Source organism: Rattus norvegicus, chromosome 6 (assembly GCF_021556685.1).
Source record: "Rattus norvegicus strain SHRSP/BbbUtx chromosome 6, alternate assembly SHRSP_T2T, whole genome shotgun sequence".
In the NCBI taxonomy this organism is placed as follows: domain Eukaryota; kingdom Metazoa; phylum Chordata; class Mammalia; order Rodentia; family Muridae; genus Rattus; species Rattus norvegicus.
This window is the reverse complement of record NC_141539.1, coordinates 105,343,781-105,456,617: the sequence shown is the minus strand read 5'-3', so window position 1 is coordinate 105,456,617 and position 112,837 is coordinate 105,343,781. Positions and strand designations below refer to the sequence as shown.

Here is a 112,837-nt window from a genome sequence, read left to right as displayed (position 1 = left end):
CTAAAGACTCAAGGACTTACGAATTGCTTGTGTAGACCACGGCAAAGGAATGACTTCTGTCTCAGGTTTGATAGGGAAACTGAGGCAGAGGGCTGGGATTTTACTAAAGCCATGTTTCCTACAGCAAATAATTCGCAGAAACACTGGAGGTGGAAAATGTGAACAAAGGACTCAATTAGAGCAGAAAACAATCTGTCATCTCAGAGAGGTGTGCTGTGAGAGTTTCAGAGAATGTGAGTTCAATAATTCATTTGCTATTGGGTCTGAGGACCAAGCTAGTTTCAGCCTTTTGAACCTAGAAACCCAAGAAAAAGGGCTGCAGTTTGCTTTCTGTCACCATGATAAACACCATTATCAAAATATAACTTTTTATTAAGAAAACAGTGTTGGGGGGTTGGGGATTTAGCTCAGTGGTAGAGCGCTTGCCTAGGAAGCGCAAGGCCCGTTCAGTCCCCAGCTCCCAAAAAAAGAACCAAAAAAAAAAAAAAAAAAAGAAAAAGAAAAAACGAAAACAGGGTTGTTGGGTTGGGGATTTAGCTCAGTGGTAGAGCGCTTGCCTAGCAAACGCAAGGTCTTGGGTTCGGTCCCCAGCTCCGGAAAAAAAAAAAAAAAGAAAAGAAAACGAAAAAAAGAAAACAGGGTTTATTTCATATTACAGCTCCAGGTAACAGTTTATCACAGAAGAAAGTCAGGGCAGCTCCTGGAGACAGTGGCTGAAGCAGAGCCCACGGAAGGATACTGCTTACTCTTACTAGCTTGCTCTCCCTCGCTGCTTCTCCCTAGCTTTCCTTACAGCGCACACCCCCTGGCGAGGGATGATACTCCCCACAGAGTACTGGGCCCTCTTAGATCAATTAGCACTCAAGAAAATGTCCCACGGAGATGCTCACAAACCAGTGTGATTGATTTGGTCCCCACATTGAGACTTTTCAGATGACTCTGGGTTGTGTCAAGTTGACAGCTGAGGCTAACTTGGGAGACATGATTTTCCCATCTCCCTCTACCTTCTGTGGCTTAAAATTGAATATCCTTTATTCAAAAATGCTTAGGACTACAGACTGTTTCGGATTTCAGGGTCCTCACCCTTGATTTGGGAGTACTTACCTATACATGATGTGGTATCTCAGGAACGGAGCCAAGGTGTTAATACAAAGTTAATTTCTGCTGCAAATACACAGCCTAAAGGCAAATTTACACAATATTTTTAGTACATCTGCATGTTGACTGCAATCTATCATGTGAGGGAGGTGTGGAATTTTCCACTTGTGATGTTATGTTGGCACTCTCAAAGTTTCAATTCAGGGAACATTTCACATTCTGGATTTCACTGGGCCTGGTGGTGCATGCCTGGAGTCCCAGCATCTGAGGTGCTTCAGAGCTGGCTTAGAGGTTAAGAGCACTGGCTGTTCTTCTAGAGGACCTGGGTTCAATTTTCAGCACCCACATGGCAGCTCACAGCCATCTGTAACTACAGTCCCAGGAGAGATCTGAAGTCTTCTTCTGCTTCCTCAGACACCAGGCACACGTGTGGTGCACTGAATTACTTGCAGACAAAATACATGTAAATACATTTAAAAAATTTTTTTAAATTCCAGCATTTGGGAGGTGATAGCAGGAAGACAAGAGTTCAAGGTCATGTTTAGCTAAGGCCAGCCTGGGCTGTTCGAGACCTTGTCATAAAAAAATAAAGATGGGGGCCTGAAGAGATGGCTCAGCAATTAAGAGCTCTGACTGCTCTTCGGAGGTCCTGAGTTCAATTCCCAGCACTCATGTGGTGACTCACAACCATCTGTAATGGGATCCAATGCCCTCTTCTGGTGTGTTTGAAGATAGTGACAGTGTATTCACATACATAAAAATAAATAAATTTAAAAAAATAAAAATAAAAACAAGCAAACAAACAGTGCAGAAGTTCAGATTAAGGGTGCGTACTCATTCTGTGTCCAAATGACTACTCTGTCTCTGTGTTCTTAGGAAACGTTTATAGGAACCCATTGCCCTCACCCTATAGAGGAAGAGAACCCAGGATACAAAGAAGGAAATCCTCAGATTGATGGACTAGGGGCCTCACGGTGGTGTCAGTTTCTAGTATTTTATAGATCTTGTCTGTGTTTCCCTATAAGGCTCTGCAGGGCCCAGAGCTCATAGTAGAACAAGGAGAATGAGTGACTGTTCAGAGGTCTGCTGTCTACCAGGTCCTGGGCTGGCAATCTGTGGTTTTTTTGTTTTTTGTTTTTTTTGTTTTTTGTTTTTTGTTTTTTTGTTTTGTTTTGTTTTGTTTTTTTTTTCCGGAGCTGGGGACCGAACCCAGGGCCTTGCGCTTGCTAGGCAAGCGCTCTACCACTGAGCTAAATCCCCAACCCCTCATTCTGTGGTTTTTGTCTCACTTCAAATGTCAGTCCAAGGACCAGGGCTGTAGATCGGTGGAAGAGTCCTTGTCTCACAGGCACGAAGGCCCAGGTTCAGCCTTCAGCAGAAAAAGAGAGAAATACTTTGATTTGCATTTGCTTTAACAAATTCACACCCAGTTCATTCCTCTCAGATTGTGCCAGTCTGTAACTAGCTGTTATATGGCCAGAGTCTACCGGAGGAAGCCCAGGTCTGAGCCCAGTTAGGGCATTTGCATTTTCAAAGGCTTCCAGCATGCTGCCGGCATGGAGTGGGTGTGTGCTATGCATTCCCAGAATTCTCAGGCATCTCTGTGTCTCCTTCTTTCCCAGGGAGGTTTGCTTCTCTACCTAGAGCAAATCTCTCTCAACACCAGGACACCTGTGGCTCCTAGTGACCCACAGAAGCAGCTACCCTGAACATGCCTAATGGAGGAGGCTCTGAACATGCCTAATGGAGGAGGCTGTGACTAAGTAGGAGGTGATGGCCTCTCTCTTGAACAGCTCCACAGAAAGGGCTGCCAGGGTGGAGAAGCTTCAGAGTTCTCATCTCACCTGAGCAAATGTGGTAGGTTTCAGCCCTACCCTCTAGTGGTTGCTTTTTTTTTTTTTTTTTTTTTTTTTGGTTCTTTTTTTTTCCGGAGCTGGGGATCGAACCCAGGGCCTTGCGCTTCCTAGGCAAGCGCTCTACCACTGAGCTAAATCCCCAGCCCCCCTCCCCCCCACACCTCTAGTGTTTTAATAGCAAGAATTCTTCTCACGGTCTCTGCTCCTTTGTTCTTGCAGTCAGAGAAATCCGAAAGATGCAGAAGAGAAACAACCAGGACTCCAGGAGGGTTCAGCGTTGTTTCCTGTTGACTCTTCCCCTTTGCCCTTTCACTATCTCGCCTCCATTTTCTCTGCACACCTAACTCCAGGGTGTGATGGGGATTGAACCCAGGGCTCCAAACACACTACACATGCCTCCACCACTGAGCTACACCTCCAGCCCAGGACTCTGTTTGACTTATTTGGTTTGTGTCTTCTTACGTTACCTAGGTTCATCTCAAACTCAGTCGTAAATGATGCTCTGGTCTCCATCTACACTGCAGTGGCGCTGTGGGTGTGAACCACCGGGCCTAGGGAGAGATATATTTCTTTTTTTTTAAAAAATCTATTTATTTATTATTTATGAGTACACTGTCACTGTCCTCAGTCACACTGGAAGAGGGCATCAGATCCCATTACAGATGGTTGTGAGCCACCATGTGGTTACTGGGATTTGAACTCAGGACCTCTGGAAGAGCAGTCAGTGCTCTTAACCACTGAGCCATCTCTCCAACCCAAAGACGATATATTTCTTTTAAACTTTCATTTGAAATATCAGTTGATGCATGGAGGTATAAGACCCAGGAGATACAGACATGTAGATTCTGTGAATTCAAGGTCAGCCTGGTCTATAGTAAGTTCTAGGCTGGCCAGGGTTATACATTGAAATCTTGTCTCAAAAAAAAAAAAAAAAAAAGGGGGGTTGGGGATTTAGCTCAGTGGTAGGGCGCTTGCCTAGCAAGCGCAAGGCCCTGGGTTCGGTCCCCAGCTCCGAAAAAAAGAAAAGGAAAAAAAAAAAAAAAGAAGAAGAAGAAGAAGAAAGAAAGAAAGATCAAGTGAAATGGCATTCAAAATAGACTTTATTTATTCAGCTGGCTCAATTTCTACTAAAGCAAAATAAAACACCTTCCACTTAGAGACAAGCAGTCCTCACAAACAACGGTCCATTGAATGGTCACTAAACATACACTGTCTATTTTTTTTTTTCGGAGCTGGGGACCGAACCCAGGGCCTTCCGCTTCCTAGGTAAGCGCTCTACCACTGAGCTAAATCCCCAGCCCCGACACTGTCTATTTTAAGAGACACAAGGTCCTGTCTCTACCTTGTGGACCTGCCCCATGTCTCACCTTTTTGCTTTGTTGTGTTTTGCTATTATATTTTAGTTAGCATGTTGCTATGCTGCTAAGTCAAGCCTTGAACTCAAGATCCTCTGTCTTTGTCTCCCAAGTGCCAGGATTAGAGATTCGTGTCATCACAATCAGCCTCTTTACTCTGTGTGTGTGTGTGTGTGTGTGTGTGTGTGTGTGTGTGCTGTGTATATACATGTGTGCATGTTTGTGTAAGCATGTGCATGTGTGTATACTCATGTGTGTATGCATGTGCATGTATATATATTCGGGTGTATGCATGTGTGCACGTTTTTGTATGTATGTGCATTGCATGTGTGTCTGTTGTTGCATGTGCACGTGCAGGTTGGTATCAGGGGTTTTTCTCAACCACTCTACCTCTTACTCCTTTGAGACAGTCACTCACTGAACCTGAAGTCTGCTGATTCAGTTAGACTGGCTGGCCTGAGAGTACCTGGAATCCTCCTGTTTCTGTCTCCCCAGTGCTGGGATGACAGGTATGTGCTACCACCATGCCCAGCTTTTACGAAGGTGTGGAGGATCAAGTCCTCCTGCTCACACAGCAAGCACTTTATTGAAGGAAGCATCCCAGACCCCTTTCTTCATTCTTTACTCCTAGCACAGTGCCAGGCACAGATAAAGACCTGGTGAGGGCATGAAGGAATGAGTGAATGACATTTGGGGAATTAGTGAAATAGGCATAGCAGATAGAGAATGAATTACTACTGGACGCTATGGTGACAGGGATAGGAGTCATTTATTCATTTGGATGATCAATAACACATAAAAAGACTTACCCAAAAGAACCCACTGCTCACTCACCATAATGGCTTTTTTTTTAAAACAATACCAGGTGGTAGGAGGATATGAAGCAACTGAAGTCCTCTTCTCCTGCTGCTAGAGAGTAAATTGTTACAGCCAATTTGAAGAACTGTTTGACAATATTGGCAATATGAAGCATATGCCAACCTTGTGACCTAGCTGTTTCACTCAGAGGTATACATTCAAGAGAAATTAATGGTTATGTTCACCAAAAAGACACAGAAATGTTCATTGTGACTTTCTTCATGGTAGTTACAACCAGCAAGCAGTGAAAATGTCTGTGGATATACGTGTGTAATGAAACACACACACACACACACACACACACACACACACACACACACAGAGCTACACAGGGCTGGGGGATATAACTCCTTTGTGGCCTAGCATTCACAAGGCCCTAGTTTTAATTTTCAGTAGTGCATATAACTGGGCATGGTAAGAAGAAGAAGAAGAAGAAGAAGAAGAAGAAGAAGAAGAAGAAGAAGAAGAAGAAGAAGAAGAAGAAGAAGAAGAAGAAGAAGAAGAAGAAGAAGAAGAAGAAGCAGCAGCAGCAAAGCAGCAGCAGCTCAGGGTCATCCTCAGCTACATTGGAAATTAAGAGGCAGCCTGAGCTACATGAGACACTGCTGCCAAACAAGAATACAACAAAGTTTAGCTGGGTATGCTGGCTCAGGCTTTTAATCTGGGATCTTGGAGATAGAAGCAGGTTGATCTCTTTGAGTTCAAGGCCAGCCTGGTTTACATAGTGAGATACTATTAGCTGAAGGGGGGAAGGAGGAGAGGAGGAAAGGAGGAAGAGGAGGAGGAGGAAGAAGGGGGAGGAGGAGAGGAGGAGGAAGAAGAGGGGGAGGAGGAGAGGAGGAGGAAGAAGAGGAGGAGGAGGAAAAGGAGGAGGAAAAGGAGGAGAGGGAGGAAGAGAAGGGGTGGAGGAGGAGGAGGAGGAGAAGAGGAAGAGGAAGAGGAAGAAGAAGAAGAAGAAGAAGAGGAGGAGGAGGAAAAGGAGGAGGAAAAGGAGGAGAGGGAGGAAGAGAAGGGGTGGAGGAGGAGGAGGAGGTGGTGGAGGAGGAGAACAGCTCTGGGATATGAACCAGACTGGGTCCTGGAAATGCTTTTTATCTATATTTGGCTGACAGGGCATAGATGCTTGGGTCAGTACTTTTTCTTGAGATACGTTCTGATTTAAAAGTGGATGTTATAAACCTGCAAACACCTTAAAATCTGTATTAAAAAAAGGAACAATTTTAGTAACTATGTTTCCTCTATAGCAGGTTGCATTACTCTGGGATTAATGTCACTAGAGAGACCACCAACTGTGAGAAGCTGTGACTCACCTTCAGGGTCTTCCACCCACTTCCTGACCTGCCGCCCCATGCCATGGTCACCTTCACCCATCATTCCCTCTTTTCTCAGAACATTCAGGTCTTCTTAGTAATCACCCATCCTTAATTAAGCTGGTGTTCTTGAACCCACATGGTCCTGTCCCAAGAACTCCATGGGGCCCCTCAGTTGTCCCTTGTTCTTAGCCCTCTCCTTCAAATTGAATCCCTCTTTCAGACTACAAGTAACTCAGGTTTCTGTTTTTAAGAAATCTTCCTTTGAGTGCGGCTCCCCTCTATTGCCAGGATTCCTTCTGTGCTTGTGATCTTAACTTATTCACCACTTAGTAAATCCGTTTCTTTTTCTCTTTTAGTTTTTCCAGGTAGTCCTGGCTGTCCTGGGACTTGCTCTGTAGACCAGGTTGGCATCAAATTCAGAGATCCGCCTGCCTCTGCCACCCACTTAGTGGCTCTTAAACTCACAGCTGTGGCCACTCCACTGAAAGCCTAGACCAGAAACTTTTCAGCTGTGAGGTGCAGAGGCCGTTGTTTTAGGTACTGCCCCCAGATTTTTCTGCTCTATCTGATGTGGCCCATTTCCCTCACCTTGAAAACCCCTCTCCTTCCATGATACAAAAGCTCCAAGCTCTCTCCTCCTCCTTTGCTAACTGCTTTTTCTTGGTCTCTTTCATAAGTTCTTATTTCTTATTTCTTTCCCTCCCTTTATTCCTTCCTCCCTCCCTTCCTTTCTTTCCCCTTTGCCTTTCCTTTCTCCCTTCTCACTATGCGGGCATCAAACCCAGAACCCAATATATGTGAAGCAGATATATAACTCTGAGCCACCAGGCTCTACCTCCTTCTTTTTTTTTGGTTCTTTTTTTTTTCCGGAGCTGGGGATCGAACCCAGGGCCTTGCGCTTCCTAGGTAAGCGCTCTACCACTGAGCTAAATCCCCAGCCCCGCTCTACCTCCTTCTAAGCACTATGTGCCAAGGATCTTCTTTTGACCTCTTCTCAGTCCATACTGGTGTCTGTCACTGCCGCTCTCCTAGTGACGACACCATCTATACAACAGATGATTCTCCCATCTGTTTCCTCTGAGGTCAGACTACGAAGCCAGACTGCTTTCTAGACAACCAAAGCTGGACGTCTGAAGGGCACTTCGAGTGTGTTCGAACTCAATCCACAGTCCTGCACCTAAACCTTTCGATCCCAGCTCCTGTGGTCAAACTTCCCTCATTCACCAAATTTCCCAAACTACAAATCCTTGTCAGTTCTCAGCCTCTGCATCGGTGATATTTTGAGTCAGAGCATTCACTGTTGTGAAGAGGCTGGTGTGGCTAACGTAGGATTCAAATGGCGTCCTGGCTTCCTATCAACTAGGTGTCACTAAGGACAACCATAAAGTGACTGGGCCTGGAACTCACAGAGTTCTGCCTGTCTCTTCCACCTGAGTGCTGGGATTAAAGGCATGCGCCACCATAGCCTGGCTTCACAAAGGGATTCTTGACATTGACATATCCTCTTGTAAGGACAGGGATTAAAATCTACTAGGATTGAAAGTCACTAGACGAAAAGCATGTATCTAGGTATCACTGTGCAGCTTGGACAAGTTTCTACTTCTCTAGACTTTGCTTTATTTTCTGTTATATGAAACTTAAGTATTTGTTACAGGTAAACCTCACGGTCTGCTCCACAGTGTGTCGTGGACAACTTGCTACTCCTCTTTATGTCCAGTTAAACTCCTGTTTGTCCCCCGGTATCGCCTCTATTCATGTCTTTCCTGTCACAGCCTGGTTTCTACAACAGGTCTTTGGGTTTGCAGCCAGCTGTTTCCCTCTGACTTCACGGGGCACATTAGGCCTCCTCTCTAGCCTGTCTCTCTTTCCCCGTCACAGTTCCAGTCTAGCTATCTTGAGATGTTAGGCATCCAGCTGTATGCCATGGAGTCACCTGCTCCTGTGTGCTAACTTCCCTGATCCCTCTGCCTGGAAGCTCCCAAACTCACGTGACTCTCATCCCCTCCCTAAAGCTTACTCAGGCTGTACCTGGAGCCTTCCTCTCTACAGAGCTCAGTACTCTTCCAGGTTCTATAGAACCACATCGATCTTCCCCTGCTTCTGTCTCATCTTTGCTTCCAAGTCTGTCTCTGATGTACTTGTGGGGGAAATTTGTGGATTTTTCATTATTATATGCGCGGCATCTTGCATGTTCTCCGACAGGCAGAAGGTGTTTGGAAGATATTTATAGAGTGAATGAACAGACAGAGCCCCGTTATTGCTATGTTAGATTTAGAGCCATAGTTTAGAAGTGCTTATAAAACAGCTCATAAATCTGCTGTCTCTATCCCACAAGCAGTTGTGTCCCTGGCCCGGGACTTAGAGAAGACACAGTACTGATGGTAACACTGGCATGAATGTGTGTGGTTGACTCATGACAAGAGAATATGTTTACACAAACCCATCCCTGTGTCCCTCTGCCAACCGAAGACGCTTTTTTCTCCTACTCTGACCACTGTGGGCTTCAAGTACCCTAATTCAGAACTCTTCCTGTCAGTAAACATCTAAAAAGTAGACTACACTAGCCTCTGGAATAAATAGCCACCCTACAAACACAACTGGCCTCCCTTTCCACAGTTTAGAATCCTGGATTGAACTAACCACAGATTAAAAGTATCCCAAGAGTAGGGGATTGCCTGACCCTGTAGACTTCATTTTCCTGTCAGGATTTCCTCAACACTGTAAGTAACCACATGAGATTTCTTTTTCTTCTGTTTTTTTTTTCTCCCTTTTTCTTGTTGGCTGCATGCACAGCTGTGTGACGGTATTAGGAGCCCTGGAATTGGAGTTACAGGTAGGCTTGAGCCTCCATGTGGGCGCTGGGAATTGGTCTTAAATGCTAATCCATCTCTCCAGCCCCCGAGTCACATGGCACTTCTGTTCAGGAATGATTGAAAGTGTACAGTGGATGTATGTAGGTTACATACCAATCAATCCTGTTCTGCTTTATACCTGTGAGACTTAAACACTTGCAAATTTTGGTATCCGCAGTGGTTCTGAAATCAGTCCCAAGTATTAAGGGATGACTGTATAAATTAAACCCTATTCGTGCAAGGAGGATGTATCTGTTGTCCACATCAGAATGCACAAACAACTGTAGTTTTTCTTGTTACTGGTTCTCATACTCAGCATCCCTCACAAGACCATCAGGAATCCGGGTGGTCTCTTCCCTGGATGCAACACTGCTGGACCAACACGTCCCCACCTCCCTTTACTGATCCCAGGGAGTACCCCCAGTCACCAAGCAATTTAGCTAGTCTTGCACTGTTTCTTCCTCCTCCAAGGATAATAAGGTTTTTGTCAGGCACAAAGTTACACACAAAACGGGCCTGTAGAATCCATGCCGGCACAGTCTCTCGTCCACTCCACTCTTCGAGTCTTAGTTTCCCCTCTGTTAGGTGTATGATACAGGTAGACCATTTTAGGGCTCTTCCTAGTTTCAGGAAAGTGTAGGGAAGCTGTAAAATTGGGGAAGGAGGAAACTGGTCTCCAGAAGGTAGCTTCAATTGTGTCAGTACACCAAGGCATACCTGCCAGGGAGCCTGGGTAGCCTGGCAAACACACAAGCAGTCGGCAGCGGGCCAGTGCACCGAACCCTAGAAGTACCCAAGGATCCTTGGTGAGGCGGGAAACTCAGTGGGCTGAGACGTGTCAACTAGCCACAGACCTGGCTCCAGGGATCAGCCTGGTCCCGAGGGGCGGGGCGGGAGTGGTGGTGGAATCAGGAAATTCCTTTTTACTGTGGGCCCTCTCCACCCCTTTCCAGGGTGCCGAATTGTCCCAACCTAGGTTCCCCCGAGATAGAGAAAATGAAATATGTCTCGGATTTCCCCGCGCCCTGCCGGGGTTTGTAGCTTGCGTGGGACCTCAGGAAGACCGGTGCGCCCGAGTTCTGGGCCTTCCCGCCCGCTGGGAACGGGACCAATCCTCGGCGACTCCTCGGGCTCCCAAGCATAGTGCCATTTGGTCCCTGAGCTCTGGGAGGCGTCCCCAGGCTCCACTCCCGTTCAGCTTAAGGTGGTGTCACATGAGCTGCGGGGGAGTGGGAACCCAGGGAGTGGGCGGTGGCGTGCGCGCAGGGAGGGGGCCGCCCAGTCCACCTATATGCACAGAGACCCGCCTGACGGATGCCAGGAATTCCCAATGAGAGGCGCTGGGGGGAAGTTTGGGCAACTCGGCCTGGCCAATAGAGAACCTCGGGAGGGCTCTGCCCCTTCTCCCCGCCTCCGCCCGCCTCTGCTCCCGCAGCGCGAGTGTTCGCTGAGCGCAGTGTGCGTGGAGATTAGGTCGGAGCGCGCGCCCCGGGAAGGCAGTCCGCGAGCTCCAGCCGCCGCCGTCAGCAGCAACCTCCTCGAGCAGAGCCGCGGCGGAAGCGGGCTCAGGGGAGCGAGCCCGGCCCCGCCAGCCCAGCCCAGCCCAGCCCAGCCCAGCCCAACCCTGCCGACTCCCTCCCCACGCCCGGGTAGCAGCCGCCGTCGCCTGGAGAGAAGGTGGAGAAAGAAATCTAGCCCCTAGCACGCACGCACCATCATGGACCATTATGATTCCCAGCAGACCAATGACTATATGCAGCCTGAAGAGGACTGGGACCGGGACCTGCTCCTGGATCCGGCCTGGGAGAAGCAGCAGAGAAAGGTTAGCGGCCACCCCCACCCGCCACAGCCCCGATCCCTGATCTGGGTTCTGCCCGCTGCACTCCTGGGCTCCGGGTTGGAAACCAGTTCCCGGCGCGCAAGAGCGGAGGCGGGGACATCGCGGCCACTGCGAGGTGGGGTATTGGGTTACAGGCACCGGGCGGGAGAGGGGAGCACCCTTGCCCCAGAGCCCGCGAACTGCTAGCGGCGGTACGGGGAGGTGGCGCCGCCGGCCGGTAGATCGGCTCCGAGCGGGTGGTCCGGGCCACCCGGGTGCTGCCAAAACCGTCTCCCCGTGGGCAAGGCGCGGGGGCGATGCTCCGGGGGCTGGGACTGAGACTTAGGCTCCATGGCTGCTTACATGGGATCGATTTTCCCCTTCCTTCTCTTTTTCCTGGCGCCTCCATATGGCGTGCGGTGGCAGCACGTTTCCTGGGCCGCCCCTGGGGCTCTGTACCATAGGGGCAATTGCCCCGGACACTGCTCGCTGAGCTCGGTCCGCAGACAGTGGGCGAGCCGGTGCTGGATGGTTTGGCAACCGCCTCGGGGTCTACCTGGAAGTGGACGTGCGGGAGTGCGACTGGGGCTGAGAAAAATCGGGGGTCGTTCGCGGGCTCCCCTGGGCCTTGTGGGGGCGGGGTCAGGACGGTGAACCGTTTTATTGCCTAACTCAGTGAACTGGTGGCTGCAAGCCTTGCATCTGCGTTCTGCCCTCTTCTTTTGCTGGTGAAACGCGAGTTTAAGTAGCTTGGCTCTAGTTGGGCTCCTGGAAGAGAGACAGTCTCAGGAGATATTTGGGGTTGTTTTTCGAGGATCCCTGCTTAGCCACGGCCTTGTATTCTAGTCGCCATCAGCGAGGTTCAGGATATGCTGCTCCGTCTGAGCTGGGAAATTAGCGATGGATCCCGAGCATAATGGCTAGTGGTAGGGAGAGGACAGAAACCACTCTTGGTTGGGGAGGGGGAGGCATTAACTCTACTACGGCTTCCTGCCTGAGCAGAGAGCGCTTTTTTTAAGGCGGTACCCTGACCCCCCCAACCCCCAATTTCCGTCCAGTCCCTCCCCATTTTATACTCTCCCCCCACACATACTTCGTGATCTGGGGATAGGGGGGTTCAGGATGGCGCGTCCCTCTGGATAGTGCGGTTAGGGCTGGGCTTGAGGGAGAATGCTCATGTCCAAAAATGGTAACATTCATTCCCTTTTTTAAACTTAAAAGGGGGGGAGTTTAGTGAGCCGGCTGAAGTTTTTTCTTCCAGCGTAAGGCATCCTGTATTAGCTCACTCAGGAATCCTAAGCTCTGAAACGGTGCCCTTTTAGTCACTTCATCAGACAAGCAGAGGTAATTTAAAACACACCACAATGGGCTTCCTTAAACAGGCGACCTGGGGCCCTGCCCCTGTCTCTAACTGCAACAGCAACTTAAGAGCCGTCCCTTGGCTTTGAACTAACTCTGTAATGTATTGGTAGCTAGCTTACAGACACCGCCTTCTTCCTGTCAGCCCCCTCCCCCTCTGCTGGCAGGACTGAGGGCTGAGGGTCTTTCCTGGTTCTTCCCTCTTGAGTTTATTTCCTGGGACTGTTGGTGGGAGAGAAAACTGAGTGAGCAGTTTGGAGATTCCCAGGGAAGGCAAGAGATCTCCTTCCTTCCTCTGCTTCTTTCTCTGTCAAAAAAAAAAAAAAAAAAGTTTCTTAAGTGACGTTTTTTTAAAAGTGTGCATTGATGTTTTGCCTGCACTTATGTCCCTGTGAGGGTGTCAGATCTCCCGGAACTGGAGTTACAGACATTTATGAGTTGCCACGTGGGTACTGAGAATTGAACCCGGGTCCTCAGAAAGAGCAGCCGGAGCTCTTAATCCATGAGCCATCTCTCCAGACTTTTTTTTTTTTTTTTAATCTTTCTTAAGAATAGATTTTAAGTTGAACAGGAGGGGTGGGATCAGAATGGTGGAAATCTTGGGATCTTCCATGGAAAATAGAAGTCCCTTCCAGGAGTCCACTTTGTGCTGGAAGAGACAAATGATGGAGCTATGGAAGGCCTGGCTAGTGTCCAGATACTGAGTCTTGGGCCTATACCCTCATTCAGTATTAAGGAATGAATGGCTGGACAAACATATTCAATAGAGTTGGAGAGAAAATGATAGCTTCCCAGAACACTGACTGACCTGGTAGGAACAGGCATCTGGGGAATTTGGTCATCTGGGGAATTTGGTCATCTCCGGGCACACGTAACATATATAGGCTGATATTGGCTAATGTGTGGCAGCGTGGTACCCATTTTATCTTGGAGATCCCAGCAGCCCTGTGAGCTAGACACATGTGAGGTTGAGTAGACCAATGAAGGGAGAAGTAGCCAGCCATGGCTGAGGGCCGGGACACAGGGCACTGGAAGCAGCTGGAGGAAGGATGGAGAACTCAGTCTGGCATCCTAAGCCAGGGGGTTTTGGAATCAGGGGATCCACATTTGCTTAGGTTAATAGTGGGAGCCTGGCAGAAGGCCCTCTACTTTTGATTGGAAAACCTAGTCCAAGGTTGTGCCCCTGGCCGTTCGTTCTCTGTTGCCTTCTGTGAGCATAAGTTTCCTCACCTGTGTAGACATTAGCAGAATGATAGGGGCATTTCTAAAAGCTTAAAGCAACACCGTGTAGGGTTTGCTATTCTTCCTACTGACCGGGAGTGGGGCAGGTATTATGTGGGGTCACTGCCTATGAGTGAACAGGGCCAAAGGAGGCAGGGGAGAATTGAGATGGCGTGGTGCAGTGGGAGCCAAAGGTCACAGCATGAGAGACAGAAGGCAGCCTGCTTTTAGCCCTGGTGCAGCTTAGCTGTTTGTGAGACTGGGGGCAAGTCACTTTTCCTCTCACCTCTGTGTGTGTGTGTGTGTGTGTGTGTGTGTGTGTGTGTGTGTGTGTATACTAGGAGGTGGCTAGAGGTTGATGTTTGTCGACTTCCTGCGTCAGTCTCTATTGAGAGTCATTCTATGTCCTACAGAACAGGCTGGCTTTGAACTCAGGTGTGCCTCTGCCTCCACACCTGGCCAACTCTCCACTTTGTTTTTGAAAATGGGGGTGGGTAGGTGGGGTGGTCTCTCTCACGGAATCTGGAGCTCTTGACTCAGCTAGTCTAGCTGGTCAGCAAACTAGGGATTTGCCCGTCTCTCTGCCCTGGCCAGTGCTAAGCTTATAGGTACAAGCCACTGTACCCAACTTCTTACCTCTTTTTTTTTTTTTTTTTTTTTCTTTCGGAGCTGGGGACCGAACCCAGGGCCTTGTGGTTGCTAGGCAAGCGCTCTACCTCTGAGCCAAATCCCCAACCCCCTGTACCCAACTTCTTATGTGGGTGCTAGAGATTGAATTCAGGTACTTAATACTTGTGCAGAAAGCCCCTCCAGGACTGGGCCATCTCCCCAGCTCTGAGCTCTTTCTAGCTATATTTCACAAATGCACTGTGAATGCTGACTGTCAGCCAGGCTGAGTTCTGGGTGTTGGAAGTGGGATGTAGAGTGAGACAGAGCAGATCTCTCTGTTGTTTCCTTATCTGTGAACCCGATGCGTTTCTGCCTCACTCCCCCCCAACCCTCCACACCCCCCAGCTCTTACCCACTCCTCTGAAATAGTGTGGTGGGAGCACCTTCCTGAGGTGGATGCTGACAGAAGCCTGGGCAGGCAAGAGGCATGACTCAGGAGCCAAAGGGGGATGGTGTGGTTGTGCTTATCCCTTCTCCAGAGAATGCTTTGGGGCAGAGTTCTTGGGTCTGGTCCACACACCTCCAAATGCAATATAAGACCATGGCGCAGCACCTGTGGACCAGAGGCGATCACTTGGATCACCTTCCTGACTCCCAGGATCAGGCCTGAAGTCACCTTTCTTTCCCAAGACAGTTCTTTTCATGATGACCAAAGGCGTCTCTCTGTGTGTTCCTTCTCCAAGATCTTGCCACACCCCTGAGTGTACGAGCACAGATGGGAGGCAGACTAAAGAGAGTATTGACTTGGAGTCACATCCTGGATCTATCCTCTTTCCCTGTGACCTCCAGTCAGGTCCTTTCAGCTTCGCATCAGGCTCCATATTTGTAAAAAAAAAAAAAAAAAAAAAAAAAACCAGCCGATTCAGGGTTTTGTTTTTGTTTTTGTTTTTTAAATGTGCATTGGTGTTTTGCCTGTATGTCTGTGTGAGGAGGGTGTTTGATCCCCTGGAACTGCACAATTACCAGCTTTCATGCGGGTACTGGGAAGTGAACCTGGGTCCTTTGGGAGAGCAGCCAGAGCTCTTAAATCACTTCACCGTCTCTCTCGTCTCTCTCCAGCCTCCTAGCTGATGCAGTTTTAACTTGAGCTGTAGGGTGGTGCTTGTGCCGTTGAATTATTTTCTCTTCTCTCTGGTCTTGGAAGTTCTGGGTGACTGTGTATTCCCACAGGTGTCAGCCTTGGGGCTTTTCATAGTGAGACACTTAATCAATATTGAGTACTTACCAGCTGTTGGCAGGTGAATGAAAATGGCTGTGGATAGGACTCAGGTCCTGATTCTGCACCAGTGGTAGGCAAGGTCTCAGCAAGATAGGCCACCACCTCATTCACACCAGCTTCTGGGCAGCTGTGCAGTCTCATGGGAACTTACCTACGATTCCCAAAAGGAAAGGGCTTGCATGGATGGGCTTACCTGGGAAGGATTAGATATCCCAAACCAGGATGGTACCTGGCAGAAATGAAATTAGAAAGAGCAAAGACTTGTCTCTTCTATCCTCAGACTCTTTCCTCGTTGTCCTCTTGACTGCCATGCCTGTGACAGTGTCTCTGGGGCCAAGAACCCGGTCTGCCCTGTTCTTTCCTGAATTTCTGATGCTGAGCACAGGGATAGGACTGACTGAGGCGGCTGCTTGGGGACATAGATGCTCTTTGTTCTAGATAAGAAACCGATCCTAAGCCTGCGTCCTGCTTCCAGCTTCTGCAGATAAATGTGCACCGAGTATGCCAGGGGTGGGAAGTGTGTGTCTAAATTGTGGCTTCCTCACTGAGTAGCTGTGCCATCTTGGATCTACATAGTGAATTCTATCTAAGCCAGCTTGATACCCTGTCTCAAAGCCCCCCTCCCTAACCACTCCCCCAAAGAAAACAAATCAGAAGAAAAGTACTTAAAACCTGTGTCATCACGTTATAGTTGTAACAAACTTGACACACCGAGAATGACTTATTTTATTTATATGAGTACACTATAGCTGTCTTTAGACACACCAGAACAGGGTATTAGATCATGTTACATACAGATGGTTGTGAGCCACCATGTGGTTGCTGGGGATTGAACTCAGGACCTCTGGAAGAACAATCGGTGCTCTTAACTCCTGAGCCATCTCTCCAACCCATGAGTGTCCTTTAAGAGCCATTTAGCCCAGGAACTTGCCCTGCCCTCAGACCTCCCAGCCACTTCCCCCAGCTCACTCACCTTACTTAGAACCTGATGGAGCTGCTTCCTCTTCAAACCCTGCTCCACATGGGTAGGCTGGGAGCAGCTCCCCCCCACCCCCAACTGGTTCAGCAATGGACAAGGCCTGAAGAAGGGGGTCGGGAAGGGTTGGGCCATCAGACCACAGATGCCAGCTGGCCCCAGACCAGGCAGGTATGAGAAGGCCTGGCTTGTGGTCCGACAACCAGTTTCCAAGTTGAGGGACACTAGAGGTGGGTTTGAGGGAAGAAGAGGCTGACAGGCTCCCGTAGGGTACGTGGTCAGTGTCCTCTGGAGGAATCCCTTTTTTCTGAGGATGGCTTAGGGAGGTCCTCTCTAAGAAGGTCTGGCACTGGGCACCTGGATGATAGCCACAGACTAGAAATTGGGCTTAAGACCTTGTCATACAAGATGTACTTTGTATGGGTCTAGAGCTGAGATGGAGTAACCCCAGCCTGAGATACGACCTGGCCGTGGGTGTTCTGCTGTGTGGCTCCTGGAAAGAGTTCAGACCTAATGTCGTTGAATTGTTGAGATGACCTAATGTCATTGAATCGTTGAGATGATTACTGGAACCAGTTACAGGGTGTCAACTGAAAACCCTGGGTGCTCTGCCTTGTGGGTCATGACAACCGCAGTTTAGGTGGAGAAACTAGGGGTTGGGTGGCTGGGGGTTGGGTCTCATGTAGCCCAGGCTGACCTTGAATTTTCTGCTTATCTGAGAATGGCCTCCCGTCTCTACATCCTAAGGGCTGGGAGTACCGATGTGTAACAGCACACACTGTGGTGCTGGGTATTGAACTTGGTGTTTTCATACATGGTGAGCAAGCATTCTACCAACTGAGATATGTATCCGGCCCCTGTCTCTTTACTTTCCAAGAGAGATGCCTAAGTGAGTCTGCCCAGATAGGTCACTGGTCAGGTTCCTAAGGCTCACACCTCTTTGTACTCTTGGGGTCCTCCCAGCCAATCAGCACCATTGATCCACAGGCTGACATGCAGCCAAGAATTGCCTGTTCCAGTGGCCTTGCCTTTTCTCCTCTGGATATGGCCAGTGACCTCACATCGCTACAGGAGCAGTCCTGTGAGCTGGGCCCATTTACTGAGCAAGACTACTGTCAGGGCTAGATGTGGGGCGCATCCTCTTCTTCAGTGGTAGCACTTAGGAGACAGAGGCAGGTGCAATGTCTACCTGGTCTGTGTAGTTAGTTCCACGACATCCACACAGTGAGACCCTGTGGAGTAATAATATGTTGGCTGGTTCTACAGTTGCATGTGACAGTGAGGGGACAAAGAGTTCCTCAGACCTCTCAAGACCTTCTGTTGACTTGGGGTTATTTCACAATACTTTGGTGGGTGGAGCACTAGGAGTCCAGCCTACAGCAGGTATCCTGAGGGCCTGTGTGCATGTGTGTCCATCATGTTTCACACCTGGAGAACTGTCTGACCGTTTTAGGATCTCAAGGTCAGGGTGACAGTGGCTTTAGGAGCTGAGGCTGGTGGTCCCTTCCCCCTCTGTTGTTTCGCTGCTGTGCCGCTTATAAAATAGTCAGCATGCGTAGGAACATTAAGCAAAGATGGATGGATATATACAAATAAAACCCCAGGGGTGGACATGTTCTGGAATTAGACTGTGGTGGTGGTTGCCTGGCCTTGTGAATAGATTCAAAATGACTGGATTGCGCATTGCGAAAACGGTGACATTGATGTTGTGAGAATTCTGTCTCAATTGAAAAACCCAAGAAAAGACTAATAATATAAAGAAGAAGCTGACAGCTGGCTGTCATCCCACCTCCCCCCATGTGAGCACTGTCACAGGGGTTCAGATGGTATCTGCCGGCCTCATAACTTATCCTCACTTTGGTAACAGCGCTCCTGCACCCCTACCCCCCATTTCTTCTTGTTCACTCTCTACTCCTGGGCTGGGATTTGGAACCATGAGCTATGGTAGGAGTAGAGCTGAAGAGTCATCAGGAAGGGAAGCGAGTTGTCTGATTGGCCTCTTGGAAACTGCCTGAGAATATATGATACATAAACGCCAGAACAGGGCTGGGGAGGAAAGGTGGCTTTTCTTATCTTCCCAAGTCCCTACCTTGAGAGAGAGTCCTGGAGATGTTCAAATATAAACCCCGTTCGACTGTGGTCACTTCACACCTTCTGCGGTCCCCAGGGTCAGCAGGCAAGGGTGGCTTTCCTCAGGGTCCCAGGCAGCCATGGGCTGGGGAGGCAGCCCCCCCTCCTTGGGAAGTTGCCTAGCAATTGTGGGTAGGTGACTTAGCCCACTATAGAGGTGGGAGGAGAATAAAAGGCAGTGAGGATGGGAACTGGGTGTAGATGCGGAGGATGCTGTTCCCCTGGAAACTGCCTGCTTGGTCCTTGGCTACCGGGGGCCTCTCGTGGGGCTATGATTCGCTATCTATTGAGATGGATCAGAGTCTTCTTCAAGACTGTGTCCCAAAAGTTCCAGGGTGGAGGGACGCTTGCATGCCAGCCTGTAAGTCAGACACGCTTAGTCAAGGCCACCGTTAGCATCCACAACAGCAGAGGACAGAGGTCTTCCTAGAATGACCTGAATTTAGGGACACAAAGTAACATGCACTCTGGCCCACAGAGAAGAAAGGGTTGGACATGAAGACCCAGGTGTTCATTTTGGTTTGAAGTATTTCATGAGCCCAAGGTACTGAGAGGGAAATGTAAACCCCATTCACCTCCTGGGAAGGGAAGAGAAGATTCTTGAAGGTGGACTGGCCAGGATTGCTGTCTGTTTTGCATCAGTCAACCAACTTTATTAACAGTAAGTAAGTAAGTAAGTAAAAGGACCAACAGCTCACAGTGATTAAAGGTTAACTGACTGAGATGACCTCAGTCTGCATGCCTCTTCAAGGAAGGCACTGTTAGTCTACTTTGGTAGACCGGAAATTGAGATACAGAAGTAGCTTGCCCAGGAGCTGACCAGCTAATAAGCTGACTTATGAGCAAAGCTAAGCAGATTAGCTTCCGAGTTCTGATTTTTAGCCATCAGTAGACACACCCTCTGCTGTGAAGGGGCTTATGTTTTAACTGAGTCTTAAATGTGAGTGAATAATACCTCAGGGTGGTATGTAGTCAAGGGCTCATTCTGTGATTCATGGTTTGTCACATTTATACTCTTGTGTTAATCATGATGTGATTTCTTGCCTTTAATGGTGATGAGCAAACTTGTGAGGACTCATCTCCATGTTAGGGTAGAGAAAATGAGGTTCAGAAAAGTTAGGTGACATTAACCAAGGTCTGGACACAACTTGAATGTTTAGGGGGAGTTTGGGCCAAAGTCTTTGGAGGGTCTCTTAGCTTGACAGATCCTAGCTGACCAGACACTTCCAAAGTTGGGGGTGGGGAATGCCAGTGGGCACATTGTGCACCCCAAGCTGCTCTTGGCCCTGACTCCGGCTTTTGGGGAGTAGCTTCCTCTGCTTTGGGGTTCAGCAACTCTCCCTCCTTGCGGCTTCCTTCTCTCACCTGCCCTGTCCTTTGTTTATGGTCACCTGGGAAAGGGGGCACCAGACAGGCTTTGCCCCAGGCAGCAGGACTATTTTGATTACAGGTGTCCACACTTTAAGCCTTCAGAGTGAGGTTCAGAATGATATAGGGGAAAGCTGAGGCTTAGGCTGGTTTTGCCATGACAGGACTGGAGGTTTCTGGGCCAGGCTGAGGAAATAGCTCCTGCTGAAGGATAGTGCCATTTATTGAGCCCCAACATTGAACATCCTAGGCCTCAGAGGGTCTAAACCAGAGGCCCCAGCTGTTGGTTCTGGGTGGAAAGACAACCAGGTGGGAGAGTCCCTCTTTGCTTAACCTTGCTACTGCTGCACGGTGGTTGGAGCTTGTGGGGCTGTCTGGAGTGGGGTTGCAGGCCCTGGTCTGTGTTAACCAAGCCACGGCTTATAGGGCCCTGAAGACTTATTTTAGTTGTTTGAGACAGGTTTTTGCTCTGCAGCCCAGGCTGACCTGGAACTCACTGTGTAGCCCACTCTGGCCATAAACGCCCAACAATTCTGTTTCAGTCCCCTGAATGCTAGAATGATAGGCACGTTACAGGTATGAGCTACTATGCGCCTCTTTTGAAGAAAGATACTTTAGTATAGGCTTAAACACAAGGATAAAGGGAGAGAAAGGTGCTCAGAAGAAAGTACATCTGCAAGCACGACTGTGGGTTTCTCAAAGAGGAGTCTCAAAAAAAGACAGACGTCAAATATCGGTATGAGCTCTTCCAGGGAAAGTTGCCCCTTTTAAAGTCATCTGCAGAGGTGAATATGATGGGAGAAAGATGGTGTTGGGTCCCCCTTTTCAATCCTCTGTAGGTGAAAGCCACAGGAGACAGAACCTGGAGGTGAATGACCTCCTTCAGGCAAATCTCTTAGTGTATCTTGCCTTCCCTTGTAGGACATGAGACCCATTCCCTTTCGGATGGAAGTGTTGTGAGGGTCAGATCCTCTCTTCTCACGTCCCACATAGAGAGGCCAAACAGCTTATTTTGAGGGATGGAGAAAAAGTGGAACTTTTAATCCCTCTCAGCCCAGTGCTAGCCTAGGAAATGGGGCCCTGCCCTGCTCTGCCTTGTTGCCTGAATCATAGGCCCCTTTGTGTCTCGCTGGCTGCCAGCAGCCCCTCTGTTGTTTCTGGCTGAAGTCTTGACTCTGGGGGAGTGGTTCCCTTCAAACACCACAGACATCCTCCAGATAATACATAATGGCACCTTCCAGTCCAGTTCCCGATATTTCCAAAGGGCTTTTCTTTCCAGGAACCCAAAAGTGCTTTTCCAGACTCAGCTCTGGGAGCTGGGATGAGGAGGCACATGAATGTGTTTTCCTGGAGGCGGGAACTGGGCCCAGATCCCTGTTTCCTGCCCTCTGGGTTACTACGGACAGGACTGTCGGTATCTGTGCACATGGGGCCCTGAGCTCACTCACTCCCTTTTCTCTGGATCACCCCCACCCACCATGACCTTTAATGTATTGTTCTGTGGTTCTGGGAATGTAATCTAGCTAGGACTTTGTGCATCCTAGATCAGAATGACGCCCCCACTCTCATCTCCTTTTAAAATTTAAGTTAAGCAATGCGGGGCTGGTGAGGTGGCTTAGCAATAAAAAAATCTTGCTACTAATACTAAGCCTGACAGCCTGAGTCCAGTGCCTTGAACCCACATGAAAGAAGAAAAGAACCAGTTGCTGGGAGTTGTCCTTTGACCTCCACATATTTGCACAGGTGCATAAAACAAATTAAGGTATAATGGAATAAATTATTTTTCGAAGTTAAACAACAGTAATCTTAGACCCTGATTAAATATATTTGTAACTTTATCTTATCTGTGTTTGTACGTCAATACATATTTACTTATTTATTTCTTTTGTTTTGTGACAGGGCTGCTCTGTAGCCCTGGCTGTCCTGGGACTCACTCTGTAGACCAGGCTGGCCAGGAACTCAGAGATCCACCTGCCTCTGCTTGCCGAGTGCTGAGACTAAAGGTGTGCACCACCACGCCTGGTTTTCTATGTTTCTTTTGAAAATTAAGAACTATACCTTTGATGCTTGCTCTTGGGCCTGTCTACTGCCGCCCTACTGAGGCTGCTTGGCCCTGAGTGGTAGGGTCACTTTGGCACCCAGGAGTGCCTGATTGGGGAACCCTGCCCTGGGCCTTTCTCCATACAAGCCCCTGGTTGAAGAGCAGGTCCAACTTGGGGGTGTACCATCCTGGGCCTGTGACAGTGACTGTTCATGTGTCCCACTGAAGCAGATGTCTGTAGTACTGTGGGCTAACATTCTCGGTGTTTCCCAGATAGGCTTGCATTTAGGGCTCACCTGCAGCACTTGAGATGGAATGGCTGGCAGGGAAGTGAAGGTTCCTGGAAAGGCCTGAAAGGTTCAGGTGAGCACAGCAGGTGTTTCTAGAGTGTCTGCTTTTGAAGCTAGTTCTTAAAGAGCATGCTGGCTTTAGAGTTCTATTTTAAAGCAATGGCACATTTGAGTTGAGATCCAGGAGCACTCCTTTCTGGAATCCCATTGGCTTCCCTGGTGGTGTGAACCTGTATCCTGAGCGTGATGTTTTGTTAATAAGCATATGGTCATCTTAATCCTGTCCAGGCAGCTGGCATGTATCCGTGACCATTTTAACACTGGAGGTAATGGAGCTGGAGAGATGGCTCAGTGGTTAAGATAGCTCAGTAGTTAAGAGCTCTGACTGCTCTTCTAGAGGCCCTAAGTTCAATCCCCAGTACCCACACAGATGCTCACAATTGTCTGTAATTCCATTTCCCGGGGATCTGCCACCTTCACACAGACATACATGCAGGCAAAATACCAATACACATAAAATAAAATAGGTAGGTAGGTAGGTAGATAGATAGATAGACAGACAGACAGATAGGTAGGTAAGTAGATAGATGATAGGTAGATAGGTAGGTAGATAGATAGATGATAGATAGATAGGTAGATAGATAGATGATAGGTAGATAGGTAGGTAGGTAGATAGATGATAGGTAGGTAGGTAGATAGATAGATAGATAGATGAAAGGTAGGTAGATAGGTATATAGATAGATGATAGGTAGGTAGATAGATGATAGGTAGGTAGGTAGATAGATAGATGATAGATAGGTAGATAGATAGATGAAAGGTAGGTAGATAGATGATAGATAGGTAGGTAGATAGATAGATGATAGGTAGGTAGGTAGGTAGGTAGATAGATGATAGGTAGATAGATAGATAGATGATAGGTAGATAGATAGGTAGGTAGGTAGATAGATAGATGATAGATAGATAGGTAGGTAGGAAGGTAGATAGATGATAGGTAGGTAGATAGATAGATACTGGAGAGAAGCTCATAGCCCCCATTGCACACTGTTGAGGCTTTGCTCAGGTTTCATTGTTCCTTGCAGGTGGCAGGTAAAGCCAGGGCCCAGCTTCCTGCCTCTGTGGCAGCCTATCTCAGAAGTCAGTCTCAATGTTGTCATTTTTCCTAAGCCTGTTTTTTGGCATCTAACTCCCATGTCCTGCGGTTACCTGCTTCCATTGTCCTGCCTGCCATCCTAGGGCTTTGAGGTTAGGGTCTTGAGGACTTACACTTCCTTGTTATTGTCTTCCCAGAGTAGCATTTTTCTTTCTATCATGGCTGTCTGTCTGTCTATCTATCTATCTATCCATCCATCCATTCATTCATCATCTATCTATCCATCCATTCATCTGTCTATCCATCCATCCATCCATCCATCCATCCATCCATGCATGCATCATCCATCCATCCATCCATTCATCATCTATCTACCATCTATCCATCCATCCATCCATCCATGCATTATCTATTTACCTACCTACCTACCTACCTACCTACCTACCTACCTACCTACCTACCTATCTTTCTATCTTTTTGACTTGTTTGGGATAGAGTCTCATGTATGACCTTGAACTTGTGATCCTTTTTCTTCCATTTCTAAGTACTGGACTTACAGGTGAGTTCCACCAAGCCTGGTTTTCAGTGGTGATGGGGATTGAAACTAGGGTTCCAGAAGCTACTTGTACTCTGTGAAACAGACATTCCTGTCGGGGGCTTAGATGAACATAAGAGTTTTAGAAAACAGCAGAGATAGGGAGCCATGGTAAACCCCTGTTATTCAGTCCCAAGGACAGCTAGTGGGATGACAGCATGTCACCCCTGTCCCTGCCAGGCTTCTTTGCTCCCCCCTTATTCTCCCTGGCTGTCAGCCATGTAGCTGTTTCCTTGCCCAGTTGGCACCTGGGCTTCCAGGATGGGCTGGTGAGAAACTTGGAGGAGACAGATATGTTGGCGGACTTGCTATACTGTCTCAGAGCATCAGTGTGAAACTCTTGGCTCTGAGGACATTTGGAGGATCAGTGATCTGAGGTGCCTTGGTGTGGCAAGTGTGAGTCTTCAAAAGTCTCCCTGACAGGCGCTGTCCTGCTCCCTGATGACAAGGCACACAGAAGCTTGTGTGAAGGGGCTGTTTCCCAGCTCACTGTGTGCCTCTCGCCAGGTGTCTGGGTAGCAGGAAAATTCAGCAGGAAAGTCTTGTGTGTCAGGATCTGAGTGGCCAGTTCTACTCCAGCCATGAGGTTGTGTCCTGGGTTCAGGACAGAGGTCTGGTTGGTTCCTCAGATTCAGATGTAGCTTGGAACCATTCTCATCATTGGACTGGGTCAGAGCATTGGATGAGCTCAGACTCTGCTAGGCCTCCTGTTACTGTGCCCTTTGTGTTCAGTCACGAGGGTGCTGTTGATCACCTCTCAGCTTCCTTGAAGACAGTCCAGCTATGGTTTTCCTCTTAGCCACGTGCACACTCCAGATTTCTTTCTGGAGGGACTATCCATGCTGGCCCCTCCCCCACTGCTTTCTCCCTGGAGGTTGAATATTTGGCTGGGATCCCTGCCTCAGAAAGTCTTAAGGAGTTTCTGGTCCTTTTGTGTTTGCTTGGAGATCAAACTAAGGTCTCCATTTTCCTTCTTCTCTGGCTGGGCTAATGTTGAGTGCACTCCCTGAGGGTGGGCCTTAGCCTGCTGTCTTTAGCCACCTTTAGTACTTATTTTCTTAGGGTTTCTACTGCTGTGAAGAGACACCATGACCAGAAGTAACTTTCATACAGGACCTTTAATTTGGGCTGTTCAGAGGTTCAGTCCATTATCATCATGGCAGGAAACGTAGCAGCAGGCAGACACGGTGCTGGAGAAGGGGCTGAGAGTTCTGCATCTTCATCAGCAGGCAGCAGGTGCCACCCGTGGGCATGGCTTGAGCATAGGAGACCTCAAAGTCCACCCCTATGGTGACACACTTCTTCCAGCAAGGCCACATCTACTCCAACACCTCCCAATAGTGCCACTTCCTATAGGCCAAGCATTTAAACGCAAGAGTCTATGGGGCGATTCCTATTCAAACCACTATAGGTGTGGAACTAGATGGAACCTTGGGGCCAGGTCATGGTGTCTAGTAAAGCCTTGGTTCTCTTGCCACTTCCTTGTCAGGACTTTGGAGAGTGGCATTTGGGACCCTGTCCCTTTTGAAGAGCTGCTTGGCAGAGTCCTGTCCTGTTCCCTCAGCACAGGAGCACTGGTGATGTAAAGTTCCAAAGCCTCAGGAGACCCAGGGGTTTTTGTTGGTGCTGGACCAGCCATAGCTGAGCATGGCTTATAACCCAGGTTGGTTATAATCACAGAATGGTGGTCAGTGCTTCATGCCAGTGGTTAAGGTTAAGGTGGTGCTCAGGGTCATGGATTACCACGTGGGAATCATCTCCAAGGCCTGGACCTTGTTGGTGTTTGGTGTCTGCCTCCCTCCCTCCCTCCCTCCCTCCCCTTTTCTTTGTCTGTTTGTTTTGAGACAGGGTCTCAGCTGTGTAGCTCTGGCTGTGTAGTGAGCAGGCTGATCTCAAACGCAGAGAGGGTCGCCCACCTCTGCCTCTCAAGGGCTGGGACTAAGGGTGCACACCACTGTTCTTGACTTGTTGGTGGTGGACTTTTTCTTTTAAGGTGTGTTTTTATTTTTATTCATGTGTCTATGTGAGTGTGTGTACACTTGTGTTTGGGTTCCAACAGAGTCCAGAAGAGAGCATCAGATCCCTTGGAGCTGTAGTTACAGGTGGCTGTAAGCCGCCTAACATTGTGCCTGAGACTTGAACTCAAGTCCTCCGTAGAGCAGTAAATGCTCTTAACCACTGAGCCATCTCCCTAGCCATGTTGGTCCCTTATGAAGGGACGCTCAGCAGATTCAAGCTACTTCTTCGGGTGATTTTAAGATGAGCCACTGGGCTTCCCAGCCTGTCCCTGAAGCTAAGCCTTCTGCAGTCTTACTTGTGGGAACTTTCTGTACTCTCGGTCTTCAGGAGTTTCTCCTCACCTGAATGGTGAGCAGGGCCAGGTGGATAGAACCAAGTGAATGTCCTTCCCTTACCCAGAAGTCAGTGCTCCATGATGTAGGCTCAGCCTTCTTTGTCTTGACTCCGGAAATGCTTGGCTAGGGTGTGGCCTTGAGTGGGAAGCCAGTTGCCCCAGGATATCTGAGTGAGACTTTGGAGTTATCAGTGGTACCTTAGCTTCTGTCCCTTAGCCTGGCTGCTCCAGGCATGATCAAGGATGGGAGGTTCAAGGAGGAGTAGGGACTGTCTCTGCCTGTTGCAAGGTAGGCTGACATAATCAGCTCCAGGGTTGCCTTGGCCACCATCACCTGTGTGAGGGAGCTTTCTTGTCCTGTGAGCTCTGTGGGTTCAGTGGGTCCAAGAACCAGGCAAGACTTTTTGCGTGGAATCTAAGAAGAACTGGTGTCACAGTCGGCCTTGCCCCTCACTCATTCAAATTCAGAGCCTGCTCTCACCCTTCTTTCTCCAACACCTGTTTGAAGAAAGCAAATCACAGGATGCCAAGTCAGAAGGGACCTGGAAGGTTATGTGGATGAAGAAATGAGAGTGTCTAGCTGCAGTCTGACTTGGCCAGGGGCACTCTGCTATGATCTTATTCTGTGTGAGGCTGGCTTTGTCTTTACAGACACATGGGAAGGAACTGTCTTTTCCCATCCCTTCAAGTGGGCTCAAGAACCTGAGAGTGGACATGCCCAGCTCTGACACACTGTACTCTGAGGCAGATAAAGCTCTTTGGGCTTCTGGCCAGTATGTGGGGGGCCTAATTTCAAGTGAATTTTGCAAGTTAGAGGTAGTGATGGGCAGGTAAGCTTCTATACACTGATCATCCTGGACTGGCCCGTGAGTTTGCGTGTGAGCAGGGCTACAGGGACCCAGCAGCGTGGAGGGGGTGGTGATGGCGGTGGTAGTGACAGTCCTGGTGATTACAGCTCATACTCGACTCCCACATGCCTGGTCCTGTACTGAGTCCAGTTCCTGCACTCTAGGTGAATCATGGTAACCACCTTCTGGAGAAGTGGCGCTGCGATGTGCCTCAGCTCACACAACTCTTTGTGGGGGAGGCTAAACATGGTAAGGATTTCCTTGTTCAGAGCACATGGAGCTACCTGCTGTCCCAGCTGCCTTCCTTCTGGTGGTGATGTCTCAGCCCTGCCTGGAACATGGAGGCCCCTCAGAGATGGAGCTGAGTCTCTACTTCCCCAGGTCCCTGGAGATGCTCTTCTGAATTAATAGCACAGCACATTCCTAAGGAGCAAGGAGGTGGCCCTGCCTGATGTCCCACATGTATCAAGTGGTTGATATAGGGGTAGCCTGGGGTCATAGGAAGGCTTATTATCCCTCCACATTTCCTTGATTGGCTTTCAGCACCAAGGATGGTCTTGGAAGTGAGGTTCTGTTGGGCCAGCTTCTGTCAAGGCAACCCTCCTAGCACCCAGGAACTTGCTACTGGCCCTGCTGCTATAGGCAGCCCTGAGTAAAGTCCCTCCCTGGTCTGTAGGTATTCCAGGCCTCCACTCTTTGGAGCTGCTGTGGTCATGGTGATCCTCTGTTGCAGAGTCTCTGCTGACTGCTGCCAACTGTCTTGTTATATTCCCATAACAAAGTAGGGACACTTGGCTCTTTGGACAGGTGCCCAGATCAACTCTTTGAGAACTCACCTAGGCTGTCAGAGCAGACAGACCGCCACACTAGCTCTGTAAGACTAACACCCCCAGCACCTCCACTTAGTGAACAGAAAGTGGTAGGTGGCTCAGAAGCCACAACCCAGTGTTTAGCCTGGCCCACAGCATCCTGGGCCCGTGAGGGTCTCCCTAGGCTGTATGTGAAGCAGTCACCAAGCTTCTGGGAGCTTCTCCCTTTGTTACATTATAGCTGGGCTTGGGGCTGGGCCACTCATTGCAGAAAATCCCAGGGAGGTGAACACAGTGATATAAAGATAACCAGAAGCCAGACTGAGGCCGGCCCTCTAATGGCCCACCTCAGTGATTCCTTTCTTTCAAGTAAAGTTTCAGGTACCCACTGTCACCTGGACTGGTTGCAAGGGGCTGAGTGAGGGAGCCTGGTGGGTTGTATGCATCGTGGGGACCGAGGACCTGATGGTCCTCTGAGGTTATGATGAAGTTGAAAACTTAATTGCTGCTGACGATGACGATCTTGTTGCCTCTGCTGTCTCTCTCTTCCTCTTCTGAAGCCCATGCTGCCCTCCAGTGCACTGTGTGGCAGAGGACGACTTGGGATTTATTTATTTATTTTTTCAACTTTTAATCTCTTTATTTGTTAAAATAACGATATCCATATAGACCATATGATGTCACCACAGCACATTCACTGACTCTGTCTTTTGCTGTCTTCTGGCACCCAGGATCCTGGCTGGAAGGTTTTGCCAGTGCTGGTGGGAGCCACTGAGGGTTCTTCCTTCCCAAAATAGGGGGCAGAGGCTTGCCCTTTAATTTGAGTTGCAGTAGGTGAAGAGTTCTTCACTGGTTTCTTTACCGAGTTTATCTTTTTCATAAAAATCTTGACCTTTTATTTTAATTTCTTCTCTGTATTTTTCATTCTTTAGTATTTCCTCCATAGTAGGTGGAGTCTTTCTTTTTCTTCTTATCCACGTTTCCCACTCTGTTGGGATGTCTCCTGCTTCATAGTCTACCTCTCTTCTGTTTGTTGTTTCTACAATCCTTTTCTCTCGAATAGTCTGCCCTCTCCAGTTCTTGTACTCGGCAACGTAGTGGTATTTGTTCCCCAGATGGTCCGTGCCCACGTGCTCCCTTACCTCCCTGGACAAGGCGCTCCAAACAGCGCACCACACCCGCCACTAGCTCATGCTTGCGCGCAGCTCAAGGTCCTAGGGCTCTCCCACGACCGACTTGGGATTTCTGATTCTCCAGTCTCCACTAAGTGCTCGGAATCATAGGCATGGGACATCACACCTGGTTTAAGCTGTTTTGTGCACACCAGGCAAGCACACTGTCCGCTGAGCCACACTGCCAGCTCTTGCCGAGGGTTCCTCTCGAACCTCTGCATTGCCACTGTGTTATACTAGCCTACTGCAGTCAGTACAATGGTGTATTCTGTAGACTGTCCACCTGGGAGCAATAGGCTACAGTATCTAATCTGGGCGTACAGAAGGCCATAGGCTTAGCTTTGTGTGAGTCCTGTTCACACAATGACAAAAACCTCCCAACAGTGTAGGCTCAGAGGCATCCTCATTGTCCCGTAACCCAGAGCAGTAATAGTAACTTTAATATTGGGCAGTGTGGGTGCAAACCTGTTTCATAGCGTGTGGCTGGAGCTGTGTTCTCTTCTGTGTACAGAGAAGTTAACCCAGCAAATACTTTCCTCGTAGGAACCTATCCAAGGTCTCGTAGCCACCATTTCATACCTGGGGAAGCTGAGGTCCAGAGGGGTATGGTGACTGTTGTGTAGCTGGTAAATGACAGAGCTAGGATCCGACACCAAGGACCATGATTCTTTCTCTCTTGTTTTTGTTTGCTGAGAGAGGGTCCTGTTCTGTAACTCACTGTGGCCTGTAGCTTACTGCATACACTAGACGTCAATCTTAGAACATTCTGTCTTGGCAGCAGAGATTACACGTGTGAGCCACCCCATCTGGCTAAGGCCATGGCTCCTCTGCAGAGGCCTCTGTGTGATCTTTGTGTCTGTGCTCCAAGCTGGCGTTGCACCTGGGATCCAGTGAGCTCTCAGAAGAGCTGTAAGGTTTGGAGCCCCAACCCTTGAAGAAAAGCGGCTTCTTTGTTGGAGGAAATGCTGTATGGTACCCACTGGGAATGGGAGGCTCCTCAAAGTTCCTCTCCTGACTCCCTGTAGTCACTGTTGGGGTTGAGGGATAAATTCAAGTTTAGGTGGAGTAGATGGGAGTCCAGAAGGCTCCCCCTCTGCTCCCGAGTTGGAAAGAGAAGGCTCTCTGTTCTTTTTTTTTTTTTTTTTATTACTTTTGGCACATCAGCATGGCTCGCTGTCACAAATGCCACCAGCCAGTTCATTCCTACATCGAGTGTAGATAGCAAATACTTTAGAATTTAAAGACAGTGTCATCTCCTTGGAGGCTGATTCTGACTCCTGCTCTTACCCATGATGCCTGTGTGTTGCATGCATGATGCAGAACTTACAGGAAATTTTCATTCAGGCACAGAAGAAGTCATGCAAATTAGCTTCAGATCGTGCCTGGACAATTCACTGTGCAGCTCGTGCACTGAGATCTGCATGCTCTTGTGACCTGCTGGGAGTGACTGGAGTAGAAAGGCTAAGGAGAGGAGATGCCATCTTAGTACAAATGAGCATCCACCCTCTCCTCATGCAGGCAGTTACCAACGGGTTTGAACTAACAGCATGCATCATTGACTGAGTGCCATGACCGTGTATGAAGTGGGTGGTTAGCAGGTACATGCAATTCTTACACTTGAAAGTTAGGAAGGAGAGCATTCTAGCCAGCTACATCTAGTTCTTCTGCTCAACCCACGTTTGTTGTGGCTTAGTTATTTATTTTAACTTAACATTGTTTCTTTTGTTTGTGACATGGTACGTGTGTGTGGTCAGAGGGCAACTTGTAGGAGTTGGTTCTCACCTTATACTGTGGGTCCTGGGGATTGAACTCAGGTCTTTGGGATTGGTAGCAGACATCTTTATCTGCTGAGACATATCCTCAGCCCAAACTTTTATCCGGCCACCCTTCTGTGTAGTCCTGGAATTCTTTAGAGATCTGTCTGCCTCTGCCTCCTGAGTGCTGGGATTAAAGGCATGCGCCACCACTGCCTGACATCTGTATTTAACAGATGTGCTGTGTGTCAGTTCACAACCAGGACACAGCCTGAGATCTGAGTCTTTTGGTGATCAATACTGAGCAATAAGCATTTTCTGTTCTGTTAGAGTCTTACAGGACCACAGGCACCATTGTTCCATCTGGTGATTATGAGGCACCTATCTCCCTTAAGCCTTTGTTACATCCAGATAATAGCCAGGCGTGTGATCTCTGCCAATGAGGCGACAAGTGGGTGAGAGTTCCATGCTGGCATATCCTAAGGACTCAGAGGTCAGCCCCTGCTCTACCTGCAGGAGACAGGTAAAGTGACACTGAGCTAAAAATCCACAGGTAAGGAAGTAGTAATACTTGATGTCAAAATCCAACCTGGAGGACGGGTGATGAAGTTCAGTGGGGGAGCATTTGCTGAATATGCTTGAGGTCCTAGGTTCTGCGTGTGTGTGTGTGTGTGTGTGTGTGTGTGTGTGTGTGTGTGTGTGTGTGTGTGTGTGCGCGCGCGCGCGCGCGCGCGCGCGCGCATGGCACACATATACGAAAAAACAGAGCATGGTAGGCATGGTTCTGCAGACCTATGACTCCAGGATCAGGGGGCTGAGACAGGAGGATCACTACATGTTTGAGTCCAGCCTTGACAATACAGAGATCTGGAATAAGACCCTGTGCCGATCCTCTCCTGCCCCAAGAAAAGAGAAGAGAAGAAGAGGAGAAGGAAGAGGGAGAGAGAGCAAGTCAGGCAAATGTGTTGGAGAAGTAGGGTGTGTGGAGATGGGCAGAGTTTAACCAAGGGCAGGAAAGCTCTGGGGACAAAGGGCCAAGTGAGTGTGAAGGAGTGGGCTGGAATACAAGAGTTGGGGGGATTGGGTAGCCCTGGGTGAGCCCTGGTGAGTCAGTAGAGAGATAAGCTTTGGCCATCTATGGGGAAGTAGCAGTTACTAGGCTTGTTCTGGGATCTTTGAAGCACACAGCCATCCAACTTGTGTGCTACATGTTAGGGCCACGGATTGATCTCATGTACAGAAGCTCACGTGTGGGGCAGGGTGGAGACTCACATCATAGGGATATTTAGTGGAAGCTGAGTTGGTTTGAGGCCACAGGCTGTCGTTTAGATGAGAGGGGCTGCGTGGGGGTGGGCCGAAGCAGAAATAGGTCTCTGTGGGAGCTGTGCGGGGACGCAGGCTAGCTCTGAGTCGGGTATCTAATAGTGCTCTCTAGCCAGAGGGACTAAATGGATACGGTGGGATTGACGTGCTCTTGAATGCGCTTGGCTGGACTCTGTCCTGCAGCTGGGTGGGGCTTGTGCGGGGAGAGGGCTCTGTGATGCCTGGCGTCAAGGCCCTTTACTGTATGTTCTAAGAATTCAGACTGACTGTGGGCATAGGCACTCTGAGGAAGGCTGTGGAGGAGGCACTGGCATGTTGCCATGGGAACTCTCTTTGCTGTGGGTTTCTACTTGCAAGGATGCCCTAGAAGGGAGTGAGCTCATCCTACCTGCAAGGTGATGAGTCAGCCCCGCCTGGGCTGCCAGATGGGAGCTTGAACTGCAGACCCCTGCCCCTGCCTGCTCTATAGGCCACGCAAATACCCTGCCCGGGATGTCCACTTTTGTCACCAGACGGTGAAAGTGACTGCCGTCATTCATTCATTCATTCATACTAAAATTCTGAGTCCAGGTAGTCTCCGGTCACCTCAGCCAAACCTTAGGCCTCTGTGCATAGAAGATATCTGCTAACCCCTTAGCTGAAGTGGACTGGGCCCCAGCCACAGTTGTTTACAGCCAGAGGCTGGGTGACTACAGAAAATGGGGGCAGGAGTACAGGGCTCAATTTTTTTAATAAATGGAGTCTATGGGAGGACACGGCAGGTACTGAGTAGCTTTTTTAGGGGTGAATAGAGTGTCCAGGGGGTTAGGTGGTGCTGCTCTATCTGATGGAAGGAAGCTAGAGTTTTCTGACAGTTTTAGGTACCCAGAGGTCCAGGGGTTCTGGTTCCTTCATGGATAACTCATCCGACATGCACCGAGTCATGAGAGAGTCAACCATCAGACGGGGATAGATTGTGGGAATCTGGAAGACCGTGATTTGAGAAAGCCAGACCCTTGTACCATTGCCATTGGGGGCTGTCATGGTCCTCGCACGGAAAAGTCGTGCTCTCCTGGCTCTTGATCTGGTGGCGTTACCCACACGTCCACCCCCCCCCCCATCCCCCACCCCCGTTTGAGAAGATAAATGACTTCAACAGGAAAAGGACTGTCTAGCCCTTTCACCTAAACAAAACCACTTATGTTTCCAGAAATCTTTCGGTGATTTAATCTTCCCCGGAGTATTTGGATAGCAGTAATCATAGTGTATATAAAATTTAGCTTGGCTTTTGTATTTTCCTATTTGGCATTTTACCAAAAACATTTTTTTTTTTAAACAGAACTTTGCAGCCTCTGTATTTCTCCCCCAGGGAAAGTGAGATCCAGGAATAGAGGTTGTTTTCATAGACGTGTACTTATTTGTAGATTTCCTGTCTCTTTCCCCCAAAGCATTAGAGGTAGGCATATGCAAAAGCTTCTGCATAGCCAGGCCTCAGCGTCAGAGGACCCAGAGCGTTGGTAGGTTAGGGTGAGGCCTCTGAGAATCAGTTAGTTGGAAATCATTGAGGAAGAAGTCAGTTCAGGAGACTAGAGAGGTGGCTCAGCAGTTACGAGCGTGCACGGCTCTTTGAGAAGATCCAAGTTTGATCCCCAGTTCCCACCACAGCAGTTGCCAGCTAACTCCAGGGAGAAGCTGACACTACTGGCTCTTTGGGCACCTGCACTTACTTTTGCATGTGTGCCCCATACGCCGTGTGCACTAATTTGAAAAAGATAAGAGGTCAGTTTCCTTGTAGTTTCAGAACTCTGAGAGGTTGAGTTCCAGACTAACCTGGTCTCAAAACCATTTTAAAAAGGGTAGTGGTTGTTAGCTAAGAGATGGCTCAGTGGGTAAAGACACCATGTGCTTCCAAAGCCCAAGGAATTGAGTTCAATCCCCAGGGCTTATACGATGGAAGGAGAGAACTCATTCCCACACGCTGTCCTCTACCCTCCACTGCATGCCATGGTGCAGCAATGGCTCAGTGGTTTAGGTCACTTGCTGCTCTTCTAGAGAACCTGAGTTTAGTTCCCAGCACCCACATGGTGGCTCATAATCATCTGGAACTCCAGTTCTGGAGGAGATAGCTAATAGCATCTTCTGACCTCCTTGGGTACCAGCTACACGCGGTGCGTATACATATATATATAGGCGGACACATTCCTACACATAAATGAGTCTAAAATTTGTTTTTTTTTATCCCCAAAGGGAAGAAGGTTGGAGAGATGGCTAGGTGGGTAAGAGTGCTTGCTGTGCAAGCAGGAGGATCTGTGTTCAAATCCCCAGCGGAGAGCTGGGTATGGTCGCATACTCCTGTAACAACTGCACTATAAGCCTACGGAGACAGGAAGATCTCGTGGGAGGCTTGATGAGAGACCGTCTTAAAGAGAAGGCAGAGAGTGAGTGATAGGACAGGCACCCAGTGTCCTCTGGCCTTTGCACACGGATGTGTGGGTGCTCATGTGCACGTGCACACAGACATGCACTAAGTACATAAGAGCAAAACCAAAGCACAGGAACACAATTGTTTTGTCAACTATACCTCAAGGAAAAAGCTGGAAGGATAAAATAAAGAAATAATATGGGAGTGGGGGTTACGCATGCCCTAGGGTGTGTGTGTGTGTGTGTGTGTGTGTGTGTGTGTGTGTGTGTGTATGGGGGGGGTGTGGAGATCAGAGGACAACTTCGTGGTGTTGGTTCTTTTTTTTTTACCTTTGTGTCTACCCCAGGAATCGAATTCTTGTGTAGCAAGTACCTTTACCTGCTGAGCCGTCTCACCAGCCTGATTGATTTTGAGACAGGGCTTCAGTATGTAGCTCTGGCTGTCCTAAGACTCACAGAGATTCTCCTGCCTCTGCCCCTCAAGTGCTGAGATTAAGGGTGCATAGTCCTGCCCCAGTCTTCACTCTGTTTCCGAGGCCTCCCTCAGACTCCTTACATGAGCTTAAGCAGGCGGCACTCTGTATAGCTTGTTTCACTAAAAGCAGTGGGTTCTATAAGTCAGCATCAGTCTCTGTTTTGACCCCTTTGGCCTCCAAAACAGGAGGGAAACTGGAATAAACTGCTTGTCTCCCAGTATGAGGAAGTCTATGGGCTCATTCGTTTATGAGCGCTAACCAGCAAGGTCATGAGCAGTTAGGAGAGAGGTCCACTGGACGTGCGGTCAGTAGTTCATGGAACACACAGAAACCTCTTCTGTATTCTTGGTTTTCAAATGAACTCAGAGTAGAAGTCAAGGCTTGGTGTTAAATTGCACTTGTCTCAAGGTGTTGCTATGGGAAGTGGAGGTCATGAAATCCAGTGATGCTGTTTCTTGAAGCCTAACCTGGGAGAACACAGGTCCTTAGATGCTTCACAGTGTTTCCTGAAGGCTCCAGGGACAGTCCATGGTGCCCCAGCTTGGAGTCCACAGGTTTTCTGAGGCCTTTACTATGAAGAGAATGTTTGCTTTGCCTGCTGGGTACTGCAGCTTCTATTTCGTTATGAACATGAGAACATGGCCACTCTGCCTTTGCAGCATGCTGAGAGGAAGCCAGAGTTGTCTCTGGCAGGCTGTTTTGCATCTTGCAGGTACGGCCTCCTCACACAGCAGGGTAGAGGTACTTCAGGGAAGAAACCATGTGATCACTTGGGCTGGGCATGTCACCTTTGCCTGCCATCTTAGGTCCCAGCTGACACTGTCTAATAATGTCGCCATGGTGGCATTTTGTTTTTTCTTTACTGCTTTTGGTTATTATAGACAGTGACTTTTCATTTCTTGGTATTCTCAGGAGAGCTGTGTACATTGATGGGAGGTAATATGATCTGTGTGTGTGTGTATGTGTGTGTGTGTGTGTGTGTGTGTGTGTGTGTCTGTCTGTCTGTCTGTCTGTCTGTCTTGTATAGTTAATGTTGGTCTTGAATTTTAATCCCCCTGTCTCAGGCTCCTGAATGCTAAAGGCAGGAGATGAAGCAGAGAACATGGAGGAACACTAGCTTGCCTCCATGCTCACATTTTTTTTTTTTTTTTTTTTTGGTTCTTTTTTTCGGAGCTGGGGACCGAACCCAGGGCCTTGTGCTTCCTAGGTAAGCGCTCTACCACTGAGCTAAATCCCCAGCCCCCCATGCTCACATTTTTAACAACCCAGGCTGACCTTTCTAGGGAATGGTATCACCCTCAGTGGGCTGGGCCCTCCCACATCAGTTAGTAATCAGGAAATCCCCCAGAGACCTGCCCACAGAGCAGTTCCTCAGTGGAAGTTCCATCTTTCCAAGTATGTCAAGTTGACAGCCAAAGTTAGCCATTACAGCCTGGAAACAAGACAATAAAGATTACTATAGTTCTACCATCCCAAGAGCATTGGTGAACTTACTGCCTATGGCAGGCAGACCTTTGCCCACTGTCAGGGGGTGGGAAAACTTTTTTTTAAAGACAGGGTTTGTCTGTGTAGCCCTTGGCTGTCCTGGAATTCAATGTGTAGATCAGGCTGGCCTTGAACTCAGAAATTCACCTGCCTCTGCCTCCCAAGTTCTGGGATTAAAGGTGTGCACCACCACTGCCCAGCATCTTAAACTATCTCATCCATGAACCTTGGGCTTACGTTGGCAGGTTCTGAAGGCCATATTAATTGTTTGGTGCTACGTGGAATGTGGTTCAGGAAATTCTCGGTGTTGAGAGATTAAACCACCAGTGCTTGTTTCTCCTTAGTAACTTCTGCAATAGCAGGAATAGCAGGTGAGACATTAAGGGGTCGAGATCTGGGTGGTGGACAGGGGCCAGCAAGCTTTGGCAAGGATTATTCAAGCATGGAATTTGTGTCCAAGAGTATTGTGCCTAGATCTGGACACTGACCATATCCCCTAAGTTTCTGCCTGTTGGAGAGGCTTGTCTGAACAGGCAAGGTGTTTGGTAACATTGGAGGGAAGTGTGAGGGAGTCTGAGCCTGCTTTCTCACTTCCCTTCCTCACTTCTCTGAGCTAACCACACCATGACTCAGGTGCATACTACCCTCCACTCCCCCAACTTCAAGAGGAAGCTCCTAGGTTGAGGACCTCTTCTGTGCTGGCAGGATGCCTGGCTCAGTTCTTGATCTCCTAACCCAGAACATTACTTTTCGTCAGTCTACTGTTACCTTAGCCATTATCTTCTGTGTTCCCCAGGATTTGGGACAAGGAGGAATTGGTTACTGGAAGAATTGTTTATCCTCAAATTGGGAATAAGGCCTTGTCTTGATTTGCTCTAGGAATCGACAAAACACAGGACTGGAGAGATGGCTTAGAGGAGTGAGTCTCAACCTATGGTTTGCAACCACTTTCAGGTTGGGTCAAGCAACCTTTTCACAAAGATGGCTTAGGATCATTGGGAATAATCTAGCAATGAAAATAATTTTATGGTTCAGGGTCATCACAACATAAGGAACTGTTAAACAGCAGCATTAAGAAGGTTAAGAACCACTGGCTTAGTGCTTAAGAGACCATATCATGTGTCCCCTTCACAGCCTTGAGGTAAAAAGAGCAGGAGAGCTGGCCCTGCCCCTCACTGGCTTTAGCACTCCAGAGAGTTGAGCCTGCACTTTGCCTAGGCAACACAGTAGAGTTGGCCCTGATGGTGAAAGCACAGGTGAGCCAGCCCCTCACAGGGTGTAGCACTTAGGAGAGTAGGCTCCAGGCCTTGACTGGGCAGCACAGTAGAGCTGGTTCTGGAGGCATGCATGTGGGTGATCCAACCCTAAGGGCATGAGAGCCAGGGATCTGACCCTGCCTCCTGCCAATGGTGGCCTAGGATGGCCTAGCAGGAGAGCTTGTGATGGAGATGCAGGAGAGCTGACAGACCGACCAGCTCAACTACCACCCAGTTCCAGATCCAGGGCTTTGAGTTGGCCCACCCCAAAATCTACATCATCTGTGAGCAGTTGGGGCATGTAAAAGGGCCAGTCCTGCTGATCCAAAGCTGCAGGATCTCCATGACACAGGGCAATAACAGGATAACAGGGAGGAGTCCTGATGAGGATCCAATATTGATGGAGTCACAGAAGCCAGAGACCTTGAATCAGAACAGTGACTCATTGCAGTAAACATTTGCAAGTGAAGTTGTGTGAACAGAGGGGTATACTGTGGGACACACTGTGACGTACTATAGTTTCCACTATCAGATGTTTTCTATACTTTGTTTTGCTTTATTTTGTCTGTTTGTGTGTATGTGTTTTATTTTGGGGGATGGAGGGCAGATAGGAGGGGACGGGGTATAAATGTAACTTTTATATGCCAGATGTAATTGTCATCTTGGAGGCTCACTGCTGAATAAGCTCACCCTTTGTAGTTCTTTCTGAACTCTGGCTGGCTGGTTCAACTCAGCTGTTCCGGCTCAAACTCCTCTCCAAGTTGACTGATTCGAACTGGCTTCTCTCTCAGCTTCTGACTAAATTGTTCTGCTTGGCCCCAACTAACTTCCAAACTAACTTTGGCAATTTGTTCTAATCTTCTGTTCCTTCTTATTCTCTGTCTTCAATGGCCTCTGCTGACCTGCACTTCACAAACTGTACGAACTGAACAGAACTCACAGATGAACTCAGCTGAACTCAGCTGTGGCTGCATGAACTGCACTGACTTAACCGATTCAACTTCTGCTCTCTGTGCTGCTCTTAAGTAGCCTCTCTTGTCTGTTCTCATGAGAGTTGGCTGTATCCCTTCTCTGACAATTCTGTCAAACATTTCTCTGATTTGTCACTTCGTCCCTCAATTAGACATTAGTTTCAAACATGGCTGTTTCCTTCTACAAATTAACTTTATCTTCATTGTTTGGGATTAAAGCTACTAAGGATATGTCTGATTCCAGCCAGAGGGATTAAAGATATGTCATTCCAGCAGATCACCCAGACCTGGAAGATCTTTGGATGTGATCCCTTGCCAGAACGGCAATATTGCTGGATTAAAATACAGTGTACAACTGGGAGATGAGTGGTATTGGGCTCCATGATTGAAACTCAAAAAGAATCAATAAAAAGTTTTTTAAAAAACCACATAGAGTTCTTGTGGAGGACCTGAGTTTGACTCCTATTACCCATAATGGGTATCTCAACATTGCCTGTAGCTCCAGGTCCAGGGGATCTCATATTTGGCCCTTGTGGATACCTACACTCAGTTGATCACACACACAGATAAATGTATATTCTTGTAATTTTAAAAAATAATAAAAAAATGTTTAAGTCCACTTAGATGGCATCAAATGCCAACATTGGTGTATATGCTGGCGCTCAGTGTTGTATACACAGCAGTGACTCACTTGGGTGGCTGAGGCTTGTTCAGTGAACAGGCACTGAAACCCAGGTCCCTGTCATCTGACTCTATTCATAGAGTAGAATGGGTTCTGAGCTGGGACTGTCACAAGGTCTACAAGTGTCCCTTGAAGGAGGAAGAGAGAAATACACGAATGATAGTGTTTTACCATTCTCCAAACCCCTGTGCCACATGTGAAACTGTTGCTCTCTAGAGATGGATGTAGAAGATGCTTAATGTCCTGTGTCCTAATGCTAACCATGTGACACACATTCCAGAACTGATTTCCAATTTCCAGTGGCTGTGGAGAATCAAAATCATGGGATGTACCAGAGAGACTCCTGGCCAAGGGCTCTTTCTTAGAATCAGTGATGAGGCTACCACTGTTAGTGGTACCTTTGTAAAGTAATCCCCATTGGCACCTTGTCTTGCCTACAGGTTGTAGCCACGTGGGCCAGTGGGGATTGATTTGTTCTGTCTGTCTCAAGTAGGAATTGATTTGTTCTGTTAGGCACTGTGCCTTTCTTTCTTTCCACGCTCAGAGTATCCCAGTTAGCACTACAGAAGGCCCACTAAGGTCACGTTGATTATGAGGTAGAGCTGACCTCTTGGGGACAGCAGTGGCTTTTGGTGGTGGCCAGTAAAGATGTTGCTTTATAAGTATAGTGAAGGGCCTCCCATCCTCCATTAACTACACAGCCACCCATTCACAGTGACCACAGTTTCTCCATAGGTATACAGTGTCTCACAATGTGGCTATCCTCTGTCACCCAAGAGGGGACTTTCACCCCAGGACTGTATTCTTTAAAGAGTGATCAGTGGGCTTCCTGGGCACTCCAGGTCTATGAACCACATGGCCCTCTCAGAGCTCAGGTGTGTGTGTTTCTAACAAGTCTCCCATGTAATTTTTTTTTTTTTAAGATAAAGCTACAGACTCTGGCAGAGGAGTATTACTCCTTTAGTGTGAATATGGGAGTGGTTAAGCTCAACGTACTCAACTCCTTCACTCATAACTTCCCCTACCTCCAGGACATTCTAGTGGAGCCTTCTCTCCGCTGTGGCTCAGATCCTCAATTCTAGCTGACCCCGGCTGGGAATGAAGTATTCTCTCTGGACCCAGAGCCCCACCTCCCATTACTAAGAGAGAAAGAACGGAGAGGAAATGAGGTCGCCTTCCACGGTGTTGGGTCTGGAGCTGGTGGGCTGGTAGACAAACTGCAAGGCTACTTTAAAGAGGTTTTACAGTGGCTGCAGGGAGTCTGCCCTGATAGATGTCAGTCATCCTGGGGATTCTCCAGCATGTTAACCTGGCCGATAACCCACACTGCTCATGGATTCCTCACAGCCTGTGTTGTTCCTCTGCTGAGCACAAACAGCTATGTCCTTTACTGACCTGCCCATTTCTGTTGTTTGGTTTCCTGTGGAGGGAGGGCTTTTTGACTCTGCATCCTGCCTTGCTTGGTTCCCTAAACCACCTCAGTGACTTCTGTTCCTCTAGTCCCCATTTAGCCAACTTCTGTCCTAGATGTCTCTGTTGTGGTTCTGGCTTCTATATGGCAGTGTGACAGCAGGGGATTGGGTTGGCCCTGAACCTGCAGCTTCCTCACTGCCGTGGGACTGGGTCATTTTACCTGGGGGTCAGCCAGCAGCTGTGTTTGCTGGCACAGACTCAAACTGCCTTTGTAGACAAGCCCTGTGAGGGCAGCTCAGGAGGCTTATAGGATACAGTCTACCAGGATAACCCCTGATGCTGCACTGTGAGGGACTGACTAGGGCTTGTGTTGGGGAGTTACAAGAAGAAACGCACGCCCTGGCTGCTTCTGTGTCCAGGGAACTTCTCAGGGGAGATGAGAGCCACAGCACAGAAAAGGAATCGGAAACTTACTCTTCAGCTAATTTCCAGCTACCGCCTTGGACTCCGCAGCTGGTGGCCTCTTGAGCAGAGACAGCTTGGAAAATTCATTAATTCTTAACATTAGGTATGAACTCTGTGAGGTGTGCAGACTCGTCACAGAGGGTAAGACGTGTGTAGGACTTGGTTCAAGAAGGTGGGAGATAGATTTATACTTTTGTGGGAGTGACCAGATTACCCTGTACAATGAGCCTACCATCCAGAAAAACCTCAGAAGGGCAGCACATCCCAGCTGGCATGAAACAGACCTGCTTAGACTGTCCCACCATTGTGGGCTCAAGTTTAAGTGAGATGTCTGTCATCCTTCCTGCTTTTAGACCCTAGGAGCTAAGTTGAAGAACTCTTCTTGTGTCCAGAGCCTTTTGGGTCAGAGCTGGTAGGCAGGCTGGGCTCCTGCAAAACCCCTGCTAGGGCAGCCTTTTCTCATGCCCGGGTTGTTCTGTTTGTCCCTTTGTGCTAGTTACCCCTGTCTGCTTGAGTGTTAGGCCCTCAGGAGACCACCATGCTCAGCATTGGGAGGACTTTGACATTTTGTTTAGGTGGGGACGTTATTGAGAGTGTGCAAGGGTGAGAACTGGAGGCTCTGGCTCTTTAAGGCTGGACCTTCTAGTGAATTTTGGCAGAGGCCACACTGAGTGTTTAATTTTAGGGCCAGGGAGGGGGCTGGGGAAAAGTCCCCAAGCATCTGGTTTGTGTTAAGCCCTTCCTTTAGAAAAAAGGCTGTGTTTATGGTTAAAATCCGGCAGAGATGGGTGGGGGTGGGGAGATGGAGGGGCGTTGAAAGGGATACCGTTATCCAGCACCAGACCTTGCAGCAAAAAGACAATGCATGTAGCCACTGTCTTGTCCCCTAACCCCATCTCAGCCAGCTGGGTCCAACGCTGAGAAAACAGCCATACTATTTTCATCTCTGCCATTAAAGCAAGATGTTTGCCTTCAGACAGCCTCCAGCAGCTGGACTTTGCCAGGCTGAAGCTGTGTCCCTCGCGCCTCAGCACTCCCTGGAGTTGGCTGCCTGTCAGCTCATTTGTCTGCAGTCTGCTGTCTGCCTGCTCTGGGTAGGTCAGCCACTATTAGGTCAAAGCAGGGGCCACAGGAAGCGAAGCTGCGGGATGGCTCCAGCAACCAACCCTTCCTCCTGTGATCCCTAGATGGACTGTCAGAGGGCCCCCAAAGTCCTACCCTCTGCCAGTAGAAAAAACGGAGGGCCAGACAAATGACCAAGCTCGTCCAAAGTCTCTCACAACAAGCTGGTGTCAAACTCAGGATTTAAACCAGACTCTGGACTCTGATGTCCTTTGTGCTCCTTGTGGCTCTACATGGCTTTCTTTTGCTGCATTGTTCAAATTATCCATCCTTGCCTCTTAGCCTTTCGGGTGCCCACGCACAAACTCTGGGGACAAGAGAGGGCTTAAAGGGTCTCCATGGTCTCCAAGGTCCATGGAGAAGTTTCACCAGGCTATGTACGTCTCAGAGGCTGGGTTTGCTCACCGCTGTCTTCTAACAGTAGTAGCCTGTGGGAGCTACTGAGTGATGAGATTGCCCAGCCTTGGGGGAGGGGTGACACAGGTGTTCCAATTGGAACCCGTGCTTCTGGAGGGGTGCCAGGTATGTACTAAAGCTTGCCTGGTCCCAAAGCCACATCCTGTGTTCTCCTGTCTTTTCTCAGCTCAGCTCTTCCAGAAACCTAGAAGCTCAGTTTCCTCTGTCCCATCCCTTTAGATTACCAATGAGGAGACTGAGACCACCACAGCATCTAACCAGAGTGGGCCGAGACCTTACTTAGGACCCTTCCAGTGTTGGGAGGTGAGGTAGAGAGGGAAGTCTGTGTCCTGTCCTTTTGACTTCCTGTCCTGGAGGATGGTGTGTCAGGCGTGTGTGTCTCCAGTGCAGGTGAAGTGAAGTGGAATCTAGGCCTCCAGGATTAAGTTGAATCATTCTCTTGTGTCTTCCTAAAAGGGAAAAAAAAAGCAGACTGGAGTGGCTCACTTCCTTCTGGAGAAACTGGAGCCTGAGTCACCCCAGAGTCAGGACCCGGGAGGGGCCCCCAGTTTGCTTCTCTTCTGGCTGTGGGAGAGTACTTCCCTTCTGCCCTTCTGCCAGGGCAGAGGGCAGGGCAGGGCCTGAGGCAGTCTAGTTGTCCCTACCTCCCCCTATCTTGGGAGGTCTTAGTTCTTTTTTGGAGCAGGCAGGAAGGGAGGAGCCATGGGACGGTGTAACTCAGGGATTGTCAGTATACAGGGCTTAAAGGGTCTCCATGGTCTCCAAGGTCCATGGAGAAGTTTCACCAGGCTATGTATGTCTCAGAGGCTGGGTTTGCTCACCGCTGTCTTCTAACAGTAGTAGCCTGTGGGAGCTACTGAGTGATGAGATGGTTTTGGAACCTCCTAAAAGTGGACCTGTTTTATGTTTGCCCTTTTGTGATTGGTTTGTTTCACTTCAGATTTGTCCAAGTAGAATCCTGTGTCAGAATTAACTTTTTTAGGGCTGAATAATATTCCATTGTATGTATTAGCACATTCTCTTTATCTGTTCACAGATGATTGGGTTATTTCAGTAGCTTGGCTATGGTGAATAATGTTGGTATGAAGTTTGGTGCAGAGTTGAGTCATGGCATCTCTGTGTGTGCCCATGAGACCTTTGTGCCCTCAGGTGGGGTTGGCAAGTCAACAGAAGGCCTTAGACACTACTCCATTCTCTTCTCCCCCCTGACTGGGCTTATCACGGTAGCTGTCTGTAAAGGCCAATGGACTGGCGGGTCCCCAAGAACACATCATGTCTAGTGCGGCTGCTAAACCATTCTGGGGGAGTCTGAAAGTTCTTAGCTAACTTGAAGTTTCAGTATCTTCCATTGAGAGAAGAGTTTTGGGGGGGCCAGGTCCCCACCTCTTCCTGCCTCCTCATTTTCTTTAGCCTCAGACTTGGGGAAGGAGCTTGCACCCTCCTGGGCACCCCAGGGATTAGTAGAGACCCCCTAGCTTGCTGCTGTCCCCACTTCCTTGCATTCACTTTATCCCCAGCTTTTCCTCTCCCAAGGTTAGCGTATGACACATTTTTGGCCAGTGAGTTCGATACACTAATGCAAAACTTCCTAGCTTCCCCTGGAGCTGAGCACCATCTGTTTCTTTAACAGCAGGATCCTCTGTCCTGATTCCTGCTCTCTCCCGGGCTGCTGTAACCAGCAGGTGGTTGGCCCCTGTTTTTTCAGCCTCTAGTTGCAAGCCCTTTCAGACTAGTCAAGTGTAAGGCAAACCGGTCTCTGCCTGCTGTTAGTGTGGGCTCAACGTCAAGCAGCCAGTGTTCATTCCTGACCCTGCTCCCTGCAGAGATCTGCATGTGGTCCCCTCTGGGCTGCTTCAAGCTACTTTAAAGCATGTGCCTCCTTGATAGTGGGCCTGTCAGCTAACTGGCGCTCTCTGGAGTGGGTCCAGTTTTTATGCTTTCCCAGAGCCTAGTAGTGGCAGGTCCAGCACCCTGTACAGATGCTTCCTGACTTGTAACGAGGTCGGTCACGTTCCCAATAAGACATTGGGAACTTGGAAATATTCTGTCAAGCTGCCGGTGACACAGCACTGTAGCTTAGCAAGTGCTACACTTCAGAGCACTGCTTGTACCCCCTACCCCCCCTCACTTTTAAAAAGATTTTATTTATTTAATATTTTATTCTGTATGTGTCCGTGTGTGTCTGTGCATGTGCTCGAGGAGTATTGGATCCAGGCAATTGCGAGCTATCTCGTATGTGTGCTGGGAATCAAACTCAGGTCCTCTATAAGAACAATGTGCACTTTTAACTGCCGAGCCATCTTTCCAGCCTAAGATTTATCTTGGGTGTTGGTGTGTGGTATATGCATGTGAGTGCAGATGGCCAAGGAAGCCGGAAGAAGGGGGTAGATCCCCTGGAGGTAGAGTCGTAGATAGTTGTGAACTGTCCAACGTGGCCGCTAGAAACTAAACTTGAGTTCTACTCGAGAGTAGTATGAGCCCTTAACTACCGAGCTCCTCTCCAGCCCAGTTGTCCCCCCATGCCCCCTTGTGAATGCATTGCCCAGTGGTGTAATGGCTCACTACCACTGCCCAGTGTCACAAGAAGATACTTCTGAAAATCACTGCCCTGGGGAATGATGACGGTTCCGAATTCCAATATGGTTTCCGCTAAATGCAGAACCCCTGGAAAGTTGAAAACCTGTTAATTCCAATTATAGGATGGCATCAGCCTCTGTACTGAGAGGATGCCCAGAAACAGCAAGAAAAGAGAGGGAATTAGGGATCTGGTGTTAGGAACTCTAGTTTGGGTTTGGGACCAGCGCGCTCTCTCTCTCTCTCTCTCTCTCTCTCTCTCTCTCTCTCTCTCTCTCTCTCTCTGTGTGTGTGTGTGTGTGTGTTTCTTTCTTAATAAATACTACATTTGGAATGTATGTGCACGTGTGTGGTGAGCATGGTGCTCATGAGAAAGTCAGAGGACAACTTGGAGGACTTGTTTTCTCCCTCTGGATGGAGCCCAGGTTGCCATGTCTGGCAGCAAGCACCATCCCTTCACCCCTGTGCTGTTTCTTTGCTAGCTGTGCTACTTAACCCTCCTGAGTGTCGATGCTTCCATCTCTAAAATGGGAATCAAAGCAAACTACCGCTTAATAAACCTGATAAAAACAGTAAGTATGCCCCTTGGTATGAAGTGCCGACCAAATAAGGGCCAGCTGTCGATGGTAGGTCCCCTGCACTAGCTGGGTGAGGCCTGGGGTGGGGGTGGGGTGGGGGACTCTTGGGGGAAGCCCCGCCTTCCTCAACATACGTGATTTTCCTTGCTTCCCCTGGGTCTGTTCTAGGTCAGGCTCCTTGGCCAGGCTGCTTGAGAGGAAGAGGGGACAGGTGGCAGGCAGGCTCTCCTGTATAAGGGGGAACTGCCTCTTCCCTGGGCAGAGCGGAGCTACTAAACTCTGTCATGGGGCTGGCTGTGTGCTCTCAACTGGGATTATGTGTGAGGGAGAGAAAGGGTCCCAGAGTGCTTTAGGCTTCATTCTGATGTGCTGTGCTCTCTGATCTTGAATATCCTTCCTTCCCTCCAGCTCCAGGCATTTGGCGGAGAATCCCAGCTTCTCTGGTTACTTTGTTACTGTTTCATTGGTGGGCTTTGCTTTTTTTCTTTTTTTTTTTTTTTCCCCTCAAGCTCCAGAGCATCCATTTTCCTTCTCGGTGCAGCCCAGCGTCCATTTCTCCTCTTTCACTCCTGTGGAGGCTCTGGGAAGTGGATCGGAGCCTGAGTCCTGCTGGGAGCCACATTCGCTGCTTTCTTGAAGTGGGAGAGAGGCTCTGCAGCAGTTGTATTTGAAAGGGAGTTGACATCTTAGCAGCTATGCTTTTGAACCTCAGTTTCTTTCCCGGCCCCCTTTTGTTTTTTTCCATGTATGGTTCCTGTGGTTGCACACGTACACATGGGCTTGATGTCAGGTGTCTACTTAGTTGCTCAGACTGAAGCTAAAGCCCCCTGATTTAGCCAGGGAGCTTGAGGGCCCCACTTGTCTCTGCTTGCTTAACACTGGGGTTACTGTCTTGTTTTTTACCTGGGTGCTGGGAAATCTTGGGCAGCAAGCACGTTACTCATTGAAGCTTCTCCCCAGACCCTGGTTTCTTCATCAGTGGAGGCAGACAGGGATGTGTACCCTGTGGGGACATTGTTAGAACTAAATCAGCATGATAGATGTAGACCACCTGGGCTGGTGTCTTGTACCTGGCGAGCTCCTGTCAATAGATGTGATAATAATGGGATGAACCAAACTGTGTTTTAGCCTTCTTTGCGAAGGCAGGGAGCCTGACTTCTTGTGCATTTCTTTAGCCCACAGTTGCCCAAGCTTGCTTGATTACAGGATTTGCTTAGAGTACCTGTTATAATACCAGTTTGTGGGCCCCACCCTAGGACTCCTGAACTAGAATGGTATTTGTCAGGGTGGGATTTCTGACAGGGTTTGATTTATAGAATGCAGCTAATTTGAGAAATGTGACTTTTTTCCCCCCTCTCTTTAGCTCACTCTCCCTGAATAATTGATCTTAACCAGATGTATTGATAGGAGGCAGGTATGAATCCTCTGGAAGTGGGGGACATTGTAGAGGGAGACCTTGTCTCCAGCGATAGACCCAGAATTGGAACGTGGGTCTTCTGATGCTGTGTGTCCTGCAAATATTCCTTTAGAGCATGTAGAAGTGAGGGGTGGAAAGAGGATGGTGGGAAGGGGTGACTCACTCAGGTTATCTTAGGGACTGTAAAGAACAGCTGAGGTGACAGATGGTGAGGTGGAGACCCTGGTGGGCCTTGGTCTTCATCTCAGAGCCATTGAGCATCGACAGGTGTTGGAATGTAAAAGATTGGAAAGGCTCAGGTGGCGCAGGCTAGGCAGGGTGGGCAGGGCTGCAATGCTTGAGGAAGTCCCATGGGTAGACAGTATCCCTTCCATTTTGATTGATCTGGAGAGCTTTGTAGGAGCACACGCAAGGCTGGCTCCCCAATTCAGATGGGAATGTGTGTAGCTGCTGCATGGCTTGTTGGCCCAGTGCCTGGGAGATGATCTTTAGGTGCTCTACACCCCCAGTTTGCTGGAGGCTCTCACGACTCACAGGGTGGTTTGGCTAAGTGTTGGTGAATAGCAGGAACCACTGCTGAGGTAGTTGTAGGAGTATGGCTGGGGCGCAGTGACTCTGCCACCTTCCCCTGCCCTCCCTTGTGGGCTCAGCTCAGATCCAACACCTGGTGGGGTAGGGGTGGGGTGGTCTCTGAACTCTCTCTCCTGGAGTGTGTCTAGGCCCCACCCACTTACCTGTCTTCACTAGCAGGGTTTTGAGCTACCTTGTCTCAGGTCACCCCTTTGTCTCCACCTGCTTGCAGCAGTGCGAAGTCTCTTTCCCAGATGAAGGTGTCATTGTGTGTTAACCCACACCCACCTCTCACACCCACCTCACCACCCTTCTATTTATTTCAGCTGAAATCCGACCAGAGATCTTCAGTGGCTTCCATTGTTCTCAGGGAAAATAATCTCAATGTGCAGTGGGCACCCAGGTTCCTGGGCGGCTGGTACTGTGCTTGCCCACAGGGACTGTGTTTGTTTTTTTTTTGTTTTTTCTCTGAGTTGGCCTCTGCCCTACCTAGAGCCTTGGTTGTTTTGATTCTTCTGCTTGCATGACTCCCTTTACCCCCCAACAGCATATGCATGCAGCCCAGTTCTCGCTGGCGATGTAATATGGATGGCTTTTATTGTCACACACACCCCCCCTTCACTATTATCAGGAGGGTCTCTTTTGCAAACTTTTCACCTAAGTAGTGCTCTTTGGACAGGGGGTCAGGTCAGAACCCAGCCATGCTTCTTTGACGTTTCCTATGTCCCCTGGGGGATTCTAGGTCCGTGACCCAGGAACTGGTTTTATTTACTTACAGTATCAATACTCAACCAAGAATGAATGAATGAATGAATGAATGAATGAATGAGTCAGCTCCAACCCCCTGGGGGAGGTGTGGAGAGAACGGGCTGATCAGGAGGATCTGCTTCGGTGGCCTGCTTCCAGAGAGGCTGCTGACAGGGGGCCAGCCCAAACCCAAACAGGGTATTGCTCACACCCTGGCATCCACACCACCAGCTTGGCTGCCTCTTTAATTATTCATTGTCTCTCTCAATGGGCTTTGTGTTTCGGAAGCCAAGAGACAAGAATTCAAACCCACTTTCTACCTTCCCAAAACTGAGCCTTGGAAGAGGACCCTGCCCGACCTGACCCCAGGGAGCCGCAGGGCTAGCGCCCCTCTTCTGGCTGGACCTGAGCACTGGAGGTGATTCTTCGGTCTGTGTCCTGGACTGCCCTTTCGCTGCCCTCTTCAGTCCCAGACTGGGCACAACTGGAAAGCGCTCTGCATGGCTGTATATCCTGATCTAGATTTTCTACAGGGTGGCAGGCAGAGCTGGTGGTCACACTGTGTCTTTATCGTTGGCTAGATTTCCTGGCAGAGACTGAGCTGTCCCAGGAACCACAGTCAAGGTCTCAGTTCATCTGGTACTGTTGAGGTTGCCGCTGCCTATCACCCTGTCGCCTCCTTTAATGGAGGATTGCAGAGCAGATCCGAGATGATGCATGCCTCAGTGAGTTGGATGTACACACTGAGTGAGCCATTCCCTGGGTGCTTCTAATAGCCAAAGTCATTGATTAGCTTCAGAGCCTGATCGATTGCCTCTGCTTCTCTTGGGCCTTGAAGGTGTTCTCTTCGCCCTCAGTGTCCATCTTTTAGGTGAGGCTATAACACTATGTTTTCCTCACAAGGTTTGGAGGAGGCTGGAGTAATGATAGCTGGCCTGTGTTGCCTCCACAGCCCAGGAACTGTGAATGGTGGACTCTTGGATCTCATTGGAGGGCAGTGACCATGCTGACCCACAGATGAGGCTCCTGGCTCTGCTCCAGACAGAGGTCTCTGAGCATCCCAGCACAGTCAGAAAGCCTCTGCCAGATCTTCAGTTCCACAGATGTGTATCTGTGCCTAAGCTGCCTGCAGCAGATCTGTCTGCCCTGTCCCTGGAGCCAGGCTGATCATGAGGGGTTGGCTAACTGCCAGGCCAGCAAATCTGTTAGGCTGGGCTCCTGATAACCCTGGCTACTGATGGTTCTCCCGGACAAGCTGGGAGAGCAGTGATGGTAACAGGTAGCCATCAACTAGACCATGGGTAAGGGTTGGCTAATTCTCCTTCTAAAGGGGTTTAGAGTTTCTGTGCTGCTTTTTTGGTGTGTGCATGCACATGCATGTATGTAGTTCTGGGAACTGGGAACTTGTACATACTTGTCAGTGTCTAACATAGAGCTATATCCCAAAGCCTCTCTGGACTACTTTGTTTCGTTTTATTTTGTTTTTCAATACAAAGTTTCTCTGTGTAGCCCTGGCTGTTCTGGAGCTTTGTCTATATGCAGACCAGGCTATCGTTGAACTCACAGAGATCGGCCTTCCTCTGCCTCCTGAGTGCTGGGATCAAAGGTGTGCACTGCTGCCTCCTCCCCCGCCACCCAGCTCTGAGCTACTTTTTAAGGTGCTGATCTGTACTGTATGTGCTCAAGGAAAAGAAATGTGACTGGACCTCAGGTTAAGGGAATTGAGGTAATTAGGTCCTTTGATCATAGTCCACTGTCATCAAGGATCCATGGCAGATGACTGACCGACCGTCACATTTACCCTAAAGTCTCCCCACAACAGACCCTCTCAGACCCCTCCACTCTTTACATTCCAACAATGCAATCCAGTATTCAGCCACGGGGAGAATGTCCTGGATGGGGGTTGCTGGGTTATAGGGTGGGTGCACATTGAATCTCTCATGGGATGCAGACCACACTCTGGAAGTGCTGTAGAGTCCCCATGTCACCCAGCATCTTCCAGGAGCTTTCCAGGGTTCAAAGAGCCCCTTGGTATACACAGCAGTTCCACAGCCCCAGGATGGTTCGCGCAGTCTCATTTATTGGTGTTCCTTCCCGTACCCTTTCCCTTCTTGTACCTTGGATTTCTTTGACTGCCTGAGGCATTCTAGGCTTTTTGCAAGGATGAGCTCCTTGAATGCCCTCTACCCCTCAGCAGGAAAGGTATCCTGGAAACTGAGGCTCAGAAAGGTCAGGAATCAATTAGATCCCAAGGTCAGTAAAGTGGTAGGCCAGGGGCGCATCAGGTCTCCTGTGCCCAGACTCATCTCTTTTTTTTTTTGGTTCTTTTTTCCGGAGCTGGGGACAGAACCCAGGGCCTTGCGCTTCCTAGGCAAGCGCTCTACCACTGAGCTAAATCCCCAACCCCTCCAGACTCATCTCTTAACCACCAAACCCGAGGTTCTTAGATGGCGGGGTCCACAGAGCAGTGGCATCTGGAGAAATAGGATGTTTCCACCTTCCCAGAGCACTGGAAGCAGGAGCTCTGGCAGTGGGACACATCCGTACTTATTCTAACTGGTGGTTCTGCTGTGTGTTCAAATTGGAGGCCCATTCCCCTCAGGTGTTTCCTCTGTCCTTCTCTTTTCCCATCCTCCTTTCTTCCTTTCCAACATTGGGTTAGTATGTGTGAGCCCAGATTTTGGCTCAGACTGCTTTTCAAGGTACTGGGTGTCTGTTACAGACAGAGATGCTTCTCTGTGGAGCCTGAGACCTCCGCCCCTCCCAAATCCCTGAAAGCTGTCGGCAGGACAGGGTCCCAGCTATCTCCAGCCATTGCATGGAGGATTGAGTTTCTGGACACTGGGTCAAAGGATCTAGATGAGCCTAGGTGTGTGGACTGTGGTACAACTCAGAGCAGAGGGGCCGGAGTGACAAAGGGGAGACCTGGACAGCGTCTTCGTCTAAGCAGTACTTTGTCCTTGGAATTTGCAATTTGTGCTAAGGATGTGGTAACTTGGTTTAAAAAAAAAATGCAGCACATAAACCGATCTGTCTGTTGTCTGTGGAATCAGGAGTTCGAGGTCAGCCTCTTATATAGTGTTAGGCCAGCCTGGGTTACGTGAGAGACCCTGTCTCAAAACCAAACCAAACAAATTATGCTTTGTGGTTTGACCCCTGGAGAGCAAATTCCACACAGGGCCTTGGAATCCAGTCCAATTCCACGTCTCTGGTCAGCATAGTGCATTCCACCGAGATGGCCCAGGAAGAGACGGCCGTTAACCTGATCTTGTTTTCTGGGCCCTCATCAGAAATCAAGTGTTTTTCCATCATCACGGAAGGGGTAGATTCAATCCTCTCACGCATAGGTGCAAACATTACTGCGTCAATGCCGTACTTCGACACTAGGGAAGAGGTGCGTTAGGGGCTAGAGCCTGCCAGACCACAGAACCCTCCCTCCCACATTGAAGATTAGCAGGCTTGTCATGTGTGGGAGTTCTCTGTGGAACTGGGTGACCTGTAGGTCTTAGGATCGGTGCCAGACAAAACCAAATGAGCTCACTTCTAGGTGGCTTTTCCTTCTATGGGGAAGGAATGCACAGGCCAGTCCTGTGGGTCCTGACTTGCTGAGGTCTGTGTGCTGTCAGATCAGCAAGGGCCAGAATCACTCTAGATGTGAGTCAGGGACAGCCATCCCCGCCTCGCCTCCGGGAGTGGGATGCCACTCTGCTTAGAGAAGACTTGCTCCTTCAGCCTTCAAATCCTCATCCCACACACACGAAGGCTTAAAGTGGAGTGAGTAATGGAATGAACTTTAGCTCCTCCTTCTGTCGTTAGCCATGAAGGATCCAGGGCCTGCTTTTGAGACTGCATTCTTCCAATGGGCCAAGTAGACAGAGACAAAACAAAAACAAAAACAAAAAAACAACCCCACCCAGTATTTGCATAAAAGATTCAGTGGGATTCTAGAATATTTACTCTTTGGCTATTACCACCAGCTCTAAGCAACCACTACTTAATTTGTTGATTAATTTTGAAGCCAAGGTCTCATCTCTGCTAGCCTGAAGCACACTGAGTAGACCAGGCTGGCCTCAAACTCACAGAAATCTACCTGCCTCTTCCTACCCAGTATGTGCCACCATACCCAGCTGTATTTACTTATTTTTGAGTCCTCCAGCCTCAGGCTTCCAAGCGCCAGGCCCTTAGCCTAGCTTTATTAATGTATTTTCTGTCTGTGTAGAAGGAACATGCACGCACGCAGGCACGCACGCCATGAGCTCTAGACTGGTCCCTTTGCCATAGCTCACAGCAGTCCTATGGAATGAGGTTATTTTTGCTCTTCTTTTACTCATGCTGGAACCAAGACTCAGAGAGACCAAGCAAGTCTGGAACTATAAAGCTGGTGGTGATAGAACTTGTAGTTGCTGGGCATTTGCTGTGGACTCTTCCGTGTTTAGGAGCAAGGCAGTGATGGGGATGTGACACTGGCAGATTGGTAGGTGCAGCTGACGCTTGTGGCTAGGAGCTAAGAGGACAGACTGTGTGTCTTCACTGGATTATGTGTCCCAGTGTCATGAATTCTCCCAGGTTGCAGGTTCTGTACAGGGCAAGGAAGACCATGCCAGGGTCTCATGGTGGACCCTTTCCAAGCAGGGATCCAGCAGCCCCTTTGACCTTGGTGACCCTTCCGGTTTCTGGCACTGTGTTTGCTGAAATGGGCTCTAGATAGACACGAACTAGAAAACACAGCTCCCCTTCCGCTTGAAGCTGATGTGTTTCTCCTCATCAATGGGAGAAAACAGGGCCCCTTGATTGCCAATACTTGGTTCTCTGTGAATGATTAACTCTGATTAAATAGAAAGAAGAGAGGAAGTGACAAGGGACATTTATTGGACTCCTGCTATAACCAGGGCATTTTGCTGGCTGGTTAGCATACATTGTCTTAATCCTGAAAGCCCTCAAAGTAATGGCATTGTTTATTCTCTTTGTGCGGTCAGGCAATTGAGGCCCAGGTGGATTAGTAAGGTCACTTGGACCAGCTGGGCTGGCACGTTTAAAGCATCTGTCTGCTGTGGACAGAACACTGACTGTAGGTCTAGTTAGCCCCATTTTACTTGTGAGGACCTCGAACTGAGAACCTTGCCCGTGGAATTAAGGCTAGTGAGAGGTTAGGTTGGGACCCAAAGCTTAGCCTGTTTGGCCATCTGTATTCTGAGTTGCCCTGACCCCTGCACTCATGCATGGATGTGAGCGGTGGATGGGTTGACTTAGAGAGCAGAGAGAGCAACCAGGGGTTGAGGACTCCTTCACAGCAGCTCCCAGGTGGGTGGAAAGTAAACAGATCTGGGTGGAGATGTTCCACAGAGCTCTGCCTTTTATCCTGGGGGTGGGGGTGGGGGTGGGGTGGGGGTGGGGGTGGGGGTGGGGGTGGGGAAACCAGCTGATGACGCTTGCTTTGAAAAGCTGGCCAGTGGCCTTTAATAAGCTAACCAGACACTCCTGTTGACATTACCAGCACACCAGGCTTCTGAGATCTCTTCTGGGTGGGTCTCTGCTTAGACAAAATACCTAGAACACGTTCCCGGTTCCCGGGCCAGTTGTGGACTCTGAGGGACTCTAGGGTGGCCCTGGGGAGTGCCCCTCCCTATGTCAGCTGGCAGGTGAAGCAGGGAACTTAAACCCAAGCACACCAGGAACTCTGGCCACAGCTGGGGTCTGGCTTTGTCCAGTACCCATGGCATCTCAACTAGCATGGCACTTGCTGGTGGAATTGAAAGACTGTAGGGTCCAGTGAGGGTTTGTTTGTTTGTTTGTTTGTTGTTTTTGTTTGTTTTGCCTAGACCTGCTGGCTCCGCTCCAGGGAAGCAGATCCCAGGAGAGGAGCCAGTTTGTATAGGAAGTCCCAGGCCAACCTCAAGAGGTTTAGTTTCTCCTTTGGGTGCTCTGGGACCATGTGGCTAAGGGGCTATCCTTTGACTTTCCCCACAATGAACCACTATAGACTTAGCTGTGGGGGGAAATGTCCCCGGATTGCCCTCTGTCCCTGTGTCTAGTTACGCCTTTTCTTACAGGATTTTACCAGGGGATGTTTTCAGAGCCCCCTGTCTCTCTCATGCTTTGGCTTTTTTAAAATTTTGTTTTGAGTCAGGGTTTCTCTGTGTAACCCTGGATATCCTGGCACCCTTGGTCTTGCTGGCCTTGAACTCACAGAGATCTGCCCGCCTCTGCCTCCCATGTGCTGGGATCAAAGAGGTGCACCCACTGCCCGGCTGTCATATTCTCTCTGTGTGTATGTACTTATGAGGCGGGATCACATTTAGTTCAGGCTATCTCCAACTTAGTGTGTAGCTGAGGAGGACCTTGAACTGACCTCCAGCCTCTAGCTCTCCAGTATTGGACTTATAAGCACAAGGCACCATAGACAGCCTTCATTCGTTTAAATATAAGGGAGTAGATTCCCCTCTTTGTTATGGAAGCCATCAATAATACAGTAATAGCATAGACACTCTCTTCCACCAAATGGTCCCAGAGAAACAGGAAGTGTCTTCTGTCTCATCTCAGAAGCCTTATGGTAATGTTGAAATTTACACACTTCAGACAGACTCTCTTTACCTTTGGATGGGTTTTTAAATAGATAACCGTGGCATGCGGTATAAACATTCAAAAGAAAACAAAAAGGATATTCTGTGGAAAGCAAACAGCTCTCCCTCCCCAGTTTCAAACCTCTCTTCCTCCACCCTAGAGCCAGTCCCGGTTCCCACGTTCTCTTGTGTCCTCTAAGGAGATTCCAGTACAAGCTTGGTTGGTTCTGTTTTTCATTTTTTGAGAGAGGGTCTCACTAGGTCATCTAAGCTAACCTCGACTGATGGTTCTCCTTCTCCAGCCTCGTGAGCTCCTCCATTGCTCCCTGGATGCCAAGCTTTAGCCTGTTTAGTACACTGGTTACAGTTTTCTGCTGGGCTGGGAGGGTCAGGAGCTGCGGTCTTAAAACCAAAACACTGGTCATGTTTTGAGTCCCTTGAGGTTAAACCATTGGTCCCTGTGGAATTTGTTGGGAAGAAACTACAGAGGAACAGAAGACTGTTACCAAGTGTTCTCTTTAGCTGTGTTGTTGGGGCACCAGATGATGGGATTTCAGAGCTGAGTGAGGTTAACTTATCTGAGGTCACGTGCCTAGCTGAACCTGGGCAGGCCCAGGCTTCCTGACTGACTCCAGTCCTTTGAACACCAACTTCCCTGAAGTGTGCCAGGACTGGTAACCTTGGTTCCAAGAAACAGAGCTGTGTCCAGGAAAGGTGTGGCCAGCAGGTGAGGCCTCAGCCTGTGGTAGGCTGCCGCTGTCCTGTTCCTGCCTAGCCAGTCTCATTTGGCTGCAGGGCATTGTTTACTCTGTACTGGTGTCACTGGGGAGCCTCTCTGGGCAGGTCACTTAAGCATGAACAGAGGAATAAATGTCCAAAAGAAGAGGCTTGCCATGAGAGAAGGCTGAGAGTGTAACCAGCCAACTGTATTTATAGGCAGTCAGGCCAGGAGAGCAGCTAAGGATCCTGGGAACTTTAATTCCTGGAGCACAAGTGTGTTTGTGTTTGGACACATTTGGTCCTAGTCATTTGTCACGTCTGTGTGACTGCATACAGCTTTAAACCTGTGTTTATAAGCAGAAGTCATGCAATCTTTTTTTTTTTTTCCCTTTTTCTTTTTCTTTTCTTTTTTTCGGAGCTGGGGACCGAACCCAGGGCCTTGCACTTGTTAGGCAAGCGCTCTACCACTGAGCCAAATCCCCAACCCCAGAAGTCATGCAATCTTATTCCAGACTTAGTTACACATAAGCATCTTCCTGTGCTCACATAGTTTCAGAACCCATCATATTAATCATTACTAAGTGGACACATGATGATTTACGTAACTATATGCCTTATTAACACAATTAGGGGGCTTTCTGGTTTTCTTCACTTCAGTTAGGCTAGGGAACAAGTTATCATGCTGTATGCCTTTTCTTTATTTGGCATTTTATACCCAGGAGAAAGTCTCTGAATTGAGGTGTATAGTTCAGGCCTGTGCTGGTTCATGTTGACAAGCTGATTTCCTCTAGAGCTGTAACCAAGCAGCCTGTACACAGTTGTACAGGGGCGTTGCCTTGCACACCCTCTAACAATAGGACTTAGCAAGAACTCACTTTGCAAATATAATGGTTGGCTGTCCTAGTTTGCTTCCCATTGCTGTGATAAGCACCGGGACCATGAGGAACTTGGGGAGGAAAGGATTTATGTTGCTTCCATGTCCAGATCGGAGTTCATCGTGAGGGAAACCAGGGCAGATACTCAAGCAGGAGGAGCAGCAGCAGGAACCACGGAAGATGGCTGCTCATTGACTTTCTAATCCTAGCAGCTGCCTAGGATCTGTGTCGCAGTCAGATACCTTTTTTATATTCCCAAGGGCTGCCTGACCAGGGGTGGCATTGTCGAAGCGAGTCGCCTTCCCACCCCATCAATCAATAGCTTAGAAAGGGCCCCCACAGATTTGCCACAGGATAATCTGATGGAGGCAGAGCCTCAGTTGAGGTGCTCCCTTGCCAGATGATCCCAGCTTGTGTCAGGTTGACCAGGTAATCGGCACAACGAGCTTACCGGTTGTTTTAATTCACAGGACATGGCAGAATGTGTGTAGCCATCTAATGTCCTCTGGGAAACACATGGTCTGTCGATCAGTTCCAGCTGAGGAGTCCTCTCCCTTCCCCACAGGATGTCCCCTCCTCTACTTTTGATAGAAATGCCCCCAGCTCTTGCTACCAGATTCTCAAATGGCTGATGTCACCGGTGTCCTTTATGAGTGATAGACACAGGTATCGGTTGGTGCTTACGCGCCGCACAGTGTGTTTGTATATAATGTGTTCACAGACTTAGAAAGGGTCCATGACGTCCCACTGTGGGAGCAGAGATACCCAGTGAGCCTTAATTTAGATTTGGCTGCCGACTGTAATTTTTTGGAGGCAGACCGGGTCCTTCCAACATGCATTGTATTTTCAGTTTTGGCAGTATTTAAAGATTGAGCAGTTCCACATAGAAGTCCAGGTTTCTGGCCCTTTTCTTTTCTTGTTGAGGCATCTCTGTGAAGATCCAATGAGTTCAGTGAGACACAACATTCAGAAGAGGGTCCATCCCATAGTAAGCACGTGCGTGCTTAGTAAGCACAATTACTGTCACTTCAACTGTGGCATGTATGTTTGCCTCTGTAAGACCAGATTCTCCACAGGGCATGATGAGGGGTTGTCTCAGTTTTAGATAGGCTTATTAACATCTAGTGGGTAGGGTCCATGATGGTGCTAAACGTCTGATTTCTGAGATCGTGCTACTCCTCCAGCCGCAGGATATTCTGACCTTACATCCCGGAGTATCAAGGTCAAGATACCCTGCTTGCGTCCTGAAGCATGTGACCCTTGGTGTGGCCTAACAATTGTTCTGGTCTTAATCAACACTTCCAGGAGCTGCCTGGGCTTTTGTAGGATTACCATTGTAAAGAACCTTACTCAGCCCTGCCCAGGGGACTGTGTGAACCCCTTCAGCACATTCACACTGTGTTCTGTGACATACCACACGTCCAGCTCTGGGTCCCTCAGTCCACTGAGCTCCGATCTTTCCCGAAGCTCTCTGTCCTTTATCCTCTTGAAAGCAGCTGCCTAGGATCTGTGTCACCGGGATCTTCCATGTATGGCCATGGAGAGTTGTAGAAGTGAAGTCACTTGCACAGGATCATTTGGGTACAGCTGCACAGAATCCATATTTCCCACCAGCTGCCTGTTCTGCCTGGGGCCGAATCAGGCTTGCCTCTTTGACTATGGAAGTTGAGATGACCTCCTCAGACAGGCCTTGTCTCCTGCTGGTCAGAGACCCAGTTCCTGAATCCTGTTCCCCCTGCCCATCTCTTTCTGGTCTGCCTCCCTTTGGAGGGTCACCCACTATCCCCTTTCTTACATCTCACTGCCATGCTACCCAGAGAGGCCGTCTCTCTCTTACCAGCACTGCTGACACTGGTGGGGGTTTCCAGAACCCATGTGGCTTTCATTTTTCCGGCCACTGGTTTTCAGTGGAATTTCATGAAATTTGGCTCACTTGTGTGACCACTGAAAGTTTCAGCCTTGGTTCTATACCCCTTCAAGCACCCTACTCGCCCTTACCTGAGCCGCAAAGCTATGTCATTCTGGGAAGCAGAAGTTGTAAGGGAGTTAGAGTTGGTGTCAGTGACCCGAGGAAATGTACTTAACCCTCTCTGATCCTGTGCCCTCAATATTAAAAGGAGGATGTTGGACTCAACACTTAAACATCTCTTCAAGCGCAAAGCCATTGATGGAGTGTGCTTATCATATGCACTGTGAAGACCGTAGCTTTCTCCCTCTGGCATGGCAATGGGGCTGCTCAGAAGCCACAGAGTAGCCCTACCCCCCCCCCCCAGCTCAGGTACCCCCTTCGTGTTTTTGTTTTGAGATAGGGTCTCCCTATGTAGCTGTCCTGGTATGTAGATCAGGCTGGCTGTGAGCTCATGGAGATCCACCTGCCTCTTCCTTGAAGTGCCAGGGTTAAATAAACGTGTGTGCCACCATGCCCTCCTCCCCGGGTTTTAAGAGGACTCTCCTCAGACCTTCTATTAACAGTCCACAGTGTCTGCGTTGTTACTCTCATGTGCCTGTTGGATACCTGAGTTGGAGTGGTGACAGGCCACTCACCCACAGTGATAGATGTGGGGTCTTTGTGGGTATCTTTGTGACCATCTCTCCTGTGTGGTCCTGCAATTCCTGCTCTGTGGAGGGAGGCCACAGAAGCTTGTGGCTTTCCTGTGTTTGCTGCCCTCCTTCCGCTAAGGTCAAGGCTATGGCTGACACTGACATTAAAACTCAGCCCCTGACTCCTGCCATGGGAATAATCATGTTACCCCAGTCCCTGCTGGGTGTGACCATTCGGAAATCTTAATAGAAACAACAATGGAGGCAGTCGTGATAACAGCAGGGGCCATTTCAGACACAGTCATATTTCAGGGCCATTATTAATATAAGCAAATACTACTACTTAGTATTATTTCACTTAAGCTTTGCCTCAGTCATGCCTGGTAGTTAACTGTTGTCCCCATTGTATATAAAAAACTGAGGTATATGAAGAAGGCTGTGTGATTATAGACACCTTTGAGCCAGGAGACAGGAAAGACACATTCTCAAAAACCAGGAGCGTTCTCAAGGTATATTAAAGGAGACGTGTTGCCATGGTAGTTGTTAAGGGCAAAATGAGAACATGGTAGAAGCCGGGAAACTGAGAGCCAGGCCCTAGGAGGAGTTGGGACAAGATGTGTCTCTCTCACTGGCCAACCCATGTACTCCTATCCTTTGTGCCCCTAAAATTCCCTGCTATGTGGATGCATTCTTCCCTTCACGCCACCATTAGGTACCAAGGACAGGGAGGGGTGAGGGGACCCATTTTTCCTCTCCCTGTCCAAGATCTGCAGAGGCTGGCAGTTGGATGCACATGAACACATGTGCATGTATGTATGTATATGTGTGCACAGGGGGGAGAGATACAGGTATAGAGGGGCACAGCAGACATGTGCATGTATGTGTGTATATGTGTGCACGGGGTGGGGGGTACAGGTTAGAGGGGTACAGCAAAGGCACTGCCACAGTTGTGGGAGTAAGTCTCAAGTATGGTCCTTGCCTAAGCATAGCTCCTGAGACCCTGTGTGTGACACACCCCTCCTCCAAGCACATTTCTAGAGCACAGTGGATCTTGTGAAGGGGCCAACCACCTTCTCCCTCTCCCTGTCTCCTTACTAGACTGTGAGATAAACAGGCTCCTGGAGGAGAGTGAAGACTTGTGGGTGAGGGAACCTTAGGTAAAGGAAGGCCCTGGGATGCAGGCCCCGCCTTTTTATTTTATGAAGTTGGATCATTAGGCCTCTGAGTGTAGCACTGCCCACCCTGTTGGGTATTGTGTGGGGCCAGGAGTTTCTGAAATGGGTGTCCCTTTGGCTGCTAGCTTTTCCTTCTTGCTGAGTCCTCGGGCTACTGCTAAAGAGATGGTCTTTCTGTGGGGACCTTGCAACCTAGGGAGAACATAGTTGCGCAGTACATGGTGGTCTGTGGCTTCTCTGCTGTGATGCAAAGGTTTGCTGTCAAGACTTTACTGACCCGTCTGCTAGGTCTGTTCTTTAAGTATTAGCACCAGTCCCAAAGGTCTCTCAGAGCAGCAAAGCAGCACCTGGAAAGGCGGGGCCTTGGGTAGCTTGGTGACTGGAGGCAGGGAGAGATTTTGGAGAGAGGGAGATGGGGAGAGAGGGAGAGAGGGGGAGAGGGGGGGAGAGAGAGAGAGAGAGAGAGAGAGAGAGCACTTGTAGTGGAGCACCCTTCCCAGCCTTGTCATGGTTTTTGCTGCTGGTGGTGGTGGGGTTTTTTTTTTTGTTGTTGTTGTTGCTGCGTGGGTGGGTATCTTTTTCCTTCTTACTGTTAATGGCACCCTTACTACCTGACAGGCACTTTGTAAATCGGTTTTTAAATCCTGTGGACTTGAAAAGTGCCTTGCAATCCCCATTTTATTGCTGAGGGAATTGGAGTTCGGAGAACAGTGGATTCAGATCTGGTTCATAGAAGAGTGTGTTCTTAACATTGTATTGCTCCATGTCCCCTGTGCCTGGGCTTTTTATGGCTACTGCTTGTAGGGTACTTTAATCCTTTGGAGGGGTTCAGGGCACTAAGCTGTGGGGCTCTGGGGACCAGGGCTTTTATATTGACTCTTCCTTGAAAGGCTTATTGGTCCCAGAGCTTTGTCCTGGAGACCTGAACAAACCCAGGTGTTGTTTTGGCCCTTGCGGCTTCCCCAGGATATGGGCTAGCTGCTTTCTACAGCGCTCCCCTCTTTCACAAGCCAGTGTCTTCTTACAACAGCCTCTTCCTCCCTCAGCTCCTCCCCCCTCTTAGAGACCAGGTTAATAAACAAGAACTCACAGCCCTCAGCTGGGCAACTCCCATCAGGAACTTTGTCTTCCCATTGCTGGCACTGGCCAGTTTCCCTGGAAGCCTTGGGGAGGAAGCCTTTGGCTGAGGGTGGAAGGGACTAAACGTTGGAAGATGGGCCTGGAAGAGGCTTAAGAACTAGGTGTTGGGAGATAGGAGATGTTAATCATGGAATAAGACACTCCCATCCCCGGCCCCTGTGAATGTGCAGTGTGGTGGCTCTGGCCCAAAGTGAAGTATGGACAGGCGACAGTTGGGAGAGATTGTGTAGAAACTGTACTCTACTTACTCTAAGGATTCACACATCCTTTGAAATGTAACTCGGCGGGGGTAGGGGGCACCTGGTGGACCCATGCCTAGATGCCCTCCTGAGAAATCACGCCATGCAACATACCTAGTATATGGGGGAATGAGGAAGGGGGGAAGGGGTAGAGGCAGACAGATGGGAGCAGAGCCACGAAGGCAGAGAAGGGGGGCAGAGAAGGACAGAGAGAGGGAGGGAGGGAAGGAGAGGGGAGGGAGGGAGGGAGGGAGGGAGGGGGAGAGAGAGAGAGAGAGAGAGAGAGAGAGAGAGAGAGAGAGAGAGAGAGAGAGAGAGAGATACTGGCTGGGAACAGAGAAAGAAAAAGTGAACTGGGTGATGAGCACTCCTTTTATACCTCACCCATGCCTGGCAGGGGCAGGTAATGACAGCAGGTGACAATGTAAACCGTTGCTAGGTCCCTGGGAAGCACCTGTAAGCTAACATTTCTCCCTTCCTGTTTAATTAAAAAATGAGGAGCTAGAAGGGGGTAATGGTGGGACAGGAGTGAGGTTGTCTTCAGACGGAGGTCTTTAGAGTGAGGTGTTCTTTAGACTACTTCCTGATGACTGGGGGTGACAATGTCTTTGGGGGCCCTAAGAAAACTGGGATGCTGGCCAAGTCCTGGGATCTGGCTGCTTCGCTGATGTCCAGGATCTGTGAGAATATCTGCAGCTAGGAAGGTGCAGGCCCCACTGAAGCATCTGTAAGAGTAGACCGGATCGCCTGTGGGGAGCTGCCCTGGAGCTGTCCTGGATGCAGATTTTGAGTAAATACTGGACCCAGCAGATGATGGAACAGATATATATATAAAACTAGGAGCAGAGGATAAAGTTAATGTGACTGCAGGGAACAACCACACTGAGAGTTTCTCTAGATTCTGCTGAGTGGGTGGCCATCCTCTCTGGTCTCTTCGTGTGGCTTGTATGATGAAGATGGCCCAAGCCTGTTGAAGGCCTTTCCCAGAACAACTGTTAAGGTGTGGTGTGGGGGTCCTGGAAGCCACTGAGGCCTGTGGTGAGTGCCTCAGAGACAGTGTGGCTCATGAGGAGACTGAACCATCTGCTTTTCTTCCCTTTGTAATAGACCTTCACGGCCTGGTGCAACTCCCACCTGCGCAAAGCAGGGACCCAGATTGAGAACATTGAAGAGGACTTCCGAGATGGCCTGAAGCTCATGCTGCTCCTGGAGGTCATCTCAGGTGAGAGGGACCGGGTGGTACCCTCTGGGTTCTTTCTGTCCTAGCATTGGTTGTATTCTGTCCATGCTCACACTGGCCTCCTTGGGCACCAGGCACATGCATGGTGCATTTGCTTATATGCAGGCAAAACATTCATATAATAAAATAAATACAAAAAAAGAATTAATTAAGACCACTTTTAATTAAGTAACATCATGACAATAAAGTAACACCACTTACTTTCATTCCTTGGAGGGATTACCCTAATGACCTTATCAGCCCAACTCCACTTGGAGTGTCACCATGCTGGGACCAGCCAAGCTTCCAGGACCTGAACCACTAGGGGACAAACCATATGCAAACCATAGCATTGTGTGTCCTCTTGGGTGTGCAGGCCTCTATTTTTGCTGCAGACATCATCCTATCATCTTAAACCAAACCTGGGATGGCAGACTGCTCTGTCTCCACCTTTCTTTCCTACATGACATTTGCATTCCTTGCCTTCTTTCCTTCTTTAAGGATCCCCTTTTATTTAGCCTTTTATCCTGTGGACCTCTGGTGACACCCACCTAGAGGAAACCAGGAAGGCCTTAGGTTCTGTCTCCTCCCTGTCTCCTCCTCCCTGCAGTCTTGCTTTGTGAAGCTGCCCCAGGCATAAGATCCTCTGACAGCCCAAATATGGTCAAGTTGTTCCCTCGATGGGAAGGCTTTTGTGCCTCCCCAGGGCTTCCAGCCTGGGTCCACATTCCTTTGCAGAGCCCTTAGGATCATTTGAGAGCTGGCACCTGCTTTCTTTCCAACTAACTCTTCCCAAAAAGGTAGCAGACCTCGGGCCCTCTGCCATACTGGGAGGCTCTCCCGTCTCCCCAGATGACAGGCTGTCCCGTTCCTGTTTGTGTGACTTCTGACAGCCTCATTTCTTTAAAAACAGCTTTTCATATTTCCTTTAAAGTGAAACCTGAGCAGAGCAAAATATACACAATGGAAAGCATAACCATTTGGGATTTTTTTTTAAGGGGAGGGATTATTTATTTTGGCTCATGGCTTCACACGTGTCAGCATGTTGTGGCAGAGAGGATGTGGCAGAGCAGGTCAGTGGGCATCACGATAGCAAGAGGCCAAGAAAAGAGTTCGTGAAGAGGCCAGAGCCCAGTGGTATTCTTTCTCCCAAAGCCCCGCCTTCTGCTTTCACCGCCTTTTAATGAAGCCATCATGTTATGGAGCCGTCAAGGCATCATCCTGTTGATTGGGTCAGATCCCTAATGATGTAATTATCTCTGAGAACATCCAGGCGTGTACTTGACTAATCTTGGCATCTCTTAATCCATTCAGGTCAACACTTAAGACTGAGTGAGCGTCACCGTCTGCCTCTTGTCAGCTTGACACCTGAACACATCACTTTAAATCAGAACGTTCCACCCCTGAACCCCAAAAGACTACATTCAATTTATCTCCATGAGTCCTCATGGACTTAATAATTCCAACATTGTTCAGAAATCTAAGCCCAGAGTCCCCACTGAGACTCAAGGCGATTCCTTAGTTGCGAACCGCTTCAGTAAATACCTCTAACTTACTGTGGTACTAATGAGAGGGCTGGGGGCATAGGAAGGAAGAATAGTACCGAAATAAGACCAGAACTCAGAACGGTGGAGATTGCAGCCTGCACAACCATGTCCAATCTTGGGGAGGCATGGTGGTACGTGTGAACGCAGTGGGCTTGGGTAGCCCTTCCTTCCTCGTGGTTTTTCTCTTGTGTTGGTTGCATCTACTGCCCTAGGCTTTCATTAGCAGACATTCCATATTCCCAGCATCTTCAGCATCCGTGGGGTTTCCATTACAGCGCAGGCTTCACTCCAACAGAGCTCTTTGTAGGTAATTCAACCATGTTATAAATTTCCTGGCCTTCCAGGCCTTCCTTTGAAATCTGGATAGACACTGCCATGGCTCTGTAACTCTTGAATTTTGCACACCTGCAAAACTAGCATCATAGGGATGAAGCCAAGCTTTCTGCACATCCCTCTGTCCCACATTGCAGTGGCCTCTGAATGCCTGGATGCTGGACATAGGAGAATGCTTCCTGGAGCTCTCCCTTCTAAAGGAAAACTTTTTTCCTTAGGTCTTACTTTTGTGTTATTACTAATTTTTAGTCACCGTATAAGGTAATAGGTTTCATTATATATGCACATGCCTGAGTACTTTGTTCTGATTCATCTCCCTCCCTCACTGCCCTCTCCTGGAGGGAAGGAAAGTCTTTTGAACGAGTTTACAGTTTTATATTATGGAGCCTGTGATGGGTGGGGTTTGGCCAGTTCTTTAGATGCCAAAGCCATCCTTATTTCCAGACATTTTCTTCCTAACCCAGTGTAAAGTGCTTGGCGTTTTGTTTTGTTTTGTTTTGTTTTGTTTTCCAAGAGAATAAGGGATAGTTTATTCTGGGGTTGTTTTGAGTGACCCAGAAACACAGATTTAGGTTTCCCTAAATTCTACATTGCAACATGGATCATGAAGTTTTTGTAGTTGTACGGAACAAAGAAAGTCATAAATCAAGACAATTTTAAAATATGTTGGTGGCTGCATCAGACAGACAGTTACAACAGGATGGGGCAGGCTTCTCTATTAGGCCCAAGATGCTATCTGATGACATTCTAAGCTTTGATGGGAGCTAATAGTCTGCTAAGTCAGTAGCGTTCAAAAGATTTCTATCAGTCACAAGTCGTTAGGTCCCACACTGTGGAGAGAGGACTAGCTGGGGAAGGCCATTAAGAAAGAAACTCCTGGATCTTGTTAATACTGTCTGGGGCTTCTCCATGCCACTGATCTCCAACAGACACACCCTGCCTGTTCACAGCTTTTAGCTTCGCTTGCTCTTTTTCAGGCGAGGTTTCAGGGTTTCCAGATTGTTCCGTGCTGCTCTTCGCCCTTGATTCTCACTGTAAACCTTGCTAAGAGCACCTGCCGGTAACTACGCCGCAGCCTGAGTGTGATGGATGCTATTTCATTACTCATCCAATTAGCCCATTCCCCTTAAATGCAGCTTCCCACAGAGTTTCAGGTCACCCTCAACATTGACCAATTCTTTGCCAGACTATAACATGAGTGCCTCTAGTCCGTTCATGTGCCCTTGGCCTATCTGTCTGGCTTTGCCTCTGTTGCATCCTGGTTTTCTGCCTCGCTCATTAAGCTTTGATTATAGCACGCTTGGACTCCCCTGGTACACGTCTACTCATGCTTCCATACATCTGTTTCATGTGTCCTTTTGGAGGTGTCATTTCATCAATAGGTCCCTAGACAGTGTCTGTTCTGGAGGGTAAAGTGCCTTTAGTGGAACATTAGGCAACACCCCCCCCCCCATATTATTCTTTTAGTCTCCTGACCTTGAAGCTTGAGGAGCAGAGGTGTCCTTCTATGGAGAAGGGTAGGTTGTGGCCCTGGAGCGGAGCTGAGGCTCCGGGCTCTGGGCTCTCTCCTTCCTCCTCCTCCTTAGAAGGACACAGTTCCTTCTTGATATTTGCCCGTTGTGCATGTTTGTTTACTTTTAATTTAGTACCTTCTTTCCTACTGGACTACAGTTACATAAAAGCCAGGAAACTTGTTTATTCTCATATTCCGAGCACCTGGCCCGTTTCTGGCATCTGTTAGTAACATCATAATAAATGCTGGGGCTAGAGAATGCTCAGTGGTTAAGAGGCTGGCTGCTCTTCCAGAGGACCCGGGCTTGGTACCAAATATCCACAGTGGGTGGCTCACAATTCCCTGTCACTCCAGTTCCATGGGACCCAGGGCCCTTCTTCTGGCCTCAAGCATGCATGAGTACACACACACACACACACACACACACACACACACACACACACACACACATATCTTGAAGATATAAATTCTGAGCGACACACACAGGCTTGTCTCTGGGATATGGAAGATGAAGAATCCAGGTAGACCCTACTTCTCTCTGACTCCCTGCCTGGACGCCAACTCCAAATACCCGACAGGGACATCATGCATGTGCCCATTTAAGAAGCGCTTCAGGTGAGGGGGACTGTGGATCACCCGGGCTCCAGGACGCTTGCACTCACCTTCATTTTCCTTCCTCTTCACCAGGTGAGCGTTTGGCCAAGCCAGAGAGAGGCAAGATGCGAGTGCACAAGATCTCCAACGTCAACAAGGCCCTGGATTTCATAGCCAGCAAAGGGGTCAAGCTGGTGTCCATTGGAGCTGAAGGTGAGGCTAATACGCTGTGGTCACTGCTTCCTTGGCCCTCTCTCCCCTGACTCCTGGGTTCACGTGGCCTTGGAAACAGGTACCCCACCGCCTCCATGGTTCAGCCATACCAGAACTCAGCCCTTGCCCATTCTCTCACTAAAGTCTTTATGATGTGCAATTGCATGTGGAGTGCTGGGCACCTCCCCTGTTACACACCCCCCTGAAGTAGCTTGCTTTATTCATTCACTCATTCATTCATTCATTCATTCATTCATTTATTTTTGAGGCAGGGTCTCATTATGTAGCCCTGGCTATCCTGGAACTCACTCTGTGAATCAAGCTGACCTTAAACACACAGAGATCTGCCTGTTTCTGTTCTTTCTGAGTGCTGGGGTTAAAGGTGTGCGCGCCCACCACCACCTTTTGGGGAGAGCCAAAGCCGAATTTTAAATAGCTTCTTCCAGCACCACAGTTCCCTGGCTCCTTTCCCATCACCTCGAACTGTCTTTGTTTTTTTTGTTTTTTGAACAAAAAGCTGCTGAAGCCATTGTCGACATGTTCCTCACAGTTAAAAGAAGGTAGCCAGGCTCCTGGCGTCTGCAGTGCTGGCTCTGAAGTTGAGGCTAGAATATTCTAACCAGGCCCTCTGATGGCGTGACCTGTGGACACAGCATGCGGTCACTGGGCTCCTGCTGGGGGATGTCAGGGATTGAGTGGTGCCATCTTAACTCACTTGGTTGTGAGGAAAGCCATGCTGAAATGCTTTAGCCAGCAACCCCCCAGGGTGGAGCATCTCCACTGCTCACCCCCACTGTAGGAAACTATGTCATGTGACTTGCTTGGGTCCTATCTTCTGTGAGTGGTCAACACAGAACCCCAGTCCAGTCCAAGTATGACATTGGAGAAATGCACCTGGGGGGAAATTGCTCCCCTAAATCTGGGAGAGCAGATTACTTGTGGGTAAAGTGAAAAGTCCTTTTGCTTCCAACATGGAGGGGTTTTATGCTCATCCGTGGGCTTTAAGACAGGGGCAGCAAACTGTAGTGTGTGTGGCGTTGTCTCGTTGACAAAGGTCTTAATGCACAGCCACATCTGCTCGTTGGCCTGTCTGTCATCTGGTGCAGCTTTGGGGGTCAGCAGCGAAGCTCAGTAGTTGCTATAGAGACCACATGGAGAGCAAAGCCAAAAAACGATTTCCTGTCGGGCCCTTTATTGGGAAAGTTGGCTGACCCCTGGCCTTACCTGTCTGGGTGGGTGCTTAAGGTGTCAGACACCTGGATCCTGGCACTCTTGCAGCCCTGACCATCTCAAGGGCGGAGGCTATGTTCTTTCCACCCCGTGGCCATAGGTAGCTGATAATAATCGGTGTAGTTCAAAGCACGTGTGTGTGGTAGGTACTCAACTTTGTGGCTGGAAAAACATTTTTTGCCTCTTAATAAGAATAAAAAGAACATTGTGTTCTACCAGGAGGGATTGAAACCTTGGACAATTTTTTCTGGCAGAGGAAGCCAAGAAAAATGCCACTCAATGGTCTGGCACCAGTTCAGGTCTCCACTAGGGTAGGAGGGAAGGAGAGAGTGTGGGAAATGGTCTTGGGGAAACAGTAGCGATAGGTGGGGACTGCAGTGAATTGAGAGAGCCTTTTCCTTCGAAGAAGGGCAGGCTCACATAGCTCTGATTGACTGTTGTACGTGAAAGTGTGGGACTATTTTGGCAGGTTTTAAAAAGAAGCCCCAAAAGGCAAGAATTTTAGAAAGAAAAATTGGCGAAGGACCACCAAAGGGGAAGGGAGGAGGTGGAAGATGGATAAGTGTCTTGGGCTAGCCTGAGCCTGACCCAACAGGAGGATGACCTCATCGGGACAGGCTGGTGAAGTGAGTTTGACAGACTGAGTTTTAGGGTGAAGAACAATTGCCAGAGAGGGAGAATGTCAGGTCGTTCTGAACTATTCCACACCTGCACAGCAGAGTCAGGCCCAGGCCTGGGGTTCAGGCTCCAGGGCCGAGTTCTAGCCCTCTTCCTATTCTGACATGCTCCACTGTGCCCCCTGACACACTATGGCCCCCTGACACTGCTCAGCCTCTGCCAGGCCATGTGGGTCCCTGTGCCCCACTGCTGTGCTGATCCGGTACCTTCTGGTCCCTTTAACCTTGTTATAAAGTGAGATTTTAGCTGTCTTCTTCAGTCGTTATAGTAGACAGGCTGAGACTTCTGGGTTCAGTCCAAACCCGGGATGCTCTGAGGTGCTTGGGAAACCAGTTGAACACACCCTGGGGATTTGCTTTCTATGAGACAGCGCTTCAGTGCCATGGGGGCAGACCTAGAAGGGAAGGGGAAGACCTTGGGGACTACCAAGGACTACATGTGGGGAGCAGACCCTGGCAGGATATCCCTCCACTCCAGCACTAACACTGACTGACCAGGCCTGGCAGACAGACCCCATGTGTGGACCAGGCCTGGAGAGATTGCCAGACCTTATGGAATAGAAGCCATGCTCCTGTGGGCCTGCCTTGTCCCTGGGGTGTCTAGATGGAGCAGGTTCACATCAGAAGCAGGGAGATTTCTTCTATGACACTTGTGTCTGGGACATCTAGATCTCGTGAAGTGGAGACTTGGTTGGGTGAGGGCTTGTGATTTAACCAGGGGGGAGGGGACCCAAGCAGGACTTTTAAATTTTGAGATTTTGAGAGGAAGCTTGATGTTTGGGTGCCAAGAGCTTGGGGCCATCCCTACAGTTCAGATCTGTCAGGATGGGGGCGAGTGGGTGCAGAAGCCTGAGCGTTGGCCTGGAGGCTTGTGGCCCCTGAGGTTCCACACCTTTCACATTACATGGGGTCATTTTGGTCCTTGAATGTGGGCACGCGATTGCATTCCTGGGAGTGGGGAAGAGAAACAGAGTCTGAGCCAGCAGGATATGAGCAGAGTTTAGCTCAGAGTTTAACTCACCATGGACCCGGAATGGCAATGGGCCTCATTCTTCTGAGCAGCCCTTGTAGTCAGGCTACCTGTGAGCTGGAGTTTCCCTGGTCTGTGAGCTTCCAGGGTCATATGAGACTAGCAGGGCTGAGGCAGTGAGAAATTCTGAACAAACCCCACTGTCCTTCCTCTTCGCTGGCCTCTTCGCTATGACTTAGAATCCACTAAGTTCTGAGAAGTGGGAGAGGAATTATTAGGACTCCAAAAAAAGAAACCACCTCTCCCGCATACTTGAAAGGTCCCTGTGGGAGTGCACTGTGTTCAGCCCTCATGGAGCCAGGCAGACTGGAAGAGAACATCCATTCTAGAAAGGCTGAACTTCAATGTTATCACTTCCATAAGCTTAAGATTTCCCCCTAGAGTCAGAATGCTGTCCATAAAATTTCATTGTAAGGACCCCCCTCCCCCTGCCCAGTCATTAAAACCCCAGGAATGCAACTTTGAATGGTTCTGTTAATATCTATTTGAGCACAGCTGAGCTCTGTCACGTGGGCCTGCCTTGGGAGTGACTGAGCACTGATAAGTCCTCGAGGGCCAATGACAGGCCTTCGTGCCTCTGCCTATCATGATTCATGCCTCATTCCTTTGTTTGTTCGTTCGTTCGTTCGTTCGTTCGTTCATTCATTCGTTCATTCATTCATGGAGGCCTTGCCTTGCTCAGCGCTAGGTCTGCCCTGGTCTCTGAGTAATGATGCAAGACAGGACAAGTCCCAACCCTTGTCTATCCAGAAGACAACAGGAAGCTCCCACAGATTTCAGGTAGAGAACAGTGAAGGGTTAAGTGGGTGGTCAAGGAAGGCTGCAGTGAGACGTCCTGAGGGGAGGGAGCGTCCTGAGGGGAGGGAGCGACAAGCCATGTAGATATTCTGGGAGAGGGAACAATGAAGATGCCAGAGAGGACAGAAGGAGGGACCCTAGAGGCTCTACTAGCTCCAAAAGGCCTTGCTGGCCGCTAGCCTCTGGGTGGAGTGGAAAGCCCTGGCTTTGAGAAGAAGAGAAAGGTGGTGGGGCTCAGGGGATTTAAGTCACTCTGTCCTTTGAACATAGTTTCCATGATAAATAACTGAACAACAGGTTATTTATACAGAAACTTTACTCAGTACTGCAGGTCTTTGGCCAGGGACAGAGATAGAATTTCACTGCCAGAACTGACCAGCTTTGGGATGCTTGGTCCCTGTTGCCAGCTTTTTCAGCGAGTTTTCTTTTTTTTTTTTTTAAAGCCAAATTATGCTTTTAGCCGAGGTGTGCTAACGTGTGTGTTTAAATTTGCGTTTAAAGTTACCTAATGTAACGTCTGGGGAAAATGATACCTGACTTCATGTTCTGTATTTATTCATGTCTCTCACCTGTTGACCGATGAGAGCTCAGACTCTGTGCATATCAGTTTAAACCTTTGTGGTGGTACAGATGTTAAAGTACTGGAGGCTGTAGATCAATGGTTTCTAATGGCAACCCTTTAATACAGTTCCTCAGGTTGTGGTTGACCCCCTAACCATAAAATTATCACCACTGCCACGTATAGCTGTACTTTTGCTACTGATATGAATTGTAAATGTCTGATATGCAGGATGTCTGATGTGTGACCCCTGTGAAAGAATCGTCTGACCCCCAAAGGGGTCAAGACCTATGCGTTCAGAACAGCTGTTGTAGATAAAGCACATTTTTTTTTTTTTTAAAAAAAAAGGTCATTATGAGGTGGGGCTCGGCAACACACACCTGTAATCCCAGCCTATGGGAGATGAAAGTAGGAGGAGCAACAGGTCAGCCTGGGTACATGACCCCACCCACCCCAGCTTTACATACTGATCCAATGCCTTCCCTCTAGTATTTCCTGCAGAGCTCTGGCTGACTGTACTGAAGGGGAAACAGTTGCCTGCTACCACAGCTCTCTGGGACTCTAACATGGGCCTGTGGCCCATGACTATCTGTGGCTCTGTTAGCAAGTTACAACATGCCTTGTGTCCCAAGCAATCACTGGTGTTCCTTTACTCAGCACACCAGTGCAGACCCAACGCAGTAGTATTGCGGAGAGCAATAAGCAAGATATCCAGTGGAGACTTTGCCTTTCACTGAGAGGAGCTTACTGTCTAGTTCTGCAAACTGGTTTGGATTAAGGAGCCTCAGCTGAACCTCACCTTTCAGCCCACACGACCAAAACAGCTCTGTGGTTTAGGCTAAATTATAGTTTTCATTTGTGTTAAGATATATTTACTTTTATTTCGTATGTGTTTGCCTATACAAATGCTATGTGCTTGCCTGCAAAGGCCAGAAGAGGGCGTTGGAGCCCCTGCAACTGGAATTAGAGACAGTTGTGAGCTGACACATGAGGATGCTGGGAATCAAACCTGGGTCCTCTAGAAAAGCAGCTGCTGCTCTTAACTCTTTTTTTTTAAAAGGGGTTATTTATTTATATGAGTACACCATAGCTGTCTTCAGGCACACCAGAAAAGGGCAGCAGATCACATTAGAGATGGTTGTGAGCCACCACGTGGTTGCTGGGATTTGAACTCAGGACCTCTGGAAGAGCAGTCAGTGATCTTAAACACTGAGCCATCTCTCCAGCCCCTGCTCTTAACTCCTGAGCCATCTCTCTAGCCTTGATCTATATATTTATTCTTGAAACCAAGCCTAGAAACTAAGAAAAAAAATACATAGAATGAAAGAAAGAGAGAGGGAGAGAGGGAGGGAGAAGAAGGAAAATATGATAAAATTTGTAGCATCTAAGGTCTGAAAAGTGCAAGCACTAAATATAGCAGGGTTTCTGAGCTGCCATCTTGAATGCATTTTAAAACAAAAATCTATTTTAAAACTTAGGGCATCTGGAGGTTGACCAATCAGAGGGTTGGTTAAAATGGCGCCTCTTAAAATGGACGTGTGTAGCTTTCTGTTCCCCAGGCTCCCTGCAGGAGTGGCTATTTTGAGAGCCGTGATTGTCCACAGACCCCCAGTTCATTGCCCCCCCACCACCACCACCACCTTTGTGAGGGCTTAGAAATCTGTCCCCTCAGGCGGGTGACTGTGGTTCAGGGTGTAGAACAGCATCCTTTCTGAAGAACACACTGTCTCAAGAGAGTCACTTGTTCATTGTTTTCCCTCCCGCAAGTGGGCGGTTTGTGATGTGACGTGGGACTGCTGAGAACCTGTGTCTGTCTTGCTATGGCCCACCTAACATGTCCTGCATGTTTCTGTAGAAATTGTGGACGGGAATGTGAAGATGACCCTGGGCATGATCTGGACCATCATCCTTCGTTTTGCCATCCAAGACATCTCTGTGGAAGGTGGGTTTCCTGCTTTGTTCTGTCCCTTCTCAAACTCTCACTTCTCCCCCTGCCTTGCCTACCCAGTCTTTCTCTCCAGCCTCATCCGGAACTCCCTCGTATGATTTCAAATAACCCTCCAAAGTATTGGCCCAGCAGCATTCCTGGCTTTGAGAAGGCCAAGGCTAGGATGAGAGTTAGGAGGAATCTTAGGAAAGTGAGGGCGCCCTTGTCCACTGATGTGCTCATTGCTCCCCCTGGTGGCCACCTTCCAGATGTACACAGGTTGCCCTGGTACGAGAGAATACACCCTCTCTGTATTCCTTACTCCAGCCATTTTATTTATTTTTTTTAAAACTTTGTGCCTGATAATTATGCTTTTATCACTTACCGTTCACGGTTTCCTATGTACATGATCTATACATTCAAAAAACACTTTTTTAAACGATGAGATTGAGATAAGATGCTTTTAAAATATGCAGCTTTAATTTTCTACGCGTGTGGGTGTTTTTACCTGCGCATGTCTGTGTTCTGTGTGCGCATGCCTTGTGCCCCAGAGTCCAGAAGTGGGCATTGGGTCTCCTGACACTGGAATTACGTTGTCAGCCTCCCAGTGTGAGTGCCGGCACTAAACTTGAGCCCTGGAAGAGCAACAGGTACTCCTGACCACCGAGCATCTCTTCAGTCCCGTAAAGATTTAATTTTATATGAATATGCATATGCGTATGTGTCTGTGTGTGGTTATATGCAGGTGAGTCCTGGTGCCCTCCAGAGGCCAGACGCATTGGCTCCTGGAGCTGGTGTACAGGCAATTGTGAGCTATTCTAACATGGGTGCTAGGAACCCAGTTCAGATCCTCTGCAAGGGCACTGAGTCGCCTCTCCAGCCCCATGACGACTCACAGATAGATTATTATTTATTTAGAGGCAGGATCTCACCGTGTACCTCTGGCTGGCCTAGAACCCGCTATGTGGACCAGGCTGCCCTTGAACCCCCAGAGATTACCTGCCTCTGCCTCTAGAGTGCTGGGATCAAAGATGTGCCGTATCATACCTGGCTCCTGTGTCGATTTATAATTGGTTGCTTGTACTTGAATAATTATAACCTTTGCACTCATTCTTTAGCATTGTGTTTTTTTTTTTTTTTTTTTTTTTTTTGGTTCTTTTTTTCGGAGCTGGGGACCGAACCCAGGGCCTTGCGCTTCCTAGGTAAGCGCTCTACCACTGAGCTAAATCCCCAGCCCCTTTAGCATTGTTTTTAAGTCCATTTTATGAATTAAATATGTGAGGTCGCCCAGGAACCCGTTTTAGTAAAGGATATCACCTGCAGTTCAAGGATCTGAACACACAGAGGCAGGGCAGCCCGCAGCCTGGGTGCTGGGAGTTCACCATCCCCCTTGGGTGCTTGGCTTTACTGATGCCCACCCGATCCACATAGAATGACAGGGCATCAGAGTCAGATCGGTGCAGTAATGGGAAGGAGCCTTACTGCAGATGAACCTGGACAGGAATCCCTTCTTCCTGGTTCTCCATGCTCACCCTGTAGGGGGCTTCTGGTCATGTAAGTTTCATGGACTCTTGCAGCTTGGAGAAGCCACCAGTTGCTAACTCCCCTTATATTAAAGTCATCTCTTGAATAGGAGGGAGTGAGGCAGGTTACTCAGAAAGCTGCTGTGTCTGGACAGTTTAGTCTATGGTGTAAGTGGCTTGCTTTTTTAATTCTTAAATAACTTTTCCAACTTTGCCTAACAAATAGATATGATACCCTAGACTTCTTCCCTTCTTGTAGCGATGGAGTTGAGCTCTTAAGGTCCCTGTAGGGCCTCATCTGAGCAGTGTCCTCCCTTCCCTGGGTGAGCCCACTGACCTCCTCCCTCCACCCTTTTTTTCACAGAGACATCAGCTAAAGAAGGGTTGCTCCTGTGGTGTCAGAGGAAGACAGCCCCATATAAAAATGTCAACATCCAAAACTTCCACATCAGGTGAGTGCTGGAGCCAGGGGGTCACATGGAGGCTGGCCTGCCTCCTTAGGGCATCTCATGACCTACCCTTGGCTGGAAGAGTTGGGGGGGGGGGGCTTATAGTTCTTCTTGGGAAGGTTCTGTCCCTTTGAATCTGCCATCCCTCCCTGTGGTGTCTTAAACCTGACTACTGCCTGGCACACCTCTGTTGGAATTTGTGACACTGGGAAGACCCCCAGGACTGTGTCAGAAAGCCCAGGGTTCTAGACCAACAGGCTAAGACTTTAGCAAGGGGGTTGGGTGGGTATGGTGGATTCATCTCAATTTGCCAACCACTCAAAAAGCTCGACCCCAATACCTGGGAATGTGGCAGGCAGAGAACTCCCTTTCTATCCCTGTCTTCTAAATCATGCTTCAAAGAACTGTTTAATAAACATTAGAAGTCATGCTCCACCTCTCTCTCCCTGGACAGTTGGAAGGATGGTCTTGGTTTCTGTGCCTTGATCCACCGGCACCGGCCCGAGTTGATTGACTATGGAAAGCTTCGAAAGGTACTTGTGCTCACTTGATCGCATGCCGTCTTCTCTTGCTTGATGACTGGTCCCCAGTGGGTGGAGACCAGCTGAGGGACGATAGGACAGGACCACTTCTGAGAGCCCGTTGTCTAGCCTGAGAGTTGTTGGCCTATGGGCCAGCTAGGCTGAGCCCCACCCGGAAGCAAGCGGGAAATGCTTTTTCCATTCATTACCCAGTGTGCACTTCCCAGATCCCTTTGCACATACACAGCCCACCAAGAAAGCCACCAGTACAAGATTGCAGTGTTTGAACGATGCTATGCAAAGTGACATTTCTCCCTTCCATCATTTCTGATTTTATAAGGCAACAGTTTTAATTGATGATGTAAAGTGTCTTTTATCCCAAGAGACATTTTGCCCCTGTGTCCCTGTGTCCCTGTTCCTAGACAGGCACTGCGGTGGGTTTGATCTCTTGTGTTGACCCTCAATTTTATTTATGCTTTTGAAATAGTGGTGGGTTTCACTATGTTGTCAGGCTGGTCTCCAAGTCCTAGACTCAAGTGACCCTCAACCTCCCAGGTATCTGGGACTGAAGCCATGTGGCATTACATAACCTTCATTTATATCTGGATGTCAGTTCACTTGGTGATTTTCTTGCATGAGAATTGTATGTCACGGGCTGAGGAGGTGGGGCTGTTGTAAACTCATGGTGGTTCCAAGTATTTGAGCTGGTCAATGGGCACTGGCCTAGACACCTTGGTGAGGTCTGTCCTGAATGTTTATCTACCATGAAGCCAGGGTCACGAGCTCTTCCCAGCTCTATGCTGTTTTGGAATGGAATGAAAACGGAACCTGTTGGTGTATAGCCCTCTTGGCAGGTGGTCTTCCTTTCCTCCCCTTTCCCCAGGATACCTGAGGGCAGTGTTTAGCCTACCAGTACCCTCAAGCAGACACACCTGTGTCCTGGGCCTTCTTGCTAATCAGGAACCAGGAAAGCCCTGGTGGCTCCTACTGAGGCAACTGGTGGTGGTAGGGCCCCTAGTTTAGGGGAAAAAAATGAGATTCCCACCCTCTAGCCATCCCCACCCTCCACTAATGGAGAGGAGCCTGAGGCCTGGCCCTGTGTGCAAAGCTAGAGCCACTGGTCTCAAGCTAACTTCTGGGGGAGAAGTGAGTCCCAGCCTACCAGCTCAGCTGCCTTTGTATGGGGGAGAATGTCCCATATGTCACAGAATGTCCCATATGTCACGTGCCTATTGGAGAGCTCCTGGCTTCCACTTTCTGACCTGTGAACAAGGCTGCCCTGAGATTCCAGTGTATACCTCCCATATTCATTCTCTCTCTCTCTCTCTCTCTCTCTCTCTCTCTCTCTGACACCTCAGTTTCAATTCTTTGCTTACCTCTCAGAATCCTGATCCAGTGGGAATCCCATGTTAAATCTTTTTAAATACTTTTTTGAGGTTATTATATAATTACATCATTTCTCTCTTCCTTTCTCCGAATCCTCCCATGAAACATCCCCTCCCTTTTGCTCTCTTTCAAATCATAGCCACCTTTTCTTTAATTACCATTGCTGTTGTTTTCCTTAATTATTGTTGTCACTGCTGCTGCTGCTGCTGGTGTGTGTTCCTAAATACATAAATATAAACCGCTCAGTCCGTATGGTACTTGTATGTGGTATTAGGTAACTGCTTGCCGTGCTCTTCCCTTGGGAAGGCTCTCTCTCCAACTCCCAGTGTTCCTAAGTGGCCTGCAGTTCTTTGTCTAGGGTTGAGGCTTTCCCCCTTCTGAGTTAGCATGGCTACCAGTGTCACCGTTGTTCAGGTCATGTGTAGGCAGACACGGTGGCAAGGCTTCACGGGAGTAGCTTCTGGCATTTATAGGAGCTGCAGTCTCACAGTAAACCCTGTGATTCTTACAATGCCCCCACCCCGCCCACCCCCTTTCACAATAATCCCTGAGCCTCATGCAGGAGTGTAACTTTTGGAGGACCCTCCATACGGTCCTCCATGGCAGCTGCACCACCTTAGGAGACTGGTGTGTGGCCTGCTGGGCTGAGAATGTGCCTAACTCCATTTCACACTAACTCCTTGTTTGAAATGCACTCCAGGCTGCAGGGATCCCAGAGTCCCCAACATCCTTTGCCACCTTTAGCTTTCTAGAGAAGATCACAGAGGCATGAAGAAAGCCACGGCTTCTTAGAATAACCCAACACGTGGGAATACTCAGTGGGTCACCTTCAACTTCTCACTCAATCTTTACAAACTAGGAGCACACATCCCAACTATTGAGTTCAGAGCGGGGAAACTAAGTCTGAGTTCTCTACCCACGTGTCCTGCCGGAACTGATGGTTCTCAATCCCACTTCTTAGTAGTTCTTTCCTATCCCAACTCAAACATCGGGCCTGTTTTTACCCCATTTCCCTGACATACTGAAGCATGATTGGGAAAGAGAATGTTTCAAACCTCTAAATAGTGGCTCCTAAAAAAGGCCTTAAAGGCAACCTTTCTTACCCAGAGCCTGAGAGGGGGCTGGTAGGATATCTTTCTCTCTCTCTCTCTCTCTCTCTCTCTCTCTCTCTCTACACACACACACACACACACACACACACACACACACACACACACACACCCTGCCTGCCCCATCCTTTCCCAACTGGGCTGACCTGTGACCTGACTCTCCACACGCTCACTTGGTCCTTTTCTCCTTTAGGATGATCCACTCACAAACCTGAACACAGCCTTTGATGTGGCAGAGAGATACCTGGACATTCCAAAGATGCTGGATGCAGAAGGTAAGGGCTTTCTTCACCGGCCCACACCTCACCCTCCCCCTGCCCCCCCAGCAGCCAAGGCACGAAGGGAGTGAGTGGGTCTGTCTTCCTGGACAAGCTCAGCTTAAAGAGCTTGGATCACTTGCCTGCCAGGGCTTCCGTGTGGGTCAGAGGAAGAGGCACTGGCTGATAGCACACAAACAGCAGAGAGCAATCTTTTGGAGAGGGGAAGGTAGACCTTCCTGCTCTGCCCTTGCCTTTGGAAGAAGCAGGCACCACGGCCACTGTCCCTTGGGCTCTTCTTGATCCTAATGCTCATGTGCCTTTTACAGTGCCTTAGCCCCACATAGAGGAGCTGAAGAGAGTCTAGTTGGGGCAGGGGAATTGTCCAAGATTGCCCCCTGATAACCCTTTAGATCTGAAAATTTCTTCAAGATGATTCCAAGCATGAACAGAAGCATATGCTGGTCTAACACCCACCATTCATTCCAGAAGGGTTTTTGACATTCCATCACACCTTTTTTTTTCTCTGTGTCCTTTTGCTGTCTTTCTTGGACTGTATTAAATCTCAAATCTCATGTCACTGCCACCTCCTTCCAAGTACATGCCTTAAAGATAACGGGTATTTTTGCATGTAACTAAAATACTTTCCAGGGACCAGATGTGCTGACATGTGCCTATAGTCTCAGCACTCAGGCTGAGACAGGAGGATCGTGAATCTGGGGCCAACCTGGGTTCTATAAATGAGACTGTTTCAAAAACAAAAATAGTTTCACATCTAGCAAACATGACAGTGATTCCATTATATCTCTTGTCATGTGCATGACCAGAGTCCCGTAGTTTAAAATGGCCACTGAGGGTGGGTTGGCTGTGCCCATGCATGTACTTGGGTGGTGAACTCTATAGGTCACTTCCTCCTTCCTTTGACCCCTTCTATTGATGCTACTGACGTTGTAATTGGAGGAGGACTGCCAGGTAAGGTAGTCTTTGCTAGCCCTCTGGGATATCACATCACCCATACCTCTGTGACCCAAGTTCCTGTTACTGGAAGTTGACTCTGAAGGCTGGCTAGATTCAGGACAGACCAAGTGGCAAGGTCACTTCATAGTGTGCCAGCTTCTGCATCCCCTTGAGAGATGTGTGCTTACGAGGTAGCTCTTAACTGCAACTCTTTCTCTGTCTCTCTATAGACATCGTCGGAACTGCCCGGCCAGATGAGAAAGCCATTATGACCTATGTGTCTAGCTTCTACCATGCCTTCTCTGGAGCCCAGAAGGTACCCGGGCCCCTGCTCCTTCTCTGCCCAGCACACCTCATGCCAGAACCCAGCCATGCCCTCCTGCCCCCTCCCTCCGTCCATCCCTCCATATCCAAGTGCAGGGACGGCCTGGTTCTGGTCTTGTGGGTAGTTAGCTGTGTTTCTAAAGAGGTCTTGTTTGCCTCCTCCCCAGCTCTGCATTTCTGCTGTCTCTCACCAACTCTCAGTACTGAAAACATATAGCAAAGTGACAGTCCTCTGGAACCTCATGCCCCAGCCGCATGGCCCAGGCAGAAGGGTGGGGTGTGTGAGAGATCAGTGGGTCCCGGCTGCAGGAGACCAAAAGCCGCAGCCCCACTCCTGTGGAAACAACAGTCTTAAAAGTACTGGGGCTTCCACTGGGCTATGGTACACTTCCTCTCTTCACTTACCAGTTTGCAAAGTGGTCATACCCCTGCCCCCTCAGGCATGATTTAACAAGTCAGTCTCCAGCCCTTGAACCCTATCCTGCCTGGATCCCCCACTATACACTTTGTTCTTAGACATAAGCATGACCTGTGGGAGGAGGGGAGAGGATGTGAATGGCAGTGAGGCCGCTTCTGGTATCCTGTCCCAGAAGGCTCTGGGAGGCAGAGGGTAAAGCCAGGTTGTATGGTTCTGTAATACACCAGAGCCCAGTTCCTGCTGTGGGCACTGGGAAACTGGAAATTGTCACTTAGTACCATGCTTAACTGGGGCAGCAGGCGTCCCTCCCAGAAGCAGCACATTGGCTGTGACCACAAACCTCCATGGCTTTGGTCCCTAGGCCTGCCATATGTTCCTCATGACCTCAGTGACCTGTCAGAAGTGCATGATGGGAGGCTCTGCCCCCACCCCTACCTCCCTTGCTCATTTCCCTGTCTGCTCACCTCCCTCTGGCCTGCTCCTCTCCTCCTGCTCACTCCCCTTCTGTCTTGTGCTCTCCGTCTGCTGCTGCTGTTTGAGTTTTCTCTGTACTGCTCTACTCTCTCCTCAACCTCTTCTCCTTCTCTGTGCAGATGTGTAGGCACGATAAGGCCGGAGGGGAAGGCCATGTGACCTAATGTTTCATGTCACTGCCACGCCTTCTCGGTGCGCAGAAGGTGAGCTCACCCTCGGCCTCGCCCACTCTCCCGGCTGCCCTTTGGTCCATCTTGACCACCTCTATGGACAGTAGCAGTAGTTCCTGTGTGAGAGAGGGTTAGTTAATTCACCCATTCCCACAGAGGACAGGGCACTCTCAGAATCCTGGCAAGCACACTTAGGGATGCCAGAGAAGCCCAGCCTCTTGGTGGCCTTCCTTTGTGTCTTGGTGAACACTGGGCATAGGGGACCTCACAGGGGAAGGCAGACAAACTGTCAGAGCCTGGATCCTAAGCCATTCCCTTAAAGACCCAGGATCCCTGTTACCTCTGAACCTTTCTTCTTCTTGCCTAATCAAGACCATCTTCTCAAATCTAGGCAGCAGTCAGGGTGGGGAGAAGTCTTCTGCCTTCTCCCTGGTGTCCAGGCCAGAGTCCTGAATGTCACTTGCCAGACAGGCCTTTCATGGATAGTTGCAAACAATATAAGAATACCACTAGGATGCCGTAGACTGTGGAACTTTGAACATTCATTACTAAAACCTACCCTGCAGAGAGCAGCAAAACTGTTTTCCTTTTCTTGTTTTTTCTCTTTTTTTTTTTTCAGTTGGTCTTTTTGTTGGCTTGTTTTTGGTTTTTTGTTTGCTTGGGTTTCTTTTTTGTTTTGTTTTTGTTTTGTTTTGTTTTGTTTTGTTTTTCAAGACAGGGTTTCTTTGTGTAGTCTTGGCTGTTCTGGAACTTGATATATAGACCAGGCTGGCCTTGAACTCACAGAGCTCCAACTGCCTCTGCCTCCCAAGTGCTGGGATTAAAGGCCTATACCACCACCATCTGGCTTCTGGTGCTGGGGTTCAACCCAGAGCCTTGTGCTTGCTAGATAAACATTCTACCACCAAGCTTCATGTCCAGCAGAAAAAATGTCTCTGCCTGCCCCACCCCCCTCTCTCAGAGAAATACTTTAGGAAAAGGCACCTCCAAACATTGCCCAAAGACAACCAGATGAGCAGTCAGCAGCCCTGGTGCCCAGGGCATGGGCACCTGGACCTGCCTTTCTACTGACTGCAGAGGATGCAGCCCTTGCTGTTGGTTCCTCAGTGGCCAGCCTCCAACTTCCAAGGGATCCTCCCTGCTGGCCTCCTGGCTCTTCCTCTGTCCCCTCACCTCTGCTGCTCTCCTCCCGACCTCTCCTGAACCCTGTCCCCCACCTCTTAGCCAGTATATGAGCCGCCTCTCTGCTTGCCTTGATTGGGCGTTTCTACTCAGCCTGCTAACCACATAGAGTGCACTGCCAGGCTGACTTGAGGTGGCCTCTCCTCTCCATCCAACTATCCCAATCTTCTTTTTCATGATCCTTTACCTTTAAGGATTCTGCCCAGGGCTTCATGCCTGCCGACACTGGCCTTGCCTGTGTTTGCTGCCTTCTCTGTGGCCTGGTTGGAGATAATGCTCAGGGGGTGGAGGGTGTGCATTTGTGTGTGTGTGTGTGCATTTGTATGTGTATGCATTCGTGTGTGTGTGTGTGTGTGTACACATGTGCATGCACAGATGCATGGCATGGATGAAGTGTATCTCTTCTGTGTATGGTGGGCAGAGTGTGGGGTTTGTGTGGCTATCCCTCTGAAGTCGTCCTCCTCCTCCGTGCTCTCTTCCCTTTCTTCATCCCTGTCGCAACCATTTCATGCTTTTGTCCATACCCCAGAATGGGAGCATAGACAGTGGCGGAGTGTGGGGCATACTGTTTGATCCTCGGGTCTCCTGGTCAGAGACCTCAACCAGAGTTATCCCACAGCACCTGCCTAGGAAGATCGTCTCTGGAGGGATACAAACCTCCCGCGTGGGGGACGAGGAGATGAACGAGCCTTTCTGCATCTCACACTCTTGCCTTGACTCCCTCTGTGGCTAGTCACCGTGACAAACACCTTCCAGAGCTATATCCATGACCCACCCTCCTCTCCATACCTTTCTCTGGCCAGTCAGACATAATAGAAGTAGAAAATTCCCAGACAAAAGCCATGTGCAAATGCCTGTATACATTGACGTGCAAGCATATGGTGTACACAGCTGCCGAGAGACTGCCCTCACTGGGTGAGACCGACTTCTGTATAGAATGCTGGTTTGCAGTCTGATTCCTTCCTTCCCAGCCCAGGTTTGGACTGGGTGGGGGCGCATCAAGGTTTTGTTTATGCTGCTAGTGCTGTGGGGGTCTCTTGGGAGCTATTTCTAGGCCTGGCTCTTGAATGGGAAGACTTGATTTGATGCGGGTGTTTCTGGTTGCTTATGGACAGGTGGAGCTGCCTGCATCCATCCACCTGTCCATCAATCACTCGGTCCTCCAGAGTAAACCTTCTAAGGGACAAACAGTATTCCCATTCACAGAAGCTGTCTGGAAAAGGAAGGAGGCAGTGCCCGGAGCAGGGCTTGCACTGCAGCTGGTCTGTGCTGCCAGGTGCTTTCTGCGAGCAGCAGATTGGCGCTTGGAGGCTTACACTGAGATCAGGTGCCTCCAGGAAAGGCTTGGGTACCACTAGGGAAGGGAGAGGAGACCATCACGAGGAGTTACTAACAGTGGTGGCTCAGGTCAGCACAGCTAAGGCAGAAGCTTCGAGGTGTGAGAGGAGAGGAAGTCCGTATTACCAGGCCACTATTGAATGGGGAGTTCTGGAGAAATTGAGGCACAGGTAGAGGGATAGATATGTGTTCCCAAACCCATCCCAGCCTGCTTGTCTTGGAGAAGCCCCATTCTGGGGCTAGGAGCCATTGCTGGACTTAGCAAACCCAAGGGAAGGGTAGTAGTAGATTGGGCAGGGGAAGGGGTAGACTGCGCAGTAGTAGTTGGTAGGTAGTCCAGGGAGGAAGAAAAAGTAATTTAAGCTAGAGTTAGAGATCCTGTAGATCATAGGTAGGAACTATGGGTTGTGGGTGATGGAGCCCTGGTATGTTACTTTGCCTAGTTTGAATATTTGATGACACTTTAATTGATGACAGCCTCTCTATAAAAGGACCTATCTCAGGTGACTCAGGACTCTGATTATCAGGGTGGAAATTTGGCATGGGATACCTAAGTCTCTAAAAAACAATGGCTCATGGCTTTGAAAGCGATTATAATATAAAATTAAATGTCATGTGGCCAGGTCTGGTGATACATGTCTTTAATCCCAGCGCCTGAGAGGCAGAGAGGTAGGTGGATCTCTGTGAGCTCGAGAGCAGCCTGGTCTACAAAGCAAGTTCTAGAATAGCCAGAACTACATAGAGAAACCCTGTATAAAGAAATAATGCGTACGTTAAGTTGTATGCATAGTATGGTTGAAAGTGGTCACAAAGACTGTGAAAACACACATCTGGCCCCTTCCTTGGGAGTATTTTCTCGGCCCCTTGACATCTGTGCTTGCACACAGTCTGTCATTTGGAAAGACTTGGGCAGCCTGGTTCTTGCATGGGTTTTAGAACAGCCCACTCCATCATAGAAAACCCAAAGTCAGAAGCCAGCCTGGGTTTTCTTCTGAGGTGGCTGCCAACTCCACCTTTCTCCCAAGTCCATTTCTTTTCCTCTCCTGGGCCAAGTTCCTCTCTGGTACTTCTGATCTCTAGCAGCCTTGCTAGGGTTGCTTATGCACTGTGCTGCTGTCCCCTCCCCTGACCCTATCTCCGCTCCCACCATGCATGCCATGGGCTTCTTGTAGCTCTGAGGAGGGGAAGCCAGATGTTTGGGATGACTGCTGTTGCCATCTGTAGCCTGATTCCCCTCATTCTATGAGAGAGGGATGCAGGGCCAACTGGGCTGACTTGTCTCACTTCTTTGACTGAGGTTGGTTGGTAGTGACTAGCCTCTCTTCATAAGGAGGCCACCTGAGAGCACACATATCACCTATGCCCCTGGAAGGCTTATTCAGGGTTAAAGAGGAAGTGGAGAACCAGTGTTCTGAGGACAGCCTCTGTCTCAGAGGACTACTATCCCTAAAGGTGACCCACAGATGGGTCTTTTGTAAAGAAAGCACTCTTGTGTTCGGTTGGCTTGTCTTCACCAAAGGCAGGTCCTTTTGGTGTATGGTGGAGTCCTCTGGCTTTCTCTCTCCATGAAGCTAGCCTGAAAAGGATAGGCCAGGGTGCAGGCTTCGTTTGTAAAAGGGTTAGTTAGATCCCTGCAAAAAGCCCCCAGGAGCCCCCCGTGTGGAAGTCTTCCCCACTTTTCATTCGAAGGAGTCGTCTTTGGCTGTGGAATGGTCCACAGACCGTGACAAAGCTTTCGAGTCTACCTGGCACCGCTCTCAAAGTTGTGCAAACTCTAGCCGGGCAGTGGTGGTACACACCTTTAATTCCAGCACTCGGGAGGCAGAGACAGGTGGATCTCTGTGAATTCCAGGCCAGCCTGGTCTACAGATCGAGTTCCAGGGTAGCCAAAAAGGATGCAAACTTATAGCTGTTGAGCCCAGGATTTCAGGGTGCGTCTGGAGGACAACACACTTAAGGTGAGATTTATTTACATTAGAAACTATAGCAGTAAGCTAGCACGGTGCTGCACACCGGCAATCTCTGTACTCTGGGGTGTGAGGCAGGAGAATCTTAAGTTCTGGACCAGCCTGTTTATCTACAATGAGGATCTATCCACGGTTTGTTAGTGGCAGTGTCTGCGGCTGTACCACCTCCTGGTTGCCTGTGGTCCTCTGCCCTAACTTCAGTAGAAGTAGCTTTGGTGACACCAGGAAGATTGTCACCTCAGCCAGCTTCATGGAGCATACTGACTTAGGGCTGTAAGTCTGCAGTCTTTGTGGATCCTGCGTCTTAGCCTGCTACTAGGCTCCTGAGAAGCAACGGTTTCCTCGGTGCCTCAGGTAATTCTCTGTAGTTACTCAGTGGTTCTCAAGAAGGATGACAAGTAGGACGTCTGTCTGACAGAGGACCATGTCATCTCCAGGACAAGGGTTGAATTGAGAGAAGGGGTGATGACTGATGGCTTTCATGGCAGTCAGGAGTCCCAGAGTCTCTATACAGATGACTCTTAGATCCCTCTGCCCACTCCCATGTTCTCCTCTTGGAGCCCCAGCTGTTCCAATACCCACACACCATAGGATAGTCTCTTGACATTTCCCTTGAGCGAGCTTTAGGACATTTTTGCTCTGTCCCCATCCCCTGTGTGTCCCAGCACACTTACTCACAGGCATGGGTTTGGTTGCCTTTTCCTCTTTGAAATTTTTCTTGGAAAAAGCCACATGTCATAGACTTTCCTTCTGGTTCTCGGGAAGTTCTTCACGCTCGGTCTCATTTTGTGGTAACAGAAGGTCTTTCTGTTCATTAACCAGATTTAGGTTTTGCCGCCTTTTCTCTTACACCAGATGTCCTCTGTAGGTCACCTGTCCCAGGGTCTCTGGGTTCATATCTACTTTTTCATAGGCATTGTCCTCTCTAAACCATCTCCTTTCTACCCCGTGGTCCCAAAAGAGCTTCAGAATCAAAGTGTAGGGTTGGCACATGTATAGAAACACAGCTCAACTTCAGAACCACTCAAGTGGGCCAGGGGTGGCAGTGAGTACGTTTACACCCAGCACTCGGGAGGTAGAGGCAGGCAGATCTCCATGAATTCAGGGCCAGCCTAGTCTACAAGAGTTGAGTTCCAGGATAGCCAAGGCTACATGCAAGATGTTGTCTCAACAAACAAAACCCCCAACCACTTAATTGGAGTGGATTTGGAGCCCAGGGTCCCTGCTGGTGTTGGATAAGAGCATCTTTTCCAGCCACCAGAGTCTCCATGGGGCTAGGCCTTGTGGCTGGCTACCTTTCCATCCCTCATTCTTCTGGATGCTGAGGATGATCTCTGGTCCGCCATGGCCCAGTGCTTGGTCCACCGTGTGATCTTAGCTGAGCCATCAGTATTTGTGCTGGGTTTCCTAGGCTTGCCCCTAGTGCTGGGTTGATCCTTACATCTTATCCTCCGTGCACTGCCACGACCTTAGGTTTTCTCTAAAGGTCTTTGAACCAGGAGCCTTCAGAGAATCTTCAGGGACCCTAAGAGACCTCATTGTCAGCCAGCACTTTCTCCTCACATCTTCAAAATCCCATCAAATCTAGCTCAAGATTCCCAAGGCCTGTGATGCCTAGAATTCCAGGCTGGGCATGAATTTCTTCCTCTCTCCACCTGGCCTGAGATATTTGAATGCCTTGGTTACTTGATTAATTTCTTCCCAGCATGCATGATGGAAATCAGCCCTTGTCCAGGGCTGGCAAAGAGGTGCTGATGCAGAAGACAGTGGGGGTTGGGGGAGGGTGGGAATGTGACTCAGAGCCTCTGGGGCTTCTTTCCAACCGCATGGAGTGGCAGAGTGGAAGGGGTTTGTTGGCACAGGTGTGTCCATGTACCCCTGCTGCTGGGGACAGGCTGGTCATGACCTTTCTCTGTCTCATCACCAGGCGGAAACAGCAGCCAATCGCATCTGTAAAGTGTTGGCCGTCAATCAAGAGAATGAACAGCTTATGGAAGACTATGAGAAGCTGGCCAGTGATGTGGGTACCCCCATGTTTGTTCTTCTAGCCTGGCCCCAGCAAGGCCCTGTATTATACCCTGAGAGAGTGAAGCCCCCAGGATCTGTACCTGTATTGTCATTCTGCCCACACAGTCCCAGGCTGGTGTAGTGCATGATCCAATCAACCACCATTAGCATAGGGCCGCTTGGTTCTGGGCCTCTGGGAGCGCAGAAGTGAAGTCGGGGAGATGGTCTCCAGGCTATAGTGGGCCTGGGAAATGCCTTCACCTCTCTGCCTCTTGCTTTCCTTCACTTACTGAATGGGAGTTGAGCCCTTTAGACCTCAGAGGCATTTGCAGCCTGATAAACTGCCCCTTGGGAAGGCTTGCCTGAACTAGATAGTACAGGGCTGTGCCAGGTACTTAGAAGACATGTGCCAGGGAGGGCTGAGTACTGTCTCAGGCTTGGTACTTAGCAGTACTTAGTACTTAGTAGTCAGGCCAGCAGGGGACAGGATGGGAAGAGGTTAATCAGCTGACCTGCTGTCCTTTGGTTAAGGTGCTGCTTGCTTCCTCCTTACAGACCTCAGCCCTTTGAACTTTTCCCCTGGCCGTTCAGTGGCTTTGCCCTCCAGCCGAGTGAGGAGAGCCAGTTGCCCCGGCTTTAATCCCTGCTTCACTGCTCCGGCCAGTCACTGCAGCAAGCTGCGTGACCTGGCAGAGCCTTGGAGACCTCCTCTACAGTGAGGGGGTGATCGTAGCACTTGACCATGTAGTATTTCTATGATTATTCCTGTGAGTCACTTTGTGGGTCATGCCTGGCAACGTGCAGGTGTCCCACCTGCTTCCTGTCATCCACCCTAGTAATCCTGCGTCTTCTTCCTCACCCTCACCATGGCTCCAGGATAGAAATCTAGGCTGTCCCAGAACCTAACCTCTTCCTCTGGGGCCAGAGGTTCCCGTTCTGTTCCACTCCTGCTTGGTGAAGATGAGGAAACCGAGGCCTGGCCAGACTTAAGCTCAGGTCTCCCTGCTTTTAAAGCAGCCCGTGGTTCTTTGATTCTTCCTGTATCGGGGCAGAGAAGATGAGGGATGTGGGCTCTGAGCTGACCATATCCTGGTCAACTTGGAGGAAGTACCCAGAAGCCTTCCTACATGGCATGGTGAGGTCTTCGTAGGTAGTTGGTTGAAGGGAGTGTGCCATCAGGAGAGACTTTTTGCCAGCCCTCTTCCTGGGAGGGGAAGGCCTATGGAAAAAAGGCAAACTGGCCCTTGCACATCCTTACCCTGGTGCCCTTCTTTCCTCTGTCTCGACACCTCAGCTGTTAGAGTGGATCCGCCGCACCATCCCATGGCTGGAGAATCGGGTGCCCGAGAACACCATGCAGGCCATGCAGCAGAAGCTGGAGGACTTCCGAGACTACCGACGCCTGCACAAGCCGCCCAAGGTGCAGGAGAAGTGCCAGCTGGAGATCAACTTCAACACACTGCAGACCAAGCTGCGGCTAAGCAACCGGCCTGCCTTCATGCCCTCCGAGGGCAGGATGGTCTCGGTGAGTGCCAGCGGCAAGTCTGGGGCCTGCCCGGCCGCCTCTATCCCCCAGCTGCTTGGAGGTGGGCTTTCTTCTACCTACAAACCATGTTTCTTACACTTTATCACTCAGGCGTGCGCCCAGGCACAAAGGGACAGCCACTTTCTCCCCCTGACTGTCCGGTTTGTCCATCTCAAGCCCCGAGCATTCCAAACACCCCTACACCTTAAAAAATAAACTTTTAAACAGAATATCTGGTCGTACTGAACCAAACAGTAATGTTAATTTTTAATTTCATATAACCTTGAGTACTTTCAAAATAAATAACAACAGCAAAAACAAACCCACTTTTGTTATCTTAAATAAAAATTAATTTTCGTAGTATGGTTCTAATATGCTAATAAGTAAAATATTAAGAAGTAGAAGTTGTTTATGATCTTATTACCTACTATAAATTTTGTTTTAAGGGGTTGGGGATTTAGCTCAGTGGTAGAGCGCTTGCCTAGGAAGCGCAAGGCCCTGGGTTCGGTCCCCAGCTCCGAAAAATAGAACCAAAAAAAAAAAAATTTTTTTTTGTTTTAATTTGAAAAGATATTTATTTATTTGCTTACATTATTATTATTAATTATCATTATTATTATAGTAGTGATCCTAGGCACTGAACCCATGTCCTCATGAATGTTAGGCAAGTGCTCTGATTCAAGTGCTAGCCCCTTCTCTATTTTTTTCTGGGAGATAGGTAGGGTCTTGTCAACTCCTTAGACTGGCCAAAGACTTTCCAGTGTAGCCCATGAAGACCTTGACTTAGGATTCTCCTGCCTTAGTATTCCAAGTAGCTAGGATTTCAGGCCTGTGCTATTAAGTCCAGTTTTAATCGTTATGTATAAATATAGTTTTAAGTAATTCTTCATGCATGCTTTATATAAGATTCTTTCAAACAAAAACACCTATAAGGAGTTGAGTGTGACACATGTTTATAATCCCAGCTCTTGGGAGTCTGAGGCAGGAGGATTATAGCAAGCTCGAGACCAGCCCAGGTTGTATAAGCTAGACCCTATCTGGAAAACAAAAACAAAACCCTAATATCCAAATCAATCTTCTGTATCACGAGTGCCCCTCCATTATGTCCTCTTTTGTGTTTTACCATCCCTTCCTTCCCCTTTATCCTTCCCCAGGGCTTTTTGAGCCTGGAGAATACAGGACAAACTCATCAAGGTAGAACCTTTTATCCCTTCGGACAATGAGTAACAATAACAACAAAAACCGAGCAAACCAAACCCAGACACACTGAGCAAGGCCGGAGAGGCCAGGCCAAGTGGGAGGAGGTGGGAGCAAGATGGTCTTGCACAGAGGAAGTAGGCCTGTGTGTGTGTCATACAGGCAGTTTGGAATACCAGTCCCTTAAAGCTCAGGGCTTAATCAGATGCTTTAGGGTTGTTAAAGTCACTGTGAGCTAAAGGTAGTGCCTCTGATGTGGGGCAAATGCCTGCCGCCTGCCCAGGAAGATGGTGCTCACACTGGCTCTGCCCTAGCTGTTCCGGCTGGGTACCTTATACAGAGGGTATATGCATTTCTTTCTGCTCATGATCGTGCCTGACTCTCTCATCCAAGCTGCTCTCCAGAGCCTAAAGTCCAGAATCTGGGGTCCTTAGCTTAATAGGACGATGCATATCTTGGATCTTGTCTGTCAGATTGCTTCATTCTTTTTTGTTTTTTTCCTTCAGAGCTGAGGACCGAACCCAGGGCCTTGCACTTGCTAGGCAAGCACTCTACCACTGAGCTAAATCCCCAGCCCCAGATTGCTTCATTCTTAATTGGTCTGGTCCTCTGGCTTGTTCTTGGGCCTCGGAGACTAGCCAGGATCCTGTTGGAAGCTGGTCTGTGCAAGGGGGTTCCATGGCTGGATGGCCTATGTGGACTCAAATTCCTTTCCTATCCAAGAGTCGGGGAAATACTAATTAGGTGATAGAGCTCTGTTGAAGGAGTCTGGCCAAGAAATACTAATTAGGTGTGGAGTAGTTGACTGTGGTGTGCATGGGTGCTAAGATCTGGAAGCATCTCTTCCTGGAAGGCTGCAGCCCCTCCGGGTTCTCTGAGCCTGTGCTCCCCATCTCTGCAGGATATCAACAATGCCTGGGGCTGCCTGGAACAGGCAGAGAAGGGCTACGAGGAGTGGTTGCTGAATGAGATCCGGAGGCTAGAGAGGTTGGACCACCTGGCAGAGAAGTTCCGGCAGAAGGCCTCCATCCATGAAGCCTGGACAGACGGTGAGGCAGAGCCAGCTCCCGCCTCTGACGCCCACCCAGCCAGCCACCAGCTATAACTCCTTTCCTTTTGCTTTTGTTCGTGGCATCTGATCTGTATCTTCAGAGTTCTCTGGCATTAGACAAGTTCATTAGCCTCTGGTTGCTTTGGTTTCTGTGTTTGTAAAGTAGGGACATTAGTAGTTCCAACCTCCTGGGTCTGTAAGGGCTAAATGGTGAGATCGCAGGCAGGCTGAGGATTGCTGAGAGCAGTTTGTGAGAGCACTACTCTTGCCTTGTTCGGATCACTGCCACTGGTTTTTCCAAGTCCTTCAGTGTGGCTCTCGGTCCTGCTGACACACTGTCCCTGAGAAGCATGGTCAGTTTGTCTGTTTCCAAATCTCTGACATGTAGATGTTAGTGTCCCTCCTATGTAGTCACCCAGGCTGGTATCTGGCGTCTGCTTAGTGATGCTGAGGGTTAACTGAATAGAGACAGTCAGGCAGGATGGGGCTTTTCTTCAGAAGCTGGTTTTGGTTAGAGCAGTTGTTCTCAACCCATGGGTCTGGACCCCTTTGGGGGTCAACTGTCCCTTTCACTGGGGTCACCTAAGACCATAAGAAAATGCAGATGATTTATGATTCATAACTTTACCGTTGGGGTTCACCACAGCATGAGGGGCTGTACTAAAGGGTCGCAGCATTATGGTGGAGAACCATGGTGTAGAGTGTGGAATGGCTCCCACCCATTTTCCTGCACTCTGCTGGCCACATTGGCTGGAGCCCCAGAGGCAGAGCCAGTGGTCACTGGTGCTGTAAGACTTCTTTATTCAGCCCCAGGTCATGTCCCTTTGGCCTTGGGCTGGGAGTGAACAGGGAGGATCACAGTCTATAGCCAAATGTGAGTGTCCTAGGTCGGTAAGAAAACAGCCAGCTAAGTGGCACATTTAGGATCCCATATAATTAAGTACAGAGTGGACAGGCATGGTGGCGATCGCTGGGCCTGACTCACCCATTTGTATATTTTGTTTTACTTTATTTTTGTTTTCATTTGAAACAGTTTCATCATGTAGCCTTGGTTGACCTAGAACTCACAGTGGAGACCAGGCTGTCCTAGAACTTCGAGATCCAACTGCCTCTGCCCCCTAGTGCTGGGATTAAAGGTCCACACCGGGGCTGGGGATTTAGCTCAGTGGTAGAGCGCTTACCTAGGAAGCGCAAGGCCCTGGGTTCGGTCCCCAGCTCCGAAAAAAAGAACCAAAAAAAAAAAAAAAAAAAGGTCCACACCACCACACCCAACAGGAATTCATTTCTTGAGACTAAGGAATTAACCCTAGCCATGGAAGCACACAGGGGTATCTGCCACAGGTCAAGCTGGGGTGGGGTTGGGTGTGGTGCCCCACAGAGCAATGAGCAGCTCTGTTGAAGGAGTCTGGCCAAGAAAATATTCACATCCATGAGTTCTGTGTCTCAGGATTCAACCAGCTTTGAAGCAAAGTACTAAGAACAGAAAGGAATTATGTCCGTGTTGAGCTTATGCTTTCTTGTCATCATTCCCTGAAGAATATGGGTGAGAAGCTAGCTGGATAGCATTTATACTAAGCAACTTGAGTGGTTTAAAGTATAGGGAAGAATATATGGAGATTATATGCATATACTGTGCTGTCTTATATAAGGGATTTGAGCATCTTGGGATATGCTTAGGGGTCCTGAAATGAGTCCCCTACAGATCTTGAAGGACCACTGTATCCAAGAAGACCATGAAGCCAAAGTAGTAATTCTGATAACGTGTGCTACTAAATAGTTTAAAGGCAGAAAACATAATTTATATAGGAATAGATAAATGGGTTTATTTGTAAATTAAATCTTAAACTCACTGAGTTACAATTTTAAAGGGAATGGGAGGGGGAATTCAATACCAGAAGAGAGACAGAAATGCTTTACTGTTGTGCATAGCTTAACCTCACAGACCAAGAAGGTACAAACATCCTGTGGTGGCCAGCATAGCGGATGTTACATGTAAGCAAGTTCGCCCCTGTCCTGAGAAGGTCCTTCCTGAGGCAGCTCGGAAGGTTTTTAGAGAGGTTATTTTTCATCCCTGCCTTCCTCTTCTGAGAACAGGTTCAAAACTGCAAGAGCTGCCTTTGCCCTAGGCATGACCGATGGTCCGAGAAGGCTCTAACCCCCATGGATGTGTGGAGCAGAGAGTGCAGATCCCTGACTGCACTGAGAATGTCTAGGAAGGGGGTTCCTGCTGGGCTCTCAGGACTCATCCATAGTAACAGGGACAGGGACATTCGAAACCTGGGTACTGATGAAGTGCTTGGCTTGTTTCGCTTTGGTTTTTCCTGGTTATCCCATATAGCATATATTGCTGTGTTTCCTGAAGTTAGGAAGCAAATGTCTGGCTTCATGCGTTTCTACAACTAGTTTAAATGGCCTGGAAACCCTCCCTTGAGGTAGTGGTCTTTCCAGTCCCTCCCCACAGTTGGATATTCGTGCTACATGTCCACTCTCTGTACATTGCTACACAGCGAGCACCTCCATGAGAAATACCCTGACAAGCAGAGCTGGGACTAGACCAAACATGCTTGCCGAGCTCCTGCTCATCCATGTCTACCCCTCCCCCCCGGCCCCAGGCAAAGAAGCCATGCTGCGGCAGAAGGATTATGAGACGGCCACCTTGTCCGAGATCAAGGCCCTACTCAAGAAGCACGAGGCCTTTGAGAGTGACCTGGCTGCCCACCAGGACCGCGTGGAGCAGATCGCGGCCATTGCCCAGGAGCTTAAGTACGCCTGCTCTGACCTCTCTCCCTTTGGTGCCCCAGCATGTGTCTGAGATCTGCTTTCTCAGCTGTTGTAGATGAGGGTGGGAAATAAGGGACTGTACAGACAGATGGTACTTGGCGTGGGGGTGAGGAGAGTTGTGCCCACGTGGGAAAGGAGGCAATACAGAAGGCAAGGCCCCTTCCTGGTGGGAGAGAGCTCCAACCATTCCACTCTTGTGCAGACATTTGGTTATATCACCTATCACCAGGGCAAGACCAGAGGATGCTCACACCCTATTTTATTTGATTTTGCCTTTTGTTTTTTAGGGTTTGCATAGGGTTTGCTACCACATTTTTATGTATTTTTTGTCTTGTTTTTAAATTGTGTAAGAGAGAGTGTGTGTGCATGTGGGCATATGCTCGCCATGGTGCAATGGTGGTCAGAGGACAACTTGAAGGAGTTGGTTCCTCCTGTTTTTACTGTGGGCTCCAGGGCTTGAACTCAGGTCTTCAGGCTTGCACAGGGTGCCCTTTCTTGCCAGCTCAGATTTTGTTTTGTTTTTCTCTTGAAACCGGGTTCAAACTCTGTAGCCTAGGCTGGCCTAGATCTCAATGTGTAGCCCAGGGTAGCCTCAACTATGTGGCAATCCTCCTGTCTCAGTCTCTTAGGAGAGTATGGAGATTGCAGGCATGAGTCACCATGGCCCAGCTCCCAAGCCTTGGTCTGTGGCTCTGAGCTTTTCCCTTGGGCCTCAGCAGCTTCCTGTCATCGGTCATTAGAGTCACAATCAACTTTGGTTGGGGCAGGGACTGTTGGAGGGGAGTGGCCACCTTCCCTGCTTTCCGTTTCTTTTTTTTTTTTTTTTTTTTTTTTTCCGGAGCTGGGGACCGAACCCAGGGCCTTGCGCTTCCTAGGCAAGCGCTCTACCACTGAGCTAAATCCCCAACCCCTGCTTTCCGTTTCTTAAATTCCGAAGAGGCAGGAATGGGAGGGTGCTGGATGGTGTGTGGAGGAGGGCACTTTCATTTCCATCAGCACCATTAGTGTTCCCAACATTCCCAAGAACAGGAACAGCAGTACCCCCTTAAACCTCTCAGTCTGTGTCACTGTCACTTGACTCCTTGTCTCCTCTCATTCCACAGTGAGCTGGACTATTATGACTCACCAAGTGTCAACGCTCGATGCCAAAAGATCTGTGACCAGTGGGACAATCTAGGGGCCCTGACTCAGAAGCGGAGGGAAGCTTTAGAGGTAGGACCCTCTTCCTCAGTTCTTTGCTTTATGAATTCCCATGATGCCCTGAACCATCTCTTGCTCTGACCTGTTGGAATGACTCTCTTTGATTAGAGTGTGCAAGTGGAGATCTGTTGCTACTTTGTGGGTTCTTCTTTCTTCCACCCTCCTCCACCCCTCTTCTTCTACCCTTTCTACCCCCTAACACTAAGTAGGAGAGAAAAGGGGATAGAAGGGGAAGGGATAATGTTATTGATAGTCTATTTCCTGCTGATTAGGAGCATTGAGTTCCTTGGAGCAAGTTTGATCTTCACTGTTAACTTCTTACTGTTTCTTCTTTGTACACAACTATTTAACAAACCACAGCAATCACTGACCTACAATGCCTCTTGGGGCCCTAGCATTTATATGCCCTGTCAAGAGTCCCCAGAATTTCAAATGTCATACACTTGCAGAAACTCTCTGCAGCTGCAAAATCACGCCCCTGCTAGAGCATGAAGCAAATCATAGTCAGCTGCTGTGGACAGTCTAGAGCAGCCCCGTGTCCCATACCAGGGATTAAAACAGATACATATTCCCATAACATTTCTGTCTTTTTAAAGAAACCAGAATTCTCACTACAGAGACCCTCCTCCTGTCTCAACGTTAACTCATCTTGCAGCTCAGTGAACTTGTCAGCCTAGCTCTAGCCTTTTGAGAGCTGTCCTATTCTGTAAACCAGACCCTCTTAGGGCCAGGACAAGTTGATTCCAATGGGAGATGTCCTGTCAATTGACAACCACAACTCAGACCCACTCAAGAACTGGTTCCTTCTGCCTCATCCAGTCCAGTGCTCCTAGATCAAGATGCTTGGGTCGGGGTGGGAGGGTGGGGTGCTGACTCTGGGTGTCACTCTGTTAAATATTCTGCCCCACTTGATACTCCCAGCGAACAGAGAAGCTGCTGGAGACCATCGACCAGCTATACTTGGAGTACGCCAAGAGGGCTGCACCCTTCAACAACTGGATGGAGGGAGCCATGGAGGACCTTCAAGACACCTTCATCGTACATACCATTGAGGAGATCCAGGTGGGCAACCCCAAGAGGCTGGTCCTTTTTAGTATAAATTGAGGAACAAAAGCCTAAGGGTTCCATAGATTAATAGTATTGGCATATGAGATCACATGACTTTTTTAAGATTTATTTTTATGTTGTATATACTGGTGTTTTGCCTGAATGCATGTAGGTACACCACTTGCATATATTGCCCAGATTCCCCTGGAACTAGAGTTACAGGTGGTTGGCTATGGTCATATGTATACCAGGAACTGAACCCTGGTCCTCTCTAAAAGCAGCAAGTGCTCTTAACTGCTGAGTCATCTCTCCAACCTCCTACCCCTACAGGGTCTTTGTACTCACTGTGTACTCCTGGTTAGTCTGGGACTCACTAGATCATGCTGGCCTCAAACTCACAGAGATCCTCCTGTCTCCACTGCCCAAGTGCTGGGACTAAAGGAGTATGTCGCCATACCCAGTCTAGCACTTAGATTATTTTGACAAAGTAATATGTGCACATAGTATAATATCCTAAAGATAAAGGGATACTAAGGCAAGGTTGTCTTCCCATAGTCCTCTCTGGCCCCCACTCCCCTTTTCAGGGGTAAGTAATGTATAAATAGAGTCTGCGTGTATACAGACAAATGCATTTCTCTATGTGTTCTTTGTACCTTTTGTATACACAAAAATGTAGACTTTATTATATATCATATCCCAAATCTTGACTTTTAACATTAATCTTAGAGCTCCCATTGGCTCCCATCTTCCTCAGTCTCTTGTGTAATTATAGAACATTAGATCCAAATGTTTGCAGGGGCTAAGGATATAGCTCAGTTGGTAGTATGCTTGTCTAGCACACATGAAGCCCTGAGTTCTATTCCAACCACTGCATAAAATGAGTATGTGAGTGCATGTCTTTAATCCTAGCCTTCTCAAGGTAGAGGAAGAAAAGGGGATTTTGCAGGAAGTGGAAGGAACTAGTATTGGAAGAGGTTACCTGGGGAACAGGACTTGCCCCACCCCCATATGACTGCTATGGTATCGAACATCCCCCAACAGTGACTGTTGAGTCACCAGCCCTCAGGATACAGCTGTTGTCCTGCGGGCTCTGCCCTTGCTTTTCTCTAGCTATCCTGTCTTGCTGGTTCTCTGCCTTAAGAACTTGGTTTGATGTCTCCAGGTCTTTGCTAGGTGTGGAACTTGGCTTTCAGGGCTCTTCAACTCTTTCTTTCCTACCTCTTGGACTCGCTTTGTTTACTGCGTCTGAGGAGAGCCCTGACTCCCCCTGAGTATCAGTACTCATCATGCCATTGTCTATCCAGGGACTGACCACAGCCCATGAGCAGTTCAAGGCTACCCTCCCGGATGCAGACAAGGAGCGCCTGGCCATCCTGGGCATCCACAATGAAGTGTCCAAGATTGTCCAGACCTATCATGTCAACATGGCAGGCACCAACCCCTATACAACCATCACACCTCAGGAGATCAATGGCAAATGGGACCATGTGAGTTGAAGGGCGGATGGGCCTAGGCTGAGCCATCGTACATTTCTTAAGGGTGGGATTTTTATCTTTATCAGTGAGTGAATTTCTAGTCCAAGTTGACATCTTTACTCTTGCTGTGTTCTGACTTGCCCCCTTTCCTCAGTGGGGCCCCCACTTTCTCACCTGAGAGGTGTCTGGCCCACCCACAGAGTCCCCCGTTGTTCCCACCCCAGGTACGGCAGCTGGTGCCCCGGAGGGACCAGGCTCTAACAGAGGAGCACTCGAGGCAGCAGCACAACGAGAGGTTACGCAAGCAGTTTGGGGCACAAGCCAATGTCATCGGACCCTGGATCCAGACCAAGATGGAGGTGAGTTTTGTCATGGGAAGCAGGCTGGGAATGTTCTTTCTCTTCCTACTTAGCACCATTCCAGCCAGCCCAGTCACCTGCTTATTAGGAAGGACCATGACATCTCGAGGTCCAAACCCATGATTATTCAGTTGCAGGGGGTGACGATGGTTTGGTCCCTGTCTCTGTTGGAGCAAAGTAGGATGCTATAAAGGAGCTACCTATGAAAACCCCATAGGAAGAGTAACATAGTCAGCTCAGGCCCTCTGGGCTGTCTTGTCTTTATGACTGCTCTCCAGGCAGTGGGTCTAATTCTTTTCAGAAAGAGAATGGAGCCTCTCAACAGGTATAGAATATTTTGTAGGATGGGAGGATCAATCAAGGAAGGAGCATGGCCAGGGTGTGATCACTGAACATCTTGTGCGTGGAGTCCGTGTCAAGTTTACACACATATGTGCACTCAAGCACACATGCACACACACACACACTCATGTGCATGCATCCCCAAGACTCTACTTGTAAATGCTTGGTATGTTTTAACAGGACTGAACTGAATGAACTTGCTTTCACCAAGAACCATTTACATGAGTGAGTGGCTGGCAGAAGTGTACATTAGGCCTGGCTCCTGGAGATGAATGGGGTTCAGTAGGGACTGGACAACCTTTCTAGGAGACAAAGCAACAGGGTTGTAGAGGAGGCACATCAGGTGAATTGAGAAATATGAGGGCTCAGCATGAGATAGATGGAAGATGGCTGGGTATAATTAGAGGATGCAGCCTCCCTACCAAGGATCACCGTGCTAAATATCTGTTCCTGCTAAGTGTTGCCAGTGCTAACCTCTTTAGGGCTAGGAGAAGTGACCATAGGGACAGGTCTCTGCCCCGTGAGTGCAGAGTAAGGTGTTATGACATCTTTTTCTGATGAGCAGGAGATTGGGAGGATCTCCATTGAGATGCACGGTACCCTGGAGGACCAACTCAGCCACCTGCGGCAGTATGAAAAGAGCATCGTCAATTATAAGCCAAAGATTGACCAGCTGGAGGGCGACCACCAGCTCATCCAGGAAGCACTTATCTTCGACAATAAGCACACCAACTATACAATGGAGGTAAATAGGCCTGGCCTGCGTCTCTGGAAGGAAGCCTGGGGCTCTTCCTATCCTCCTTGGGGTAGCATCTCCCACTGAATCAGGCTATAGGAGGAGCGAGCTCTCTACCCCTGAAACTCTGCACCTTCAGTTTGCAAGTACCTTCTGGATGCCTGAGAACTTGTTGCAAGGGTACACATCTGGTCCCTAGCTGGAACTTAATGAACCTTAATTTTTAACAAGCACTCGCCAGTGATTCTGATGCTAGTGGGCTCAAGACCTCACTGGCTTAGGTACCTGCTTCCTAAATGATGTTAGCTCTTCATCCCTTAACCACAGGGTATGTTCTGAGGTTTGCCTTGTTAAGTGGTCTCCTTGTTGTTCAAATATCAGAGTGTGTTTTCACTGGCTGCAGTATAACTAACTATGCAGTCAGGGAGACCACCATGGTGTATTTGGCTTGTCGTTGACCAGAAGGCCATTATGTAGTGCCACCGGGGCATTCTGTTTTGGTTTCTTTTGTTGTTGATTTTTTTTTTTAGCTTTTCCCACCACAAGAGCTAGCTTCCTCCACTAGCAGAGTTCAATAGCAAATCTGGGTCTTGTTGCTCTTTGGGCAAAGGCCTGTTCCTTCCAGCCTCCTGCAGGCCTTCCATCCTGGCAGGGTGTGCTGTGTCCCTCCTGATGCTGATACAATAACTCCAGATAGAAGATCAAGTTAACTGTTTTGGTCTTTTATTTTATGGCTATGAGTATTTTGCCTGAGTGAATGTCTGTGCACTGCGTCTGTTCCTGGTGTTCGAGAAGGCCTGGAATTAGAATGATAGATGGTTGAGAGCCTGGGTCCTCTGGAAGAGCAACAAATGCTCTTAACCACCATTTTTGAGTTGGGAGGAGGAATCGTTAGTGGGACAGCCTGGAGCCCAGGCCTGCCGTTCCTTTCTGATGGGCTCATTGCTTGCCCCTAGCACATCCGTGTGGGCTGGGAGCAGCTGCTCACCACCATTGCCAGGACCATCAATGAAGTGGAGAACCAGATCTTGACCCGGGATGCCAAAGGCATCAGCCAGGAACAGATGAACGAATTCCGAGCCTCCTTCAACCACTTTGACCGGGTGAGAGCCCCAATCCTTGCTCACCTAGAGTGACCTCCAACCCCCGACCCAGAGCCCTGGAGGGCATCGCCCAGGGCATGAGCCTGCTCCTTGGGTAGGTGAGGAGGAGAGAGAGGAAGAAACTGATAACAGCCTGCCCTGACTCAGTATACCCCACAGAGCCAGGCTTCCTGAGCTGACCTTGGAAATCCCACTTTGCCCCGTAAACCTTCACAGCATTCCTAGAGAGAATGCTAATGTTGTAGGTGAAAAGAGGAAGCTCCTCTTCATTCTCCACTCTGTGTCTCCTGTGAGAGAAATCAACCCCTGGAAACGAGGCTGCTGGAGCCACAAGTAAAGCCCTGTGCCTGTGGCTATGGGGACTGTCCCTTACCTCTGCCTTGGGACAAAGGGACAAAAAGAGACTCTGCCCCTACCCAGGCTGCCTTTGGGACCCGCTATTGGGGACATTAGAGTCCACTCTCCTGGATTCTCATATCAGCTTCAGGACAGGCTGCACATTCCCGGTGCTCTGAGCTTGGGGATAGCCACAAGGGAGGTTGGGCATGAGGTCAGGTGCTCTCCACCACCCTGCCTGCTTCACTGCCCTCCAGGGACCTGGCGAGGTGTGGGGGGAGGGTTCTGGGAGACATCAGGTAACCTGGGGCACTTCTGGGAGCTTCTCACCCTTGTGGCTCATCATGTTCCCCCCTCCAGCCCTGCTTTCCCAAGCAGGACTGTGTGTGCCAGGGACAGGGCGCCCCTCTGGAACCTTGTCTGTGTGTCTAACTGTGTGCACTTTTATTTCCCCTCTCCCCCCCCCTTCCCCTCCACCCTCTCCATCCGCATGCCTTTGTCCCTGTGTCTCCCCACACACACCACCTTCCACCCCGGGGCATGGCCCACCCTCCCCACCCCCCTCACGGCCTCCTCTTCCCTGGCACCGCATGGCTCGCTGCCTGGCGCACCACGGCCCCAGGATCACTCCGGCACGTTGGGTCCCGAAGAGTTCAAAGCCTGCCTCATCAGCTTGGGTTATGATATTGGCAACGACCCCCAGGTACTCGCCTCCTGCATGGAGCACGCTCAAGGGTGGCCTCTGGGGCGAGAAATAACTCATTTCTCCTTTTTTTCTTCTCTCTTCTGTCTGAATTCTCCCTGTCTCCCTTCCTGTGGGCCATGGGGCTCATCCTCTCCTGCTCTCCCTGCCTGCCCCCTGTCGGGTTCCTCTGACTTCTGACCTCTGACTTCGGCTATCTTTCCTGGGAACCTGCTTGGGTATCCGCCTCCTCTCCCTCGTCACATCTCACCTGTGGACTGGTCTTCTGCATTTCTTTGCTCTGACCTCCTTCAACATGTTCCTCCTACATTCTTCGGCTCCTCCTAATCTTCACACCATAAACCGGGCCCTTCCTCTTTCTGCTGTCCTCCTGGCCTCTGCCTGGGCCCTCCTCCTCCCACCTGTCTGTCCCTCCTGTGTCTTGGCACCACTGCCCACAGAAGAAGACGGGCATGATGGACACGGATGATTTCCGCGCCTGCCTTATCTCCATGGGTTACAACATGGTAATGTAAACCCCATCCTCCACCTGCCAGGCTTTCTCTTGCCCTGGCCTGGAGGCAGCCACCTGACTGGAGAAGCTAAGTCTTAGAAATGGTGGACGAAGGCTCTTAGGTTAGAACTGCCCTCCTCAGGGGGAGTCTCATCGCCATCCTTGGGGAAAGTGGCACCTGAAAAATAGCCCACCCGTGGCATCAGGGTGTGGCTGGGAAGCTTGGCCTCCTCCTCATGGTCTCTGACCAGTTTATCTTATGGTACATACTGTGGAAAAAGGGCTTTTTCACCCCCACAGTGGACACCAGCTATGGACAGCCAACCCCAAGGCTTATGGAGTGATAATTCTGCTTTGTCCCATATGAGAATGGAAGTTTATACTTCTGCCCAGATAACAGCTCCATCCAGACCACTCTTGGCCCAGGCCTCTCTCTAGTCTTGTTCTGTCCCCTCTGTATCCGGCTTTCTGAGCAGGATAGGACCTTAGCTGGACAGAAGGGTGTCCATTGAACCGAGTACAGAGCCCATGGGATGCCCAGCAGGGTTAAAGGCTAGACCAGAAGTATACTCAGTAAATCACATTGCCATCCAGGTCTTGTGGTCTCAGATGAAGTGAGGAAGCCTCATGAAGTGGTTGTAAGAGTTAAATAAAGTGATTTCGAGTACTGTGCACACGTCTGGCACAGTGTTAGGGAAACAGCAAATGTTGGAGCCAAACTGCCTGAGCCTTAATCCCAGCTCCCTACCTACTGGCTGTGTGACCTTGGGCAAGTCACTTAGCCTGTGTGGGCCTCAGATTTCCCATGCAATGGAACACTATGATTGTATTCAGTTGCGATGACAAGATGAATTTAGAATAGTAGATGGCATATAATACATGTTGTGTGGGTGTTAGCCATTGTTCATTTTATTGTCATTATAATTAATACTGCCATCATTTCCTATAAAGGAAACCAAGGGCACTGCAGGGGGTTGGGGGGTTGGAAATCCTGAAAATCCCAACTATTGAGTCACGTTCATACCCTGGGGCAACCCAAGCCAGATCAGAGGTCTGTTGTGCCCTCCTGTTCCAACCATAGGCTACTTAGGGCTGGACGTACACCTGAGACACCCAGTAGGCCACTAGGGTGACAGGTGTGCGTTGGCTGTTTCCTCTAGGGAGAGGCAGAATTTGCCCGGATCATGAGCATTGTAGACCCCAACCGCTTGGGGGTAGTGACATTCCAGGCCTTCATCGACTTCATGTCCCGAGAGACGGCTGACACAGATACAGCGGATCAGGTCATGGCTTCCTTCAAGATCCTGGCTGGAGATAAGGTGGGTCTCCTGTGGTTCAGGCACCATTTGGACTCCAATCTGTTGGTCACGGGGCTAGGATATGAGCATCTCAGTCATTCCTCTCAGGGTCCCATTGGCCTTGCTGTGCATCTCTGCCCATTAGGACATGGTATAGGTTTTGCAAGGAACCCAGCAGCAAGTCAGCAAAAGCACGTGTGTTGAAGGGGAGGCGAATGTAGAGTCGCTGGAGTATGTAGGATCCTAAGAAGCCATCTAGTTGAGATGAATAAATTTGTAAAAAGCTCAGAAAGAAGAAGTGGTCACCCTGACTTTTGCAGTGAACAGAGGGCAGCCCCATTTCTTCCTCACACTGGGTCCCCAGGTCTCCTGGTTGAAGAGTTTGGAGGTATAAAGTCTTTGGTGAGTCCTAGAGCAGTAACCTAATGCTGTGACCCTTCAATATAGTTCCTCACATTGTGGTGACACTCCAACCATAAAATTATTTCGTTGCTACTTCATAACTGCAATTTTGCTTCTGTTATGAATTGTAATGTAGATATCTGATATGCAACCACTGTGAAAAGGCCATTTGACCCTCAGGTTAGAACCACTGCCCTAGACTTTTCAGCTCCTAAAAACAGCCACTTCGATGACTTACCCAGTGGGGGAAGGAAAGGAAACCCAGAGGCCCAGACTGGCTGAGATGTGTGGCGTGGCCCATAGATGTGACGCCTAAAATAGACATTCAATTTACTCTCACAATTAGACACGGTGGGAGGTCTCTAGAGAAGCCAGTTGTGTGAATGTGTAAAGCTCCTGGGAACAATACTTGTCCCACCAACTGACCTGTTGACACTGAGCCAGCACGTAGTTACAATATACCAGTAGGATGAATGAAAAGAGTCTGAGTAAAATAGGATTAGAAGGAAGTTGAAGTAGATACTAAAATGAAAAACATGACGTGTTTATAACAAATACATCTGACATATAATTTGTAAATATATAATATGCACTTAAAATATATATGTACATACATATAGATGTCTGTGTTCTATGTATGCATGCATGTATTATGCGGATCAAGTAGAGCTAGGAGAGGAAAAACACAGGTACCTAACCTTACTGGCAAGCTTATGACCTAATCGTGCCAGTGCCGCGTTGCTGAACATGACTGGCAAGTTTACGACCTAATAGTTGCGGCAATGCCGTATTGCTTTCCGGCCACTGCCGAGCTTTGCGACCCTGACCATGCTTTCTCCGCAGAATTACATCACCGGGGATGAGCTGCGCCGCGAGCTGCCACCTGACCAAGCCGAGTACTGCATCGCGAGAATGGCCCCCTACGCGGGCCCTGACTCCGTGCCGGGTGCTCTAGACTACATGTCCTTCTCCACGGCGCTGTACGGCGAGAGTGACCTCTAACCCACCCCTGCCTCCCCCCACCCTGGCCTTCTGCGCGTGCGCCCCACCCTGCTCCTGCTCCGCCCAGTATGGCTGTCTGCGTTTGGTTTCAGCTCAGCCACCAAGGGGACAGAGCTCCGACCCAGGCGGCACCGAGCCTCCCTACCCGCAAAGTGACAGTTTACAAAATTATTTTCTGCAAAAAAGGAAAAAAAAAGTTACATTTAAAAAAAAGTTTAAAAAGAAAAAAAAAAACAAAAAACTACATATTTTATTATAGAAAAAAAGTATTTTTTTCTCCACCAGTCTTAAATGGAAAAGAGGAAAAATTAACTATTTGCACCGAAATGTTTTTGTTGTGACATAGGAAAATAACCAAGCACAAAGTTATATTCCATTCTTTTTACTGAATTTTTTTCCTTCTACCTGTTCCATCTGCTGTGTTCATTTCTCTAATTTCATGTCCACTTGGGGGTGGGGTAGGTGGGTACTCTTGTCAGAGGCACACTGGTGCATGTGTGTTTGCTCGCTCACTTGTCCATGAGAATATTTTATGATATTAAAGAAAACCTTTTGAAATGGCTGCTTTTCAAAGAAGATAATTCATGGCTTCTCATTTTTAAGTCTCCTCAAAAGTGTCGCTGGCCTGTTTTATGACTGCAGTGTTGTTATTGTTTTTTTTTAAATTCTGAATATTGCCTATTAAAGATAGGAGAAACTTGGAGATTATGATGTTGCTTGGCACAGACTGTATTAAAACAACACTCCCACGAGATTACTTTGCGTGTTCCTTTTGCTGATTTCCAGAAATGGGGGCTGGGTTGTATCAAGAATGTTGTGTGGTACCCGTATCTCCCCGCCTCTAGATTTCGAGCCTGGTATGGTCAGTCTTTCTTCTTTATTTTGAAGAGGAAAAGATGGTCTCCTCAGTGTACTGGGGGTTGAAAGGTCACGAGTACATGAGGCTCCCCTGGTAAAAAGCCCCAACTTTGTTTCCTGTAACATCTGCAACTTCTCTGTGACCCCAACCATTTTGTTTTTGCTGCAGGGGACAGCTTAAATTGTGTCAGGGTATACAATTCTTTCCCATAGAGGGCTGAGGCTTGGTGGCAGGGTATACAATGAGCATACGCCAGGCCCATTTTCTTTTCACCGATTTCCAGAAGTGAATTCAATCCCTAAAGACCCCAAAATGTACCACAGATAGTAGCTGTTGGTCATTGACAGTGCAGATTGCCAGCACTCCCCCCATATCCAAACATACGTGATGATAAGCTCTAACTTATCATTTATTGTCTAAGATATAGACAATGTGGTGGCGGTGGTGCTGGGAGCCTGTTGTCAGAAGTCCCAAGGCTTCAGAGCAGTGCAAGCATGATCATGGTTAAAATAACTTCTCAGGTATTTATATAGATGTTTGGGAGTTCTGCCTGGAGTCAGTTTTTTTTTTTAAACCTTTTCCAGATGTCTTAGGCTTTTAATTTTTTTTATTAATTTTTATTTATATGAGTACAGTGTAGCTGTTTTGAGATGCACCAGAAGAAAGAGGGCATCAGATCCCATTACAGATGTGGTTGCTGGGATTTGAACTCAGGACCTCTGGAAAAGCAGTCAGTGCTCTTAACCACTGAGCTATCTCTCCAGCCCCTGGAGTCGGTTTTAAAATCCGTGGCTGGGCCTCCTAAAAAATGGTGGCTGGCTCTCTGCCACACTCTCATTCATTAAGTGCTGCTGTTATAAACATGATGGTGGCGTGTGGAGAACACTAGTCCACACGTGTGCTGGCTGTGGCCAATCTCACTTTAAAGATTCTGTGCCGTTGGAAGAATCACTTACAGGGGTTGGGGATTTAGCTCAGTGGTAGAGCGCTTGCCTAGGAAGCGCAAGGCCCTGGGTTCGGTCCCCAGCTCCGAAAAAAAAGAACCAAAAAAAAAAAAAAAAAAAAAAAAAGAATCACTTACACGTAGGCCAGTGGGTAGGCCCCTGCGGCAAAGCCTGAGGTCCTGAGTTTGATCCCTGGGACCTACATGGGAAAGAGAACCAGCCATCAGAACTTTCTGGGCTGAGCTAGAGAAGTCTGTGGTGAAACCTTGTAGGGATTGGTTCAGGGTACATTCTGGGGCTCTCAACCTGGGGAATTGGCCCCTGAGCTACTGAGGATACTAGGTGAGGGATTGGCACTTGCCTTGGGAACTTTCTGTGTTTACCATGGAACAATGGGAAGCTCGGAAGATAATGAGTATCTCTATATGGAGAAAGTCACAGAAGTAGGCTGATCCTGGTTTCTAAACCTTGAGCTGGCAGACAAACTTGTTCTTAGCTATTTATATGCAAATTAGCTAAAGGTACGTATAGGTGGTCAGGGTTTTCAGACCCAGGGTATAGGCATTTTGATGCTCCAGTTTCTGAAGTTGTGGTTAGTCTATGTCCTTAGCAGTGCTTAAAAAATATTTTTTAAGCATTTGTTTACCTGGGGTAGGGGTCATGTGTGTACATCCTGTGATTCAGAAGGTCACAGGATGACTTGGAGTTGGCTTCCTTCCACCATGTGGGTTCCAGGGATCAAACTCAGATTACCAAACTTGATGGCAAGAGCTTTACCTGGTGGATGGTTCTTCTTAAGTGTTTATTTTTAACAATCTCATAAGTCGTTTGAACAAAAGTGTGCCCCCCACCCCCACCAAGTTATCCCACAAATTAGGTTTTAGTCTATTGAGGATAAAGGTTCTCTTTCAGTGCTGAGCATGGATCCCAGGGCCTTGTGTGAATCAGACAAGCACTCCACCACTGAGTTAGCTTCTCCCCTTATTTAAAACAGGCATTTAAGGCCATCGTACACATCTTGTGGGTTGTTTTTTTTTTTTTAATCATTTGTTCATCTTAACTGATTTAGTTCCTCCCCCAAAACAACCCCACTGGCAAACCTCATTAAACTCCTCTGAACACTTTAAACCATAATTACAAGTTTTAATGGTTTTCCCCGGGATATTAGACTCCTGAGACATCTTGCTGAGCACAAAACAACTGAAACTGTTATAAATATCATAAATCAATTCCTGTGAGCAATCTAATGCTGTTTGACTAGCTGATCCCCTCCCACGGCCCAAATTAAAATCACGTGCCTGACTTAGTCACACATTTTAGACTAAAACCACAAAACCAATCCGTGGCAGCCTCTTTTGCTCATTTGTGACAGTTGGTCATGTTGAGGACAAGTCAAACACCAGCGCTTCAGTCGTACCTGTTTGTTATTTATTTTAGATTCAAAGTCCTTGCTACGTTTCCACCTTTGAAGTTGTTCCATCATATCACATGGACTTTGTAAACAGGCATGTGCCAACCATCTTCAGCTCTGTTTCACTTAAGGTCGCTCAAGGTGAACCCCATCTCTTAATAGAAGCTGTCTGCCTGTCACCAGGTGGTCCAGCCTGCCTTTTATCACTTGTCTGTAGACATTTATTGTATTTTATTCTTGGTCAGTATTCCAGCTTACTCTAAATGCTTGGATGGAATCCCCTTCTATGACCCAGCTAACAGCTTCCTCTACCTATGGGAAGCATCTCTTTCCTGCCTGTGTAGAAGACACGTTTTAACTTTACATCTTCTCCATCCTACCTCTCTGGGGACCGTTGACAGCCCCACAAGGCTGGTCTGTGGATACGAGCTTCTTTCTGACTCGACAGCACCTTTGAAATCGCTAATGACTAGTCTGAGCATCCGGGCTGACTCAGTGCTGTTTCCATTGCTAGACCATCTCTAATTTTCCCTCTGGGCACAAACTCAGTAGTAGCCAGAGTACAGTCACTTGGCTAGTAAGTACGGAGCATGTTAGCCAGCTTTCTATCCGTGTGATGAAATACACGGGGAGTAATCTGTAAGAGATGCTTGACTCATGCCTCTGGGGGTTTCAATCCATACTTGGCCCTGTTGCCTCTTGGCCTGTAGCAAGGCATCATGGTGGGGAGCATATCCTGAGGAGGTGCATGCTACTGCAGCCAGGCAGCAGAGGTTTCCTTCTACAAGGCTCCACTTCTTAAGGATCCAACCATTTCCCCACAGCAGCCCAGGCTGAATCAGGGCCATCAATACATGGCCTTTAGGGGACATTTCTGATCTAAACCCACAGCACCAGGATGGAGAGTGGCAGCTTCTTCAGAGAGTGAAAGGAGGCATTGGGCGTGCTACCAGTTCCACCTTTTCTTGTAACCACAGGTGGGGGAAGCTACCACCTAAAAAGAGAAGAGGCATAGAGACACAACTGTCAACACAAGGGAAACTTTTGTCAATAACATGGACTAGCCAGCCAGCTCAACCATACATGGTAGGCTTCAGAATGTCACAGGATGCAGGAGTTAGAAGAGTAGGCTCAAGTAGGACCAGACACAGGGTCTGGGAAACCCTGAGGCCTGCTTTCTCTTGCTGTTGGCCTGTCCCACTTTCTGTGCTCGTGGGGGACAGGCTCACCCCACAGAAGCTAGTGCCAATCCCAAGTTTCCAGAACACGCTTGGTCTGACCTGTTGGATGACACTGTTGCTCATTGGTTAGGGAGGGTACCATCCTCGCTCTAAGGGGACCTCGTCAGAGCTATTTCAGTCCATCAGTTTCCCATTTTGTCGGCTCTGAAACTGAGGCACAACTCATGATCAGTCTCCCCAGATGCCTCAGTAAGACATACATCACCGCCAGCACTTGCAAGTGGACACCCGGTAAGAACAGGGCCCTAGACAACCTGCTGACTGCACACGCAGCTCTGGAGAGGAAGGTGTGTGGACGACAGCACTCCAAGACCAACAGGGTTGAGCTCTGAGCTTGATGGCATGGTAATGGTTAATGACACACACACTGAAACAGGTCAAAACCAGGCCCGATGATACGCGTCGAACAGACACAGGTGAATACATGAATAAAACTCTAAAGATGGAAACATCCTGTGGCAGTTTAACCAGCTACACTTTCTTTTGTCTTTTGAGACAGGGTCTCATGTGACACAGGCTGGCCTTGAATTTGCTAACAGGTTGGGGGAGTTACTCCTGGCCTCTACAGGAGGTCACCCTCATAAATAAAAAAGGGAAATTTAAAATCAACTCTGCAGTGTTAGTACATGCCTTTAATCCCAGCAACTGAGAGGCAGAGGCAGGCAGATCTCCAGGTTGGAGGCTAGCCTGGTCTACAGAGTGAGTTTTCAGGACAGCCAGGGCTACACAGAGAGACCCTGACTCAAAAAGAAAAAAAAATCCAAATAAATAAACAAGAACCAATTTTTAAGAAAGTTAGAATTAGAATCCTGTGCTGGAGAGATGGCTCAGCGGTTAAGAGCAGTGACTGCTCTTCCAGAGGTCCTGAGTTCAATTCCCAGCAACCACACGGTGGCTCACAACTATCTGTAGTGAGATCTGATGCCCTCTTCTAGTGTGTCCGAAGACAGGGACAGTGTACTTGTATATAATAAATAAATAAATCTTAAAAAAAAAAAAAGCTAGAATCCTGGCATCTCAGGAGGCAGAAGCAGCCTGGTTTTTAGGGCCAGCCCAATCTACATAGCCAGTTCTGTGCGAGCTAGAGCTGCATAGTGAGACCCTGTATAAAAACACAAAAAACAACCAAACAAACAATACATCCAATAACAGTATAGAACATGAGGATATCGGGGTGTAGGGGGACCCCACCCTCTCAGAGGAGAATAGGAGGAGAAGCTGTGGGAGGGGGAGATAGGGGGCATTAATATGGATATAAAATGAATAAAAAGATTTTATGTATATGAGTCTTTTGGGTGTGTGTGGTGTGGTGTGTGTGGGGGGGTGTGGTGTGTGGTATGTGTGGTGTGTGTGTGTGTGTGTGTGTGTGTGTGTGTGTGTGTGTGTACCCATGGGAGCCAGAAGAGGGCACTGTAACTCTCTGCACCTGGAGTTACAGATAGTTGTGAGCCACCATCTGGGTGCTGGGAAACTGAACCCAGGTAATCCACAAGAACAAACGGCTGAGCCATCTCTCCATCCCCTGGACTATTTTTTAACCACAAATTAACTTCAACATTTTATTATACACTTTGCTCTTCTGAGATAGAGTCTCATGTGGCACAAGCTATCCTTAAGTTTACTGTATAGGTGAGGAGCCTCGAACTCCTAATACTGCTGCCTCTATTTCCAAAATGCTACAGTATGTGCTACCACACCAGGCTTAACATATACTTCCTTGTTATCCCTTGTTGGCAACTTTCATTCCGGATCATGCTGTCTTAACTGGAAGTCCCCTTGAGTTCTGCTTTCCCGACAACATAAGAGGTTTGCTAACTAACTCGGGAGTTGACGTCTGCACGCCATTTTAAAAGATGGTATGTGACAGATGTGGGAGCACAGACTTGAAATTCCACTACTCGGGAAGCAGAAGCTGAAACAGGAGGAATGGTAGTTTGAGGCCAGCCTAGGCCGCATAACAAGAAAGCATTTCAAAGGCCCAATTCCTATGCCCCTCCCCAAAGTCTTGTGAAAACTTAAGGAGCCAGGTATGTAGCGCATCCCAGTAGTCCCAAGGTGCTCGGAGGAGGCTGAGAAAGGCGGAGCATCATGAGTTCAGGACAAACGGCACAGGAAACAGGCGTAGAGAACCCCAGGCTCAGCCTAGCTCTATGAAGAAGACGCTGTTGCATCAATGGTTTTTATCCGAGATGAACCGCTTGGATACCTAAGTTCATGAAGGTCAGTACAAAGACATCTCGGCTCATGCTAAAATTTAGGCAGTCTGCATCTCAAGTGCCAGAGGGCACTTGACAGTTGGGCCGCACAATCAGTGGCTCCTCCCTCTAGAGATCTAAGTGACTAAGAGAGCATGCTCGGCTCCTCCCAGCTTATGGGGTTGGTCCCGGCTTGGTCAACCTGTTTCCCTGGTGATTTGGACTCATCAAACTCAAGAGTCTTAACAAAGCCAATAAGGCAAACGGGAGAATGAGAGCTGAAAAAACTCTTGGGCCATAGTGATGGCAGTAATTTCATAAAATTATACACTTCATAAGGACAAAGTTAAGGCCTGGAACTTGGTAACGCAACAGCAAAGCAAACAAACAAAAAAAACCCAGCTCTTCAAATGGAAAATGTCCCAACAGGATTCTGAATTTCATGAGTCCAGTGTGTTGAAGCACTTAACTAGGCCTGCTCCTTATCTTGGAAGTTACTGGTATCACCTTCCCGCACCCCACCATGTCTGCACCCCACCATGTCTGTAGGAGACCTTCCTAATTGAAGTTTATGTGGATTTCAAACACTCATACCCAAAAGGCCTACTCAGAGTCATAAGGAGATAGGAGAAGGAAGCGGGACACATGCAATAATACAAAACCCAGGGCTTATGGTTAATTTGGTACCTTGTTTGGGAATTAGAATGGCTCTTCTTGCCGATCCAGAATATTTTGTCTATGAGAAGACCTGCAGGACTCTACCGAAGGCAAATTTTTACTTGGTAAAGGGAGAGGGGGAGGGGCCCAGCGAGGCTGCGAGAGGAAATGCAGTAGGAATACAGAAGGAAGGGTTAGAGCAGTGGTTCCCAACCTTCCTGGTGCTGCACCTTTTAATTCAGTTCCTCCTGTTGTGGTGACCCCCAACCATATAATTTTTTTTTGCTACTTTGTAACTGTAATGAATCATAATGTAAATATCTATGTTTTCTGATGGTCTATAAAAGGGTCCTTTGACCCACAGGTTGAGAAACACTGAGGTGGTTAGGGACGTCATTGGCCTGGCCAAATACAAACATGAAGAAAAAGAAAATCGCTCTGCGGGAAGGCCTGAGAGCCTGCCTTAGCCTTTCTGTTGACAAGTGGGGACCTGGAGTGTGTTTCCAGCCCACCCCACGGGTAGGCTGTGGCAGAGTTAACCCCCAGTCTCCTGGAAAGCCAGTGCG

At 48.8% G+C, this 112,837-nt stretch overlaps 1 protein-coding gene, 3 long non-coding RNA genes and 1 pseudogene across 6 annotated transcripts; 1 reads left to right on the top strand and 4 right to left on the bottom strand.

The window, feature by feature from the left end:
• Positions 1-9,599: 9,599 nt before the first annotated feature.
• On the bottom strand, positions 9,600-10,538 carry LOC148005347 (uncharacterized). The gene is made up of 2 exons (XR_015623163.1): positions 10,050-10,538; positions 9,600-9,952 (listed from the first exon to the last, which is right to left on the bottom strand). It is a non-coding gene; the product is annotated as an uncharacterized LOC148005347 (long non-coding RNA).
• A 247-nt stretch (positions 10,539-10,785) lies between these two features.
• Actn1 (actinin, alpha 1) lies at positions 10,786-105,721 on the top strand. 3 transcript variants are annotated; one of them, XM_087554882.1, is made up of 22 exons: positions 10,786-11,154; positions 63,300-63,414; positions 67,492-67,611; positions 73,761-73,847; positions 75,720-75,807; positions 76,259-76,337; positions 79,014-79,095; positions 80,265-80,350; positions 87,835-87,927; positions 89,209-89,439; positions 91,538-91,685; positions 94,300-94,450; positions 95,572-95,680; positions 96,590-96,730; positions 98,020-98,202; positions 98,415-98,549; positions 99,457-99,636; positions 100,584-100,730; positions 101,689-101,769; positions 102,210-102,275; positions 103,423-103,581; positions 104,806-105,714. In XM_087554882.1, exons 1-22 carry the CDS (start codon positions 11,050-11,052, stop codon positions 104,962-104,964), a joined length of 2,745 nt encoding a protein of 914 aa, XP_087411008.1. In that variant the 5' UTR covers positions 10,786-11,049; the 3' UTR covers positions 104,965-105,714.
• On the bottom strand, positions 12,827-16,257 carry LOC148005346 (uncharacterized). The gene is made up of 2 exons (XR_015623165.1): positions 14,719-16,257; positions 12,827-13,819 (listed from the first exon to the last, which is right to left on the bottom strand). It is a non-coding gene; the product is annotated as an uncharacterized LOC148005346 (long non-coding RNA).
• Ndufaf2-ps1 (NADH:ubiquinone oxidoreductase complex assembly factor 2, pseudogene 1) lies at positions 28,815-29,347 on the bottom strand (annotated as a pseudogene).
• LOC120103564 (uncharacterized) lies at positions 103,141-104,281 on the bottom strand. The gene is made up of 2 exons (XR_015623164.1): positions 104,201-104,281; positions 103,141-103,815 (listed from the first exon to the last, which is right to left on the bottom strand). It is a non-coding gene; the product is annotated as an uncharacterized LOC120103564 (long non-coding RNA).
• Positions 105,722-112,837: the final 7,116 nt, after the last annotated feature.

What these genes read in the sequence shown, in the direction of transcription:
- Actn1 (XM_087554882.1), top strand. Translation starts at nt 11,050, where the DNA reads ATGGACCATTATGATTCCCAGCAGACCAATGACTATATGCAGCCTGAA. An exon ending in CCTTCAACCACTTTGACCGG is followed by an intron (nt 100,731 to 101,688) that starts GTGAGAGCCCCA and finishes CCACGGCCCCAG; the next exon opens with GATCACTCCGGCACGTTGGG. An exon ending in TCTCCATGGGTTACAACATG is followed by an intron (nt 102,276 to 103,422) that starts GTAATGTAAACC and finishes TGTTTCCTCTAG; the next exon opens with GGAGAGGCAGAATTTGCCCG.